The sequence below is a fragment of the Ranitomeya imitator genome, chromosome 10, assembly GCF_032444005.1.
Source record: "Ranitomeya imitator isolate aRanImi1 chromosome 10, aRanImi1.pri, whole genome shotgun sequence".
NCBI classification, from domain to species: Eukaryota; Metazoa; Chordata; class Amphibia; order Anura; family Dendrobatidae; genus Ranitomeya; species Ranitomeya imitator.
In genome coordinates this window covers 37,803,146-37,912,059 of record NC_091291.1, presented here as the reverse complement: position 1 = coordinate 37,912,059, position 108,914 = coordinate 37,803,146, and the positions used below count along the sequence as shown (strand labels likewise).

At 46.9% G+C, this 108,914-nt stretch overlaps 1 protein-coding gene across 1 annotated transcript; it reads left to right on the top strand.

The window, feature by feature from the left end:
* The first annotated feature begins 28,422 nt into the window (after positions 1-28,422).
* Positions 28,423-87,061, top strand: LOC138651979 (dickkopf-related protein 3-like). Its single transcript, XM_069742641.1, has 5 exons — positions 28,423-28,691; positions 47,550-47,642; positions 49,574-49,706; positions 57,658-57,814; positions 86,549-87,061. Exons 1-5 carry the CDS (start codon positions 28,575-28,577, stop codon positions 86,919-86,921), a joined length of 873 nt encoding a protein of 290 aa, XP_069598742.1. The 5' UTR covers positions 28,423-28,574; the 3' UTR covers positions 86,922-87,061.
* Positions 87,062-108,914: the final 21,853 nt, after the last annotated feature.

Below are 108,914 nucleotides of genomic sequence, written 5' to 3'. Positions count from 1 at the left end.
ACCCACGTCGTTGGATGCACATTCAGTTGAAAAATGTATTGTGGTGCAGAAAGTCTGCACCTCAAAAGTTAACATGACCGCTGACTATGGGGGACTTTACAGATCTACACACACAGGGGCACTGTGTCATGAATGGTTTCAGCTTCTGGATGGAAATGTTAAGAAAAAAATAAGTTCCCATCCACGAGCAGAATTGATATATATTGCAAAGTTGGATTTGTCTTCATTTCCATAAAATCCACTTTAACCTTTGTTGTAGTCAAGAAGATTCCGAAGCTTTTTACAATATTAGATATCTCAGTGGAAATGAACATATACAGTATATAGAGATGGCAGCAATGAATGTTTGTGCTGTGTTGGCTATCAGCGCACATTTTTGGGTAGGTTTCCTAAACCTTGTCCTTGTCTAGACTATTGAGTCCAGTTGGTGCGAATCAATCCGTTCCACCACACTATTGGCCCCTTCAGTAATCTGTAGCCGCCAGTCGGGAGCCCTGAGAACAGCTTCGTACCCAATGGCTTCTCTTTGATTATCTGGGGTGGTGCAACGTTATCGTTGCGATGTGACGCACATGGGACATCATTCCACTCTCAGCCATCGGGAAGAGGCGGTGCTCACGGCTCTCGTCCTTCAACCATAGACCACTGTCGTGAATCGATTTGCCCAAACTCTACTAGTAGAGTAGTAAAACCATCTGTGGATGACACTTTTTTGCATATTTAGACAATTTAGTCCATCCATTCATCCATCTTTTTGCACGGTTAACCCAATTTTTTTTGTAGTAAGAGTTTGATTCTTGCTTAGGCATTATGGTTTTAGCGCAATAGTTACGGTAAAGTATTCGGTCCTGCTAATCTTTTAGGTCTGCTTAACCAGGGCCTTGGAGTCGGACACTGACTCTGACTCCACCAAAGTCGGCTCTGACTCCATGACTCCATCTCTACAGCCCTGTGCTTAACAATGTGGGTTTTCATGATCCAGATGTTTTCAGCTAATTCATCAGCTGTACCCCGTTACCCAACTGGTGTACCACATCTAAAATAGTTATGGTAAAGTATTCGGTCCTGCTAATCTTTTAGGTCTGCTTAACCAGGGCTGTGGAGTCGGATACTGACTCTGACTCCACCAACGTCGGCTCTGACTCCATGACTCCGTCTCCGACTCTACAGCCCTGTGCTTAACAATGTGGATTTTCATGATCCAGATGTTTTCAGCTAATTCATCAGCTGTACCCCGTTACCCAACTGGTGTACCACATCTAAAATAGTTACGGTAAAGTATTCGGTCCTGCTAATCTTTTAGGTCTGCTTAACCAGGGCCGTGGAGTCGGACACTGACTCTGACTCCACCAACGTCGGCTCTGACTCCATGACTCCGTCTCCGACTCTACAGCCCTGTGCTTAACAATGTGGGTTTTCATGATCCAGATGTTTTCAGCTAATTCATCAGCTGTACCCCGTTACCCAACTGGTGGATCACATTTTTTTTGGCACATTTGAACACTAACCAACAACATCTTAAAACTTAGTGAAACTTTAGTAGTGAAAAAAAAGGATTTTTGCATTCATCACATATTAGTCAACATTTTGATGAATCCAATGAAAAGAAACAAAAAAAAAACTGACTTACAAAAAAATTTACCAAATGATGACTCGAGGCCTTGGTGTAAATTTGCACCTCCTAATGTTTGGTTTACTTGTTTTGTGCCTAAATTTTGGCACAATTTGTCACGTTTCTTTTTTTTAGCCATGCTCCTTCCAGCTAAGCCGTCGCCAGAACCCATTGTCGAGTGAGCAGCAACGGTGTCTAAACATGGATGCGCCCATTTACACCAAAATTTGTCCCCGTTTCCTCCAAACTAGAATGGACTGAGAATAGTAAAACTGTTCCAGTAGGTGGAAGAGTAAAGGACGACTTTTATTTAATGGGTAAGAGGGCTTAAAGGGAATCTGTCACCAGGTTTTTACTACCTAATCTGAAAGCAGCATAATGTAGGGGCAGAGACCCTGATTCCATTGATGTGTTACTTAATGGGCTTCTTGCTGTAATTTTGATAATGTCCTGCTAATAAAACAGTCATTTTATCACTAGAGAACTAGCAAACCTGCTGCCATATAGTCCTCCATAGTCATGTGCCCTGTATAACCACACCCCCACCACTGATTGGCAGCTTATGCACAGTGTGCACAGAAAGCAGCCAATCAGTGGTGTGGGTGGAGTTATGCACAGCTCAGCATTCTGTGCACTGATAAGTCTGCAGCAGATAACACAGGGATTTTATCAATACTGAAGCAAGCAGACCAGTAAGTGAGACATTGCTGGAATCAGGATCTCAGCCCCTACATCATGTTGTTCTCAGATTATGTAAAAACCTACTGACAGATTCTCTTTAAGCGTATCGTCCCATGCAGATTGTGACGGATTGGGGTGAGATATAGAACATATAAAACTTGATCTTAAACAGACAAAAAATATTGGAAGTTAACTAACTTTTATGTCCAACTGAAACTTCTAGACAAGTGACACCTAATGTCTGAAAATAATATATTTTTTTATCTTTAGACACAGAGCAATAAAAGAGGATTTATGTTACAAGGTTATAAAAAGTGTGACGATAGGAACGACAGCCTGGACGGGTAAACACAATGGTTATGTCATAACCGGCAATAGAGTTTGTTATGGATGACCTTCTCGTTCTGAAATGGCAGGAACTTTACGGAAAGAAGAGTCTGCTGCCAAAACACAACAACAATAACAGATCAATGACACCTAAATGTGGGATTTACACCTCTCCATGAGATAATAGGTTACTACTATATGATAAGGGACATTATAAAACAAATATTCCGATCTAAGTTCTAGGCCAGTGTTCCCCAAGTCCGGTCCTCAAGAGCCACCAACAGGTCATGTTTTCAGGATTTCCTTAGTATTGCACAGGTGATAATTGCATCATCTGCACAGGCATTAATTCCATCACCTGGGCAATACTAAGGAAATCCTGAAAACATGACCTGTTGGTGGCTCTTGAGGACCGGAGTTGGGGAACACTGGTCTAGGGCATAGTTCTAGGAGGATGCATCCAAGCCCTGGTATCTGAGGAGACCTCTCTGTCACATTACACATAATAGATGGGGGGGCCCCTCTTACAACTTTTGCTTTGGGGCCAAGGAACCTTAAGTTGCTCCTCTGACAGGACGTGTGGACGTTACAGGGGCCATAAAGAGAAAGAGGAAGCAGCTCAAGTTTATATACAGTCCTCAACAATGAGATTGTAACGCCAAGAAGGAAAAATTGGAAACAAATTATTGTCGCTGAGGAATGTTCTGTCGCGCTGAATGCAGTTGGGCAAATCATCAAGATCTGCTGCTGGCAGCTCCTGTTGATGTCCCAGATCTCCATGATGGGACACGCTGCAGCCATGGCAGCACATTTAAGTATCACAGGCTGCTCACAGCTGAACAAGTAACAGGCGGCCTGGAGTTGTGGTGTTGAAACATGGCTCCTGGGACACTTTGGATAATTGATAGTACCACTGATTATACGATCAACTCAATGTAACGGCGAGCTGGAATGATGATGGGGGAGGTGGGGGTTGTGACGTCATCCCTTCCAGTCCAAGGAGACTGTCAAGAGTAGGAGTGCTGGAGTGTAGGGCAGATTTAGGGGGCGAGTATGCTTTCTTTTATAAGCATGGCTTTTGAAAACCACTTGGAATTGTCCATTAATATATTAGATTATCTACAGTATGTCTATATAATTGGAGGTTGGTGGTGTGGCTTGAGGTTCATGGGCCCCAATGCAAAAGCTCCCATAGGGCCCCCAATTATTGCAAATCTTCTATAGTATTGGTCTCTTCATATAGACCAAAGGGACTTTTGGGGTCTCTTAGGCTCCGGGGCCTTGGTGTGATTGCAATGGGTTAAGGTCAATAAAGTTTGTGTCCTCATGTCCTACAATGAGTGGGAGCTGAAGCCGTCCTATACATGAGAATAAAGGTGGCCTATTCCCCTAAATTTACAAGGACGGTTTTGTCATCTAATGTGTTTGTTTGTTTTTACCCTGACAGATGATGTCAGAAATCGAAAGAAAGATTGGGCATGCCGAACTACAACATCCAAACCTTTTATCTTCTTGAGAGATCCCAACTCACCACCTGAGGTATTGGACATCGATTTACTACATTCGCACCATTGAAAATATATGCATTTGCTACCTATGCTCTGTGGGCAGGGGAGAACACAGACAGAAGAAGACCCCCTGTGCAAGAGGTGGTACCGGCCCTTACCCCTTTGCGGCTGCTCAGGTTGCACCGCGTGTGGGGGTAACGTGACCTTCCCCAGGTGGGAGCACCTTATTTCTGGATTATAAGAAATCCCATAAGGCAATTCAGTAATTTATGATATAATACTAGACGCCGATACCACGTTCATGTTCATTGAATCCTAGAATGTTAGAGTTGGAAGGGACCTCCTGGGTCATCGTGTCCAACCCCATGCTCAATGCAGGAGTCACTAAACCATCTCAGACAGATATTTGTCCAGCCTCTGTTTGAAGACTTCCATTGAAGGAGAACTCACCACCTCTCGCGGCAGCCTGTTCCACTCATTGATCATCCTCACTGTCAAAAAGTTATTCCTAATATCTAATCTATCTTCTCCCTTTCAGTTTCATTCCATGGCTTCCTGTTTGAAGACTTCCATTGAAGGAGAACTCACCACCTCTCGCGGCAGCTTGTTTCACTCATTGATCACCCTCACGGTCAAAAAGTTATTCCTAATATCTAATCTGTATCTTCTCCCTTTCAGTTTCATTCCATGGCTTCCTGTTGAAGACTTCCATTAAAGGAGAACTCACCACCTCTCGCGGCAGCTTGTTTCACTCATTGATCATCCTCACTGTCAAAAAGTTATTCCTAATATCTAATCTGTATCTTCTCCCTTTCAGTATCATTCCATGGCTTCCTGTTTGAAGACTTCCATTGAAGGAGAACTCACCACCTCTCGCGGAAGCTTGTTTCACTCATTGATCACCCATACTGTCAAAAAGTTATTCCTAATATCTAATCTGTATCTTCTCCCTTTCAGTTTCATTCCATGGCTTCCTATTTGAAGACTTCCATTGAAGGAGAACTCACCACCTCTCGCGGCAGCTTGTTTCACTCATTGATCATCCTCACTGTCAAAAAGTTATTCCTAATATCTAATCTGTATCTTCTCCCTTTCAGTTTCATTCCATGGCTTCCTGTTTGAAGACTTCCATTGAAGGAGAACTCACCACCTCTTGCGGCAGCTTGTTTCACTCATTGATCACCCGTACTGTCAAAAAGTTATTCCTAACATCTAATCTGTATCTTCTCCCTTTCAGTTTCATTCCATGGCTTCCTGTTTGAAGACTTCCATTGAAGGAGAACTCACCACCTCTCGCGGCAGCTTGTTTCACTCATTGATCACCCTCACGGTCAAAAAGTTATTCCTAATATCTAATCTGTATCTTCTCCCTTTCAGGTTCATTCCATGGCTTCCTGTTTGAAGACTTCCATTGAAGGAGAACTCACCACCTCTCGTGGCAGCCTGTTCCACTCATTGATCACCCTCACTGTCAAAAAGTTATTCCTAATATCTAATCTGTATCTTCTCCCTTTCAGTTTCATTCCATGGCTTCCTGTTTGAAGACTTCCATTGAAGGAGAACTCACCATATATCGCGGCAGCTTGTTCCACTAATTGATCACCCTCACGGTCAAAAAGTTATTCCTAATATCTAATCTGTATCTTCTCCCTTTCAGTTTCATTCCATGGCTTCCTGTTTGAAGACTTCCATTGAAGGAGAACTCACCACCTCTTGCGGCAGCTTGTTTCACTCATTGATCACCCGTACTGTCAAAAAGTTATTCCTAACATCTAATCTGTATCTTCTCCCTTTCAGTTTCATTCCATGGCTTCCTGTTTGAAGACTTCCATTGAAGGAGAACTCACCACCTCTCGCGGCAGCTTGTTTCACTCATTGATCACCCTCACGGTCAAAAAGTTATTCCTAATATCTAATCTGTATCTTCTCCCTTTCAGGTTCATTCCATGGCTTCCTGTTTGAAGACTTCCATTGAAGGAGAACTCACCACCTCTCGTGGCAGCCTGTTCCACTCATTGATCACCCTCACTGTCAAAAAGTTATTCCTAATATCTAATCTGTATCTTCTCCCTTTCAGTTTCATTCCATGGCTTCCTGTTTGAAGACTTCCATTGAAGGAGAACTCACCATATATCGCGGCAGCTTGTTCCACTAATTGATCACCCTCACGGTCAAAAAGTTATTCCTAATATCTAATCTGTATCTTCTCCCTTTCAGGTTCATTCCATGGCTTCCTGTATGAAGACTTCCATTGAAGGAGAACTCACCACCTCTTGCGGCAGCCTGTTCCACTCATTGATCGCCCTCACGGTCAAAAACTTTTTTTCTAATATCTAATCTGTATCTTCTCCCTTTCAGTTTCTGTTGCTACATAGCTGACAAAATATTGTCATCCTCCTCCCGATATCCCAAGTCTTAAATTGAAATTGAAGACACTGGGAAAGTTGGGTGACACCTAGCTCTCCCAGTAACAGAGCAAAAAAAAAAAAAAAAACTTTTTTCCATTTTTTTTTTAATATTGATTTTTATAGTTTGGAAACCTTTTACAATGCGGCACCCAATGAATTTATTTTTCTACTAATGATTTTTTTTTTTTTCTAATTTTTAGTTTACGAAGATATGAAATCGGTGTTAATGGATTCAATGACAAACGAATCCTGTAAGCCTGAAACTTTAGTAGAAACCCAGGCATGTGAGCAACCCTAATTGTGATACGTCAGGAGTAGTGATGATACTAAAATGATAATTATATACGTGCCCCCGCCCATAGATGTTATCATCTCGCCTCATGCGGTGACCTTCCCAATCCCTGTAGCTAATGCTAACCGGTGCTTCCGGTCCGACCGGCTCAGCCTGATCCTGGACGTCCTAGACGGGTGTAAATCCACCACGTTGCCCATTTACATGGTTTTACCACCTTTTCCTCCGCTCCTGCTCAGCTTTCCGTAGGCTAATGTGAATATAGCGATTATGTAGATGACCCGAGCGTTCACAATGCAGAATCACACAGGGACACAGCTGGCACCGGCAGCTGGAACAGGCAGATGTGTCGCCCACGCCAACGGTCAGCCAGACATCTGCCCGGCCTGGACCCTCAGCATTGAACTTGAGCCTTTTCTTTTTTTTTTTTTTATGCTGAACTGTATACACATCGCTTTTTTTATTTTAATGGATCCATGTGTCCCCTCTATCAAACTCAGTGAAAGCCTTTTTTTTTACGGATCTATCTGCCTAAAATGAATGAAAAATGCAAGACGTTTATCGGTTTTTCATCCAAGTGGAGCGTCGGAAAAAAAAAAGTTTGTTCCACCACCTTCATTCGTTAAAGACGGATTGAAAACCGTTCTGCTGTAAAAAAAACAGAAATGGATGTGTTAAAGGATTAAAGGGACTCTGGCAACAGGTTTTTGCTATGTAATCTGAGAGCAGCATGATGTAGGGGCAGAGACCCTGATTCCAGTGATGTCTCGCTTACCAGGCTGTGTGGTGTTGTTTTAATAAAAATCAGTGTTTTATCAGCAGGAAATTATCACCTTAGGACTAGGTGTCTCATGCCTCCTAGTCCAACCACTCCCCCCAGCACTGATTGGCAGTTGATCAGCTGCCAATCAGTGATGTGGGCGGCGTTGTATACAGCTCAGCATTCAAGCACTGCTAGATCTACAGTAGAGAAAACTGTGATTATATCAAAATGACAACATGCAGCCCAGTAAGTGACACGTCGCTGGTATCAGGGTCTCTGCCCCTACATTATGTTGCTTTCAGATTATATAGCAAAATCCTTATGACAGATTCACTTTACCGTAGGGTAACATGTATTATCCAAGATCAGGTTTCCCGCATCTGACCGGATTGACACATCCATATTTTGTGGTCCGTACTGGATACTCAGGCCGGCCGCAAGTCTCCTGACCCTATAGCTCAACATCTTCACTTACGCCTATGACACGGACGTGTGAATGTATTTTACAGTGTTTTTTTTCTGCACCAAAAACCAGAGAGGTGATTGCGCACAATACGTGCATTTTTGTCTCACTTCTATGTGTGTTTATACTTATTATTTTTCACCTGTTCATTTTAATGGGTGAAAAGTGCTACAAAAACACTGAAAAAAAGTGATCCAACGCATTTTGGCAAAAATACAGCAGGGCTCAAAATTCACGTGTGCGCATGAGATTTCAGAAATCTCATTGAATATGTTGGTACAGTAAAACTTTGCATATTTTACACACCAAAAATGCAGAAAAAAATGCTGCAAAGACCCCATGCGTGAGCATACCATTAGGCATAAAAATTATTTCTGGAGGGGAAGAATGCAAGGCAACAGTCATATAGCTCTGGGAAATTAAAGCCTCATCAGTTCTATATTATTGAGCCATTTACTATTTATTTCTATCCAATAGAGAACTAATAGTCCCTGTAATGAAAAGCCGCAGTAAGGCTTTCAAGTCTCCATACACATTAGACCAAAGATGGCCGGACCTGTCGATATTGACGGAATTGGCCAACTCTAATGTATTTAGAAGTTTTTGAATTTTTTTATGATGTCAAGGAAGATAAGAATTGAGAGTTCTTCTGCTCCCCACACGCAAAGACTTGGAAAGAGATAGCTGATGGCCAAACGAGCATTTGATCGTCAGTTATCGAATGTGTGTAACCAGCTCTTTGTCACAGTTGCCAACAGTAGTGTCGGCAATTTAGAGGCACTTTAGTCCCTCCCCTGTTCAATCTCAGGACTGCCACAATCCTGTACTAAAACGATCATTGATTAAATCCTGCCCCTTCACTGGAAAAAGTGGAGAGACACCAAGGACAACAGGGTCTTATCTGGTGGAGAAATTGGTTTAGGTGAGATATATAGGAGTTGGTCACCTTTTGGGGATGTTTTAACCCACAATTTAAAAATCAAGGTATGACCGCTGCTTCAGTACCCTCAGGTTGAGAGATTCCGCCATATAGAACAATTGGTAGGAGGATAAGAGCAGAAGTATGCTGTATTCAGGAAATCCAGAGGACAAGATAGAAATTGGACCACATGGTTTATTCTCAACGCGTTTCAAAGTTGGACCAACTTCTTCATCAGGAGAACCACAATATTAAACTGGTAATATTTTGGTTCTCCTGATGAAGAAGTTGATCCAACTTCAAAATGTGTTGAGAATAAACCACGTAATCCAATTCCTATCTTGTCCTATGGATTTCTTGAATACAGCATACTTCTGCTCCTATCCTCCTACCAATTGCTTCTTTGCAACACAGAACACTGCCAAACTGCATTGACATTTTTTGTAAAAATTGAGACAGTCCAGGCAAATTTGAGATTGTTGGTATTTTTTTACATAATTATGTCCTAAAAAAAACCAAAATGTGTGATGTGTTTTGCTTTTTTATCATCCATCTTTAAGGGAAGGAGGCCCAATGCCGATGGAGCAAGCTTAGCCTATTCCTGCCAAGCCAATCAGATGAATTGTCTAAGAGTAACTGGTCTATAAAACACAGACAGAACACGAATGTCATCCCCTAGAATGTAGGGTAGGATATGTTTTATATTTTCTCATTCTATTAGTTCTTTCAAAAAATGAAATATGTGATAGCCCAATACCGTAGATGTCTGATGTCAGAATAAAGCCATCTCAACCATACAGATTATTCTTTATCTATGTCGTATTTCTTTTTAATGGCCTTCGTTTAGATCTCAAGCCAAGGTGACTTGATGGATGAACGATCTGTTGGAAGATTGATCTTGTGCAAGCCTAGATAGGTCTACAAGGATCTTCTCTGCTGTTATCTTGATATAATCAAGCCATCGGGTTGCTGGTCTTCCTCTTTACCTTGTTTCTTCTAGTCTCCCAATCATGATGTCCTTCTCCAGTGATTGCTCTCTTCGTATGATGTGTCCAAAGAAGGCAAGTCATAGCTTGGTGATCCTTGCTTCAGGTGACATGTCTGGCTTGATTTGTTCCAAAATTGTTTTGTTTGTTCTTCTTACCATCCATCATGGTATTGATGACATCCTTCTCCAGCACCACATTTCGAAGATGTCGATTCTTCTTCTATATTGTTTCTTTATCATCCAGGTTTCGCATCCGTATGTTACCAAAGAAAAAACACTGACTATGTAGGAGCCATGTCGTCATCAACAGTGAAATCTTTCTCAATTTGAAGACTTTATCCAGTGACATCCTTGTTGATTTTTCCATAGCTATTCTCCTATTGACTTCCAGTGTCATCACTGCATCTTTTGTGATCATCGATCTGAGTAGATTGAAGTCCTTCACAACTACCAGTTCGTCACCGCCCATCTCAAATGTGTCCTGGTTGTACCTGGAGGTATTTTTGTTGAGTAGCAGTCTCATGTTCAAGCTTTCCATCTTGACTCTCCATAATAAGTCTTTATTTCTTCTTCTTCTTCTTCTTTATTATTTTTATATAGTGCTAACATATTCCGCAGCGTTTTAAAGTTTTGCACATCAACATCACTGTCCCCGATGGGGCTCACAATCTAGTATCCCTATCAGTATGTCTTTGGAATGCGGGAGGAAACCGGAGTGCCCGGAGGAAACCCACGCAAACACGGAGAGAACATACAAACTCTTTGCAGATGTCCTTCACTTCACCTACTCTTGTTGCTATCAATCTTCTAAACCCTTTGTAACTTATGATTGTATTATGAGGTAGTAATCGTTTGTGTAATCAGAGTATCTACTAACTCCCAAACCACCAAACACACAGATCTGGATTGTCTCCTCAACACCTTCTCGGCCAGATACCACCGATACAGCGCTTTATCAGCTCCTTTGCTAATCCAATTTTACACAAAGTGTAAAGGCCCCGTCACACTTAGCGACGCTAAAGCGATCCCGACAACGATACGACCTGTCAGGGATCGTTGCTGCGTCGCTATGTGGTCGCTGGTGAGATGTCAAACAGTGAGATCTTCCCAACGACGCAGCAGCGATGCGGCGACCTGTAGCGACCTGTACAACGATGTCGTTGGTCGTTGTGACCCTGTCACATGGCAGCTATTATGACGATTCAGACCTCGATGAGGGACGTCCTGTGTGACGTTGTAGTCACAGAGGCGTGCATTTGCGTTGCCTTTTCCGCGCCCATTCAGTTCCGATTGGTGGTCACTACTGCGTTCTGATTGGTGGCGGCCTTGCCTTATGAGGCGACACAATAGCCCTTCGGTGGGAACGCATTTGAGACCCCAAACGATACCTACCGTGCACAAAAGGTGTCAGAAGAACCGTTGAAGAATAGATAAATCGAAGAGGAGTCGCAGGCCGGAGAACTCTACAACGATCTGCAAACCACCACGCGGTCAGGAACAAAGGATGGAAGCGCTGCTATGTCGCCTTTTGTTGAAGGCATGACCGTCAATCAGAACGCAGTAGCGACCACCAATCGGAGCGGAGGGGTGCGGAAAAGGCAACGCAAATGCACGCCTATGTGTCGGTGTCTGAGTCGTCAACGAGGTCATTGGTAAGGTGTCAAACACAGCGATGTGTGCTACCCAGCGGGACCTCAACGATCAAAAAAAGGTCCAGGCCATTCCGACACGACCAGCGATCTCACAGCAGGGGCCTGGTCGCTGCTACGTGTCAAACATAGCGAGATTGCTACTGAGGTCGCTGTTGCGTCACAAAACTTGTGACTCAGCAGCGATCTCGCTAGCGACCTCGCTTAGTGTGAAGGTACCTTAACTTTACTTTTAACATTTACAGATCTGCATAAAACAGTGAATACATTAACAAATACTTTGCTTTAGGATTTTTGCTCAATAATCAGAACTCCAGAAATGTTGCCCTGAAATAGACAGCAAATAATCAACAGTCTTCTCCCATGGGATGTGATTTATTTTATTTGCCTACATAGCACCATTAATTCCACAGCACTTTACAGACATTATCATCGCTGTCCCATTGGGGATCACTAGATTCCCTATCAGTATGTCTTTGGAGTGTGGGAGGAAACCGGAGAACCCAGAGGAAACCCACGCAAACACAGGAAGAACATACAAACTCCTTGAAGATGGACTTTCAATGTAGGACCCCAGCGCTGACAGTGATATCCACTGATCTACCATACTACTCATGTGATCTCTCATCTTAAACTGTCCAAACCCATTGCTTAAAAATTATCCAACATGGCCACCATTAAACGTTTTGGTTGAGAATTATTAAATCAGCAATGTCTGCTAAAAAAAAATTGTAAGCTGGTATGCTGGATCTTTTTGACTGGTTATAGTTGACCAAAACTCTAAGGGGCATCTCAAGCGCATTATTTAAGCCCTTCTTACTGGAGCAAACTTGAAGGGCTTTTTCCTCCAATTAATTTATGGCATATTCACTGAATATGTATATGTATATTGGATGCAGATCTGACCAATGGGACCTAAATCTTGAAATTCAGGCCCTGACACCCAACGTTGTCAAGTGAGAGATGTTGGTAAATTCCAAGTAATTGTATTTGACTTCCACCCATATCTCCAATGACAACAACGTGCAATGGTGGCACTATAATAATAATAATAATCTTATTTATATAGCGCCAACATGTTCCGCAGCGCTTTACAAATTATAGAGGGGACTTGTACAGACAATAGACATTACAGCATAACAAAAATCACAGTTCAAAACAGATACCAGGAGGAATGAGGGCCCTGCTCGCAAGCTTACAGACTATGAGGAAAAGGGGAGACACGAGAGGTGGATGGTAACAATTGCTTTCGTTGTTCGGACCGGCTATAGTGTAAGGCTCGGGTGTTCATGTAAAGCTGCATGAACCAGTTACCTGCCTAAGTATGTAACAGTACAGACACAGAGGGCTATTAACTGCATAAAGTGTATGAGAACATGATGCGAGGAACCTGATTAAGGTTTAAGGTTTTTTTTTTTTTGAATAGGCCACACAGGGATCGTTAGGTTAATGCATTGAGGCGGTAGGCCAATCTGAACAAATGCGTTTTTGGGGCGTGCTTAAAACTGTGTAGATTGGGCATTAATCGTATTAACCTAGGTAGTGCATAAGAATCGGCGCAGCACGTGAAAAGTCTTGGAGACGGGAGTGGGAGGTTCTGATTATTGAGGATGCTAACCTGAGGTCATTAGCGGAGCGGAGGGCACGGGTAGGGTGGTAGACTGTGGCCAGAGAGGAGATATAGGGTGGTGCTGAGCCATGGAGTGCTTTGTGGATGAGGGTAGTAGTTTTGTACTGGATTCTGGAGTGGATGGGTAACCAGTGTAATGACTGGCACAAGGTAGAGGCATCGGTGTAACGGTTGGTGAGGAATATGATCCTGGCTGCAGCATTCAGGACAGATTGGAGCGGGGAGAGTTTGGTAAGAGGGAGGCCGATTAGTAGATTGTTACAATAGTCCAGACGAGAATGAATGAGTGAATCAGTCAGAGTTTTTGCAGAGTCGAAAGTAAGAAAAGGGCGAATTCTAGAAATGTTTTTGAGATGCAGATAAGAAGAGCGAGCCAGTGATCGGATGTGGGGGTGAATGAAAGGTCAGAATCAAGTATGTCCCCAAGGCAGCGGACATGTTGCTTTGGAGTAATGGTGGAACCACACACTGAGATGGCAATGTCAGGGAAAGGTAGGTTAGTAGAGGGAGAGAACACGAGGAGTTCAGTTTTTGACAGGTTTAGTTTCAGATAGAGAGGGGACACGATGTTAAGGTACCTTCACACTGAACGATATCGCTAGAGATCCGTGACGTTGCAGCGTCCTGGCTAGCGATATCGTTCAGTTTGACAGGCAGCAGCGATCAGGATCCTGCTGGGAGATCGTTGGTCGCTGCAGAAAGTCCAGCACTTTATTTCGTCGCTGGACTCCGTGCAGACATCGCTGAATCGGCGTGTGTGATTCCGATTCAGCGATGTCTTCACTGGTAACCAGGGTAAACATCGGGTTACTAAGTGCAGGGCCGCGCTTAGTAACCCGATGTTTACCCTGGTTACCAGCGTAAAAGTTAAAAAAAACAAACACTACATACTTACCTTCCGCTGTCTGTCCCCGGCGCTCTGCTTTCCTGCTCTGGCTGTGAGCGCCGGCCAGCCGGAAAGTAGAGCGGTGACGTCTCCGCTCTGCTTTCCGGCCGCTGTGCTCACAGTCAGTGCAGGAAAGCAGAGCGCCGGGGACAGACAGCGGAAGGTAAGTATGTAGTGTTTGTTTTTTTTACTTTTACGATGGTAACCAGGGTAAACATCAGGTTACTAAGCGCGGCCCTGCACTTAGTAACCCGATGTTTACCCTGGTTACCGGCATCGTTGGTCGCTGGAGAGCTGTCTGTGTGACAGCTCTCCAGCGACCAAACAGCGACGCTGCAGCGATCGACATCGTTGTCGGTATCGCTGCAGCGTCGCTTTGTGTGAAGGTACCTTTACAGACAGCGGTAAGACAATCACTGGTGTTTTCTAAAAAGGCAGGTGTGATAACAGGAGAAGAGGTGTATAATTGGGTGTCATCAGCATAAAGATGGTACTGGAAACCAAATCTACTGATTGTTTGTCCAATAGGGGCAGTATACAAAGAAATGAGGAGGAGGGGGCCTAGGACTGATCCTTGAGGAACCCCAACAGTAAGGGGAAGGTGAGAGGAGGAGGAACCAGCAAAACATACAGTGAAGGATCGGTCAGAGAGATAGGAGGAGAACCAGGAGAGAACGGTGTCCTTGAGGCCGATGGAGCGGAGCATAGTGAGGAGGAGCTGATGATCCACAGTGTCGAATGCTGCGGAGAGATCCAGGAAAATTAGCATGGAGTAGTGACCATTAGATTTAGCTGTTAGTAGATCATTAGAGACTACAAGTTAGATGTACTGTAGGTCCAAAATCATATGGATTTGCCATAAATGTTTAGTAATGTGCAAAAGTTTTAGGTGGGTGTGTAGAAAATGCTCCAAAGTAAGCATGTTTTCATAATAGAAGTGTCAATGGTTTATTTTTATCAATTAACAAAGTGCAAAGTGAATGAGTGAAAAGAGAAATCTAATTCAAATCAATCTTTGGTGTGACCTAGATCTAGGAACGTCATGTCAGGTGAAGTGATTAAAAAACCATCATCATGCAATAACAGTCTAAGCACAAAGAACGATCTACTACTGAAAATTAGACATTATAAGTGGGCCAAATTTATTATAGTGGCTTGAGATGGTTGAAAAATATTAGACTAATGACACACCGATACCGACTGATCCGGCAGGTGGTCTAATTTGTATGTTGGCACCTGCCAAATAATGGTATGGGGAATTGTCAATTGGGCATGTCAGATTTTGGATTGAGGATCACATTGCACCTCCACAGGTTAGGCTACTTTCACACTAGCGTCGGAATTCGGCCCGTCGCATTGCGTCGGGCCGAGATTCCGACGCTAGCGTTGTTAGCGCCGCACAACGGGTGCAGCAGATGCATTCTCCGGTGCATCCGCTGCCCCATTGTGAGGTGCGGGGAGGTGGGGGCGGAGTTCTGGCCGCGCATGCGCGGTCGGAAAAAGTGGTCCGTCAGGAGCAAAAAACGTTACATGTAACGTTTTTTGCTCCCGGCGGTCTGCCACAACACGGCGCAACCGTCGCACGACGGTTGCGACGTGTGGCAAAGCGTCGCTAATGTTAATCTATGGGGCAAAAACGCATCCTGCAAACAACTTTGCAGGATGCGTTTTTTGCCATAAACGACGCATTGCGACGTCTGGCAAAAAACGCCAGTGTGAAAGTAGCCTAAGCAGTTCGTTGACGTGTGAGACGGCGGCTTTCTCATAGAAAACACAGGATCACTTGGATAATTGAGAGCTCTTGTTTATGCGAACGTCAGGCGAGATGGCTATCGGTCAAAGAACCGATTAATTGTTCGATTGACAGTCATCTAATTTGCATGGGGGCCTTAATGTCACACCGTCTATTAACTGGCTCATGTAATTTAGTTTAAAAACTTTTATTTTCGTATATACTGATCATAAAAAAGTTAAAGAATAACTAGAAATATATGTTTAGACACTGTCTAAATAATTATGATCAATTGATTGTAACTAGACATTGCAGGTCCAGTGGCCACGGCTGCCAGACAGGACCTGCGCGAAACACGAACGACCGCCTACCTGCTAGAATCCCCAGCACTTCTTCTGATTTGCAGACTTGGCGTAACATCATTGTTGCATATAACCTCGCGACGGACCATCAAATCAAAGACGCACCGGGATTCCAACAGATAGGAGTTGGTTCTCACGGCTCCTGTCCGGTGGCCACGGACAACTGAGGTGGCAGCTGGACCAAAGTCCTGTGAATCGATTTGCTCACTTCTAATAGTAACCTGTTACTCTCCTGTCACACCTTTCAAATTGTATGTCTTCATAGAATTCAAAATCTCCCCCCCAAAAAAATTATTATAAACATATATTTAAAAAATTATATCTTAAAATATTTCATTTTTTCAATTAAAGGCAATAAGTTTTTTCTCTTGTTATTTTCTCCATATTAAAGCTGCCCTCTACTGGTGCAATGTGCTAACTCATTTATCTTCTTAATCCATTTAGTCACCATAAATGTTTTTGCTAAAAAGTTTGTACATTATTGTGCTAAAATCTAAATATTAGATTAGGAGTTAGCATACCGGGTGCCCAAACTATTGTACAGAGAATCTACCTTGTAGGTAAAGAGAAAAGGTCTCTAAACGGTTTACCCCCTTTCACAGAAAATTTCCGCTTAGGGTCAGGGCTGAAAGAACAAACAAAACTGAGCTCTTACTCACTTTCCTGGAATCAAATACTGGGTCTCCACCACCACTCCGGTCTTTTTTGAATTGCCACAGCACTGCAGCCAATCACTGAGTGTAGAAACAAGTTGTTGAGGTCAGTGATTGGCTGCAGTGTTTTTTACTTAAGTCACTGCTGCAGCTGACTAATAAAGACTAAAGTGGCAGTAGTAGGCAGCACTGGTGTCATGGGGCTACCGCGACAGAGAGGTTCCAGAGAACCGCAGCGCTCTGGGCCTCGTTCACACACGATGAACAGAAGCTCTTCTCCTGAATTCTGACCTGGCTGTCTTGTGCCAGCAGGGCAGGAGTTAGCTCTCAGTAACTTCAGTAACAAGGTTTATGTCTCTCAGCTGATTTGGTTTTGGTAATCTCCGCTCCTATATAGACTCAGCTTTGTCTACAACTGTTGTCAGTGATCAGTTCTACTGCCTGGCTTGGAGTGAGAAGGAGCGTGGTATTAGGAGCTTGGAGGTTTATTTACAGAGATTGGTGTCTGCTGTTTTGGTTCCATGTTAAACCTGTTTTCCTTCCTAGTGTTTTCCTTCTCTTCCCTTCTCTGTGTTTCCTCTGTGGTTGTGTGAACATTTGGTGAGTTTGAGACTTTTAATTACCTTGTCTGTATACCCTGTTTAGTTGTCGTATTTATACACTGGAGCAGTCCACCTCCCTTGGAGGGAGAGGGGGCCACTGATAGGGCCTGCACAAGAGACAGGGATATGCTGGCGGCTCAGGCCTCCTAACCTTTATAGGTACCCCTGAGATAAGGGAAAGCCAGGGCCCCAATATAGTGGCAGGGACAGGTGCGGGTCCCAGTACGCCGTCCTGCCCCTTTATCGCCGTTAACAACGTGACAACTGGACCCTGGGAAAGTGAGCAAAAATTAAGTTTGCTTGCTTTGTGACCATGGGTTTGGGCAGAAATAATCTTTGATAAATGGGCAATCCATTTAATACAGTCTTTGATTAAGGTGTGGTGATCTGCCTAAGCTCCAATATCTCTGGCAGCACAATAGGAATGGCTTAGAGTTCGTGGTCTTCACGTATGGGCCAACATGACCTTTTGGGCCACTCAGGGGTCCAGGAGTGACTGCAACCCTGTACTGACTATTGTCACAGTATGGTCTTTGGTGGCTCTATCCAAAACCTATTGTAGGTCTAAACAAGGCTATCCCTTAACACAACATACCCCACCTGGGCAATACTAGTGGAATTACTTAGTAGTGGAATTAATCCATTCACTTGTCTAAAGGTACCTTCACACATAACGATATTGTTAACGATATCGTTGCTTTTTGTGACGTAGCAACGATATCGTTAAGGATATCGTTATGTGTGACAGCGACCAACGATCAGGCCCCTGCTGGGAGATCGTTGGTCGCTGAACAAAGTCCAGAACTTTATTTTGTCGCTGGATCTCCCGTGGACATCGCTGGATCGGCGTGTGTGACACCGATCCAGCGATGTCTTCACTGGTAACCAGGGTAAACATCGGGTAACTAAGCTCAGGGCCGCGCTTAGTAACCCGACGTTTACCCTGGTTACCAGCGTAAAAGTAAAAAAAACCAAACAGTACATACTTACCTACCGCTGTCTGTCCCCGGCGCTGTTCTCTGCACTCCTCCTGTACTGGCTGTGAGCGTCGGTCAGCCGGAAAGCAGAGCGGTGACGTCACCGCTCTGCTTTCCGGCCGCTGTGCTCACAGCCAGTACAGGAGGAGTGCAGAGAACAGCGCCGGGGACAGACGGCTGTAGGTAAGTATGTAGTGTTTGATTTTTTTTACTTTTACGCTGGTAACCATGGTAAACATCGGGTTACTAAGCGCGGCCCTGCGCTTAGTTACCCGATGTTTACCCTGGTTACCAGGGGACTTCGGCATCGTTGGTCGCTGGAGAGCTGTCTGTGTGACAGCTCTCCAGCGACCACACAGCGACGCTGCAGCGATCCGGATCGTTGTCGGTATCGCTGCAGCGTCGCTTAATGTGAAGGGGCCTTATGAGAAAGTTAGCAACTTATCTCTGGGAGAACAATACAATTGGCAGCCCAAAATTGGGAAAAGTAGCTTGAGCCAAGATTTTCACTTTACCTTTGAATGTCTACTTTAACTCCTTGGAGAAGGAGGGCAGCTGCAGACTCTGATTTATGGATCAATTTGTTGATTCCTTTCTTCCTCTGGTGAGTGCATATTCTCTTTCATGGTCTTTACTTAGCCCAGTGCTAGACCATGGGACAATAAGTTCTAAATGCCTATTTACAGAGATGTCAGCCAAGTTGATTCGTAAGCGGCAGGTTACAGCAATATTAAGGAAGGGACTTTTTTTTTAAGTCATGGCTTATATACATTAACAGATCTTTATCTAAATGTATACACTTTAGAAAAAAGTTGACCAAAGCTACAGATTTTGGTGGGATTGGCTGACCATTGAATGTGTATGGAAGCCTCCCTATCCTCGAAATTCAAGAGCTGATCTTTTTGTTCAGAGGGGAGATAAACCGTTATTACTGGAACCCTCATTCCTACACACGGGAAAGGGTGGGTGACATAGCTGCTGACCTGAGCAATCATTCAGCCGACAGCTATTTAATATGAATGAACATCTTTAATTAAGACCTACAAGATGCCCCTGAATGTGATAATAGCTGATTGGTGGAAATGCCAGGTGTTGGACTCAGACCGATCTAATATTGATGAGTTGACCAATCCAGATGATAAAATTATTGGAAATCCCCTTTAACTAGCATTCAGTTAGCAATAATAATAAAAAAAATCTGTTATGTCTAAAAGACGGAACCAGGTTTTTAAATGTCCTACACAACGCTAATCATTAACCATCATCTTCATAGTTACTTCTAAGGACTCTTTTAGAATAGACATGTAGGAGGTCACATTGCTCCTTCTTGCGTTAAATCCCCCATACACATTGGATTAATGTTGGCTGAACCCGCCAATATCGACGGGTTTGGACAATGGTCTACTGTGTATTGGGGCACCGGCCGACTGAGTGGCGTAACGGGCTCTTTTAATATTCTAGATCCTATGAAGACATACAGTATGTGTTCACCCTCTCATGCAACAATGTCCCACTTTCTATAAAAATGTTCCTCATCCTGGGCCCCTTTCCTGTAATAATGTCCTGTATCCTGCCCCCTTCTTTTAATAATGTCCTCCATCCTGGGCCCCTACCATGTATAATGTCCTCCATCCCGGACCGTGTCTTGGTATAATTTTCACAATCCAGTAATAATGTACTCCGTCCTCAGACAAACTCTCTGTGACCATGATCGTTATGCCCCTGGTTGGGGGAGATATTGATTGCTCGTGCCCTATTTCAGACTGAAGAAGACATTGTTCTCCCTGAGATATGCCTCCAACCGACGTGTTCTCAAAAACAACATAGGAGCATTTGGCCAAACGAATTCTCCTGTGTATGGGAGAGTCAACAGATGTCTGTCAACTGAGCAATCGGCCGAAGCATTGTTCGACCTACAGCCATCTAATCTCAATGTCCAGCCGTACGCAAAATTTTCGAGACTCTTTGGGCTTTTGATGAGTAGATTTGTTTGGGCTAGTTAAGACCCAACACAGGTGAAATAGGACATCTTCCCCCAACGCCATACTTTATCAAGAAACCCCCAAGGCACAGCAATTGCACTCTTCAATGATCAATTGTTTTGTTCTTACATGCCTTTGCCCTAAAGGTAGGGTTGGTTCATTTGTCTTCAGCCAGTTTGCCACTTTCTTCCCCTCTCTGAAATTTAGATTGTCTAGGCCTGGCCCCAGGCACCAGTGTAATGTCAGTCACATGCAAAATGTGAGTATTTTTCCAAGTATTATTTTTTTCTGAAGATGAAGGGTGGAAAACAATCTCTCTTTTCTTCTAATTGAAGAAAACAAATTTTTACGTGTTGAAAAATTCTTTTTAGCACAACGTTGGTAATGACCATAAAGTATGATACAGATGTGTTTCTCCAAGCTACTGTAAATGACTGACATTGGAAGTGATTGCAATTACATAGTTGTAAATACGGGGGATGAAAACATTCCAGAATTTATGCAGTCGACTACATAAGCGAACAGTCAGACAATATATTAGAACAGGTCAATGTGTGAAAAATACAATTTAAAAAAAAAAAAAAGAACAGAGGTATTTCCTCACTAAGATTTTTTTATCGATCAAATACATTTTAAGTAAACAAAAACAATATTTCTTCTATAATTATGAATTAATAAAATCCTCACCGCGTGCCTCTTAGAAAATAGGCAAATCTTACCCCAATAAGACTGGCGTACTAAACCACAGTCTTAATGAATTGGGCCCACAGGACCATAACACCTGTGCCTGCTATTAAGGAAACTGAATATTCACTGCTCTCCACTTCCATAGTCACACCCACCTCCCAATGCTGGCTTCAGTGCAGAGAGGTGGGCGGGATTATGGGCGTGGGGAGCAGTGAATATTAATTTTCCTTAATACTGGGCACACATGTTAGCCGCCACCACTGGCTTCCTATAGCAACTGGATGATCAGTGTTAGCCAGAGCCGTCAGCTTCCTGCCTCCCGTGACCCTGCTCCTCCTCCACTGCCGCCGCCCCTTCCTCCCCCACAGCCACAGCTGGACTATCTTTTTGCTGCCAAAGAGGTAGCGCCCTAGGTCTGTACATACCTTGCCTACCACTCATCTTGGCACTGTCTGTAACTGAGCACTTCCGGCAGCCACCGGCACTGAGAACGGTTGATCAGCGAGGGTGCCAATTGTCACACCTCCACTAATCATCATAAAGATAGGTCATCAATTTTAAAGTAGTGGACAACCTCTTGTTTTGCTGCACATTCAACTTTGCTGTGGTCATAAGTCAGCTGACAAGAGTTCAGAAAAAGACAGATAAAAGTTACAAACTCTCCTGTCAGACATCAGAACGAGCACTGTAAAGCTGGTTGTGGTTTGGCTTTTATCCTAAGTCATGTGGCAAGGCTCGTAAAAGGGTCGATATTGACTTTTAGGATTGCTACGTCCACAAGGAAGCACCAGAATTTAGGCCTCTTTCTCTATGAAGAGACAATTTCCATATTTAATTTCCCAGAGGAGCATTACATGGCCTATAAGTCTCCTTAAACAGGCATGTCAGTCTCTATAAGGAGAAATGTTACCCTTTAGACCTCAGATCAAAAATGGATGTCTCTGTGATTTATTTTTGAGTACGCAAATAAAAGTGGGCATATTTTATCCAGGAAAAAAAAGACATCTGAATGAGGCCTAATAGATCAAGGTTCTAAATGGAAGATACCCCTTCGAAATGGTTCAAAGACAAGCCCTAGAATTGAGACTTTAAACAGAATGCATGCCTCACGTTTCTAAACCAATTATCTTTTTTACACTCTCAAACATTTCCATCTCATACATATGAAGGATCAGGAGAGCAAATATCAGCAACGTAATAGAAGAAGTTCTATTTAAATTGTCCTGCAATACAGTCAAGCAGTGCATCTTGAAATTCCTGACCTTCATCAAAGGAAACCTGATGCCATGTATTTCTCTTACCAGTATACCGGGAAATGACAAGGTGAAAAATGTTTGATTTACTGCTTTCTGGAAACATCTTGGGGCTATGACTACCCGGTAGGTGCTAAGAACATTTTATCATCAACTGTTAGGAGATACAACTTGACTCTAAATATTACCATAAATGAGATCCTAAATCTCAAGATTGGGATCAATGCAGTTTATGAAAACAAATCCCTAGGAGGATGGTTGTATTGTAGCCAACACAGATGACCAAAGCAAGGAATTATCACTTTTACGGTGGGTGCTCTTCAAAATCTTCTGGTGGACATATTCATATGACCAGTGCACCTAAACTGCTAGTAGAACTGATGGCATAATATGGTTCCTAAAACAGACCTATTAAAGGCCCCAATGCCGATCCTTTTTGCCAAAAGATATCACTTGGGCTCCTGATGAGAAACTGGCAAAGAAGAAATGCGTTCAACCAACCTGCTAAGTTTTCAGACAACACTTATGGCCAACCGCAAGATCCGACTGGCCCACAAACCAGGAGAGCGCTTAGCAGACCATTAGCAGGTGGCTTTAGAGGCCAATCGGGGTCTGAGTGCTCTATATAACAACTCCAAAAATGTAAGACTGTTTCAGCTATTGGATGCTTCATATTTGCCTTTTTTACACTCGGGTTCTCCTTGACCGTTCATCTTGATTAAAACCTTGATGTCCACTCTGGTTGGACATTAGACTTCCTAACGACTACACAGTCCATTTATTCTGCCTGTCTTGGCTCTGACATTGCTATCCCTGACCATGGAAGTCTGCATTGAGCTGATGGATTGTTATAAGACTGAAACCGCGGCACAGATGGAAAAGTCATGGAATGCTGCAAAGCGCTGACACTACACTAAAGATTTATTTCTGAGCGTTTAGTATGTTCTGGAAGCTATTACAAGAAGATTACACCAGAATTGCACAAGTTGCTTGGCAGTTTGCTCTGCCAGTATCAAGATGCTCTGAAAAACCTATTAGTGTTCAAGGAACAGAAAAAGAAGGGGGCTCCTATGGTTACATAATATCACTGTATATATGTATTTTACCTGGATAAAAGGGTTTTTCCAGTGAAAACAGTTATCACTCATCCAGAGACTAGGTGATAACTTGTTGATCAGTGGGCGTCCGACTGCTGGGACCCACACCGACCGGAAGAACGAGTAACTTTTATCCACGCTAGAGTAAAGCCGCAATGTGCCGTTCCATCCGCTTTTTTTTTTCTGGAAGCCCAATAAAGAATGAATGGCGCGAGGATCGGACATCTACCTTAATTTTGTAAGAGGGATACAAATGCTTTTAGTAGGGATGAAAATTCCCACTCCCAATCTTCAAAATGAAGGGGACAGAGTTCCAGATTTAGCACGTTCCCCTTGTCCTATTTTTCCGTATAGCAGCATCCTGCCTACAAACTGCCGGGGGCCGGCATCAAAGCCCTACTCAACTAAATGTTGCTTACTGTAGCTCTATAGAAGGCTGGCGGGACACCATGCAGATAACAGTGGTGGTCCAAAATATCTCCCAGGGGTTGTCAATTTGTTGCCCTCTTGGAATGGGATTTAGTCCTTCTATTGGCCGGATGTTAAACTGACAGCCGGTTCAGATAACAGGTAAAAGCCTTACTCCTTGCAATTAATTGCACCTGTATCTTTAAAATGCAAGAATAATTGAAGTTTTGAATCACTGGCACTTTTGGGGTCAAGGTGACATGTGGCAGCGTGATGAGGTTACATGATCACACTGCTGATGTCACTCCTAAGCCACAGAGGAGCAGAGGATGACAATAAGGCAAGTTCTCCAATGGAGCAGTCTTTCTGTCATAGAGGCGTATCTGTAGCAGCTACAGTCACCACTCTGTATGTAAGGAGATGGACACACTGCCCACGTTCCCCTTTGAAGACACGTGTATAGGTGTAAATTTACCTTGATATGTAATGTGTATTATGATATGTGTTATTAGTGATGTTGTTATATTTTGACCGACAGTAGGGAGAGTTAGGCTACTTTCACACTGGCGTCGGAATCTCCCCGTTGCAATGTGTCGGGCAGAGATTCCGACGCTAGCGTTTAACGCACTGCACAACGGAGGCAGCGGATGCATTTCTCCGGCGCATCCGCTGCCCCATTGTAAGGTGCGGGGAGGTGGGGGCGGAGTTCCGGCCGCGCATGCGTGGTCGGAAAAAGCGGTCCGTCAGGAGCAAAAAACGTTACATGTAGCGTTTTTTGCTCCCGACGGTCCGCCAAAGCACGACGCATCTGTCGCACGACGGATGCAAAGTGTGGCAATCCGTCCCAAATGCGTCGTCATTACAAGTCTATGGGGAAAAAAACGCATCCTGCAAGCACTTTTGCAGGATGCGTTTTTTCTGCAAAACGACGCATTGTGACGGATTGCAGTTAACGCTAGTGTGAAAGTAGCCTTAGGGTTAATGTTTGGGACTAGCCAGCCCAGAATGGGAGCGCTAGAAGGAAGGGAAATAGACAGTTTCCTGTCAGGAATTTAGATAGGCCTTCTTCTGGCACATGCTGGGCCCTAAGACATGACAAGTCTGCAGGGACGTGGGTGCCCCTGACGTGAGTAGAGACCAAAACTGTAGATAGTGAGATCCAGAATAAAAAATGGAGAAGTGACAGAAGGACATAGTGATGCGTGTGAGACAGGTCCTGGTACAGGACACCTAGCAGAACAGCCCCGAGTTTATAACTCAAAGAGGTAACATTTTAGGACAGGTCAGAGGACGTGAGACGATGCGAGTGCCCCATGTGGTAGTTCCAAGGCATCGGCAAGCTGAGAAGCTAAGTACCGGCCATATTGGCAAAGTAGTTCCCTTAAGATGGAAGAGGACATGGTACCACAGGTTGAGAATAAAGGTACCTTCACACATAACGATTTCATTAACGATATCGTTGCTTTTTGTGACGTAGCAACGATATTGTTAACAAAATCGTTATGCGTGACAGCGAGCAGCGATCAGGCCCCTGCTGGGAGATCGTTGGTCGCTGGGAATGATCAGGACCTTTTTTTGGTCGCTGATCACCCGCTGTCATCGCTGAATCGGCGTGTGTGACGCCGATCCAGCGGTGTGTTCACTGGTAACCAGGGTAAATATCGGGTTACTAAGCGCAGGGCCGCGCTTAGTAACCCGATATTTACCCTGGTTACCATTGTAAAAGTAAAAAAAAAAAAAAAACAGTAGATACTCACATTCTGATGTCTGTCACGTCCACCGGCGTCAGCTTCCCGCACTGACTGTGTCAGCGCCGGCCGTAAAGCAGAGCACAGCGGTGACGTCACCGCTCTGCTTTACGGCGGGCGCTTACACAGTGCAGGGAAGCTGACGCCGGGGGACGTGACAGACATCGGAATGTGACTATGTAGTGTTTTCTTTTTTTTACTTTTACAATGGTAACCAGGGTAAATATCGGGTTACTAAGCGCGGCCCTGCACTTAGTAACCCGATATTTACCCTGGTTACCCGGGGACTTCGGCATCGTTGGTCGCTGGAGAGAGCTGTCTGTGTGACAGCTCCCCAGCGACCACACAACGACTTACCAACGATCACGGCCAGGTCGTATCGCTGGTCGTGATCGTTGGTAAGTCGTTTAGTGTAACGGTACCTTAAGAGTCTTGTTATATGGACTGTAGCAGTGTGCTGGCTGCTGGTGAAGACAGATAAATGTGAGGCAGGAACAAGTAAACTTGAAGAGGTAGAGAGACTGTGCGTGAAGAGGTTTCACATTGTGAAAGAAACGTTTGTGAAGTTATGCCCCCGCTATTTATTCTACATAATTCCCAACAAGTTAATGTTAAGTAAGAGACTGTTTATTTTTGGGTGGTGGTCGTCTCTAAACTTCCGCTCGTGGCCAGCCGAAATCACTGGCATTATGCGGCTTTGCAAGAGCATAGCGCCCCTTTAGATGAAGTCTACACACCCAGCCAGAACATTCATGTAACATGTTGGGGCGTAAGACATGAGTACCTCGCCCACACCTACCATCCCACGCCATGTTACAAGTACAGTGAGTAGCATCTGTAAGCAATCTCTGGCACTTTAATTGACATCTATGCAGAGCAACCTGTCCACCAAAGTGCTAGCGCAAGCTTCCTGCTGACACTCACAGGCAGCCTCTATGACTGAAAGCTAGCGGCTCCCGGTAGGAATAAAGTTAATTTCCTCCCATAACCGTGCTTTCCGTAAGGTGACCGGACAGCATTGACAGCATTGTATTAACCTGCAGATTAACCCAATATCTGCAATTTAATAGCATTTGCTTACTTTTCCCTTAAAGCAGTGTATAGAACTGGGCAACAAACTGAAATTTTGCCTCCTGGGGCAGGAACACCTAGAGTTACCTCTGCCTATATCCCTTTTATTCACAGGATTGGTCCCAGCAGGTGGACAAACAGCAATAATACAGTGATTACATACCCCAGAGTTTTTCCATTACTTCCCAAGGTGAAGTACTGCTGATTAACCCCTTCCCCACATGCGCCGTACATGTACTGCTCTGCACGAGCTGCGTTCTGCAAACAGCAGTACAGGTACGGTGTACTGCTCGCGCGGCGGCGATCGGATGCAAGTGTCAGCTCTGTGTGATAGCTGACACCCCGCAGCAACGCCCACGATCGGTGCTAGCACCGATCGCGGGCATTTAACTCCTCTGATGCTGCTGTCAGTAGTGACAGCGACAGAGGAGCATCACACAGGGAGGGAGCTCCCCCTGTGCTTCCATCAGGACAATGCAATGCAATCGCTGATGGTCTCCACGGAGACACGCGGCCCCAAAATGGCCGTGGGGTCCTTCCGGGTCCTGCAGTGAAGGTGGCTTGTGAGCGCCTGCTGAGAGCATTAGCAGACATGCCTCCTTCCCTGCCTGTCAGATGCTGATGTGATACCCTGCAGTGCATGTTGGGTATCAGCAGGTTCAGGATAAATTGCACCATAAATTATATGGTCCATCTTCTCCTGTTACCCTTGCGAAAGTATGGAAAATTTTTGCGAAAGAAAAGTTAATGTTTATTTTTCCCTTCCACATTCCAAAAATTCCTGTGAAGCACCTGAAGGGTTAATAAACTTCTTGAATGTGGTTTTGCGCACCTAGAGGGGTGGTTTTTATAAACGGTGTCACTTTTGGGCATTTTCTGTCATATAGACCCCTCAAAGTCATTTCAAATCTGAGGTGGTCCCTAAAAAAATGGTTTTGCAAATTTCGATGTAAAAATAAGAAATCGCTGGTCAACTTTTAACCCTTATAACTTCCTAAGGAAAAAAAAATTTTTTTCAAAAACTCTGCTGATATAAAGTAGACATGCAGGAAATGTTATTTGTGAACTATTTTGTGAGATATGACTCTCTGATTTAAGGTCATGAAAGTTCAAAGTTGGAAAATTGCGAAATTTTCAAATATTTTGCCAAATTTCCATTTGTTTCACAAATAAGCGCAAGTCATATCAAAGAAATGTTACCACTATTATGAAGTATGATATGTCACAAGAAAATAATGTCAGAATCACCAGGATCCATTGAAGTGTTCCAGAGTTATAACCTCTTAAAGTGACAGTGGTCAGAATAGTAAAAATTGGTCTGGTTAGGAAGTTTTTGTCCAGCATCAAATACTTCATAAAGTCCACAAAACTGCTTTATCATGTGAACTTTTACCAGATGCAAAATACTGAACACAGAGAACAGAAGAGATTAAAAATAAAGTCACATGTAGCAGATTTTTAAAAGTAAAAAAAATATATATAATTTAGGCTTTGTTACGTTCTCTATTCTAATAAATGCATTTTATACCATTTTTTTTTATTATCCAACAATCCAAAATAGTTATTAATCCAACTGACTCATAATCGTTTCAATTTTATAGGCCAGATTACACTGTGTGTAGGGTGAAATGAATGAGCATGTGCACTGATAACTGATGGCCAGCAGGGGGAGCTCTACCAGAGAAGCAGCTCATTCATGCATCCTCCATTGGAGAGAACTGCTTGCAGAACAGCTGTGCACTAGAAGCACTGACATCCCCCATAGACCGGCTGAGGATTCAGCTGCCAGATTATTGTTCCTATGCGTTTACATTATATTTATACATATATGGCCTATTAAGCATCGTGCTGCATCCCCCACTGCCTGCTGGAGGACATGCCTCTCCTGCTGCCTGCCTTCCTCCTCATCATTCTGAGCACTGCATTTATCGCATCTTCCCCGTCTCCTCTGAACCACAGCCAGTATGATGGGGACAGTAATGCAAAGGAAAAGGTAAGGAGCAGAGGCGTAGCTAGGGTTTTGGTTCAGGGGGGCGAAGCTTCTGAGTGGGCCCCTAACCAGGTAACCCTGATTACAACTCGGAGGCGCCCCCTAATAGTGGAGGAGAACCTCAGCAGATGACCGCGCTGTAACTGAAGATAATCTGTATATAACGACCAACATGGATATTACCGCCATATGGTCAGTGGTAGATACCAGTCCTACAGAGCATATAAGAGATCACAGCACAGTTACAGATAATGATTTACCGCTTATGTTTTCTGATGGAATCATCACTTTTCCCGTCTTTTCCATCTGGTCCAGACCGACATGACAACTTCTTCCAGCTACAACTCGTCTGCAGAGAATACACCAAAGACGCATTTCACTTCTCACATTTCAGCCCCATCACCATCTATTCCCAACCTGCACAAACTCCTCATCCTACTGATACCCCAATACTGAGCCGCTGCTGCCGTATGTGTCCCTATTACTGCCCCTGATACCCCAATACTTAGCCGCTGCTGCCATATGTGTTCCTATTACTGCACCTGATACCCCAATACTGAGCCGCTGCTGCCGTATGTGTCCCTATTACTGCCCCTGATACCCCAATACTGAGCCTCTGCTGCCGTATGTGTCCCTATTACTGCACCTGATACCCCAATACTGAGCCGCTGCTGCCATATGTGTTCCTATTACTGCACCTGATACCCCAATACTGAGCCGCTGCTGCCGTATGTGTCCCTATTACTGCCCCTGATACCCCAATACTGAGCCGCTGCTGCCGTATGTGTCCCTATTACTGCACCTGATACCCCAATACTGAGCCACTGCTGCCGTATGTGTCCCTATTACTGACCCTGATACCCCAATACTGAGCCACTGCTGCCGTGTGTGTCCCTATTACTGCACCTGATACCCCAATATTGAGCCGCTGCTGCCATATGTGTCCTTATTACTGCCCCTGATACCCCAATACTGAGCCGCTGCTGCCATATGTGTCCCTATTACTGCACCTGATACCCCAATACTGAGCCGCTGCTGCCGTATGTGTCCCTATTACTGCACCTGATACCCCAATACTGAGCCACTGCTGCCGTATGTGTCCCTATTACTGCACCTGATACCCCAATACTGAGCCGCTGCTGCCATATGTGTCCTTATTACTGCCCCTGATACCCCAATACTGAGCCGCTGCTGCCATATGTGTCCCTATTACTGCACCTGATACCCCAATACTGAGCCGCTGCTGCCGTATGTGTCCTTATTACTGCACCTGATACCACAATACTGAGCCGCTGCTGCCGTATGTGTCCCTATTACTGCACCTGATACCCCAATACTGAGCCACTGCTGCCGTATGTGTCCATATTACTGCACCTGATACCCCAATACTGAGCCTCTGCTGCCGTATGTGTCCCTATTACTGCACCTGATACCCCAATACTGAGCCACTGCTGCCGTATGTGTCCATATTACTGCACCTGATACCCCAATACTGAGCCGCTGCTGCCGTATGTGTCCCTATTACTGCCCCTGATACCTCAATACTGAGCCTCTGCTGCCGTATGTGTCCCTATTACTGCACCTGATACCCCAATACTGAGCAGCTGCTGCTGTATGTGTCCCTATTACTGCACCTGATACCCCAATACTGAGCCGCTGCTGCCGTATGTGTCCCTATTACTGCCCCTGATACCCCAATACTGAGCAGCTGCTGCTGTATGTGTCCCTATTACTGCACCTGATACCCCAATACTGAGCCTCTGCTGCTGTATGTGTCCCTATTACTGCCCCTGATACCCCAATACTGAGCCTCTACTGCTGTATGTGTCCCTATTACTGCACCTGATACCCCAATACTGAGCCGCTGCTGCCGTATGTGTCCCTATTACTGCCCCTGATACCCCAATACTGAGCCACTGCTGCCGTATGTGTCCCTATTACTGCACCTGATACCCCAATACTGAGCCACTGCTGCCGTATGTGTCCCTATTACTGCACCTGATACCCCAATACTGAGCCACTGCTGCCGTATGTGTCCCTATTACTGCACCTGATACCCCAATACTGAGCCGCTGCTGCCATATGTGTCCCTATTACTGCCCCTGATACCCCAATACTGAGCCGCTGCTGCCATATGTGTCCCTATTACTGCACCTGATACCCCAATACTGAGCCGCTGCTGCCGTATGTGTCCCTATTACTGCACCTGATACCCCAATACTGAGCCGCTGCTGCCGTATGTGTCCCTATTACTGCACCTGATACCCCAATACTGAGCCGCTGCTGCCGTATGTGTCCCTATTACTGCCCCTGATACCCCAATACTGAGCCGCTGCTGCCGTATGTGACCCTATTACTGCCCCTGATACCCAAATACTGAGCCGCTGCTGCCGTATGTGACCCTATTACTGCCCCTGATACCCCAATACTGAGCCGCTGCTGCCGTATGTGTCCCTATTACTGCCCATGATACCCCAATACTGAGCCGCTGCTGCCGTATGTGACCCTATTACTGCCCCTGATACCCAAATACTGAGCCGCTGCTGCCGTATGTGTCCCTATTACTGCCCCTGATACCCCAATACTGAGCCTCTGCTGCCGTATGTGTCCCTATTACTGCCCCTGATACCCCAATACTGAGCCGCTGCTGCCGTATGTGTCCCTATTACTGCACCTGATAACCCAATACTGAGCCGCTGCTGCCGTATGTGTCCCTATTACTGCACCTGATAACCCAATACTGAGCCGCTGCTGCCGTATGTGTCCCAATTACTGCACCTGATAACCCAATACTGAGCCGCTGCTGCCGTATGTGTCCCTATTACTGCACCTGATACCCCAATACTGAGCCGCTGCTGCCGTATGTGTCCCTATTACTGCCCCTGATACCCCAATACTGAGCCGCTGCTGCCGTATGTGTCCCTATTACTGCACCTGATAACCCAATACTGAGCCGCTGCTGCCGTATGTGTCCCTATTACTGCACCTGATACCCCAATACTGAGCCGCTGCTGCCGTATGTGCCCCTATTACTGCACCTGATACCCCAATACTGAGCCGCTGCTGCCGTATGTGTCCCTATTACTGCACCTGATAACCCAATACTGAGCCGCTGCTGCCGTATGTGTCCCTATTACTACACCTGATACCCCAATACTGAGCCGCTGCTGCCGTATGTGTCCCTATTACTGCACCTGATACCCCAATACTGAGCCGCTGCTGCCGTATGTGTCCCTACTACTGCACCTGACACCCCAATACTGAGCCGCTGCTGCTGTATGTGACCCTATTACTGCCCCTGATACCCCAATACTGAGCCGCTGCTGCCGTATGTGTCCCTATTACTGCACCTGATAACCCAATACTGAGCCGCTGCTGCCGTATGTGTCCCTATTACTGCACCTGATAACCCAATACTGAGCCGCTGCTGCCGTATGTGTCCCTATTACTGCCCCTGATACCCCAATACTGAGCCGCTGCTGCCGTATGTGTCCCTATTACTGCCTCTGATACCCCAATACTGAACCGCTGCTGCCATATGTGTCCCTATTACTGCACCTAATACCCCAATACTGAGCTGCTGCTGCCATATGTGTCCATATTACTGCACCTGATAACCCAATACTGAGCCGCTGCTGCTGTATGTGACCCTATTACTGCACCTGATACCCCAATACTGAGCCGCTGCTGCCGTATGTGTCCCTATTACTGCACCTGATACCCCAATACTGAGACGCTGCTGCCATATGTGTCCCTATTACTGCACCTGATAACCCCAATACTGAGCCGCTGCTGCCGTATGTGTCCCTATTACTGCCCCTGATACCCCAATACTGAGCCGCTGCTGCCGTATGTGACCCTATTACTGCCCCTGATACCCCAATACTGAGCCGCTGCTGCTGTATGTGACCCTATTACTGCCCCTGATACCCCAATACTGAGCCGCTGCTGCCGTATGTGTCCCTATTACTGCACCTGATACCCCAATACTGAGCCGCTGCTGCCGTATGTGTCCCTATTACTGCACCTGATAACCCAATACTGAGCCGCTGCTGCCGTATGTGTCCCTATTACTGCACCTGATACCCCAATACTGAGCCGCTGCTGCCGTATGTGTCCCTATTACTGCACCTGATAACCCAATACTGAGCCGCTGCTGCCGTATGTGTCCCTATTACTGCCCCTGATACCCCAATACTGAGCCTCTGCTGCCGTATGTGTCCCTATTACTGCACCTGATACCCCAATACTGAGCCTCTGCTGCTGTATGTGTCCCTATTACTGCCCCTGATACCCCAATACTGAGCCACTGCTGCCGTATGTGTCCCTATTACTGCACCTGATACCCCAATACTGAGCCGCTGCTGCCATATGTGTCCCTATTACTGCCCCTGATACCCCAATACTGAGCCGCTGCTGCCATATGTGTCCCTATTACTGCACCTGATACCCCAATACTGAGCCGCTGCTGCCGTATGTGTCCCTATTACTGCACCTGATACCCCAATACTGAGCCGCTGCTGCCGTATGTGTCCCTATTACTGCACCTGATAACCCAATACTGAGCCGCTGCTGCCGTATGTGTCCCTATTACTGCCCCTGATACCCCAATACTGAGCCGCTGCTGCCGTATGTGACCCTATTACTGCCCCTGATACCCCAATACTGAGCCGCTGCTGCTGTATGTGACCCTATTACTGCCCCTGATACCCCAATACTGAGCCGCTGTTGCCGTATGTGTCCCTATTACTGCACCTGATACCCCAATACTGAGCCGCTGCTGCCGTATGTGTCCCTATTACTGCACCTGATAACCCAATACTGAGCCGCTGCTGCCGTATGTGTCCCTATTACTGCACCTGATAACCCAATACTGAGACGCTGCTGCCGTATGTGTCCCTATTACTGCACCTGATAACCCAATACTGAGCCGCTGCTGCCGTATGTGTCCCTATTACTGCCCCTGATACCCCAATACTGAGCCGCTGCTGCCGTATGTGACCCTATTACTGCCCCTGATACCCCAATACTGAGCCGCTGCTGCTGTATGTGACCCTATTACTGCCCCTGATACCCCAATACTGAGCCGCTGTTGCCGTATGTGTCCCTATTACTCCACCTGATAACCCAATACTGAGCCGCTGCTGCTGTATGTGTCCCTATTACTGCACCTGATAACCCAATACTGAGCCGCTGCTGCCGTATGTGTCCCTATTACTGCACCTGATACCCCAATACTGAGCCGCTGCTGCCGTATGTGTCCCTATTACTGCACCTGATACCACAATACTGAGCCGCTGCTGCTGTATGTGACCCTATTACTGCCCCTGATACCCCAATACTGAGCCGCTGCTGCCGTATGTGTCCCTATTACTGCCCCTGATACCCCAATACTGAGCCGCTGCTGCCATATGTGTCCCTATTACTGCACCTGATACCCCAATACTGAGCCGCTGCTGCCGTATGTGTCCCTATTACTGCACCTGATACCCCAATACTGAGCCGCTGCTGCCGTATGTGACCCTATTACTGCACCTGATACCCCAATACTGAGCCGCTGCTGCCGTATGTGTCCTTATTACTGCCCCTGATACCCCAATACTGAGCCGCTGCTGCCGTATGTGTCCCTATTACTGCCCCTGATACCCCAATACTGAGCCGCTGCTGCTGTATGTGATCCTATTACTGCACCTGATACCCCAATACTGAGCCGCTGCTGCCGTATGTGTCCCTATTACTGCCACTGATACCCCAATACTGAGCCTCTGCTGCCGTATGTGTCCCTATTACTGCACCTGATACCCCAATACTGAGACGCTGCTGCCATATGTGTCCCTATTACTGCACCTGATAACCCAATACTGAGCCGCTGCTGCCGTATGTGTCCTTATTACTGCACCTGATAACCCAATACTGAGCCGCTGCTGCCGTATGTGTCCCTATTACTGCACCTGATACCCCAATACTGAGCCGCTGCTGCTGTATGTGTCCCTATTACTGCCCCTGATACCCCAATACTGAGCCGCTGCTGCCGTATGTGTCCCTATTACTGCCTCTGATACCCCAACACTGAACTGCTGCTCCCGTATGTGTCCCTATTACTGCACCTGATACCCCAACACTGAACTGCTGCTCCCGTATGTGTCCCTATTACTGCACCTGATACCCCAATACTGAGACGCTGCTGCCATATGTATCCCTATTACTGCACCTGATAACCCAATACTGAGCCGCTGCTGCCGTATGTGTCCCTATTACTGCACCTGATACCCCAATACTGAGCCGCTGCTGCCGTATGTGTCCTTATTACTGCACCTGATACCCCAATACTGTGCCTCTGCTGCCGTATGTGTCCCTATTACTGCACCTGATACCCCAATACTGAGCCGCTGCTGCCGTATGTGTCCTTATTACTGCACCTGATACCCCAATACTGAGCCGCTGCTGCCGTATGTGTCCCTATTACTGCACCTGATACCCCAATACTGAGACGCTGCTGCCATATGTGTCCCTATTACTGCATCTGATACCCCAATACTGAGCCTCTGCTGCCGTATGTGTCCCTATTACTGCACCTGATACCCCAATACTGAGCAGCTGCTGCCGTATGTGTCCCTATTACTGCACCTGATACCCCAATACTGAGCCGCTGCTGCCGTATGTGTCCCTATTACTGCCCCTGATACCCCAATACTGAGCCGCTGCTGCTGTATGTGTCCCTATTACTGCACCTGATAACCCAATACTGAGCCGCTGCTGCCGTATGTGTCCCTATTACTGCACCTGATATCCCAATACTGAGCCGCTGCTGCCGTATGTGTCCCTATTATTGCCCCTGATACCCCAATACTGAGCCGCTGCTGCTGTATGTGTCCCTATTACTACACCTGATACCCCAATACTGAGCCTCTGCTGCCGTATGTGTCCCTATTACTGCACCTGATACCCCAATACTGAGCCGCTGCTGCCGTATGTGTCCCTATTACTGCACCTGATACCCCAATACTGAGACGCTGCTGCCATATGTGTCCCTATTACTGCACCTGATAACCCAATACTGAGCCGCTGCTGCCATATGTGTCCGTATTACTGCACCTGATACCCCAATACTGAGCCGCTGCTGCCGTATGTGTCCCTATTACTGCACCTGATACCCCAATACTGAGACGCTGCTGCCATATGTGTCCCTATTACTGCACCTGATAACCCAATACTGAGCCGCTGCTGCCGTATGTGCCCCTATTACTGCACCTGATACCCCAATACTGAGCCGCTGCTGCCGTATGTGTCCCTATTACTGCACCTGATACCCCAATACTGAGCTGCTGCTGCCATATGTGTCCCTATTACTGCACCTGATACCCCAATACTGAGCTGCTGCTGCCATATGTGTCCCTATTACTGCACCTGATACCCCAATACTGAGACGCTGCTGCCATATGTGTCCCTATTACTGCACCTGATACCCCAATACTGAGCTGCTGCTGCCATATGTGTCCCTATTACTGCACCTGATACCCCAATACTGAGACGCTGCTGCCATATGTGTCCCTATTACTGCACCTGATACCCCAATACTGAACCGCTGCTGCCGTATGTGTCCCTATTACTGCACCTGATAACCCAATACTGAGCCGCTGCTGCTGTATGTGTCCCTATTACTGCCCCTGATACCCCAATACTGAGCTGCTGCTGCCATATGTGTCCCTATTACTGCACCTGATACCCCAATACTGAGACGCTGCTGCCATATGTGTCCCTATTACTGCACCTGATACCCCAATACTGAGCTGCTGCTGCCATATGTGTCCCTATTACTGCACCTGATACCCCAATACTGAGACGCTGCTGCCATATGTGTCCCTATTACTGCACCTGATACCCCAATACTGAACCGCTGCTGCCGTATGTGTCCCTATTACTGCACCTGATACCCCAATACTGAGCCGCTGCTGCCGTATGTGTCCCTATTACTGCCCCTGATACCCCAATACTGAGCCGCTGCTGCCGTATGTGTCCCTATTACTGCCCCTGATACCCCAATACTGAGCCACTGCTGCCGTATGTGTCCCTATTACTGCACCTGATAACCCAATACTGACCGCTGCTGCTGTATGTGTCCCTATTACTGCCCCTGATACCCCAATACTGAGCCGCTGCTGCCGTATGTGTCCCTATTACTGCCCCTGATACCCCAATACTGAGCTGCTGCTGCCGTATGTGTCCCTATTACTGCACCTGATACCCCAATACTGAGCCGCTGCTGCTGTATGTGTCCCTATTACTGCACCTGATAACCCAATACTGAGCCGCTGCTGCCGTATGTGTCCCTATTACTGCCCCTGATACCCCAATACTGAGCCGCTGCTGCCGTATGTGTCCCTATTACTGCCCCTGATACCCCAATACTGAGCCGCTGCTGCCGTATGTGTCCCTACTACTGCATCTGATATCCCAATACTGAGCCACTGCTGCCGTATGTGTCCCTATTACTGCACCTGATAACCCAATACTGACCGCTGCTGCCGTATGTGACCCTATTACTGCACCTGATACCCCAATACTGAGCCGCTGCTGCCGTATGTGTCCCTATTACTGCACCTGATAACCCAATACTGACCGCTGCTGCTGTATGTGTCCCTATTACTGCCCCTGATACCCCAATACTGAGCCACTGCTGCCGTATGTGTCCCTATTACTGCCCCTGATACCCCAATACTGAGACGCTGCTGCCATATGTGTCCCTATTACTGCACCTGATAACCCAATACTGAGCCGCTGCTGCCGTATGTGTCCCTATTACTGCACCTGATACCCCAATACTGAGACGCTGCTGCCGTATGTGTCCCTATTACTGCACCTGATAACCCAATACTGAGCCGCTGCTGCCGTATGTGTCCCTATTACTGCCTCTGATACCCCAATACTGAACCGCTGCTGCCGTATGTGACCCTATTACTGCCCCTGATACCCCAATACTGAGCCGCTGCTGCCGTATGTGTCCCTATTACTGCACCTGATACCCCAATACTGAGCCGCTGCTGCCGTATGTGTCCCTATTACTGCACCTGATACCCCAATACTGAGACGCTGCTGCCGTATGTGTCCCTATTACTGCACCTGATAACCCAATACTGAGCCGCTGCTGCCGTATGTGACCCTATTACTGCCCCTGATACCCCAATACTGAGACGCTGCTGCCGTATGTGTCCCTATTACTGCACCTGATAACCCAATACTGAGCCGCTGCTGCCGTATGTGTCCCTATTACTGCCTCTGATACCCCAATACTGAACCGCTGCTGCCGTATGTGTCCCTATTACTGCACCTGATACCCCAATACTGAGCCGCTGCTGCCGTATGTGTCCCTATTACTGCACCTGATAACCCAATACTGACCGCTGCTGCTGTATGTGTCCCTATTACTGCCCCTGATACCCCAATACTGAGCCGCTGCTGCCGTATGTGTCCCTATTACTGCACCTGATACCCCAATACTGAGCCGCTGCTGCTGTATGTGTCCATATTACTGCACCTGATACCCCAATACTGAGCCGCTGCTGCCGTATGTGTCCCTATTACTGCACCTGATAACCCAATACTGACCGCTGCTGCTGTATGTGTCCCTATTACTGCCCCTGATACCCCAATACTGAGCCGCTGCTGCCGTATGTGTCCCTATTACTGCACCTGATACCCCAATACTGAGCCGCTGCTGCCGTATGTGTCCCTATTACTGCACCTGATAACCCAATACTGACCGCTGCTGCTGTATGTGTCCCTATTACTGCCCCTGATACCCCAATACTGAGCCGCTGCTGCCGTATGTGTCCCTATTACTGCCCCTGATACCCCAATACTGAGCCTCTGCTGCCATATGTGTCCTTATTACTGCACCTGATACCCCAATACTGAGCCGCTGCTGCCGTATGTTTCCCTATTACTGCCCCTGATACCCCAATACTGAGCCTCTGCTGCCGTATGTGTCCCTATTACTGCACCTGATATCCCAATACTGAGCCGCTGCTGCCGTATGTGTCCCTATTACTGCACCTTATAACCCAATACTGAGCCGCTGCTGCTGTATGTGTCCCTATTACTGCACCTGATACCCCAATACTGAGCCGCTGCTGCCGTATGTGCCCCTTTTACTGCACCTGATAACCCAATACTGAGCCTCTGCTGCTGTATGTGTCCCTATTACTGCCCCTGATACCCCAATACTGAGCCGCTGCTGACGTATGTGCCCCTATTACTGCACCTGATAACCCAATACTGAGCCGCTGCTGCTGTATGTGTCCCTATTACTGCACCTGATACCCCAATACTGAGCCGCTGCTGCCGTATGTGTCCCTATTACTGCACCTGATAACCCAATACTGAGCCGCTGCTGCTGTATGTGTCCCTATTACTGCACCTGATACCCCAATACTGAGCCGCTGCTGCCGTATGTGCCCCTATTACTGCACCTGATACCCCAATACTGAGCCGCTGCTGCCGTATGTGTCCCTATTACTGCACCTGATACCCCAATACTGAGCCGCTGCTGCCGTATGTGTCCCTATTACTGCACCTGATACCCCAATACTGAGCCGCTGCTGCCGTATGTGTCCCTATTACTGCCCCTGATACCCCAATACTGAGCCGCTGCTGCCATATGTCCCTATTACTGCCCCTGATACCCCAATACTGAGCCGCTGCTGCCGTATGTGTCCCTATTACTGCACCTGATACCCCAATACTGAGCCGCTGCTGCCGTATGTGTCCCTATTACTGCACCTGATACCCCAATACTGAGCCGCTGCTGCTGTATGTGTCCCTATTACTGCACCTGATACCCCAATACTGAGCCTCTGCTGCCATATGCGTCCCTATTACTGCACCTGATACCCCAATACTGAGCCGCTGCTGCCGTATGTGTCCCTATTACTGCACCTGATAACCCAATACTGACCGCTGCTGCTGTATGTGTCCCTATTACTGCCCCTGATACCCCAATACTGAGCCGCTGCTGCCGTATGTGTCCCTATTACTGCACCTGATACCCCAATACTGAGCCGCTGCTGCTGTATGTGTCCATATTACTGCACCTGATACCCCAATACTGAGCCGCTGCTGCCGTATGTGTCCCTATTACTGCACCTGATAACCCAATACTGACCGCTGCTGCTGTATGTGTCCCTATTACTGCCCCTGATACCCCAATACTGAGCCGCTGCTGCCGTATGTGTCCCTATTACTGCCCCTGATACCCCAATACTGAGCCTCTGCTGCCATATGTGTCCTTATTACTGCACCTGATACCCCAATACTGAGCCGCTGCTGCCGTATGTTTCCCTATTACTGCCCCTGATACCCCAATACTGAGCCTCTGCTGCCGTATGTGTCCCTATTACTGCACCTGATATCCCAATACTGAGCCGCTGCTGCCGTATGTGTCCCTATTACTGCACCTTATAACCCAATACTGAGCCGCTGCTGCTGTATGTGTCCCTATTACTGCACCTGATACCCCAATACTGAGCCGCTGCTGCCGTATGTGCCCCTTTTACTGCACCTGATAACCCAATACTGAGCCTCTGCTGCTGTATGTGTCCCTATTACTGCACCTGATACCCCAATACTGAGCCGCTGCTGACGTATGTGCCCCTATTACTGCACCTGATAACCCAATACTGAGCCGCTGCTGCTGTATGTGTCCCTATTACTGCACCTGATACCCCAATACTGAGCCGCTGCTGCCGTATGTGTCCCTATTACTGCACCTGATAACCCAATACTGAGCCGCTGCTGCTGTATGTGTCCCTATTACTGCACCTGATACCCCAATACTGAGCCGCTGCTGCCGTATGTGCCCCTATTACTGCACCTGATACCCCAATACTGAGCCGCTGCTGCCGTATGTGTCCCTATTACTGCACCTGATACCCCAATACTGAGCCGCTGCTGCCGTATGTGTCCCTATTACTGCACCTGATACCCCAATACTGAGCCGCTGCTGCCGTATGTGTCCCTATTACTGCCCCTGATACCCCAATACTGAGCCGCTGCTGCCATATGTCCCTATTACTGCCCCTGATACCCCAATACTGAGCCGCTGCTGCCGTATGTGTCCCTATTACTGCACCTGATACCCCAATACTGAGCCGCTGCTGCCGTATGTGTCCCTATTACTGCACCTGATACCCCAATACTGAGCCTCTGCTGCCATATGCGTCCCTATTACTGCACCTGATACCCCAATACTGAACCACTGCTGCCGTATGTGCAGCGCCCCAGAGATCTGGTCGTTGCAGTATGACGCTCTGCCGCTAAGGGGAGTGATGGTACGTCTGATGGCACCGAAGGAATTCTCCTGACCAGGTATCACCAGAACACATTACACTTCACACTCCGGCCACTAGGGGGAGAAAAAGGCTTTATTTATTGGGCCACTCCTCACACTGGTAAAACTAGGGGCTGGGGAGGAAGTTAGTCAGAAGCTGACTGGGTTGGATTCGGGCAACATCCCGTGGCAGGGGGTGTTGCAGGTAGAAGACACAGGATGGCCCCTGTCAGGCGTGGGAACCTCGCAGGTGCCTAGCGAACAGAGCAGAACGTTACGGAACCGCGCCTGCACACCCCGCGGCGGTATCCTAAGAAAGTGACACGAGGGGAAGGATATTGTGGAACAGTGTAAACGAGATCAAGCACAAAGGAGAACCAGTAGGAGTCGTGCCGTGAGACCGAGGCAACATCCTACTGAGGTGCGTAGCCGGTGGCCGGAACACCGCGGGAGTAACTGACTCCAGGCCTTACTTCGAACTCCGCAGGACAGTTAATTATAGGTTGGCTGTCTACCTTAAATTTCCTATGAAAACATAGGGGGCAACACGTGGAGAGGGGCGTCTCTAGGGTCCCAGAAGAGCTCCGAGCCTTCCCGTCATACGGGTGCGTCCTAGCCATAACATACCTGGGGGACGAGAAACTAGTAACATCTGGAACAAGCGAGAGAGAATTAGAAAGAATGAACGAACGAGAACAGAAGTTGTGAGGACTATTCCAAATGCTCAGCAGGGTAGCACTACAACACACAGGCGCTAGTGGTAGGCACTGATTTCCACCTGCAAAGGGAACTCTGGATGTGCCATCGGACCGGCCGGTCTCAGATAGCCCTGTTAATCGTGCTCTGGATTGAGGATCCTGAAGTCTTCAGTAAAGAGGTAAAGAGACTGCAACCTTGTGTCCTCGTTATTGCCTGCACCTCACACCATCACCATCTACCTTACTGGGAAGCCCTGGGGACACACTTCACCTGTGGGAAGGTATACCATCCAGCTGCCATTCCATTACCCCAGCGGACCCCACAGCAGCGTCGGTCACCCTGACCGAACACCACAGGTGGCGTCACGAACCCCTGACAGACTGCACCACCTTTATTGGATGCCCCTTAGCAGGGTCGCGGACCGGGTCTAGCCACCGTGACAGCCTCAGAACCGAACCAGAGAGGCCTGGTACCGAGAACTCGTGGCCCTGTGTCTGGGGGCGCTCCATATATATGTATATATATATATATGTATATATATATATATATATATATACACACACACACAGTATTATACATAAAATCTACCATCTATGTAGATGTGTCCCTTATCCTTGGCCTCATCCTGGTACATACATTCCCCATCAAGAGCCTCATCCTGATATATATGTCCCTTATCCTGGGCCCTTTCCAAAATTGTGGGTAAACAACTATGTTTCAATCATGTAATGCTCGTTCAAACTCACTCATGTCAAGTAACAGGTGTGGGCAATATGACAATCACACTTGAAAACAGATAAAAAGGGGAGAAATTGACTCAGTCTCTGTGTGTCTGTGTGTGCCACATTAAAGGTACCTTCACACTGACCAACTTCACAACGATATTGCTAGCGATCCGTGACGTTGCAGCGTCATGGATAGCGATATCGTTGTGTTTGACATGCAGCAGCGATCTGGATCCTGCTGTGATATCGTTGGTCGGAGCAGAAAGTCCAGAACTTTATTTCGTTGCTGGATCTCCCCCAGACATCGCTGAATCGGCGTGTGTGACGCCGATTCAGCGATGTCTTCACTGGTAACCAGGGTAAACATCAGGTTACTAAGCGCAGGGCCGTGCTTAGTAACCCGATGTTTACCAGCGTAAACGTAAAAAAAAAAAAAACACTACATACTTACATTCCGGTGTCTGTCGCGTCCCTCGGCATTCTGCTTCCCTGCACTGTCAGCGCCGGTCAGCCGTAAAGCAGATTACAGCGGTGACGTCACCGCTCTGCTTTACGGCCGGCGCTCACACAGTGCAGGAAAGCACAGCGCCGGGGTACAGACACCGGAATGTAAGTATGTAGTGTTTGTTTTTCTTTTACATTAGCACTGGTAACCAGGGTAAACATCGGGTTACTAAGCGCGGCCCTGCGCTGAGTAACCCGATGTTTACCCTGGTTACCAGGGGACTTCGCATAGTTGGTCGCTGGAGAGCTGTCTGTGTGACAGCTCTCCAGCGACCACACAGCGACGCTGCAGCGATCGGCATCGTTGTCTGTGACGGTACCTTTAGCATGGAGAACAGAAAGAGTAGAAGAAAACTGTCTTGAGGACTTGAGAACCAAAATGGCTGAAAAAAAAACAACAATTTCAAGGTTACAAGTCCATCTCCAGAGAAATTGATGCTCCTTTGTCCACAGCGTGCAGCATAATCAAGAACTTTAAAACCCATGGTACTGTAACTCATCTTCCTCGAAGTGAAACTCAGAGAAAAACTGATGAAAGGTTGCGCTCAGGATAGTCTGGAGGGCAGATAAGTAGCCCTAATCAAGTTCCAAAGAAATTCCAGCTGTCCTGTAGGCTCAGGGTGCATCAGTGTCAGCACGAACTATCTGTCGATATTTGAATTAAATTAAACTCTATGGCAGGAGAACCAGGAGGACCCCACTGCTGATACAGACGTAAAAAAGCAAGACTGCAGTTTGCTAAAATGTACGAAAGTCACAATCCTTCTGGGAAAGAGTCTTGTGGACAGATGAGACCAAGATAGGGCTTTTTGGTAAAGCACATCATTCTACTGTTTACTGAAAATGTAATGAAGCCTACAAAAAAAAACGCAGTACCTACAGTCAAATATGATGAAGGTTCAAAGATGTTTTGGGGTTATCTTGCTGCCTTTGGCACTGGATGCCATGACTGTGTACAAGGCATCATGAAATCTGAAGATTACCAAAGGAATGTAGGTCGAAATGTAGTGCCCAGTGTCAGAACCTGGGTTTGCGTTCTAAGTCATGGTTCTTCCAGCAGGACAATGACCCCAAACATACTTCAAGAACCCCCCCCCCCCCCGAAATGGATAGAAGCAAAGTGCTGTAGAGTTCTGAAGCAGCAATGAGTCTGGATCTAAATCCTATTGAACACCTGTAGAGAGATCTTCAAATTGCTGTTGGGGGAAGGCGCCTTCACATATGAGAGACCTGGAGCAGTTTACAAAAGAAGAGTGCTCCAAAACTCCAGCTCAGAGGTGTAAGAAGCTTTTTGGTGGTTATAGGAAGCAACTGATAGTTATTTATTCCAAAGGATGTGCACCTCAAATACAGGTGCATCTCACAAAATTAGAATATCATCAAAAAGTTAATTTATTTCAGTTCTTCAATACAAAAAGTGAAACTCATTATATAGAGTCATTACAGAGTGATCTATTTCACGTGTTTATTTCTGTTAATGTTGATGATTATGGCTTACAGCAAATGAAAACCCAAAAGTCATTTTCTCAGTAAATTAGAATAATTAACAAAAAACACCTGCAAAGGTTTCCTAAGTGTTTTTAAAGGTCCCTTAGTCTGTTTCAGTAGCTCCACAATCATGGAGAAGACTGCTGACTTGACAGATGTCCAGAAGGCAGTCACTGACACACTCCACAAGGAGGGGAAGCCACAAAAGGTCATTGCTAAAGAAGCTGGCTGTTCACAGAATGCTGTGTCCAACATATTAATGGAAAGTTGAGTGGAAGGAAAGTGTGGTAGAAAAAGGTGCACAAGCAACCGGGATAACCGCAGCCTTGAAAGGATTGTAAAGAAAAGGCCATTCAAAAATTTGGAGGAGATTCACAAGGAGTGGACTGCTGCTGGAGTCATTGCTTAAAGAGCCACCACACACAGACGTATCCAGGACATGGGCTACAAGTGCGAAAACTCTCTCAATACCAGTGAGTTGAGTGAGGCTGGACACTTCTAGTCGGAATGTGACTGGAATTATCCAAATCGTATACTTCCGATCACATGACCACTCACTAGAGATTATTGTGAGTGCTGTGAGGGTTCACAAGTCCACGGTCACATGAAATGACCTCAGACTTGAGCCTCGACAGCCCCTTTAATAAATCTTTAAGAACTGTTTGTCATGGGGTTTGGGTCAGGAGACCTCATTGGTTATAAGACTGCCATGGTTTATCTTCTAAAATGCACTATTCCCACTCTATGTAAAACCATATTAACCCTACAGTGCCAGGTGCTTTTTAACATTCATGCATTTTGTATAGACAAAGATTACGGGACCTGTAATTAAAATTCTTACCAAGGAGGTAAAAAAGGGTGAGAATATTATTACAAAGTCTCATTGTCCCTGAGTCATTCATGAGTCAGCGTATCCTCGGAATAGTCGTGTGTTGGGCATACCGTATCATTATGTAAATGAGGAGTCGTCATTTTTTCTATATAACAGTTGTCAGGTGGCAGGAATTATAGTAGTCATGTGACTTCACTATCAGGCTACCAAGAAGAACCGGCGGAGCTTGTTTAACAAGGGCAATGGTGAATCAGAAGGATCCTGTCACCATATGGATCCTCACGTGCATATTTTCATTTACGTATGAAGGGAGATGCAAATAAAAATAAATTCAGAATTTAATTTGTGAAATTATACCTGTGCCTTAAAGGAAAAATCTACAATAGTCAGAGAGGTAGCGAACAGGGTGTCTGCTGCCACCTATTGGACATAGAAATCCTAAAAGTCAATAGTGATCTTGCCATTTGTCTTACCGTTTCATTAATGGACCATTAGACATTCTAAAAGTCAATAGTGACCCTTTGTCTTGGACCATTAGACATTCTAAAAGTCAATAGTGACCCTTTAGGTACCGTTACACTAAACGACTTTACCAACGATCATGACCAGCGATACGACCTGGCCGTGATCGTTGGTAAGTCGTTGTGTGGTCGCTGGGGAGCTGTCACACAGACAGCTCTCTCCAGCGACCAACGATCAGGGGAACAACTTCGGCATCGTTGAAACTGTCTTCAACGATGCCGAAGTCCCCCTGCAGCACCCGGGTAACCAGGGTAAACATCGGGTTACTAAGTGCAGGGCCGCGCTTAGTAACCCGATATTTACCCTGGTTACCATTGTAAAAGTTAAAAAAAAACAGTACATACTCACATTCCGATGTCTGTCATGTCCCCCGCCGTCAGCTTCCCTGCACTGACTGTGTCAGCGCCGGCCGTAAAGCAGAGCACAGCGGTGATGTCACCGCTGTACTCTGCTTTACGGCCGGCGCTGACAGTCAGTGCAGGGAAGCTGACGCCGGGGGACGTGACAGACATCGGAATGTGAGTATGTACTGTTTTTGTTTTTTTTTTACTTTTACAATGATAACCAGGGTAAATATCGGGTTACTAAGCGCAGCCCTGCGCTTAGTAACCCGATATTTACCCTGGTTACCAGTGAACACATCGCTGGATCGGCGTCACACACGCCGATCCAGCGATGACAGTGGGTAATCAGCGACCAAAAAAAGGTCCTGATCATTCCCCAGCGACCAACGATCTCCCAGCAGGGGCCTGATCGTTGGTCCCTTTCACACATAACGAGATCGTTAGCGGGATCGTTGCTACGTCACAAAAAGCGTGACGTTGCAACGATATGGTTAACGAAATCGTTATGTGTGAAGGTACCTTTTGTCTCGGACCATTAGACATTCTAAAAGTCAAAAGTGACCCTTTGTTTGGACCATTAGAAATTCTGAAAGTCAATATTGACCCTTTGTCTTGCCAATTAATTACTGAACCATTAAGATGGAAAAAGTAGAGAAGACTTTTCAGCACTCTCATTTTCATCACAGACAGTGACTGCTATCACAGCATATAACAGAGTCCACCATTGACACTGGGTGAAGTCACAGGTTCACCTCCTCTCTCTCCCTTTACAATGACTTTTGCACACACTCATTAGATGCTTCAATAGAATGGATAGGGTATGAGTCAGTCAGTTGCTGCTAATCTACATGTGACTTCTCTAAAATAACAAGGCGTATTACTGTAATATAAATCAGGTGACATTGTGAAAATGTCAAGTTTTTTTTATTTAGATTGCTATATGAAAAGAAAAAAAATATGAAAAAAATACCAAAAATGATAAAAAAACAACATAAAAATCTGATTTTAACAATTTTTTTATTACATTTTTCCAAAACTTTTGCACAACTTTTTCTAGAGTAATTTCCTACTGATTTCCAAGCTGAGTGTTGATGGCACAGTGGAGCAAAGCATCAGCGGATACACTTAGATGTCGGCATGTGGGACTTTACAGTCATCTCCAGGGACTACAGTATAGTCTCAAACTATATATATATATATATGTTTGAGTGTCTGTGTGTACATAGGTGCCAATTGTTCTAGGAAGCCAAATATTCTCTCCGTCGGCCCATCAAGTTCACTTTTTACAATTTGTTTTTACCATACTTGGCTGCCTAATTTTCCCAGCAGTCCTTCAAATGTATGAATCTCATTAAAGACTTATATTACTCTGTGAAATTGTTCTTTTTTTCTCTCTTTATGTTCCGGTATTACACGCTACAGGGATGCAATGATTCACGGGACTGCCCAGAGAACCAGTTCTGCCATTTTTCACCTTCTAAGTCAACGTGCCAAGACTGCAAAACCAAAGAAATGGTAAGAAACTAATTTTGCTATACTGCCTTAAAATGAACTAGAAACCCGACATTTTATTTTAACTTGGATAAGTTATATTTAGTAATCTATGGGCGCATTCAGACGGACGTATAAATCGGACCAAGATCGGAACAGAGCGCATGGACTGGCCAGCGGCTATTCTGACCCAACTATGATAGCTACATAGAAATACCTGCTGCCAGGCTTAGGTAGGGAGAGCCGCCGGCCAGTGTGAGCAATGGGTTATTTTTATTTATTTACACTATATAGCACCATTAATTCCATGGTGCTGTACATGAGAAAGGGGTTACATACAGGGTTATAGATATCGTTTACAGTAAACACATTTATGATGACAGACTGGTACAGTGGGGAGAGGACTCTGTCCTTGCGGACCTACATTCTACGGGATAATGGGGAAGAGACAGAAGGCCAGGGGTGCTGCAGCTCGGGTGGTGGTGAGGCGGCAGCTCTGGTGGTGGTGAGGCGGCAGCTCTGTTGGTGGTGAGGCGGCAGCTCTGGTGGTGGTGAGGTGGCAGCTCTGGTGGTGGTGAGGCGGCAGCTCTGGTGGTGGTGAGGTGGCAGCTCTGGTGGTGGTGAGGCGGCAGCTCTGGTGGTGGTGAGGCGGCAGCTCTGGTGGTGAGGCGGCAGCTCTGGTGGTGGTGAGGCGGCAGCTCTGGTGGTGGTGAGGCGGCACCTCAGGTGGTGGTGAGGCGGCAGCTCTGGTGGTGGTGAGGCGGCAGCTCTGGTGGTGGTGAGGCGGCAGCTCTGGTGGTGGTGAGGCGGCACCTCAGGTGGTGGTGAGGCGGCAGCTCTGGTGGTGGTGAGGCGGCACCTCAGGTGGTGGTGAGGCGGCAGCTCTGGTGGTGGTGAGGCGGCTGCTCTGGTGGTGGTGAGGCGGCACCTCTGGTGGTGGCGAGGCGGCAGCTCTGGTGGTGGTGAGGCGGCAGCTCTGGTGGTGGTGAGGCGGCAGCTCGGGTGGTGGTGAGGCGGCAGCTCTGTTGGTGGTGAGGCGGCAGCTCTGGTGGTGGTGAGGCGGTAGCTCTAGTGGTGGTGAGGCTGTATCTCGGGTGGTGGTGAGGCTGCAGCTCGGGTGGTGGGAAGGTGGCAGCTCAGGTGGTGGGGAGGCAGCAGAATGGTTATTGCAGGCTGAAGGCTTTCCTGGAGAGATGAGTTCTCAGGTTCTGATCTCGGTCCGATTTAAACTGCCGTCTAAGTGGGCCGTAATAAGGCGAGTGTACATACTGTGGAGATACGTCTCATCAATCTCCTGAGGAAACACACGATTAGGAACTTCGAAATCCCAACATAGCATAATAGAAATACGTCAACAATTTTGCATTTTTCACCCTATCCCAGTTTTTCTCTTAGAAATACTGATGTAAAATACTCACCAAATACTGGCCATGAGCCCCCATTTACCAGACAGAGGCCAAAAATGTGTTCTTTCAGCCTCCGCCTGGCCAATATGGAACTGTGTACTATTTGCTCGCCTTGACGTCCATCTTGAAAATGGCTAGCATTGGGCACATACCTCCTGAACGTATGCCCCCAATAATGGCCACAAAAGTAGTGTGTACCTAGCCTAGGGCTGTGCTTGTGTTATGAAGTTTGAAACGGGTTGGATACAGTCCTAGTAGACCTCAGAGTATTACACATGCTTTTTGAGGGCATCTGTCATTTCCATTTCCTTCACAATTTATTGTAGACCCCCCCTTGTTCATCTTTTTCCTCTCTCCTTTCTTGGAAGACACCATATTCGACGTTAGAGCTGTATCTTGAATTTACCGGTAAATAATAATAATTTGTCAAGATGACATGTCGCCGGTTTTGCTATGTTGGAATGTCACCCCGCCAGTAAATATTCTGCCTCTGAGCATTTCATATAATGTATAAACCATATAATATTGTTCTTTTTATCTCCGTATCAGCCTTGTCAGCAAGAAGAAGAGTGCTGTCATGGGTGGGTCTGTGCCCTGGGCAAATGTACCGAAAGTAGCAGAGCAAGGTGTGATCTGGCAGAAGATCAGTGCGCTCTTGGCTTCTGCTGCTCCACAATGGAGAGTAAGTTAACCCAGTCATATCTGGACTGTAGTAAGTAAGGTGAAGGAAGCCAATAAGGCAAACCCTAATGTTAAAGGGCTTGTCCAGTGAAAACAAGACATCATCTTTCCAAAAAACCTACTGATTAGTGGGGGTCTGACTGCTGGGACCTCCCCCGGTTGGTAGGTTAGAGAACTTTTATCCCCGTTACAAAACGCAGTAGCAGGTTGGACACCTTACTGTTTAGATCGAGCGCAACGCTCCACAGCTCCATAGGGAATGAATGAGGCAGCAGTGAAACGAGTGCACTGCCACTCCGGTCTCTAACAGGGATAAAAAGCTTCCTGTTCGGCCAATCAGTGTGGATCTCAGCGTCCGGCCACCCCCTGAGCAACAAATTATCTCCTATGTCTCGGATAGGTGGCAACGTGTTTTTAACATACAACCACTTTAAATTTGGTTTCCGTAAGCTTGTCAGAAGTGCGAATTCCTTTTTTTTTATCCTTTTCCAGCTTTCCTAAAAATTGTTTTCCCCGAGATGGGGAATATTTTTGCCACAGACCCTATCCCCGTCCCTTGAATATTTTTCTGGACCGCAGGACTTTGCCTAGGTCTTAGTCACGAGTCAGATTTTTTATACAGCCGAGAAAAATCGATTTTTGTGATCAGTAATAAATGGAGTTTCATCAAGGCTTCATTAAAGTGTGGTCCAAGTTTCTTTTTTTTTTCATACGTGGAGAAATGAAAAAAAAAAAAGTTTCTTCATCTTCTCCATTCTGATAGTCCATGAAAAATCGGGCAGCACTCTGATGTCATCCAAGGGCGGTGGTCTGATTTTTTTCAAAGACTCATTGACTTGTATTGCCGATTTTGATCCAACCCTCAGATCAAAATCGGATGTGTCTCTGTGAAATCATGGACATGCAAATGGTCACAGACTGTCACAGGTATGAGCGCTATCGGTGAAAAATACAGATAGCAATCGTGAGAATTGGATAGGTGAATGAGTCCATATAGCAATAAAAATGGATGGACAAACCTTGCTTTTCAGGAGGTTCACCTTAGAGAATTGTCAGCTCTTTAGGGGGTGAGAGGAGTCTGGGAGGATGCCCCTTTTTCTGGAAGCCTGAATAACTTTTTTTTAATATATGGAGCATTATATAGGAATCATTCTGTATAGAACATTATATGGGGCCCATACAGTATGGGGCATTATATGGGATCCATACTGAAAGGAGCTATATATGTAGGGCCCTTTCTGTATGGAGCATTATATGGGGCCCATTCTGTATGGAGCTATATATGTCGCCCATACTATGTGGAGCATTATATGGGGCCCATACTGTATGGAGCAATATATGGGGCTCATTATACTGTATGGAGCAATATATGGGGCTCATTATAATGTATGGAGCAATATATGGGGCTCATTATACTGTATGGAGCAATATATGGGGCTCATTATAATGTATGGAGCAATATATGGGGCTCATTATACTGTATGGAGCAATATATGGGGCTCATTATACTGTATGGAGCAATATATGGAGCTCATCATACTGTATGGAGCAATATATGGGGCTCATTATACTGTATGGAGCAATATATGGAGCTCATTATACTGTATGGAGCAATATATGGAGCTCATTATACTGTATGGAGCAATATATGGAGCTTATTATACTATATGGAGCAATATATGGGGCTCATTATACTGTATGGAGCAATATATGGGGCTCATTATACTGTATGGAGCAATATATGGGGCTCATTATACTGTATGGAGCAATATATGGAGCTCATTATACTGTATGGAGCAATATATGGAGCTCATTATACTATATGAAGCAATATATGAGGCTCATTATACTGTATGGAGCAATATATGGGGCTCATTATACTGTATGGAGCAATATATGGAGCTCAGTATACTGTATGGAGCAATATATGGGGCTCATTATACTGTATGGAGCACTATATATATTATTTCTTTCTTCTTGTTTGCTGCTTCGTTTGCTTCCAACACATCCATTTGCACCTTCTCGTGCACTGCACTTGTTTCCATCTCTGCCTTCTCATGCACAAAGGCAGTTTATATCTTAGTAACCTTGGCTTTTGCACATGCCCTTATAAGCTGCTCAATGAGAGTTGAAGATTTCGAAGAGTGTGGCTTAAATGATCGTTTTGACTGTTTGATGGACCTAGAAATAACAGATGACATCTCTGGAATGTATGCAATTCTGGCTTCTGTATTTGACTTAACATTATGTACTTTGCAGCATCTCTCATAATTAAGCTGTTGGAAATGTCATAGTTCCTCAAGAGAATCATGTGTATTAAGCTTCTGTAGAGTAGTAATGTATTCATTCGCCTTTCTGGTATAAATCTCAGAACTGAGCATAGTTGTCCTAGGGCTCCCTCTAGTGGTACTTCATGAGAAGCTGCCTGAGAGATGAGATGATGTTGATGTGACTCAGCAATTTTTGCCATAAGTCTGATACATTACCAAGAAAGTTCATATTTAACATGTTCAAGGCTTCCTCTGACTTTCTATGTTAGTTTAGTGGCTTGCTTAATCTTCTCACTGGATGGTTGATTAAATGCTAGAGATTCTTCATCGGATTGTGGGTCTTGCAGAGACTATAGTGTTCCCCTCACAGGCAGAATGGATCTGTATTGTGATGTGAGCTGCTGGATTCTAGCAGGGTAATAGCTGGGGGAGGAGGCTGTGCGGCGAGCTTTACACACACTGATAATTCCTATATGCTGCAAGCAGACATTCTGATCCCTGTGCCGTATCTCTATAGTACCTGTAATATGGCTCTATAAATGTGTCGGAGAGAAGTTATTTTTATTGTTCTGACTCCATAACTAGGCTGATTGTGGGGGGCACTTGACAGACTGTTTCTTTGGCTGTCTCTATGTACCGATCATCACAAAGTGATTTCATCAAATAGCTTGAACTCGACTGCAGGAGGCATGTATGAAGATTCGAGCAGAAGGTTTATTTTCCAGATGAATTCTTGAAGCTATGCACAATTATAGTAGGTAAAAAGAACTTATTCTGAACCAGAGAAGCTGATACGTAAGCTTTTTAACATGGCTTACATACAGAATGAGAAAGAAGAAGGGAGGGATTACGGACATCAGCACTACATCAGAGTCGCATGGAGAGAGGGAGGATAAACTTCTAAAAAGGGCAAACCCTATTGCAAAGGCAGCATAACAACAACACAATGATAATACAATACTGTCTGTATGATTCCTGAATGATGAGACATGACAAAGAATGACCCGACAAGGTCAATGTTATAGAAAGAAATGTCAATGGTATAGTTTTATCAATTGAAAAATGTCAAAGTGAATGAACACCATCTAAATCAAATCAATATTTTGTGTAATCATCCTTTGCCTTCAAAACATCATCAACACATCAATTCTTCTAAGTACACTTGTAATCGGCAGGGAGATTGTACCAAACATCTTGGAGAACCAACTACAGATCTTCTGCGGTTCTCGCTTGTAGAAATTCTTGAGTGTCTTCACTTAATCCCAAACAGACTCAATGATGTTGAGATCAGGGCTTTGTGGGGCCATATCTTCACTTCCAATATTTCTGGTTCTTCTTTATGCTGAATATCATTTTTAATTACATTGGCTGTATGTTTGGAATTGTTGATTTTTTTTCAGAATAAATTTGGAGCCGATCAGATGCCGTCCTGACGGTATTACATGATGAGTATCTGCCTGTATTCATCAGTACTAACGACACCAAAAATGGACAACGTTGTGGACCGTAGATGCAGTGGTCAATCAAGGAAACTTGGTGCAGCAGATGAAAGACACATCATTTAATTCTCTTCGAAATCGGAAGATGTCCAGCAGTGCCATCAGCTTAGAATTGACAGCGAAATGGCAGCGACCAGTGGGACCCAACTACACCAATCTATTTTTCAGAGAAGTCTGGACAAAAGTGTTCGCGATTGAAGAATTGTGACCAAAAGCCATGGAAACAAGTGACTCAACTAGGCACGAAATCATAACTGGGTTCCATAAAAATCGACTAACGAGTGAAAATATGAAATATTTTGCTGTAACAGAAGGCAACTGAACAGGTGGAGAGCGATACAATAATGAGGGTCTGCATGAACAGAAAGTAAGGCATGGTAGAGGTGTCTTGTAAGTTAAAGGGAACCTGTCACCCCAAAAATCGCGGGTGAGGTAAGCCCACCGGCATCAGGGGCTTATCTACAGCATTCTGTAATGCTGTAGATAAGCCCCCGATGTTACCTGAAAAAGGAGAAAAAGATGTTAGATTATACTCACCCAGGGGCGGTCCCGCTGCTGGTCAGGTCGGATGGGCGTGTCTGGTCCGCTGCGGCGCCTCCCATCTTCATTACAAGACGTCCTCTTCTGATCTTCAGCCACGGCTCCGGTGCAGGCGTACTTTGCTCTGCCCTCTTGAGGGCAGAGGATAGTACTGCAGTGCGCAGGCGCCGGAAAGGTCAGAGGCCCGGCGCATGCGCACTGCAGTACTTTGTCTGCCCTCAACAGGGCAGAGCAAAGTACACCTGTGCCGGAGCCGTGGCTGAAGATCAGAAGAGGATGTCTTGTAATGAAGATGGGAGGCGCCGCAGCGGACCAGACACGCCCATCCGACCTGACCAGCAGCGGGATCGCCCCTGGGTGAGTATAATATAACCTCTTTTTCTCCTCTTTCAGGTAACATCGGGGGCTTATCTACAGCATTACAGAATACTGTAGATAAGCCCCTGATGCCGGTGGGCTTACCTCACCTGCGAATTTCGGGGTGACAGGTTCCCTTTAAGGGATTCATTTCTGCAAATGGAGTTGGCAATTTGGTCAGGATTAATGGTGTTCTCACGACTGAGAAATACAGACAGATACTTATCTATCATGTAATACCATCAGGGATGCATCTGGCTCCAAATTTACTCTGTGGCAGGACAACGACTGCAGATATACAGCCAATGTCATTAAGACCAACTCTCCAAACCAAGGGTAGCATGAATTCTAGCCTAGCTGTGCAATCACAGCCAAGAATGACTGTGCACATAGAGAGAGACCTGTCAATAAACTGGACGGGTCACATTTCTCCCTATAACCCCGGAAGGCTTTCCAAACTATGTTTTTTTATGAAATGCCATACAGTATTTTTGAGAAAAACTCAATTGCCTTGTTGCAGGTGAGCTCTGATTCATTCTGCCCTTGTTTCAGGCAACATGAATCTAGTTCAAGGTTCACTTTAAGCCCCATTTATATGGATCCATAACTGGCCCACGGACAACTGTCGTCTGTCACAGGGTTACCACGACAGTGTGGAGCTAGAAGACCGCAGCATCTGAGAAGAAGCACTTCTCCTTCATTTTAAATGTGTTTATTTCTTCTAGCAGAACAGGGGTTAATCGACCATGATGGAAATCCCTGTGCTCACAGTTGTGCTCGGTTAGCCACTCCTTTCCCCTTTATAATCTGGGCTCTGATACTAATCCTTGTCAGAGCTAGCATTTGTTGCATGGCTAACGAAGGGAAAGGAGTTCATATGAGAAGAAGAGTTGAAGGAGTTATTAGTGACTGTTGCTTGGTTTGTATGCGTGGTAATTCATTATCCCTCTCTGCTTTTTTTATTCCCTTACCTTCACACCCTGGTGCATTCCTCTGTTATATGTGAGTGAATATTTTGTATGCCTTTAGTTTTCTTGTCTGTGTAGCCTTGTTTGTCGGGTTGGTGTTCTACGGTGCACAGTAGTGCCCCCTCTTCCCTGGGTGGAGGAGGAGAACAGACGGAGGGCTAACTCAGGAGATAAGGCAAAGGTGGTGGCCCCGGCATCTTCACCTTCAGAAGTATCCTGGGGAGTAGGGTGAGCTAGGGTGCCCCCTAGTGTTAGGGACAGGGAAGGAGCCCCTGGTCCCGGGTCACCCAACAGCTGTGTTGTGACACCATCAGTCATCAAAGGCATAAAATTCCCGGACGTTAGCTGCTTGGATTGTTCATAAATGCCGCAAAATCATTGTTGTTGACAGCGCATCATCTTTTGTAATCATGGGATGTGCTGCCAACAACATACGTGCTGTATGGGACCCCATATAGTTTTGTCGGCCCTTGTGAACTGGCCATTAAATGAGCGCTCGTTTATTGGCAGAAATCAGCCGGTGTATAAATGGGCCTTTCCAGTGACATCCTAGTGATTATTTTAGTCCAGCAGGAACATTTATCACCTTAGGACATAATACTCCTCATTGTGTTCTCCTGTTTTGACAGGAAATAAAACCACGTTTGTAAGATGTGAGCTTTGCAAACAGAGAAATCTGATATCTTAACTCGTCGCTCTGTTGTTTCTTTTGCTCTGTTTACAAGTCAAATGTAACGAAACCTGATGTATCACCTGAGATTAGGATCTGTCCATTGTGGGTGCGGAATATCAGGGGTATTTCGTTTCATTGCCTCCATTATTTACTGACACACTTAAAAGATTTGTTTATGAAACATGAGAATCGGATTCTTATAGGAAACTGTCCCTACTCAAACGAGCGACCTAACGAGCTGACAGGTATCTGCCCCACTGCCCCTAATATAAAGCATGTAATATTAGGTCTATGGTGACCACAAGACGAGGCTCCAATGTGACCACTCCTCTGTTTAGATAGAACCTTTTCTCCTGCTCATTCACAGCTTCTTTGTGCGTGGTTAAGATAAATACTACAGAATTTGTAGACCTATGTGCCCATTGATATCAGATGAAACCAGTATTTAATGTTGGTGTCCAGACTATCCATCCCAAACAGTGAAAAAAGGATTGGGCATGTAGGATCCTTTGTTTCCTTTATTCCGATCTCCCTACTGAAAAAGCTGAGGATTCATCTACCTAAAGGGGTTGTCCAGCCACCTTAAAAAATATGGAAATATTACCTATTCCATTATTTTACACTAACAGATTTCCCTCTGGAGCCAACACTTCTTGGATCCCACACTTTTTTTGTTCTCTTTTCCTGCGCTAACATGTTGATGGTTGTAGTCAATCACTTGTTCAAGTGGTGACATGTCGCCCATGCAGCCAGTGATTGGTCACATCAGTTTCGACATCATCGCTGGATCAAGAAGAACAGACCGGCGATAGATCCAGGAAAGAGTGGAATGGGAGCAATCGGTAAAGTGGTTATTACTCCTATTATAGCTGTCACATCTCCACCAGGATCTGCTTCTGCGAGGTCTTCTTCTGCCGCCAGGTTCCACCACATTCATTCTTCTGGTGGTGCTGGTGATAAGCTCTATCTGACCATGTAGATTAGGGTGGCTAGGACCTGAAGTGCCACCCAGTCAGACAGTATGGGTGTGTGCTCTCCAGCTGGAGTTATCAGCTCCCTGCTCCAGCCAATTGGAGAGCACCACACCCTACTTAAGCTTCCAGCTTACTGCTGGAAGCTGCCAAATATAGCCTTGTGCTCCCCTGGTTTAGTCCGGTCTGTTTTGTTCCTTGTTTTGATCTTGACTTGTTTCTGACTAATCTTACGAATTCTGATTTTGTACCTTTGGTGCTTTCTTGGTTCTGTTTCGGGTACCTAACTATTTCTTCCAGCCTGCTCCACCCAAGAGCAGTTTATTCCATGGCCCCATCCCAGGGGCCCCCATTTAAGCCCAGATCCTTGCACAGGGCAACCCATGGGACATAGTCAGCGGAGTAGCTTACATGAAGCCAGTCGATGGTAGCAATTTTAATGCTGCCAGGAGACCACTGACAGAACTCCATTACAATAGCATTCTAAATGTGGTTTGAACATATTTTTTTTAGATGACTGGACAATTTCTTTAAAAATATTCCATACAATTTATCAATGACAGTAGATCAATATTATAATTTTTCATTCCTGCTTATGATTGCATAAGTTACATTTACTTGTAATTATTCTGCTAATCTCTATGCATTAACTCTAGAATTTCTTCTTTTCACAGCGCTTCCATTCCCAACATGTTTACCGCTTCCATCTGAAGGAGACCAGTGTCGTACCCAGACCAGTAGCCTTTTAAAGTTTATAACCTTTGTGGCAGATTATGATTTGGGTTTGCCACGTTGTCCTTGCGCTGAAGGTCTGGTGTGCACAAGAAAAGGGTATGCTTACTAATAAGGCTTCTGTAACACAGACATTTGTGAAAATATACATTAACTTAGCATTATCATTACTAGGTACTAGAGACTTTGGTATTCACATGCAAAATATGTAAATTATCATACTATTGTTTTCATATGTGACAAAGAGGCACTTAGATTCCTCAAACGCCAGAATTGCTTATGTCACGGTAAAGTTTGGCCTAACTGTTACTTCCACTAGGGAGACCTTGTGTGCTTACCATTCATTTACACATTGAACTCTATAATGTGCTCCCTCTAGGGAAACTCTATAATGTGCTCCCTCTAGGGGAACTCTATAATGCGCTTCCTCTAGTGGAACTCTATAATGTGCTCCCTCTAGTGGAACTCTATAATGTGCTCCCTCTAGGGGAACTCTATAATGCGCTTCCTCTAGTGGAACTCTATAATGTGCTCCCTCTAGTGGAACTCAATGCCCTCTCTCTAGGGGAACTCAATAATGTGCTCCCTCTAGGGGAACTCTATAATGTGCTCCCTCTAGTGGAACTCTATAATGTGCTCCCTCTAGTGGAACTCTATAATGCGCTCCCTCTAGTGGAACTCAATAATGTGCTCCCTCTAGGGGAACTCTATAATGCGCTCCCTCTAGTGGAACTCAATAATGTGCTCCCTCTAGGGGAACTCTATAATGCGCTCCCTCTAGGGGAACTCTATAATGTGCTCCCTCTAGGGGAACTCTATAATGTGCTCCCTCTAGGGGAACTCTATAATGCGCTTCCTCTAGTGGAACTCTATAATGTGCTCCCTCTAGTGGAACTCAATGCGCTCTCTCTAGGGGAACTCAATAATGTGCTCCCTCTAGGGGAACTCTATAATGTGCTCCCTCTAGTGGAACTCTATAATGTGCTCCCTCTAGTGGAACTCTATAATGCGCTCCCTCTAGGGGAACTCTATAATGAGCTCCCTCTAGTGGAACTCAATAATGTGCTCCCACTAGGGGAACTCTATAATGCGCTCCCTCTAGAGGAACTCTATAATGCGCTCCCTCTAGTGGAACTCAATAATGCGCTCCCTCTAGGGGAACCCTGTAATGCGCTCCCTCTAGGGGAACTCTATAATGCGCTCCCTCTAGGAGAACTCTATAATGCGCTTCCTCTAGTGGAACTCTATAATGTGCTCCCTCTAGGGGAACTCTATAATGCGCTCCCTCTAGGGGAACTCTATAATGTGCTCCCTCTAGGGGAACTCTATAATGTGCTCCCTCTAGGGGAACTCTATAATGCGCTTCCTCTAGGGGAACTCTATAATGCGCTTCCTCTAGGGGAACTCTATAATGTGCTCCCTCTAGTGTAACTCTATAATGCGCTCCCTCTAGTGGAACTCAATAATGCGCTCCCTCTAGTGGAACTCTATAATGCGCTTCCTCTAGGGGAACTCTATAATGCGCTACCTCTAGTGGAACTCTATAATGTGCTCCCTCTAGTGGAACTCAATGCGCTCTCTCTAGGGGAACTCAATAATGTGCTCCCTCTAGGGGAACTCTATAATGTGCTCCCTCTAGTGGAACTCTATAATGTGCTCCCTCTAGTGGAACTCTATAATGCGCTCCCTCTAGGGGAACTCTATAATGAGCTCCCTCTAGTGGAACTCAATAATGTGCTCCCACTAGGGGAACTCTATAATGCGCTCCCTCTAGAGGAACTCTATAATGCGCTCCCTCTAGTGGAACTCAATAATGCGCTCCCTCTAGGGGAACCCTGTAATGCGCTCCCTCTAGGGGAACTCTATAATGCGCTCCCTCTAGGGGAACTCTATAATGCGCTCCCTCTAGGGGAACTCTATAATGTGCTCCCTCTAGTGGAACTCCATAATGCGCTCCCTCTAGGGGAACTCTATAATGCGCTCCCTCTAAGGGAACTCTATAATGCGTTCCCTCTAGGGGAACTCTATAATGCGCTCCCCCAAGGGGAACTCTATAATGTGCTCCCTCTAGTGCAACTCAATAATGTGCTCCCTCTAGGGGAACTCTATAATGTGCTCCCTCTAGGGGAACTCTATAATGTGCTCCCTCTAGTGGAACTCAATAATGCGCTCCCTCTAGGGGAACTCTATAATGCGCTCCCTCTAGGGGAACTCTATAATGCGCTCCCCCAAGGGGAACTCTATAATGTGCTCCCTCTAGTGGAACTCAATAATGTGCTCCCACTAGGGGAACTCTATAATGCGCTCCCTCTAAGGGAACTCTATAATGCGCTCCCTCTAGTGGAACTCAATAATGCGCTCCCTCTAGGGGAACCCTGTAATGCGGTCCCTCTAGGGGAACTCTATAATGCGCTCCCTCTAGGGGAACTTTATAATGCGCTCCCTCTAGGGGAACTCTATAATGTGCTCCCTCTAGTGGAACTCTATAATGCGCTCCCTCTAGGGGAACTCTATAATGCGCTCCCTCTAAGGGAACTCTATAATGCGCTCCCTCTAGGGGAACTCTATAATGCGCTTCCCCAAGGGGAACTCTATAATGTGCTCCCTCTAGGGGAACTCTATAATGTGCTCCCTCTAGGGGAACTCTATAATGCGCTCCCTCTAGTGGAACTCAATGCGCTCTCTCTAGGGGAACTGTACAATGTGCTCCCTCTAGGGGAACTCTATAATGTGCTCCCTCTAGGGGAACTCTATAATGTGCTCCCTCTATGGGAACTCTATAGTGCGCTCCCTCTAGTAGAACTCAATGCGCTCTCTCTAGGGGAACTCTATAATGTGCTCCCTCTAGGGGAACTCTATAATGCGCTCCCTCTAGGGGAACTCTATAATGCGCTCCCCCAAGGGGAACTCTATAATGTGCTCCCTCTAGTGGAACTCAATAATGTGCTAACACTAGGGGAACTCTATAATGCGCTCCCTCTAAGGGAACTCTATAATGCGCTCCCTCTAGTGGAACTCAATAATGCGCTCCCTCTACGGGAACCCTGTAATGCGGTCCCTCTAGGGGAACTCTATAATGCGCTCCCTCTAGGGGAACTCTATAATGCGCTCCCTCTAGGGGAACTCTATAATGTGCTCCCTCTAGTGGAACTCTATAATGCGCTCCCTCTAGGGGAACTCTATAATGCGCTCCCTCTAAGGGAACTCTATAATGCGCTCCCTCTAGGGGAACTCTATAATGCGCTTCCCCAAGGGGAACTCTATAATGTGCTCCCTCTAGGGGAACTCTATAATGTGCTCCCTCTAGGGGAACTCTATAATGCGCTCCCTCTAGTGGAACTCAATGCGCTCTCTCTAGGGGAACTGTACAATGTGCTCCCTCTAGGGGAACTCTATAATGTGCTCCCTCTAGGGGAACTCTATAATGTGCTCCCTCTATGGGAACTCTATAGTGCGCTCCCTCTAGTAGAACTCAATGCGCTCTCTCTAGGGGAACTCTATAATGTGCTCCCTCTAGTGGAACTCAATGCGCTCTCTCTAGGGGAACTCTATAATAAGCTCCCTATAGTGGAACTCAATAATGCACTCCCACTAGTGGAACTCTATAATGTGCTCCCTCTAGGGGAACTCTATTATGCGCTCCCTCTAGTGGAACTCAATAATGCGCTCCCTCTAGGGGAACTCTATAATGCGCTCCCTCTAGGGGAACTCTATAATGCGCTCCCTCTAGGGGAACTCTATAATGCGCTCCCTTTAGGGGAACTCTATAATGCGCTCCCCCTAGGGGAACTGTATAATGTGCTCCCTCTAGGGGAACTCTATAATGTGCTCCCTCTAGTGGAACTCTATAATGGGCTCCCTCTAGTGGAACTCTATAATGGGCTCCCTCTAGTGGAACTCTATAATGGGCTCTCTCTAGGGGAACTCTATATTGTGCTCCCTCTAGTGGAACTCAATAATGCGCTCCCTCTAGGGGAACTCTATAATGCGCTCCCTCTAGGGGAACTCAATAATGCGCTCCCTCTAGGGGAACTCTATAATGTGCTCCCTCTAGGGGAACTCTATTATGCGCTCCCTCTAGTGGAACACAATAATGCGCTCCGTCTAAGGGAACTCTATAATTTGCTCCCTCTAGGGGAACTCTATAATGAGCTCCCTCTAGTGGAACTCTATAATGCGCTCCCACTAGGAGAACTCTATAATGCGCTCCCTCTAGGGGAACTCTATAATGCGCTCCCTCTAGGGGAACTCTATAATGCGCTCCGTCTAGTGGAACTCAATAATGCACTCCCTCTAGGGGAACTCTGTAATGCGCTCCCTCTAGGGGAACTCTGTAATGTGCTCCCTCTAGGGGAACTCTATAATGCGCTCCCTTTAGGGGAACTCTATAATGCGCTCCCTTTAGGGGAACTCTATAATGCGCTCCCCCTAGGGGAACTCTATAACGTGCTCCCTCTAGGGGAGCTCTATAATGTGCTCCCTCTAGGGGAACTGTATAATGTGCTCCCTCTAGGGGAACTCTATAATGTGCTCCCTCTAGTGGAACTCTATAATGTGCTCCCTCTAGTGGAACTCTATAATGTGCTCCCTCTAGGGCAGGGGTCCCCACATCCAGTCCTCAAGGCCCACCAACAGGTCATGTTTTCAGGATTTCCTTAGTCTTGCCCAGGTAATAATTGCATCACCTGTGCAATGCAAAGGAAATCCTGAAAACATGACCTGTTGGTGGGCCTTGAGGACTGGAGTTGGGGACCCCTGCTCTAGGGGAACTCTATAATGTGCTCCCTCTAGTGGAACTCTATAATGCGCTCGTAACCTTTTTTGCTTCATGGGGCAGAAATGGTGCAGGAAAATCTGCCACATCAAAAACTCATCAAAAGCGCATCGTGAGAACATAATCTTATTCTACAAAAATGCATTGTTATTGCTTTCTATGGGTGCAAGAATTGACATGCCACAGATTTAAAAAAACTGATGTTTTAAAAAATATATCCTGAATTGCTGGTTTTTGTTCATTCTGCCTCCCAAAAATTGGAATAGAAAGTGATAAAAACATTATGTGACCAAAAATGGTACCAATAAAAATGTCAACTAGTCCGACTAAAAAAAAAGCCGTCATATGACTGTCAGCAAAAATTTGGAAAAATTATAGCTCTCAAAATATGGTGATACAAAAACTTTATTTTGCAATAAAAAAAAAATCTTTTTGTGTGTGACAGCTGCCAAACAGAAAATCTGTAATCGCACCGACCCGAAGAATAGTCGCCTAATCACTTATACCCATGAGAAATGGTCTCCCAAAGATTGCAGTAAGGCTAGGCGCACATTTATCCTGCGCTCTGCACTGAGCACTTGCTTTGGTGTTTCCGTGTTAATCTCTGAAATACGTGATTCAGACAGGACCTCTGGTGGAAGATTCCCTATAATGAGGCAGAAGGAGGCAATGTGGATGCTGTCTGGCCGCTTATGATCCAGCGGTTTCTGTCTTTTTAGGCGTGCATAAAAGCAAAGTCCGCCACAGTTTTGTGCACCTCTGAAAAGGACACCACTGACCAGAGGTCAGACGGCGTACAGAGTAGCTCTGCTGCCTCATTATAGTGAATGGATCCCACAGGGGTTTTATCTGAATCACATAATTTGGAGATTTATTTGGAAACCAAGATGTAAGTGCTCAGCGTAGAGCGCAGGATAACTGTGATCCTAAATGTTGTCTAAAATGTTCCCAACAAAAGCTTCAACTCAATCTGCAAAAAATAAGCAAGTCCCCACTCAGGTCTGTCATCTACTAACAGAAATATTGGGGCTTCTATGTTACTGGTTGTACAAAGGCTCTGAAAAAGTTCTAAGGCTCCACTCCCCCCAAAAGAAATGCAGCCCTCCTTCGCTCCGAAGCCTTGTCGTACGATTAAGTAGCACTGTACAGCCATTTATGGAGTATTGCCACATTCAGCAGAAATTGTGTGACAAATTTTGGTGCAATTTTTACCAATTTACCTATAAGTAGTGTTGAGCGATACCTTCCGATATCGGAAAGTATCGGTATCGGTTTGGATCGGCCGATATTCAAAAAATATCGGATATCGCCGATACCGATACCCGATCCCAATGCAAGTCAATGGGACCAAAATATCGGAATTAAAATAAACCCTTTCTTTCCTTGTAGGTTCATTCTACATGAAGGAAAACAACTAAGAATAATGTAGGATGTATGGGGGAGGTGGCGGAGACATTAAAGGCAATGAGGATTAGTCCAATCAAATAGAATAGCATGATTTTTTTTTTTTTTAAAGACGTTCGGATTGAAAAAGATATTGACTATGTAAATTTTTTTTTATTTTGCCAGATATTGATGTTTCACTATTCCACGACCTTCCCCTTCCTTTTTTTCCTTTTCCCACACTTTCATCTTCATCATCATCAGCATCTTTGACATCAACTTCTTCACCTTATTCATCTTCTTCTTCATCTTCTACCTATTTTTTTTTTTTATTACATTCTTCATATTCATTTTCTTCAACTATTATTATTCTTCCTATTCTACATATTCTTTTTATTCCACTGTTATTATTCTTCCTATTCTACTTCTTCATCATATTCTCATTTGTGACAGGCATTCCCGTAGTTGTTATCTATAAAAGTTGGAAGATTACACCTTCCGTTCTGCCAGTCACAAAAGTTACATTTGTCCACGTTCAGTTTGGCCTGCAGCATCAGGCTTTATCCAGGGGCACCACGAGGAGGAACGGACTCACCCCCATACACTGCTTAGTCTTCTTCTGCATATAATTTAGATAATATCTTTTGCTCTGATATTAAGTGTTATGCTTAATGTTCTTATGCTCTTTGTTCTGCAGCCTCTTGTTCTTCTGCTTCTCGGTCTTCCATGTCGTCGTCTCCAGGGTCGTCGTCTTCAGTGTCGTCATCTCCGCCGTCGTCGTCTCCGCCGTCGTCGTCTCCGTCGTCGTCTCCGCCGTCGTCGTCGTCGTCATCGGGGTGGTCTTCCGGGTCGTCGTCGTCGTCATCGGGGTGGTCTTCCAGGTCGTCGACTTTAGGGTCTTAAACTTGGAAATGTAGCAGAAGGTACAAGAAGGCTGAGAAAATGCCAAGAACCAGCTGATGGAACTGGAACTTGGATGGCTACCCGAAGGTTCAAGAGCCTATGGAACTACCGAGGACCAGCTGATGTTAATGGAACCCGGTTACTAAGCAGGAGGTACCCGTGCTAAAAAGCACTACCAAGGACCGCCTGACGTTGGCGGAACTCGGATACCCAGAAGGAGGCACCTAATCCAAAGGCTCTGCCCGGAACCAGCTGACGTTACTGGAACCAGGATGGGGAGCAGAAGGTACAAGAGCAAAAGACACTGCCGAGAACCAGCTGACGGTACTGGAACCCGGATGGGTAGCCGAAGGTCCAAGAGCCAATGGAACTACCGAGGACCAGCTGACGTTACTGGAACCCGGTTACTAAGCAGGAGGTACCCGTGCCTGAAAGCACTACCAAGGACCACCTGACGTTGGTGGAACTTGGATACCCAGAAGGAGGCACCTAAGCCAAAGGCTCTGCCCGGAACCAGCTGACGTTACTGGAACCAGGATGGGGAGCAGAAGGTACAAGAGCAAAAGACACTGCCTAGAACCAGCTGACGGTGCTGGAACCAGGTGGTGGACCCGAAGGCCCACAGGAGAGGAGAGAACAGCTAGGCCGCCAGGCAGCCGCAGTTACCGAACCCCAACAGTCCTACAGGGGGAGCTGGGCCTACTGGCACTACAGAACCAGCCTTGACTACCAGTTCACGCAGCCCACATAGGAAGCTCCTAAACTGGAGGCACCCTGGAGTTGGCTAACTCGACCGCACCACGACGGGGCAAGCATAGGCGTCTCAGTGAAGTTGACACAACCCGGAAACAGCTGACGGTGCTGAAACCAGGCTTGGCACGAGGGAGTACCTGTGACAAGAACACTGCCGAGAACCAGCTGGCGGTGCTGGAACCCGGATGCGTTGCCCCAGTGTGCAAGAGCCAATGGCACGACCGAGGACCAGCTGACGGTGCTGGAACCCGGTTACTAAGCTGTAGGTGCCCGCGCTTAAAAGCACTACCAAGGACCGCCTGGCGTTGGCGGAACTCGGATACCCAGGAGGAGGCACCTAAGCCAAAGGCTCGGCCCGGAACCAGCTGACGGTGCTGGAACCAGGTGGTGGACCCGAAGGTCCACAGGAGAGGGGAGAACAGCTAGGCCGCGAGGCAGCCGCAGTTACCGAACCCCAACAGTCCTACAGGGGGAGCTGGGCCTACTGGCACTACAGAACCAGCCTTGACTACCAGTTCACGCAGCCCACATAGGAAGCTCCTAAACTGGAGGCACCCTGGAGTTGGCTAACTCGACCGCACCACGACGGGGCAAGCATAGGCGTCTCAGTGAAGTTGACACAACCCGGAAACAGCTGACGGTGCTGAAACCAGGCTTGGCACGAGGGAGTACCTGTGACAAGAACACTGCCGAGAACCAGCTGGCGGTGCTGGAACCCGGATGCGTTGCCCCAGTGTGCAAGAGCCAATGGCACGACCGAGGACCAGCTGACGGTGCTGGAACCCGGTTACTAAGCTGTAGGTGCCCGCGCTTAAAAGCACTACCAAGGACCGCCTGGCGTTGGCGGAACTCGGATACCCAGGAGGAGGCACCTAAGCCAAAGGCTCGGCCCGGAACCAGCTGACGGTGCTGGAACCAGGTGGTGGACCCGAAGGTCCACAGGAGAGGAGAGAACAGCTAGGCCGCGAGGCAGCCGCAGTTACCGAACCCCAACAGTCCTACAGGGGGAGCTGGGCCTACTGGCACTACAGAACCAGCCTTGACTACCAGTTCACGCAGCCCACATAGGAAGCTCCTAAACTGGAGGCACCCTGGAGTTGGCTAACTCGACCGCACCACGACGGGGCAAGCATAGGCGTCTCAGTGAAGTTGACACAACCCGGAAACAGCTGACTGTGCTGAAACCAGGCTTGGCACGAGGGAGTACCTGTGACAAGAACACTGCCGAGAACCAGCTGGCGGTGCTGGAACCCAGATGCGTTGCCCCAGTGTGCAAGAGCCAATGGCACGACCGAGGACCAGCTGACGGTGCTGGAACCCGGTTACTAAGCTGTAGGTGCCCGTGCTTAAAAGCACTACCAAGGACCGCCTGGCGTTGGCGGAACTCGGATACCCAGGAGGAGGCACCTAAGCCAAAGGCTCGGCCCGGAACCAGCTGACGGTGCTGGAACCAGGTGGTGGACCCGAAGGCCCACAGGAGAGGAGAGAACAGCTAGGCCGCGAGGCAGCCGCAGTTACCGAACCCCAACAGTCCTACAGGGGGAGCTGGGCCTACTGGCACTACAGAACCAGCCTTGACTACCAGTTCACGCAGCCCACATAGGAAGCTCCTAAACTGGAGGCACCCTGGAGTTGGCTAACTCGACCGCACCACGACGGGGCAAGCATAGGCGTCTCAGTGAAGTTGACACAACCCGGAAACAGCTGACGGTGCTGAAACCAGGCTTGGCACGAGGGAGTACCTGTGACAAGAACACTGCCGAGAACCAGCTGGCGGTGCTGGAACCCGGATGCGTTGCCCCAGTGTGCAAGAGCCAATGGCACGACCGAGGACCAGCTGACGGTGCTGGAACCCGGTTACTAAGCTGTAGGTGCCCGCGCTTAAAAGCACTACCAAGGACCGCCTGGCGTTGGCGGAACTCGGATACCCAGGAGGAGGCACCTAAGCCAAAGGCTCGGCCCGGAACCAGCTGACGGTGCTGGAACCAGGTGGTGGACCCGAAGGTCCACAGGAGAGGAGAGAACAGCTAGGCCGCGAGGCAGCCGCAGTTACCGAACCCCAACAGTCCTACAGGGGGAGCTGGGCCTACTGGCACTACAGAACCAGCCTTGACTACCAGTTCACACAGCCCACATAGGAAGCTCCTAAACTGGAGGCACCCTGGAGTTGGCTAACTCGACCGCACCACGACGGGGCAAGCATAGGCGTCTCAGTGAAGTTGACACAACCCAGAAACAGCTGACGGTGCTGAAACCAGGCTTGGCACGAGGGAGTACCTGTGACAAGAACACTGCCGAGAACCAGCTGGCGGTGCTGGAACCCAGATGCGTTGCCCCAGTGTGCAAGAGCCAATGGCATGACCGAGGACCAGCTGACGGTGCTGGAACCCGGTTACTAAGCTGTAGGTGCCCGCGCTTAAAAGCACTACTAAGGACCGCCTGGCGTTGGCGGAACTCGGATACCCAGGAGGAGGCACCTAAGCCAAAGGCTCGGCCCGGAACCAGCTGACGGTGCTGGAACCAGGTGGTGGACCCGAAGGCCCACAGGAGAGGAGAGAACAGCTAGGCCGCGAGGCAGCCGCAGTTACCGAACCCCAACAGTCCTACAGGGGGAGCTGGGCCTACTGGCACTACAGAACCAGCCTTGACTACCAGTTCACGCAGCCCACATAGGAAGCTCCTAAACTGGAGGCACCCTGGAGTTGGCTAACTCGACCGCACCACGACGGGGCAAGCATAGGCGTCTCAGTGAAGTTGACACAACCCGGAAACAGCTGACGGTGCTGAAACCAGGCTTGGCACGAGGGAGTACCTGTGACAAGAACACTGCCGAGAACCAGCTGGCGGTGCTGGAACCCAGATGCGTTGCCCCAGTGTGCAAGAGCCAATGGCACGACCGAGGACCATCTGACGGTGCTGGAACCCGGTTACTAAGCTGTAGGTGCCCGTGCTTAAAAGCACTACCAAGGACCGCCTGGCGTTGGCGGAACTCGGATACCCAGGAGGAGGCACCTAAGCCAAAGGCTCGGCCCGGAACCAGCTGACGGTGCTGGAACCAGGTGGTGGACCCGAAGGCCCACAGGAGAGGAGAGAACAGCTAGGCCGCGAGGCAGCCGCAGTTACCGAACCCCAACAGTCCTACAGGGGGAGCTGGGCCTACTGGCACTACAGAACCAGCCTTGACTACCAGTTCACGCAGCCCACATAGGAAGCTCCTAAACTGGAGGCACCCTGGAGTTGGCTAACTCGACCGCACCACGACGGGGCAAGCATAGGCGTCTCAGTGAAGTTGACACAACCCGGAAACAGCTGACGGTGCTGAAACCAGGCTTGGCACGAGGGAGTACCTGTGACAAGAACACTGCCGAGAACCAGCTGGCGGTGCTGGAACCCAGATGCGTTGCCCCAGTGTGCAAGAGCCAATGGCACGACCGAGGACCAGCTGACGGTGCTGGAACCCGGTTACTAAGCTGTAGGTGCCCGTGCTTAAAAGCACTACCAAGGACCGCCTGGCGTTGGCGGAACTCGGATACCCAGGAGGAGGCACCTAAGCCAAAGGCTCGGCCCGGAACCAGCTGACGGTGCTGGAACCAGGTGGTGGACCCGAAGGCCCACAGGAGAGGAGAGAACAGCTAGGCCGCGAGGCAGCCGCAGTTACCGAACCCCAACAGTCCTACAGGGGGAGCTGGGCCTACTGGCACTACAGAACCAGCCTTGACTACCAGTTCACGCAGCCCACATAGGAAGCTCCTAAACTGGAGGCACCCTGGAGTTGGCTAACTCGACCGCACCACGACGGGGCAAGCATAGGCGTCTCAGTGAAGTTGACACAACCCGGAAACAGCTGACGGTGCTGAAACCAGGCTTGGCACGAGGGAGTACCTGTGACAAGAACACTGCCGAGAACCAGCTGGCGGTGCTGGAACCCAGATGCGTTGCCTTGCCTATTAAAGATTGTCTTCCTAGAGCCCCAACTAGCGGTGTTGGAGCAAAGGGTAAGCAGGGGGAGATGAGTGTAGGCCGAAGCCTGCACTGGAGGCAGCTTTGTGTCTGCGTTGCGTTTGCAGGACACTTTGCCGGCTACACACTGGGGGAACAGCTGGCGTAGCTGAACCCCACTAACACAATGGCGTGTGTTTTTCTCTGTGCAGCTAGCACTTGCGGGCAAAAACTAGCGATGTTAGAGCCCGTGTTGAAGCAGGAGGAGGAGGAGAGGAGCAGAGTGTAGGCCGAAGCCTAGTTGAACCAATTTCAAAGGAAACCTTTAACCCCCCCCTCAGGTGTTACAAAGTACAAGAGACACACCTTGTGCAGTATTAATGCTGCACAAGTGAAAGGTTGCTCTATTAATTTGTCTACTTGCACACGCTGAATGAAAGACATACACAATTTACCCCATTCTACAGTCAAACTGTAGTGGATGCGTGACTTGGTTTTTTGATGAGACGCAGCACAGGTGTCCAAAATAACGCCTTGGTGCTTGGCGCAGCTTCCTGAGCGTTGTTATTTGCTGTACAGGAGTCTGCGCTCTTGTGTTATCCCTTGGCAATGCCCTGTTAGCGCTGCCCATCTTATGACATCATTTCATGTTGGCCGTTGCGGTTAACGATGGCCATAAATCCCAGACCCACAGTGTCTTTTCATAAAGCCACACTGCGGTGCTGGGATTCGTGGCCTTGAGCTGTAAATATTTTGGCCGCTCACACACGTCCTTACACCTGCTTCAGACTGGGCGGCCTCTGCTGATCCCTTCTCGCATGCCGCGGCCATGAGGCTGCACAGTCTGAAGAAGGCGGAAGGAGATGAGTTAAGACAGGCGAAGATATGCACTGCTCGTGCCCATCAATCACACCCTCGCAGTCAAAATAATTAAGACAACGAGGAGCATTTTATTCAGGCAGGGCGGACGAACAGGCGCAAGTAGCCAACCAATGATGTCAGAAGACGGGAAGCGCTACCAAGGGGGGTGCTGCGTATCATTAGAAAGGAAAGTCACACCTCAGGGACAGTGGAATGGTCTCAAAGAGACACATTTTGTACGTGTTGAGTTCCACGTGGGCAAGGAGAAAACATCAGCCACCTTGTACAAATGCAGCAGTACTGCTGTACAAGGTGGCTGTTATACATAGAAACACCTGGGGGTGGGGGCCAGGCTCCCTTCAATTTCAGTTCATGTGCCTGCGTGGCGTTTGCAGGTCACGTTGCAAGCTACACAGCAGGGGAACAGCTGGCGTTGCTGAACCCCACTAACACATTGGCTGGTGTTTTTCTCTGTGCAGATCGCATGTCCGGGCAAAAACTGGCGGTTTTAGAGCCCAGGGTCAGCAGGAGGAGGAGAGGAGCAAAGTGTAGGCCGAAGCCTGCACTGGTGGCAGCTTTTGGTCGGTTGTGCCAGCGTGGCTTGTGCTGGACACGATGCCGGCTACACAGCGGGGGAACAGCTGGCGGTGCTGAACCCCACTAACACATTGGCTGGTGTTTTTCTCTGTGCAGCTAGCATTTCCGGGCAAAAACTAGCGGTGTTTGAGCCCAGGGTCAGCAGGAGGAGGAGAGGAGCAAAGTGTAGGCCGAAGCCTGCACTGGTGGCAGCTTTTGGTCGGTTGTGCCAGCGTGGCTTTTGCTGGACACGATGCCGGCTACACAGCGGGGGAACAGCTGGCGGTGCTGAACCCCACTAACACATTGGCTGGTGTTTTTCTCTGTGCAGCTAGCATTTCCGGGCAAAAACTAGCGTTGTTAGAGCCCAGGGTCAGCAGGAGGAGGAGAGGAGCAGAGTGTAGGCCGAAGCCTAGTTGAACCAATTTCAAAGGTTACCTTTAACCCCCCCTCAGGTGTTACAAAGTACAAGAGCCACTCCTTCTGCAGCATTAATGCTGCACAAGTAAAAGGTTGCTCTATTAATTTGTCTACTTGCACAAGCTGAATGCAACACGTACACTATTTAGCCCATTATACTGTTAAACAGTAGTGGAGGCGTGACTTGTCTTTTTAAAGAAAAGCAGCACAGGTGTCGAAAACAACACCTTTTTGCATGGGCGCAGCTTCCTGAGCGTTGTTAGTTGCTGTACAGGAGTCTGCGCTCTTGTGATCCTTTGGCCATGCGCTGTGAGCGCTTCCTGTCTTATGACCTCATTTCATGTTGGCCGTTGCGGTTAGCGGTGGACATGAATCCCAGACCCACAGTGTGTTTTCAAAAAATCACACTGCGTGGCTGGGATTCGTGGCCTTGTGCAGTAAATATGTTTGACGCTCACACATGTCCTTACACCTGCTTCAGACTGGGCGGCCTCATCTGATCCCTTATCGCCTGCCGCGGCCATGAGGACACCCAGTCTGAAGAAGGCGGAAGGAGATGAGTGAACACAGGCAAACATATGCACTGCACATGCCCATCAATCACACCCTCGCTGTCCAAAAAAATAAGACACCGAGGGGCGTTGTTTCGAGCAGGGGAGATGCACAGGCGCAGCCAGCTAACCAATGATGTCAAAAGACGGGCAGCGCTAACAAGGGTGGTGCTGCGTGTCATTACAAAGGAAAGTCACACCTCAGGGACATTGTAATGGTCTCTAATGAGACACATTTTGTACGTGTTGAGTTCCACGTGGGCAAGGAGAAAACATCAGCCACCTTGTACAAATGCAGCAGTACTGCTGTACAAGGTGGCTGTTATACATAGAAACACCTGGGGGTGGGGGCCAGGCTCCCTTCAATTTCAGTTCATGTGCCTGCGTGGCGTTTGCAGGTCACGTTGCAAGCTACACAGCAGGGGAACAGCTGGCGTTGCTGAACCCCACTAACACATTGGCTGGTGTTTTTCTCTGTGCAGATCGCATGTCCGGGCAAAAACTGGCGGTGTTAGAGCCCAGGGTCAGCAGGAGAAGGAGAGGAGCAAAGTGTAGGCCGAAGCCTGCACTGGTGGCAGCTTTTGGTCGGTTGTGCCAGCGTGGCTTGTGCTGGACACGATGCCGGCTACACAGCGGGGGAACAGCTGGCGGTGCTGAACCCCACTAACACATTGGCTGGTGTTTTTCTCTGTGCAGCTAGCATTTCCGGGCAAAAACTAGCGGTGTTTGAGCCCAGGGTCAGCAGGAGGAGGAGAGGAGCAAAGTGTAGGCCGAAGCCTGCACTGGTGGCAGCTTTTGGTCGGTTGTGCCAGCGTGGCTTTTGCTGGACACGATGCCGGCTACACAGCGGGGGAACAGCTGGCGGTGCTGAACCCCACTAACACATTGGCTGGTGTTTTTCTCTGTGCAGCTAGCATTTCCGGGCAAAAACTAGCGTTGTTAGAGCCCAGGGTCAGCAGGAGGAGGAGAGGAGCAGAGTGTAGGCCGAAGCCTAGTTGAACCAATTTCAAAGGTTACCTTTAACCCCCCCTCAGGTGTTACAAAGTACAAGAGCCACTCCTTCTGCAGCATTAATGCTGCACAAGTAAAAGGTTGCTCTATTAATTTGTCTACTTGCACAAGCTGAATGCAACATGTACACTATTTAGCCCATTATACTGTTAAACAGTAGTGGAGGCGTGACTTGTCTTTTTAAAGAAAAGCAGCACAGGTGTCGAAAACAACACCTTTTTGCATGGGCGCAGCTTCCTGAGCGTTGTTAGTTGCTGTACAGGAGTCTGCGCTCTTGTGATCCTTTGGCCATGCGCTGTGAGCGCTTCCTGTCTTATGACCTCATTTCATGTTGGCCGTTGCGGTTAGCGGTGGACATGAATCCCAGACCCACAGTGTGTTTTCAAAAAATCACACTGCGTGGCTGGGATTCGTGGCCTTGTGCAGTAAATATGTTTGACGCTCACACATGTCCTTACACCTGCTTCAGACTGGGCGGCCTCATCTGATCCCTTATCGCCTGCCGCGGCCATGAGGACACCCAGTCTGAAGAAGGCGGAAGGAGATGAGTGAACACAGGCAAACATATGCACTGCACATGCCCATCAATCACACCCTCGCTGTCCAAAAAAATAAGACACCGAGGGGCGTTGTTTCGAGCAGGGGAGATGCACAGGCGCAGCCAGCTAACCAATGATATCAAAAGACGGGCAGCGCTAACAAGGGTGGTGCTGCGTGTCATTACAAAGGAAAGTCACACCTCAGGGACATTGTAATGGTCTCTAATGAGACACATTTTGTACGTGTTGAGTTCCACGTGGGCAAGGAGAAAAAGTCAGCCACCTTGTACAAATGCAGCAGTACTGCTGTACAAGGTGGCTGTTATACATAGAAACACCTGGGGGTGGGGGGCAGGCTCCCTTCAATTTCAGTTCATGTGCCTGCGTGGCGTTTGCAGGTCACGTTGCAAGCTACACAGCAGGGGAACAGCTGGCGTTGCTGAACCCCACTGACACATTGACTGGTGTTTTTCTCTGTGCAGATTGCATGTCTGGGCAAAAACTAGCGGTGTTAGAGCCCAGGGTCAGCAGGAGGAGGAGGAGAGGAGCAAAGTGTAGGCCGAAGCCTGCACTGGTGGCAGCTTTTGGTCGGTTGTGCCAGCGTGGCTTGTGCTGGACACGATGCCGGCTACACAGCGGGGGAACAGCTGGCGGTGCTGAACCCCACTAACACATTGGCTGGTGTTTTTCTCTGTGCAGCTAGCATTTCCGGGCAAAAACTAGCGTTGTTAGAGCCCAGGGTCAGCAGGAGGAGGAGAGGAGCAGAGTGTAGGCCGAAGCCTAGTTGAACCAATTTCAAAGGTTACCTTTAACCCCCCCTCAGGTGTTACAAAGTACAAGAGCCACTCCTTCTGCAGCATTAATGCTGCACAAGTAAAAGGTTGCTCTATTAATTTGTCTACTTGCACAAGCTGAATGCAACACGTACACTATTTAGCCCATTATACTGTTAAACAGTAGTGGAGGCGTGACTTGTCTTTTTAAAGAAAAGCAGCACAGGTGTCGAAAACAACACCTTTTTGCATGGGCGCAGCTTCCTGAGCGTTGTTAGTTGCTGTACAGGAGTCTGCGCTCTTGTGATCCTTTGGCCATGCGCTGTGAGCGCTTCCTGTCTTATGACCTCATTTCATGTTGGCCGTTGCGGTTAGCGGTGGACATGAATCCCAGACCCACAGTGTGTTTTCAAAAAATCACACTGCGTGGCTGGGATTCGTGGCCTTGTGCAGTAAATATGTTTGACGCTCACACATGTCCTTACACCTGCTTCAGACTGGGCGGCCTCATCTGATCCCTTATCGCCTGCCGCGGCCATGAGGACACCCAGTCTGAAGAAGGCGGAAGGAGATGAGTGAACACAGGCAAACATATGCACTGCACATGCCCATCAATCACACCCTCGCTGTCCAAAAAAATAAGACACCGAGGGGCGTTGTTTCGAGCAGGGGAGATGCACAGGCGCAGCCAGCTAACCAATGATATCAAAAGACGGGCAGCGCTAACAAGGGTGGTGCTGCGTGTCATTACAAAGGAAAGTCACACCTCAGGGACATTGTAATGGTCTCTAATGAGACACATTTTGTACGTGTTGAGTTCCACGTGGGCAAGGAGAAAAAGTCAGCCACATTGTACAAATGCAGCAGTACTGCTGTACAAGGTGGCTGCTATACATAGAAACACCTGGGGGTGGGGGGCAGGCTCCCTTCAATTTCAGTTCATGTGCCTGCGTGGCGTTTGCAGGTCACGTTGCAAGCTACACAGCAGGGGAACAGCTGGCGTTGCTGAACCCCACTGACACATTGACTGGTGTTTTTCTCTGTGCAGATTGCATGTCCGGGCAAAAACTAGCGGTGTTAGAGCCCAGGGTCAGCAGGAGGAGGAGAGGAGCAAAGTGTAGGCCGAAGCCTGCACTGGTGGCAGCTTTTGGTCGGTTGTGCCAGCGTGGCTTGTGCTGGACACGATGCCGGCTACACAGCGGGGGAACAGCTGGCGGTGCTGAACCCCACTAACACATTGGCTGGTGTTTTTCTCTGTGCAGCTAGCATTTCCGGGCAAAAACTAGCGTTGTTAGAGCCCAGGGTCAGCAGGAGGAGGAGAGGAGCAGAGTGTAGGCCGAAGCCTAGTTGAACCAATTTCAAAGGTTACCTTTAACCCCCCCTCAGGTGTTACAAAGTACAAGAGCCACTCCTTCTGCAGCATTAATGCTGCACAAGTAAAAGGTTGCTCTATTAATTTGTCTACTTGCACAAGCTGAATGCAACACGTACACTATTTAGCCCATTATACTGTTAAACAGTAGTGGAGGCGTGACTTGTCTTTTTAAAGAAAAGCAGCACAGGTGTCGAAAACAACACCTTTTTGCATGGGCGCAGCTTCCTGAGCGTTGTTAGTTGCTGTACAGGAGTCTGCGCTCTTGTGATCCTTTGGCCATGCGCTGTGAGCGCTTCCTGTCTTATGACCTCATTTCATGTTGGCCGTTGCGGTTAGCGGTGGACATGAATCCCAGACCCACAGTGTGTTTTCAAAAAATCACACTGCGTGGCTGGGATTCGTGGCCTTGTGCAGTAAATATGTTTGACGCTCACACATGTCCTTACACCTGCTTCAGACTGGGCGGCCTCATCTGATCCCTTATCGCCTGCCGCGGCCATGAGGACACCCAGTCTGAAGAAGGCGGAAGGAGATGAGTGAACACAGGCAAACATATGCACTGCACATGCCCATCAATCACACCCTCGCTGTCCAAAAAAATAAGACACCGAGGGGCGTTGTTTCGAGCAGGGGAGATGCACAGGCGCAGCCAGCTAACCAATGATGTCAAAAGACGAGCAGCGCTAACAAGGGTGGTGCTGCGTGTCATTACAAAGGAAAGTCACACCTCAGGGACATTGTAATGGTCTCTAATGAGACACATTTTGTACGTGTTGAGTTCCACGTGGGAAAGGAGAAAAAGTCAGCCACCTTGTACAAATGCAGCAGTACTGCTGTACAAGGTGGCTGTTATACATAGAAACACCTGGGGGTGGGGGGCAGGCTCCCTTCAATTTCAGTTCATGTGCCTGCGTGGCGTTTGCAGGTCACATTGCAAGCTACACAGCAGGGGAACAGCTGGCGGTGCTGAACCCCACTAACACATTGGCTGGTGTTTTTCTCTGTGCAGATTGCATGTCCGGGCAAAAACTAGCGGTGTTAGAGCCCAGGGTCAGCAGGAGGAGGAGGAGAGGAGCAAAGTGTAGGCCGAAGCCTGCACTGGTGGCAGCATTTGGTCGGTTGTGCCAGCGTGGCTTGTGCTGGACACGATGCAAGCTACACAGCAGGGAAACAGCTGGCGTTGCTGAACCCCACTAACACATTGGCTGGTGTTTTTCTCTGTGCAGCTAGCATTTCCGGGCAAAAACTAGCGGTGTTAGAGCCCAGGGTCAGCAGGAGGAGGAGGAGAGGAGCAAAGTGTAGGCCGAAGCCTGCACTGGTGGCAGCTTTTGGTCGGTTGTGCCAGCGTGGCTTGTGCTGGACACGATGCAAGCTACACAGCAGGGAAACAGCTGGCGTTGCTGAACCCCACTAACACATTGGCTGGCGTTTTTCTCTGTGCAGCTAGCATTTCCGGGCAAAAACTAGCGTTGTTAGAACCCAGGGTCAGCAGGAGGAGGAGAGGAGCAGAGTGTAGGCCGAAGCCTAGTTGAACCAATTTCAAAGGTTACCTTTAACCCCCCCTCAGGTGTTACAAAGTACAAGAGCCACTCCTTCTGCAGCATTAATGCTGCACAAGTAAAAGGTTGCTCTATTAATTTGTCTACTTGCACACGCTGAATGCAACACGTACACTATTTAGCCCATTATACTGTTAAACAGTAGTGGAGGCGTGACTTGTCTTTTTAAAGAAAAGCAGCACAGGTGTCGAAAACAACACCTTTTTGCATGGGCGCAGCTTCCTGAGCGTTGTTAGTTGCTGTACAGGAGTCTGCGCTCTTGTGATCCTTTGGCCATGCGCTGTGAGCGCTTCCTGTCTTATGACCTCATTTCATGTTGGCCGTTGCGGTTAGCGGTGGACATGAATCCCAGACCCACAGTGTGTTTTTAAAAAATCACACTGCGGTGCTGGGATTCGTGCCCTGGTGCACTAAATATGTTTGCCGCTCACACATGTCCTTACACCTGCTTCAGACTGGGCGGCCTCATCTGATCCCTTATCGCATGCCGCGGCCATGAGGACACCCAGTCTGAAGAAGGCGGAAGGAGGTGACTTAAAACAGGCGAACATATGCACTGCACATGCCCATCAATCACACCCTCGCAGTCAAAATAATTAAGACAACGAGGAGCATTTTATTCAGGCAGGGCGGACGCACAGGCGCAACTAGCCAACCGATGATGTCAGAAGATGGGAAGCGCTACCAAGGGGGGTGCTGCGTATCATTAGAAAGGAAAGTCACACCTCAGGGACAGTGGAATGGTCTCAAAGAGACACATTTTGTACGTGTTGAGTTCCACGTGGGCAAGGATAAAAAGTCAGCCACCTTGTACAAATGCAGCAGTACTACTGTACAAGGTGGATGTTATACATAGAAACACCTGGGGGAGAGGGGGCCAGGCTCCCTTCAATTTCAGTTCATGTGCCTGCGTGGCGTTTGCAGGACACGTTGCCAGCTACACAGCAGGGGAACAGCTGGCGTTGCTGAACCCCACTAACACATTGACTGGTGTTTTTCTCTGTGCAGCTAGCAGTTCCGGGCAAAAACTAGCGGTGTTTGAGCCCAGGGTCAGCAGGAGGAGGAGAGGAGCAAAGTGTAGGCCGAAGCCTGCACTGGTGGAAGCTTTTGGTCGGTTGTGCCAGCGTGGCTTGTGCTGGACACGATGCCGACTACACAGCAGGGGAACAGCTGGCGGTGCTGAACCCCACTGACACATCACCTAGTGTTTTTTCTGTGTAGACAACACTTCCAGGTGTCAACTGACAGTGTTGAAACCCAGGGAATCAAAGAGGAGCAGAGTGTAGGCCGAAGCCTGCAGTGGAGCAAGTTGAAAGGGAACCTTTAACCCCCCCCCCCCCAGGCATTTGTTGCTGAAAGAGCCATCTTGTACAGCAGTAATACTGCACATGGAAAATGGTGGCTCCGAAAATTATGCTCCTTGCAAACGCTGAAGTACACACTCATATAATGTGTCCCCTCACACCGTCAAACCATCCTGGAAGTGGGACTTTCCTTTGTAATGTGACACAGCACAGCCGTCATTCCAACCCCCTTGGTGCCGTGCGCCACCTCCTCAACGTTGTTTGGTTCTGTCACGGAGCCCGCGCTGTAATGTTATCCCTTGGCCTTGCACAGTTAGCGGTGCCCGTCTTCTGACATCATTTAGGTGTCAGGCTGGCAGTGCCTGTGCGTCAAAGCTGCCCGAGATCCAACCTTGCAGTGTCATCAAATGTAATCCCACTGCGGGCCAGGGATCCATGGGCATGCGCAGTGCATATCATCGCCTCTCACTCACCTCCTTCCTGCTTCTTCAGACTGTGCGGCGTCACGGCCGTGGCATGCTATTAGGGATCAGCTGACGCCGCCTAGTCTGAAGAAGCATGAAGAAGGGGAATGAGAGGCTAGTATATGCACTGCGCATGGCCATGGATACCAGGCCCACTGTGGGATCACATTAGACGACACTGCGAGGTGGGATTTCGGGCAGCGTGGACGCACAGGCGCAGCCAGGACGACAACAAATGATGTCAGAGGACGGGCAGCGCAAACTGTGCATGGCCAAGGGATAACATAACAGTGCAGGGTCCATGACGGAATCAAACAACGCTAAGGAGGCAGCGCACGGTGCCAAGGGGGTAGCAATGACGGCTGTGCTGCGTCACATTACAAAGGAAAGTCCCACCTCTGGGACGGTTGGACGGTGTGAGGGGACACATTACATGAGTGTGTAGTTCAGCGTTTCCAAGGAGCATAATTTCAAGAGCGACCTTTCCCTTGTGCAGTATTAGTGCTGCACATGGTGGCTCTTTCAGTAACAAACGCCTAGGGGGGGGGGGGGGACAGGTCCCCTTACATTTTAGTTGTGCCAGCGTGGCGGTCGCATGACACGTTGCCGGATACACAGCTGGGGATCAGCTGACGTTACTGAACCCCAATAACAGAGGAGCGACTGTTGACTGTGCACACAGCACTTCCAGGCACCAACTGGCGGTGTTAGAGCCCAGGGACAGCAGGAGGAGCAGATTGGAGGTATTACCGCACACACAGCTGGGGATCAGCTGACATTACTGAACCCCAATAACAGAGGAGCGACTGTTGACTGTGCACACAGCACTTCCAGGCACCAACTGGCGGTGTTAGAGCCCAGGGACAGCAGGAGGAGCAGATTGGAGGTATTACCGCACACACAGCTGGGGATCAGCTGACGTTACTGAACCCCAATAACAGAGGAGCGACTGTTGACTGTGCACACAGCACTTCCAGGCACCAACTGGCGGTGCTAGAGCCCAGGGACAGCAGGAGGAGCAGATTGGAGGTATTACCGCACACACAGCTGGGGATCAGCTGACGTTACTGAACCCCAATAACAGAGGAGCGACTGTTGACTGTGCACACAGCACTTCCAGGCACCAACTGGCGGTGTTAGAGCCCAGGGACAGCAGGAGGAGCAGAGGAACAGAGTGTAGGCCGAAGCCTGATTGGAGCAAGTTGAAAGGGAACCTTTAACCCCCCCCCCAAGACGTTTGTAGCTGAAAGAGCCATCTTGTGCAGCGCTAAGGATGCAAAAGGAAAAGGTTGCTCTTTTAATTATGCTCCTTGCAAACACAGAAGTAAACACTAAAAATGTGTCCCCTTATACCGTTAAACCGTCACGGAGGTGCGAATTTCCTTCGTAATGGGACACAGCACAGCTGTCATTCCTATCCCCTTGGTGCCATGTGCTGCCTCCTCAGCGTTGTTTTAAACTGTCACGGAGCCTGCGCTGTTCTGTTATCCCTTGGCCATGCCCAATTAGCGCTGCCTGTCTTCTGACATAATTTGGTGTCAGGCTGTCAGTGCCTGTGCGTCCACGCTGCTCCAGATCCCACCTCGCAGTCTCGTCTAACGTAATCCCACTGCGGGCCTTGGATCCATGGGCATGCACAGTGCATATCCTCGACTCTCACTCCCCTCCTTCCCTCTTCTTCAGACTGTGCGTTGTCACGGCCGTGGCATGCTATTAGGGATCAGCTGACGGCGCACAGTCTAAAGAAGGCGGAGGGAAATGAGCGAGAGCCCGAGGGGAAGATATGCACTGCGCATGCCCATGGATCCCAGGCCCGCAGTGTGACTCAATCAGAAGACACTGCGAGGCGGGATCTGTGGCAGCGCGGCCGCACAGGCGCAGCCAGCCTGACACCAAATTATGTCAGAAGACAAGTAGCGCAAATAGGGCATGGCCAAGGGATAACAGAACAGCGCAGGCTCCGTGACAGCTTAAAACAACGCTGAGGAGGCAGCGCATGGCACCAAGGGGGTAGGAATGACGGCTGTGCTGCGTCACATTACGAAGGAAAGTCCCAGCTCTGGGACGGTATAACGGTATCAGTGAACACATTTTATAAGTGTTAAGTTCTGCGTGTGCAAGGAGCCCAAAAAAAATAGCTACCTTTTCCTTGTGCAGCATTACTGCTGCACAAGATGGCTCTTTCAGTAACAAACGACGGGGGGGGGGGGGCAGGTTCCCTTACATTCAGGTTGTTGTGCCAGCGTAGCAGTCGCAGGACACATTGCCGGCTACACAGCTGGGGATCAGCTGACGTTACTGAAACCCAATAACACTGGGTCGTATGTTTTGACTGTGCAGCCTGCACTTCTGAGCCGCAACTGGCGGTGTTGGAGCCCAGGAATAGCATTTCAGGTGGTAGAAAGATGAACACAGCAGAAGACCTGGATGACACCCAATTAATTAATCAGGCAGAGGAGTGGCAAATTCCTGCGAGATCCATGCCTGGTTCATTTTCAGGAAAGTAAACCGGTCAACGTTATCGGAGGATAGTCGCATGCGACGGTCTGTTAGTACACCACCTGCGGCACTAAAGACACGTTCCGATAAGACACTAGCCGCAGGGCAAGCCAGCACCTCCAATGCATACTGACTTAGCTCTGGCCATGTATCCAGCTTAGAGACCCAAAACTTGAACGGGGAAGAGCCGTCGGGGAGTACAGTAAGAGGGCAAGCCATGTAGTCTGTCACCATCTGACGGAACCGTTGCCTCCTGCTGACTGGAGCCGCCGGTGATGGTGTAGACATTTGGGGCGGGCACACAAAAGTGTGCCAGAGTTGTGCCATACTCGGCTTGCCTTGGGCAGAGGCACTGCTTCTGCTCCCTCTTTGGGCAGAGCCTCCCCCACTGCCTCGACGCACTGAGCTGCTTTGTAAAGCACTAGCAGCACTCCTCTCAGTTGGACAGGAGAAGATGATGGAATTCACCAGTGTGTCGTGGTACTCCCGCAATTTACGCTCCCGGGTCAACGCAGGGATGAGGTTTTGGACGTTGTCCCGGTAGCGAGGATCGAGGAGGGTGAACACCCAATAATCAGGCATGTTGAGAATGTGGTCGATGCGGTGGTCATTTCTCAGGCACTGCAGCATAAAATCCACCATGTGCTGCAGAGTGCCAACCGGCCCAGAAACGCTGTCCCCTGCTTGAGACATGATCTCTGCCCGCTCGTCATCACCCCACCCTCGCTGTACACACTGACCACTGGACAATTGTGTCGCTCCCTCCTCTGGACGGAGCTCTTCCTCGTCCATTGACTCCTCCTCATCCTCCTCACAAATTGGCCCCTGCGTACCCCTTTGTGAGGAACCACGTGGCGCTGACTCTCCAGAAGCTGATGGAAAAGGTGACTCCTCATCCTCCACCTCTTCCACCACATCATCCCTTAACCCTTGCAAAGTTTGCTGAAGCAGGCAGATAAGGGGGACAGTCATGCTGACTAGTGCATCATCTGCACTTGCCATCCGCGTGGAATAATCAAAAGGACGCAAAACCTGGCAGACGTCCTTCAGAGTGGCCCACTCTGTGGTTGTGAAGTCTGATCGGCGCTGACTGCGACTTCTTTGCGCCTGATGCAGCTGGTACTCCATAACTGCTTGCTGCTGCTCACACAACCGCTCCAACATATGTAACGTGGAATTCCACCGGGTAGGTAGGTCACATATGATGCGGTGTTCCGGAAGGCGGAATCTGCGCTGCAGAGCAGCAATGCGGGATCTGGCCAAGCTGGAACGCCGCAAGTGAGCACACTCTAGGCGGACCTTGTGCAGCAGGGCATCAAGATCCGGATAGTCCCTCAGAAAACTCTGCACAACCAAATTGAGCACATGTGCCAGACATGGGATGTGAGTGAGGTTGCCAAGGGCCAAAGCTGCCACCAGATTTCGGCCATTGTCACACACTACCATGCCTGGCTGGAGATTCGCTGGCAGTAACCACACATCGCTCTCCTGCTTGATGGCATTCCAGAGCTCCTGCGCTGTGTGGCTTCGATGCCCCAATGAAACTAGTTTCAAGACGGCCTGCTGACGTTTGGCCACGGCTGTGCTCATGTCGGTCATAGGTAAACGTTCACGGGTCCATGTGGGGGTGGACTGTGACGGATCCTGCAGAGAGGAATCAGAGGAACTGGTGTAAGAGGAGGAGTCGATGCGTACAGACTGGATTCCTGCAATCCTTGGAGTGGGCAGGACACGTCCTGCGCCACTCGCACGATCTGTACCTGGCTCAACAACATTAACCCAATGGGCAGTGAGGGAAACATATCGCCCCTGTCCATGCTGACTGGTCCACGCATCGGTGGTGAGGTGGACCTTGCTACTGACGGCGTTCAGTAGCGCATGTTTTATGTTTGCCTCAACATGCCTGTGCAGGGCAGGGACAGCCTGCCTGCTGAAGTAAAAGCGGCTGGGCACCTTGCACTGTGGGACTGCCAATGCCATCAAGTCACGGAAGCTGTCAGTCTCCACCAGCCTGAACGAGAGCATTTCCAGGGACAACAGTTTGGCAATGCCTGCATTCAGAGCCTGTGCTCGGGGGTGGTTGGCCGAGAATGCCCGCCTTTTCTCCCATGCCTGTACTACCGATGGCTGTAGAGTAGACTGGGAGTGTGAGGATGACTGGGAAGGTGGTGCTGTGGGTGGAATTACACAAGGTCTCTGGGAGGAAGCCAAACCAGCTGTGCGTGAGCTGGAGGAAGAGGCAACACGAGCTGAAGAGGTGGTAGCTGCCGCTGTTGGTTGGCCTACATCTTCAGTGTGTTTCTGTAACTCCACCGCGTGCCTGGTCCGCACATGTTTCCACATATTTGTGGTATTGAGGTTGCTGACATTTTTCCCTCTTTTTACTTTATGATGACACAGCTTGCATTTGACAAAACAAATGTCATCTGCAACTGTGTCAAAAAAGGACCAGGCACTGCAAGTCTTGGGAGCGCCCTTTTTGGCTTTGGAAAGAGACAGGCTCCTAACGGGTGCCAAAGTGGAGGCTACAGGCTCCGCAGTCTTCCCCCTCCCTCTCCCTCTTTGGCCCGTAAGAGGAAGCTCTTCCTCTGAGCTGCTCCCACCACCTTCCTGTTCCTCACGCCACGATGGGTCAAGGACCTCATCATCTCCACTACCCTCTGCCACCAACTGCTCCTCCTGGGTAGTCTCAGCAGCACAGTACGCACGAGAAAGCGGCACCTGAGTTTCATCATCAGATGCGTACTGCGCTGTGGTCACCGGAGGCACTGGCCCACCTGCCTCTTCAGAGTCAGAGAGAAAAAGGTGTTGGGCATCACTGCACACTGCCTCTTCTTCCATTTCTCCAATGCTGCTTGGCTGGCCCCCTGTTTCCAAGCCAAGAGATTCAGAGAACAGAAGTAGAGACGGCTCCTGTCCTGGGCTCTCTGACTGCCTGGCCAATTTGGCAGGTGGTGAAGAGACAGATGGCTGCTCTCCAGTGCTCTGTGCCTGAGAGGATGTGGCACTAACTGAAGTCGATGCCGAGGCGTTAGCTGCCATCCACCCGACAACGGCTTCAATTTGGTCTTCACGTAGCAGCGGTGCACGGCGCTCTCCGACAAAGCTGCGCATGAAGGACTGTTCCTGCTGAAACTGAGTGACGACGAGTCACCGGCGCCCGCAGCAGGCACAGAATCACCACGTCCTCTCCCTGCTCCTCTCCCTGTTCCGCGCCCACGCCCACGTGCCTTACTCCCTGCCCTCTTCATCTTGGTTGACAGATAAAGATAAGCAGAAAAGTACTAAGGCCTTAGTGTGCTTATTCCTGTAATGCTCCTCCTAACAGGTGTAAGAAACACTAATGTTGTAAATTGTGGACTAAACTTTATTATTTTTCAAATGTGGCCTACACAAGTGTTAAGTTGTGTTTGGTGAACTTAACTTTTTTTTTGGTGCAGATCGGGCTACAGAGCTAGTTTAAATCACACGGAGACCGTGCAGACAGCCGTAAACGGCGCTGCAAGGCCAAAAAACCCTCCTCTAGGTTATCCTATATAGTGTTTTTCCACTATTTAGCTGGATACAAGTGGAAAAACACTAATAGGAAATTTGAGAAAAAATGTGCAGCAGGCTGCACTAAGAGCAAAAAAGAACAACTGTGTGAGGCAGTGTGAACCCCCCCTGAGCTGAATACAACCGGGTATATGGCTGCACACAGACTACAGAGTGAGCTGCACACACACACACACACACACAGAGACCTTGCAGAACGCTGTTAAAACAGCGCTGCAAGGCAAGAGCAAGGTGAACAGTGAAGAACACACAGCGTTTTGCTAAATTAGCCTTTGGAAAGGAAAATAAAGCAATTAGCAAGCTCAACTGGCCCTCAGTTAGAACACAGCGTCCTGTCCCTAACTGAAATCACAGCAGAGTGAGCGCAAAATGGTGGCAGCGCTTTTTTATAGTGCAGAGTGACATCATTTCAGCAGCCAATCCCAGCCTTGCCAGTACTTACATGCCCACCATGCTAAACAGGATGTGCCCACACTTTCATTCATTCCTCATTGGCTGCTGCGTTCAATTTGAATTCTGGGAACTTCCGATTCCGGTATCCGATACGCGGGAAGTATCGGAATTCGGTATCGGAATTCCGATACCGCAAATATCGGCCGATACCCGATACTTGCGGTATCGGAATGCTCAACACTACCTATAAGACAATGTAAAATCAGGAGCTAAAACAACATTTTTGTGGTAAAAATGTAATTTTTTTTTCACTGAACAAGTGTGTCTATCACACACCTGTGGCGTCAATGTGATCACTGCACCCCTAGATGAATTCATTGAGGTGTAGTTTATGAAATGAGGCGATTTATTTGGGGAAGGGGGGATTCTTCTGTTCTGGCTCTTCAGGAGCTCTGCCAATATAACATGGCACCTGCAAATCATTCCAACAATATGTACACTACAATATGTTGCTCCTTCCCTTCTGAGCTTTGCACTGTGCCTTAAAAGTAGTTTTCAACCACATATGAGGTATTGGCGTACTCAGGAAAAATTGTGTAGCACATGTTGAGGTCCATTTTATCTTATTATCTCTTTTGAAAATTGAAAATGTGGGGCCAAAGTAAAATTTTAGTGGAAAAAATGCAAATTTTCCATGAACTCTTTATACTAACAATTGCTCATTTTGCCCTTCTACCCAAATAATTCTTCTCTTTTCAATTTGGTCTATGACATCACGTGATTAAAAAATGACGAGCTGGATCCTTCTGAGCTATATGTAGAAACAGGAGGTCAATTTTCCCTGTATGAGTCAATGCAAAAGTCAATGGCAGGGAGAGGAAGGAGAAGGTGGGTCAGGAGTTGAAGAGGGGAATGATAAATGCAGGGACAAGAAACTTCCTGTTTCTACATAGAGCAGAGAAAAGAGAAGAATCAACTGGGTAGAAAGGCAAAACAAGCAATTGTAATTATACAATGCTATAGAATATGATGACTGCAATATATTAAGAGGATACAAACGTTGATGGGAAGAGGAGGATGAGGGCTTCTTTAACTGTAATAGTGCTCTTATCATTAACAGAACCATGTTCAGTCTGGCGATTTTTTTTTTTTTTTGCCTTGTACCGTGTCACATCAGTGTTCCTCATGTTTCCATTTCCAGAAACCTAATATCTACTTGCGAGAAGCCAGATGAAGTTATAGACTTCACAAACTACAGAGAAGACTCTTTATTTCAACCGATGGTCCGAAGAGATGAGGAGTTGAACTACTATGACGCAGATCTTGTCCCTTGGCCCTCCCAAGATGACCAGATAGCTTTTGCTGACTTTCCAAAGACAGGTGACGTGAACGAGAGAGACATAAGAAGTGACTTTCAAATATTCAATACTGATTCGGGTGACGATTTAAAGGAAGAAAATCTTAATTTCGATAATCGTGTGGATGAACCAGGTGATCCAAGTGAAGCGGACTTCCAAGAGCTCAAACAACTTGCTAGTGAAATGGGACAATATTTCGGTCCTGGTTTCTATTAGTTGTTTTTTTTTTATTTTAGTTTATGGTGTTATTATGCTGCTATTTTGTCACAATTTTGTTTTAATTTTATAAAAATTGATACATTTGCAATAATTTGTATGTCATGTGGGCTGAATAAAATGTTTCCATCACATGGAAAGATATGAGTAATGTAATTTTTTTTTCAATGAGAATGTTACTGGAGAGCATTATGTTTCTACAGGCTCATTGGGTGGAAAAAATGCATTTTGATATACAGGGCCGAACTGGCCATCTGGCATTTCTGGCAAATGCCAGAAGGGCCTGTCTGGTCGTGGGCTGCCTTGTCTGCTATGTTGTTAACAGAATCGGTGTTCTCAAGATACCCATACTGTTAACAGTTGTGATGGAGCACAAAGTCACCGCCGTCACTTTTCCCAGCAGGCCACCGGTACCATTAGAAATATTGGTCTTGTAGTAACTCTTGCTTTCCTCGATCCATGATAATATTAGCGATACAGTGCCTACAGTAGTATTCAACCCCCTGCAGATTTAGCAGGTTTAATAAGATGCAAATAAGTTAGAGCCTTCAAACTTCAAACAAGAGCAGGATTTATTAACAGATGCATAAATCTTACAAACCAAAAAGTTTTGTTGCTCAGTTAAATTTTTATAAATTTTAAACATAAAAGTGTGGGTCAATTATTATTCAACCCCTAGGTTTAATATTTTGTGGAATAACCTTTGTTTGCAATTACAGCTAATAATCGTCTTTTATAAGACCTGATCAGGCCGGCACAGGTCTCTGGAGTTATCTTGGCCCACTCCTCCATGCAGATCTTCTCCAACTTATCTAGGTTCTTTGGGTGTCTCATGTGGACTTTAATCTTGAGCTCCTTCCATAAGTTTTCAATTGGGTTAAGGTCAGGAGACTGACTAGGCCACTGCAACACCTTGATTTTTTGCCTCTTGAACCAGGCCTTGGTTTTCTTAGCTGTGTCCTTTGGGTCATTGTCTTGTTGGAAGATGAAATGACGACCCATCTTAAGATCCTTGATGGAGGAGCGGAGGTTCTTGGCCAAAATCTCCAGGTAGGCCGTGCTATCCATCTTCCCATGGATGCGGACCAGATGGCCAGGCCCCTTGGCTGAGAAACAGCCCCACAGCATGATGCTGCCACCACCATGCTTGACTGTAGGGATGGTATTCTTGGGGTCGTATGCAGTGCCATCCAGTCTCCAAACGTCACGTGTGTGGTTGGCACCAAAGATCTCGATCTTGGTCTCATCAGACCAGAGAACCTTGAACCAGTCAGTCTCAGAGTCCTCCAAGTGATCATGAGCAAACTGTAGACGAGCCTTGACATGACGCTTTGAAAGTAAAGGTACCTTACGGGCTCGTCTGGAACGGAGAACATTGCGGTGCAGTACGTTACTTATGGTATTGACTGAAACCAATGTCCCCACTGCAATGAGATCTTCCCGGAGCTCCTTCCTTGTTGTCCTTGGGTTAGCCTTGACTCTTCAGACAAGCCTGGCCTCGGCACGGGAGGAAACTTTCAAAGGCTGTCCAGGCCGTGGAAGGCTAACAGTACTTCCATAAGCCTTCCACTTCCGGATGATGCTCCCAACAGTGGAGACAGGTAGGCCCAACTCCTTGGAAAGGGTTTTGTACCCCTTGCCAGCCTTGTGACCCTCCATGATCTTGTCTCTGATGGCCTTGGAATGCTCCTTTGTCTTTCCCATGTTGACCATGTATGAGTGCTGTTCACAAGTTTGGGGAGGGTCTTAAATAGTCAGAAAAGGCTGGAAAAAGAGATAATTAATCCAAACATGTGAAGCTCATTGTTCTTTGTGCCTGAACTACTTCTTAATACTTTAGGGGAACCAAACAGAATTCTGGTGGGTTGAGGCGTTGAATAATAAATGACCCTCTGAAAAGACTTTTCACAATTTTTTAAAAAAATAAACAAAGAAATAACATTCTTTTTTGCTGCAGTGCATTTCACACTTCCAGGCTGATCTACAGTCCAAATGTCACAATGCCAAGTTAATTCCAAATGTGTAAACCTGCTAAATCTGCAGGGGGTTGAATACTACTTGTAGGCACTGTATATGCCATCTGGTGCTTAGAAACGGGAACAACATGGGCCTGTGTGATTGCAAATGCCAGGGCTGAATTTCAGTCCCAGTCTGTACCTGTTGACTTACCTCCTGGCACACCCACAGATCAACAGCTAGCTAGTCCCCACTGGCTCCGGACGCGGTGTCTGCTCCATTTGGAAGGCCCAGCACCACTACTGCCTTTTATTGGCCGCAAAGGTCAAGTGACTATAAAAGTTCGTCACCAGAGAGACAACTGATTCTGTCCTCACTTGACTGCTATTATAGGCCACAGTGCTGCTTTGACAATGCTTCCGGCTCGAATACCTCGAAAGCAGTTTGCACTTGATTCAACGGGCAACCAGAAAATGGCCATGTATCTGTTCGCGATATTCAATGAAACCATTGATACAATTTTTTCTGTTGGATAAACCTTTCAATTCAATTGATGGAGCTGTATGAGGATCTTCTGCTTACTACTACTTGCAGACCACCCAAAATCAATAAACATTTGGCCGGTCCACGTTTTACTCTGCGGTGACATTCTAAAATGTCACTGCACAGTAAAGCTTCTGCACACAATTGTGTAGCTGCAGGAGCTGACTGTCATAGCTGAGCTCCCCATAGAGAAGGCAGGGATGGTTTGTTACCATCTCTCCCTTCCCTATTGCTGTATACAAAGCGCTAAACAAGCATTGTATACACAGCATACAGGAAGCACTGACAGTGCTTCCTCTTCAGGACCCAGTGGTCATGTAATTACTGGGTTTGGGGTGGAAGCCGGAGCTGCTGAATCCTAAGAGACTCAGTCACCTCTGTTATGCAGCCAGGAGGCTGCATTTCCACTAGAGGAAAAGGTTGCTATATTATGTGATCGCTGCTGTGAAGGAGGAGGAGAGGCTGGTTCCAAGTACAAAATGAGTTATTGAACTACAGTGGGGCAAAAAAGTATTTAGTCAGTCAGCAATAGTGCAAGTTCCACCACTTAAAAAGATGAGAGGTGTCTGTAATTTACATCATAGGTAGACCTCAACTATGGGAGACAAACTGAGAAAAAAAAATCCAGAAAATCACATTGTCTGTTTTTTTTAACATTTTATTTGCATATTATGGTGGAAAATAAGTATTTGGTCAGAAACAAAATTTCATCTCAATACTTTGTAATATATCCTTTGTTGGCAATGACAGAGGTCAAACGTTTTCTGTAAGTCTTCACAAGGTTGCCACACACTGTTGTTGGTACAGTGGGGCAAAAAAGTATTTAGTCAGTCAGCAATAGTGCAAGTTCCACCACTTAAAAAGATGAGAGGCGTCTGTAATTTACATCATAGGTAGACCTCAACTATGGGAGACAAACTGAGAAAAAAAAATCCAGAAAATCACATTGTCTGTTTTTTATCATTTTATTTGCATATTATGGTGGAAAATAAGTATTTGGTCAGAAACAAACAATCAAGATTTCTGGCTCTCACAGACCTGTAACTTCTTCTTTAAGAGTCTCCTCTTTCCTCCACTCATTACCTGTAGTAATGGCACCTGTTTAAACTTGTTATCAGTATAAAAAGACACCTGGGCACACCCTCAAACAGTCTGACTCCAAACTCCACTATGGTGAAGACCAAAGAGCTGTCAAAGGACACCAGAAACAAAATTGTAGCCCTGCACCAGGCTGGGAAGACTGAATCTGCAATAGCCAACCAGCTTGGAGTGAAGAAATCAACAGTGGGAGCATTAATTAGAAAATGGAAGACATACAAGACCACTGATAATCTCCCTCGATCTGGGGCTCCACGCAAAATCCCACCCCGTGGGGTCAGAATGATCACAAGAACGGTGAACAAAAATCCCAGAACCACGCGGGGGTACCTAGTGAATGAACTGCAGAGAGCTGGGACCAATGTAACAAGGCCTACCATAAGTAACACACTACGCCACCATGGACTCAGATCCTGCAGTGCCAGACGTGTCCCACTGATTAAGCCAGTACATGTCCGGGCCCGTCTGAAGTTTGCTAGAGAGCATTTGGATGATCCAGAGGAGTTTTGGGAGAATGTCCTATGGTCTGATGAAACCAAACTGGAACTGTTTGGTAGAAACACAACTTGTCGTGTTTGGAGGAAAAAGAATACTGAGTTGCATCCATCAAACACCATACCTACTGGAAAGCATGGTGGTGGAAACATCATGCTTTGGGGCTGTTTCTCTGCAAACGGGCCAGGACGACTGATCCAGGTACATGAAAGAATGAATGGGGCCATGTATCGTGAGATTTTGAGTGCAAACCTCCTTCCATCAGCAAGGGCATTGAAGATGAAACGTGGCTGGGTCTTTCAACATGACAATGATCCAAAGCACACCGCCAGGGCAACGAAGGAGTGGCTTTGTAAGAAGCATTTCAAGGTCCTGGAGTGGCCTAGCCAGTCTCCAGATCTCAACCCTATAGAAAACCTTTGGAGGGAGTTTAAAGTCAGTGTTGCCAAGCGAAAAGCCAAAAACATCACTGCTCTAGAGATCTGCATGGAGGAATGGGCCAACATACCAACAACAGTGTGTGGCAACCTTGTGAAGACTTACAGAAAACCTTTGACCTCTGTCATTGCCAACAAAGGATATATTACAAAGTATTGAGATGAAATTTTGTTTCTGACCAAATACTTATTTTCCACCATAATATGCAAATAAAATGTTAAAAAAAAACAGACAATGTGATTTTCAGGATTTTTTTTTCTCAGTTTGTCTCCCATAGTTGAGGTCTACCTATGATGTAAATTACAGACGCCTCCCATCTTTTTAAGTGGTGGAACTTGCACTATTGCTGACTGACTAAATACTTTTTTGCCTCACTGTATGTTGGCCCATTCCTCTCCAGATCTCCTCTAGAACAGTGATGTTTTTGGCTTTTCGCTTGGCAACACGGACTTTCAACTCCCTCCAAAGGTTTTCTATAGGGTTGAGATCTGGAGACTGGCTAGGCCACTCCAGGACCTTGAAATGCTTCTTACGAAGCCACTTCTTCGTTGCCCTGGCGGTGTGCTTTGGATCATTGTCATGTTGAAAGACCCAGCCACATTTCATCTTCAATGCCCTTGCTGATGGAAGGAGGTTTGCACTCAAAATCTCACGATGCATGGCCCCATTCATTCTTTCATGTACCCGGATCAGTCGTCTTGGCCCCTTTGCAGAGAAACAGCCCCAAAGCATGATGTTTCCACCACCATGCTTTACAGTAGGTATGGTGTTTGATGGATGCAACTCAGTATTCTTTTTCCTCCAAACACGACAAGTTGTGTTTCTACCAAACTGTTCCAGTTTGGTTTCATCAGACCATAGGACATTCTCCCAAAACTCCTCTGGATCATCCAAATGCTCTCTAGCAAACTTCAGACGGGCCTGGACATGTACTGGCTTAAGCAGTGGGACACGTCTGGCACTGCAGGATCTGAGTCCATGGTGGCGTAGTGTGTTACTTATGGTAGGCCTTGTTACATTGGTCCCAGCTCTATGCAGTTCATTCACTAGGTCCCCCCGCGTGGTTCTGGGATTTTTGCTCACCGTTCTTGTGATCATTCTGACCCCACGGGGTGGGATTTTGCGTGGAGTCCCAGATCGAGGGAGATTATCAGTGGTCTTCTATGTCTTCCATTTTCTAATTATTGCTCCCACTGTTGATTTCTTCACTCCAAGCTGGTTGGCTATTGCAGATTCAGTCTTCCCAGCCTGGAGCAGGGCTACAATTTTGTTTCTGGTGTCCTTTGACAGCTCTTTGGTCTTCACCATAGTGGAGTTTGGAGTCAGACTGTTTGAGGGTGTGCACAGGTGTCTTTTTATACTGATAACAAGTTTAAACAGGTGCCATTACTACAGGTAATGAGTGGAGGAAAGAGGAGACTCTTAAAGAAGAAGTTACAGGTCTGTGAGAGCCAGAAATCTTGATTGTTTGTTTCTGACCAAATACTTATTTTCCACCATAATATGCAAATAAAATGTTAAAAAAACAGACAATGTGATTTTCTGGATTTTTTTTTCTCAGTTTGTCTCCCATAGTTGAGGTCTACCTATGATGTAAATTATAGACGCCTCTCATCTTTTCAAGTGGTGGAACTTGCACTATTGCTGACTGACTAAATACTTTTTTGCCCCACTGTATGTATTTCACAGACTGTCCATCTCCTTCATTTGGGTATGGTCAAACAGGAAGTCATTCCTGACCCCAGTAAAAGGGCGAAGATGATGTGCCATTTACATCTAGGCCACTACTCCAAACTTCTAATATGTTATATTAAAAAAAAGTGAAAAATAAAGTAAATGTCTATTTTTCCATAAAACATCTGATACTGACAAAAAAGAGGGTATGAAAATAACAAAATTTGTGCTCCACATATCATGGAAAAATTATTTGAACATCTGAATGAGAAAAAATGTTTTAGCTTTTTAAACTGCATGAATGAAAAAAAAAACAACTGAAAATGTGTCTGGCCAGGAACGGGGGTAGATGACCCAGTCCAGAACTGTTTAAACCTATTATTTAAGAATTTTTGTTGATTTAATTACATTTTCCTTGTTATTTTTTTTTTTAAATTTTTTTCTTGAAATCTTGCAGTTTTCATGCTGGCGACTGATCCTAACTTTAGGCTGACATTTCCTGTTTTGTAGACATCATTTCTCATAAATAATCTTAATGTACTCACAAGCAGGATTATAGATTAGAAATAAGCAAAAAGGATTGCATTGCCCTGGTCCTACATCCCGTCCATTCCTCCGTGGCAGCCTGAAAAGGGCAGTTTTCAGTTCTGTGGCTCGCATCATGAGTCGGGGATCCTGGGTTCCTCTTTCATTCACCAGACCTCATGAGCCATCATGATGTGCGTCATACAGTAAGTGCCAGTGGCGCCCAGGATGCCGGGTCAGATGTGCGTCATACAGTAAGTGCCAGTGGCGCCCAGGATGCCGGGTCAGATGTGCGTCATACAGTAAGTGCCAGTGGCGCCCAGGATGCCGGGTCAGATGTGCGTCATACAGTAAGGGCCAGTGGCTCCCAGGATGCCGGGTCAGATGTGCGTCATACAGTAAGTGCCAGTGGCGCCCAGGATGCCGGGTCAGATGTGCGTCATACAGTAAGTGCCAGTGGCGCCCAGGATGCCGGGTCAGATGTGCGTCATACAGTAAGTGCCAGTGGCTCCCAGGATGCCGGGTCAGATGTGCGTCATACAGTAAGTGCCAGTGGCACCCAGGATGCCGGGTCAGATGTGCGTCATACAGTAAGTGCCAGTGGTGCTTAGGATGCCGGGTCAGATGTGCGTCATACAGTAAGTGCCAGTGGCGCCCAGGATGCCGGGTCAGATGTGCGTCATACAGTAAGTGCCAGTGGTGCTCAGGATGCCGGGTCAGATGTGCGTCATACAGTAAGTGCCAGTGGCGCCCAGGATGCCGGGTCAGATGTGCGTCATACAGTAAGTGCCAGTGGCGCCCAGGATGCCGGGTCAGATGTGCGTCATACAGTAAGTGCCAGTGGCGCCCAGGATGCCGGGTCAGATGTGCGTCATATAGTAAGTGCCAGTGGCGCCCAGGATGCCGGGTCAGAGAAGCTGGCCACAGAAATTAACATTGCCCTCAACCTGCTACCACTTAGGACTGGACCACAGGCCAGGCCAGCACAAGTGTTTTGCTGAACTCTAAAATATATACTAGCTGAAGAGCCCGGCGAAGCCCGGACATAGTAACCAATTGTGGGTAGTTATAACAAATTACAATGATTATCCTCCATCCCATAGTCCAGTGCCAATATACCCATCCTCCCTCCCATAGTCCGGTGCCCATATACCCACCATACACGTCCTCCATCCCATAGTCCTGTGCCCATATACCCATTCTGACATCACCATCACCATGGCAACCTGTTATGCCATCACCGTCACCATGGCATCAAACTACAAGTTCCTTATGGCCCATGTGGCTCCTGTGTAGCATATTTCTGAAAGGTGATAATTGAAGCTCAAGCATGATGTCTGCACCCATAATCATTAACGTTATCATTATGGGGTGACACATCTCGTGTCGTGTCAGGCCAGGAGAGCTGGAGATGATGGTAGATAACTGGAGATTTTGCCAGCTCCCGTGCAGCGGTCACAGACCTCTGTCATGGCTGATGGGATGGAACGTGTGAGTCAGGTCGCATCAACTTTAGTTGCAATGGCTACCAGGGGCCCTGTCAGCATTATCTTTGTATTTCTATGAAGCCCAAACTATGGAGATTACAATATAATACAGTATAGTAATACAGTATAACAAAAGCAATCAATTATAGATTCACGTTCCCTAGCGGGAACTAAACAAATGTGATAAAAATTCTTAAAACAAAATATGAAAATTTTGTGGTTTGTTCCTGACATGCGCAATTGACTTCACAGGACGCTGGTAGCAGCGTTATTAGAAATGGGGCGAGCCGGGTGGCATTATAATCCTTCACAGCTGTTCCGATTACAATCAATTGACTCATTTATTAATTTTTATATCATTGCACTATAGGCACGCTTGTATTTCACCTCATATTGTATTGTTACAGACAAAACCTAGCTCAAATATATATATATATATATATATATATATATATATATATATAGGATTTTAGTTACGTCACTGCAGGACAATAAATGCCATAGCAATAGAAGCGAGAAATACATTATATGATAAAAATAAATGGTGTGAAAACTTAAACTGGTCCTGGAATAAAGCAACAACTCCCGCTATGTCAACTGAGCTTAATAAAAAAAGATTGTATGTGTAGAAGGGGAGGAAAAAAACGAAAATCGTCCGTGTCATGAATGGGTTACGTGACACAGATTGTTCTGGGTAGAAATTAATAAAGTTTTTACAAAAAAAAAAAAAAAAAAGATCCTTATGTACTGTGTGCAGTGCTGTGAGCTTGTCATTGTGCTGTGTCTCCTGAGGTAATTCTCGCCCTTTTTGTATGTCTGGTAATATCTGTCCCTGTGGAGACTTATTTCCTCTCAGCCCCAGAACGTACACAAATCTACACTCTAATGGCCGCTTTACAGACAAGGGCCGGCGGCCATCTTCCTCAGTGAAATATGAGGCCCATTATCACCGGTTACCGCACAGCCTGTTGCTAGGCAACTAGCCAGTATTACACGGATGCGGCCTACAGACATGTCGAAAAATCCACATTGGTGGCAGAATTTGTGACATTAAATGTGGTAAAGTTAACGGTGAAAATCCGCGACAGAAATCGATTATGAAATTATTCGATTTCCGCGTAGAAAGACTTGGATGAGATTTGTTCAGGCCTCGCCTGCTTTGGTAATTGGCAGCAGATTCTTAAAAAATCTGAAAATCTGCAGCATTTCCAAATCGTTAGGATATCCATTTTCCGGGTTGAAAAAGGGTTATTTTTTTTCCCTAAATTCTAGCATTTAAGGCTAAAAAATGTTTGCTAGCTTTTTATTAAAAGTTTAGCACCTTTTTCCATCTATAGTCCTGTCCAATACAGGCTGCAGAATGAGCTAACAGAGAATCAGTCAGTGAGTTTATTATATATAGGGTGTCCGGTACGAAACCCCAAACTTTACGGGTTCGGGTTCGCTCATCTCTAGTCATAAGCTTTCACTCAACGGTTTCTTTAACATCATGTGAATGGAAAACAAATTGTTTTATGATCTTTGAAAATAGAATTTAATGGTGGACTTCATGAATGGGTATTGTCGGACAGTGCTTGAGCACTTATGCGATTTGTCGCTTGTTAAAATGTTTTTTGAGATATTAACACTTTTTCTTTTGCTTACAGGTAGTTGCCTAGGAGACCGACCACTGCTGCTTTCTGGCACTGCGATGAAGCTTGCCGGCATTAGGAGGGAACAGCGAGCTCCAGCGAACCTGGACAACTTTGAAACTGTGCTGATAGGCTCAATAGAAAAGAGTGTGCAAGCACTCCGCATTTTCTGCTGTCTAGCAGCGGTGGTCGGTCTCCAAGGCAACAAGATGGGAACAAAAGAAAAGTGTTAGTAGCTCAGGAATGGTTGATGATTTTAATAAGCAGTAAATTGCAAAATTGCTTGCATTTACAAGAACTATCCAACAATATTCTTTTATGGAGATGAAAATTACCCTTAAAGGCTTAATCTAGTGATAACAAGAAAGTCGTTTAGTGTAAAGGCTTAACCGACAATGTACTGTAGACAGCTGTACGTCTTACTGGTCCGAGATGCAACTGAACTTATTATATGTAATAGGTTTTGCTTTTCAGGATTATACCATTATAAGGAACAATGACTGAGGAAATTATTGACAGCGAGACCACCATGAACATAGCGGCATCATCTAGAAATCATAGTGAGCAGACTATACTGGAGTCTGAATGCTGGGGTACAGACGAGTCCTCAAAGCTCGGTATGAAGCCCATCAGTGAAGATGGAATATATTACATATATTTATAATCATCATTAACAGGACATAGTTTATGAAGAATAAAAGTTGGCAAATCAAACTTGTTTTTATGCATAAAGCACTAAATGATTTAAAGGATAATTCACATCTTGTACATTTATGCATACCTCCCAACCATCCTGAATCCAGCGGGACAGTCCTGAATTTGGGAAGCTGTTTCGCTGTCCTATGGGGTCAGGGGTATGTGCAGTCTTCAACTGCATCATAATATGGCTATGGGGACATCATACTGGGTGGGAGATCTGGGGTCATCATATTGTGTGGAAGGGACAGTGGGAACATACAGTAAGACTGTGTAGGGAGGAACTGTGGGGGCATCCTTCTATGTGGGAGACGTGTGAGACAGTATGGAGACATTATACTATTAGTGGATGTGGTGGCATCATACTGTGTGGGAGTTGTGGGGTCATCATATTGTGTGGACGGGACTGTGGGAACATACAGTAAGACTGTGTGGGAGGAACTATGGGGAAATCATACTGTGTGGGGAGGAACTGTGGGGGCATCCTTCTATGTGGGAGACAGTATGGGGACATTGTACTATTAGTGGATGTGGGGGCATCATACTGTGTGGAAGTGCTGTCAGTGACATGCTTTGGGGGCATCATGCTATGATTGATTGACTTTGGGGACATCATACTGTTTTGTAAGACTATGGGGACATAATGAGTGCGGTGGACTGTGGGGACATCATATTCTGTGGGGGGAGATTTGGGGACATAATACCGTTTGGAGGGTAGATGTGGGGTAAAATACTTTTTGTGGGGACTTCATATTGGGTGGGTGGGACTGTGGAGACCATATTCTATGGAGGGGAGATATGGGGACATACCGTGTAGAGGGAAAATGTGGAGACATCATATTTTGCTTTTGAGTGTGAGGGAGCATCATACAGTGAGTGGGGGAGGCTTGGGGTGCATCATACTGTGTGAAGGGGCTGTAGGGACATCATATTGTGGGGGCAGCATACTATGTGTGGGGGAGTGTGCAGTATGTGTCCCTCCTTCATGTCTTTTAATGTTGGATGGTATGCTTTTATGGTCTATCCAGCAGAGCAGTGGTCAGAGACAACCATTTGACATTGCATTTTGGCATTGAGGCTATGCTGTTCACGTTCAGTCAGATAGTTCCCCACTAGGGATTTTCAATTTTAATCTCAACGCTTCTTTTGGTGCATGCAAAATATTCTCTCTCTTCCTTTGGTCCCTGGCTGGATCTTCAAACTAACAGTCTTGCATCCAGTCTCTGATTCTTGCTGCCACTGGTTTAGGCAGTATGGATCTACTGACAGGTTCCCTTTAAACAGAGGAACAGTTCCACTGTATCTTCAGATCATATAGATGTGCTCCTCCTACGCAGTGGTTGAGTCTCTCCCCATTCATTACAAATATGACTCTATAACATAATCTGCACCCATGTGACATGTGTATAATCTAAGGCCCTTTCGTAAGGAAATTGCTCCTGTTATCTTGTTGTAGAGGTCCAGTAATGAGAGATCTTCTTCAATTCTCCTTATAGATGCTTCCCAGAAATACCTTGGGCAAACAAGCAATTTCAATTTATCCTTTATTTATGAAGAGGAGATACTTGACAGCGTTTTTCAAGAGTGTGATGTAGAGGAAAGAGGTAAGAGAATCTGATGTGATTCATATCCAGGCCAGAGATGTTTCCACGACCTTCATATCATGAATAATCTACACTATATGTAGGAAAGGTAAACTGGGATGACACAATATATGTTCTGCTATTTGGTACTGTTAAAGTTCTATATAATCTTGTAAAAGTAATAAAACTTTTTTAAATCTACAATTCATTACAATTTCTGCCTTTGCAGGTGATTTTCTGAGTTTTATGCCTAGAATGAAGGCCATCTTACCTGCGTAAATGCAAGGAGTGTAGCAATATCCGACAACACAACACCAGTCATGTGAACCTCCATTACAGTAATAAGCAACCTCAATGCACTTACCACACGTGATGACAACATACACATCTAGGCCACGTTCATACTATCAGTATTTTACATCACTATCTGTAAGGCTTCTTTCACACTTCCGTTTTTACAATCTGCACAGGATCCGTCAAAATGTTGAAATGACGGATCCTGTGCAGATTGTAAAAAATGGGTGCACTGGGCCCGTTTTTATGACCGACCCATCGAGGCTATGTGCACCTGTTGTGTATGTGTCTTCGCAGCAGTTTTCCGACGCGAAAACGCATACACAACACAACCCAGGTAAAAAAAAATAAATAAAAATGCAGTATTCTTACCTTCCGGCGCCCCGCGCAGCGATACCGATGCTCTCGATGCTCCCGGCAGCTGGCGTTCCCAGTAATGCCTTGCGTTACAATGACTTCTGATGACGTTGCGGTCTTGCCAGCTGTGGGAACACCAGCTGCCGCGAGCATCGGTAACGCTGCGAGGGAAGCCTGAAGGTAAGAATATTGCGATTTTTTTAGGAGAGGGAGAGAGAGGGAGAGGGAGAATGAATTTCCCTGATTGGAAATTCTTCCACGCATGTTCAGTTTCAAAAGACGGAACCCGTCGATGGATTCCTGCTTTTGACAGTCAGCGACGGATCCTGTGTCCATAGGTTTCCATTATAGCCAACCGACATCCAGTGCATGACTGATGAAACGGATGGCCATCTGTTACAATCCGTCGCTAAGGCCTCTTTCACATTTCCATCAGTACGGGGCCGTCGCAAACCGTCGGCCCGACATGCCAACGGACGTTGTGCAAATAGTGCACAACGTGGGCAGCGGATGCAGTTTTCAGATGCATCTGCTACCCATTATGAGTTCCGGGGACGATGGAGCGGAGTTCCGGCCGAAAAAATGTTACATTGAACGTTTTTTCGTCACCACGGGCCGCAAAATCACGACGCATCCGTTGCACGACAGATGCGACATGTGGCCATACATTGCAATGCGTTGCTAATGCAAGTCTATGGAGAAAAAACGCATCCTGCGGGCAACTTTGCAGGTTGCGTTTTTTTCTCCAAAACGACGCATTGCGACTTTGGCCAAATGACGGAAGTGTGAAAGAGCCCTAATACAAGTCTATGGATAAAAACAGGATCCAGCAGAAAAATTTGCTGGATCCGGTGTTTTGAAAAATCAACGGATTTCGACGGGAGCTCAAAGACAGCTCAAAGCAGTTTCTGTTTGGTGGTTGTCTTCCAGGGACAACTCTGAGTTTATTATTATTATTATTATTATACATTTTTATAGCGCCATTTATTCCATGGCGCTTTACATGTGAATACGGGTCAAATATAGACAAATACATTAAACATGAGCAGATAACAAGGCACACGAGTACATAAGGAGGGAGGACCCTGCCCGCGAGGGCTCACAGTCTGCAGGGGGTGGGTGAGGATACACTAGGAGAGGGAAGAGCTGGCTGAGTTTACTGATCAAGAACATCTTTGTTGGTGATCCTAGCTGTCCATGGGATTCATAGAAGTCTTTTACAGCTCCACAACTCAAAGGCATCAATTACCATATTTTTTGGAATATAAGACGTACCTTACCATAAGACGCATTTCAGGTTTAGACATCAGAAAATAATAAAAACATTCTTTAGCAGATCGGAGGGCACGGGTACGGTGGTAAACAGAGATTAGAGAGTAGATGTAGGGTGGTGCTGAACCTTGGAGCACTTTGTGGGTGAGAGTAATTAGTTTGCATCGTATTCTCTAGTGGATGGGCAACCAGTGCAATGACTGGCACAGGGTAGAGGCATCGGTGTAGTGGTTGGAGAAGAATATCATCCTGGCTGTTACATTCAGGATGGATTGGAGAAGAGAGTTTAGTAAGAGGGAGACCGATTAGTAGAGAGTTTCAGTAGTCCAGACGAGAATGAAAAAGAGGGACAGTAAGAGCTTTTGTAGAGCCAAAGGTAGCATGTTTCTAGGGAGTAATGGTAGAACCACACATGTAAATGGCAATAGTAGGTATAGGTAGGTTAGTAGAGGGAGGAAACACAGGGGATTCTGCTTTTCTGCTTTTCTGCTTTTGACATGATATGATAAATATGTTTATGATATACACATCTTTTAAGATATTTATTTTTTACTTAAATATATGCATTTTTGCTTGAAAAGTATTTTTGTAGTAGGCTTTAATAATTAAAAATTCATATGGCTTTTACAGCCATTATATATACTGAATTGCAGAATAAGTTAAAGCTTTATTCCAAAAAGGAAAGTCCCCCAGGGATCTTGAGATTTGTGCTCTGGAAACCCAATAACAGATGCTCAACCTCCAATCCATTCATTGTCTAAGAGACTGCTGGTAATACCTAAGTGCTTAAATCAGCAGTCCCATAGATAATGAATGGCTTGGAAGGCTCCATTCAGGACAGGACTCCAGAGCCTTGATCTTGGAATCACTGGGGTCTAAGAGATCAGATCTCCAGTGATCAGCAAGTCACTTATTCTCTTATCCCATGAATAGAAGTTAAAGGGTTGTTCCTAAAAATGCAAGTTCCTAAAAAGGCAAATCTGATAAACTTTGGTGTGGTCATAAATCAGCTGAGGAAATGTTCAGAACAAAAATAAGGGTTACAGACCTGTCTGCATGCGAGTTTACTCATGGATTTAACAAATAATTCATTCTACATTCTGCTTTGCACTGTGATATATAGAGCTTGAGGAAGTCATATGGTCCCAAATATTTAATCAATTGCATTTAAAGTGGTTGTCTGGGAATAGAAAAAAAAACAAAGGAAAAGTTATTATTAATAGAGTCCTAAATCATTTTAAATAGTAAATAAATAATAATAATAATAATAATTTTTTATTTATATAGCGCCAACATATTCCGCAGCGCTTTACAAATTATAGAGGGGACTTGTACAGACAATAGACATTACAGCATAACAGAAATACAGTTCAAAACAGATACCAGGAGGAATGAGGTCCCTGCTCGCAAGCTTACAAACTATGAGGAAAAGGGGAGACACGAGAGGTGGATGGTAACAATTGCTTTAGTTATTCAGACCAGCCATAGCGTAAGGATCGGGTGTTCATGTAAAGCTGCATGAACCAGTTAACTGCCTAAGTATGTAGCAGTACAGACACAGAGGGCTATTAACTGCATAAAGTGAATTAGAACATGATGCGAGGAACCTGTTTTTTTTTGTTTTTGTTTTTTTTTTAATATAAATAGGCCACACAGGGATCGTTAGGTTAATGCATTGAGGCGGTAGGCCAGTCTGAACAAGTGAGTTTTTAGGGTACGCTTAAAACTGTGGGGATTGGGGATTAATCGTATTAACCTAGGTAGTGCATTCCAAAGAATCGGCGCAGCACGTGTAAAGTCTTGGAGACGGGATTGGGAGGTTCTGATTATTGAGGATGCTAACCTGAGGTCATTAGCGGAGCGGAGGGCACGGGAAGGGTGGTAGACTGAGACCAGAGAGGAGATGTAGGGTGGTGCTGAGCCATGGAGTGCTTTGTGGATGAGGGTAGTAGTTTTGTACTGGATTCTGGAGTGGATGGGTAGCCAGTGTAATGACTGGCACAAGGTAGAGGCATCGGTGTAACGGTTGGTGAGGAATATAATCCTATGATTAATAACAATTAAAATGTCTGCAGTTATGTTACAATGACAGAAATCTATCCTAGAATGTTACGAGTCCGACAAGTGCTATTGAGCATGTGCAGTAGGAAGCTCCCCTTCCTTTATGTGAGGGAAGATGTGCTCTCAGTGAATATTCTGATCTAATACTGGAGATGTCAGGGGCTCGGGTAAGAAGGGGCTGCTCACACTGCCATACACCCTGTTTTTCTGACCTAATGGTTGAGATACCAGGAGTGCTGAGGTACGAAGAGGCTGATCACAGCACTGTCCACCATGTCCATTTGATCCAATGCCGGAGATACCAGGGTGGCTGAGGTAAGAAGAGTCTGCTCACATTGCTGTCCACCCTGTCTATGTGAACTAATACCAAATATATCAGGGGTGCTAGGGTAAGAAGAGTCTGCTCACACTACTGTACTCCATATCTATCTGATCTAAAAATGGATATACAAGGGGGGGAGGCTGAGGTAACATGAGGCTGCTCACACTGCTATCCACCCTGTCTATCTGATCTAATAGTGAAGATATCAGGGTTGCTGAGGCAAGAAGAGACAGATCACACTGCTGTCCACCCTGTTTTTGTAATCTAATACCAGAGATACCAGGAGTGCTTAAGTAAGAATAGACTGCTCACACTGCTGTCCCCCTGTGTACCTGATCTAATACTGGAGATACAGGGGGTGCTGAGGTAAGCAAGGATGCTCACACTGCTGTTCATCCTGTCTGATTTAATACTGGAGGTACAAAGGGTGCTGAGGTAAGACTAGGCTGCTCACACTGCTGTCCACCCGGTCTATCTGATCTAATACTGGAGATATAAGGGATGATGAGATAAGATGAGGCTGCTCACACTGCTGTCCACCCTGTCTTTGTGATCTAATACTGGAGATACCGAGAGTGCTTAGGTAAGATGAGGCTGCTCACACTGCTGTCCTCCCTGTCTATCTGATCTAATACTAGAAATACTGGGATCGCTTAGGTAAGATGAGGCTGCTCACACTGCTGTCCACCCTGTCTTTGTGATCTAATACCAGAGATAGTGCTGACAACACACAGATCTACATCTCTGGACCAGATATCACCTCCCTACTAACCAGAATCCCTCAATGTCTGTCTGCTATTTCATCCTTCTTCTCCACTAGATTTCTAAAACTTAACATGGACAAAACAGAATTCATCATCTTTCCCCCATCTCACACGACCTCCCCAACGAACCTATCCATTACAGTAAACGGCTGCCCAGTCTCCCCAGTCCCACAAGCCCGCTGTCTTGGGGAAATCCTTGACACTGATCTCTCCTTTAAACCACATATCCAAACCCTTTCCACTTCCTGCCGCCTCCAACTCAAAAATATTTCACGGATCCGCACATTCCTAAGCCAAGAATCTGCAAAGACCCTAGTCCATGCCCTCATCATCTCCCGCCTTGACTACTGTAACCTCCTGCTCTGTGGCCTCCCCTCTAACACTCTTGCACCCCTCCACTCTATTCTAAACTCTGCTGCCCGACTAATCCACCTGTCCCCCCGCTATTCCCTGGCCTCTCCCCTCTGTCAATCCCTGCACTGGCTCCCCATCACCCAGAGACTCCAGTACAAAAGCCTAACCATGACATACAAAGCCATCCACAACCTGTCTCCTCCATACATCTGTGACCTCGTCTCCCAGTACTTTCCTGCACGCAACCTCCGATCCTCACAAGATCTCCTTCTCTACTCCCCTATTATCTCCTCTTCCCACAATCGCATACAAGATTTCTCTCGTGCATCCCCCTTACTCTGGAATTCTCTACCACAACACATCAGACTCTCGCCTACCATCGAAACCTTCAAAAAGAACCTGAAGACCCACCTCTTCCGACAAGCCTACAACCTGCAGTAACCACCGATTGACCAAACCGCTGCACGGCCAGCTCTACCCTCACCTACTGTATCCTCACCCATCCCTTGTAGATTGTGAGCCCTCGCGGGCAGGGTCCTCTCTCCTCCTGTACCAGTTGTGACTTGTATTGTTCAAGATTATTGTACTGTTTTATTATGTATACCCCTCATCACATGTAAAGCGCCATGGAATAAATGGCGCTATAATAATAAAAAATAATAATAATACCGGGAGTGCTTAGGTAAGATGAGGCTCCTCACACTGCTGTCCTCCCTGTCTATCTGATCTAGTACTAGAGATACTGACAGTGCTTAAGTAAGATGAGGCTGCTCACACTGCTGTCCTCCCTGTCTATCTGATCTAATATTAGAGATACTAACAGTGCTTAGGTAAGATGAGGCTGCTCACACAGCTGTCCTCCCTACCTATCTGATCTAATACTAGAGATACTGACAGTGCTTACATAAGATGAGGCTGCTCACACTGCTGTCCTCCCTGTCTATCTGATCTAATATTAGAGATACTGACAGTGCTTAGGTAAGATGAGGCTGCTCACACAGCTGTCCTCCCTGCCTATCTGATCTAATACTAGAGATACTGACAGTGCTTACATAAGATGAGGCTGCTCACACTGCTGTCCTCCCTGTCTATCTGATCTAATATTAGAGATACTGACAGTGCTTACATAAGATGAGGCTGCTCACACAGCTGTCCTCCTTGCCTATCTGATCCAATACTAGAGATACTGGGAGTGGTTAGGTAAGAAGAGGCTGTTCACACTGTTGTCCACCCTGTCTATCTGATCTAATACTGGAGATACTAGGGGTGCTGAGGTAAGATGAGGCTGCTTACACTGCTGTCCACCCTGTCTATCTGATCTAATACTGGAGATACTGAGGGTGTTGAGGTAAGAAGAGGCTGCTCACACTGCTGTCCACCCTGTCTTTCTGATCTAATACTGGAGATACCAGGGGTGCTGAGGTAGGAAGAGGCTGCTCACACTGCTGTCCACCCTGTCTATCTGATCTAATACTGGAGATACTAGGGGTGCTGAGGTAAGAAGAGGCTGCTCACACTGCTGTCCACTCTGTCTATCTGATCTAATACTGGAGATACTAGGGGTGCTGAGGTAAGAAGAGGCTGCTCACACTGCTGTCCACCTTGTCTATCTGATCTAATACTGGAGATACTAGGGGTGCTGAGGTAAGAAGAGGCTGCTCACACTGCTGTCCACCTTGTCTATCTGATCTAATTCTGGAGATACTAGGGGTGCTGAGGTAAGAAGAGGCTGCTCACACTGCTGTCCACCCTGTCTATCTGATCTAATACTGGAGATACTAGGGGTGCTGAGGTAAGTCTAGGCTGCTCACACTGCTGTCCACCCTATCTGATCTAATACTGGAGATACTAGGGATGCTGAGGTAAGAAGAGGCTGCTCACACTGCCGTCCATCCTGTCTATCTGATCTAATACTGGAGATACTAGGGGTGCTGAGGTAAGAAGAGGCTGCTCACACTGCTGTCCATCCTGTCTATCTGATCTAATACTGGAGATACCACAGTAAAAGAGGCAGATCACAATATTGTTCACCATATCACACTGAACGATAATCTGTTGTATATGTATCTCCATGTCACAGTAGTGGACTTGTAAATACATATACCCCTGCTAGCAGGCTCCTGTCCACTTATTCGCCTAGGGATGGTTTCTGTCAGTGTAACAAGACAGTATTCATTTTAATCTTACAGTGATTATCTCCCTGAACAAAATGATTGTGATTTACTATATAAAAGTATTTAGAAATGTAATTATAATGACATTTCCTTTAGCTGTTTATTTTTTTTTCTATCCCTGAAGAAAATTACTATGTATCAGAATAACCCAACAAGTATGGTGGCATCCTGACTGTCCCTTCTTCATGAAAAGACCCTTCTACTAAGGAATAAACCAATGTCAGATAGTTGTGGCAGTCATTCTGTTTGTATGGCCAACTCCAGAGTGTGGAAATTTCCTGCACAGAACCAACGAGTCCAAAGTTAAATCTTTAGTTTGGATTGTAAATTCCAGCAGTGAGACCCTGCAGAACCTCAATTAAGTTATTTTTGTAGTGGTTTACACAGATAACTCATGTATTCTTTCTCTGGATGGAAAGTACATATAACTTTCTATGATGTTTTATAAACTTTGGTAAATGTTGCTCATCTGGAAATGATCAACCTGATTGTGCTTGATATGCAGCCGACATGGTTAGCCGCGGGCACAATCCTGTATTGGAGGCACAAGAAAGACATTAGAACATGTATAGCTTATATTCTAAATGCTTGAGGCACATAGATATAATAAATGTTAATGTAATAGATTGGAAAAAAAACACCTGTTACTATATTGATATGTTCAGATTAGAGTTTAGTGAATACATTTTCAAGACCTTTATCCATCGGCAAGGCTTCCGAACTGCCTCCTACCAGCCAGTATCCCCGGCTTCTCTTTTTAAGGGAACCTGTCAAGTCAGATAACACTATTAACCTACAGATATAGGGTTAATCTGCAGGTTTAAAGTGGTAGATAGGTGCCCGGCCACTGTACTGAACGCTCAGCTCCTGGGAGGAAATGAACATTGCTCCTCCCAGGAGCCGACGACTTAAAGTCAGAGGTGAGTCGGGAGGCGCGGCGGTAAGCACAACCTGGCACTTTGACTGACAGCTCGTTCTGCAGTGTATCAGTGCAGAGTTGGCAGTCATTCTGAATGTCGAGGTGTGCTTGCAGCTGCCGCACTCAATGCTGTGAGCGGATTGGTGACAGTAGCCAAATCGGCATGACTGTATGACTGAAAGCCGCCTGCTCTTGAGACCAATAAACTTTATTTTCTCCCGGCGGCCATGCTTTCAGTTGGGCAGCTGTGCACCTTTCTACTGCTATTAATAATTAATAGTCTCATCCGATGTGACAGGTTTAATTTGCCATCCCGGTGCAACATTGTGTGTGCATCACACTTCAACTATGATGATTTGCTCATCTCTACCATCTTAGATAATTACCGCAGATTTTGTTGCGTAAAGATCTGCAACTCTCCAATTCATGTGACACAACCCCTTTCAGAATCTGCAGCATGGGATTCAACCCTAGGCTTCTTTCAATTAGTTTTTCTTTTGCAACCTTTTTATTTTTATACTGTTAAAAATGCCTAACTTATACTTTTAAAAAATGGCAAAACCTTTGTTCGAGCGCTTTTCCATGATGTGTTCTTTTTTTTAATGCTTTTTTTACAGAGAAGCTGGTAGGAAAATGCTTGAACTATCGACCTGATAGACTTTTTTTGAACAACTACCACATCTATGCCTGCTCATTGCAGGTGAATAAGTCATTATTTATCTTTAGTGACTCCATGATTCTCCTCAATGGCGTGTGCGTGTGGGTTGGGTCCCTATGGGCTATCCTAACTATAGGCCATCAATTTTTGGATCCATGCTTTATTTTAGAATTTGCACCTCTTGCTTACAGCTGTAAATATAAATTTGAGAGGGTCATGTACTCAAGATGAAAATCGACTCCTGACTATGGTGCTGGGTTTTGACACCCTGAATAAAGAGCTCTTCTGTTTATTTCCTATTATCTTTCCTATCCAATATCAGATCCCTTGTTTGCAAACCTGTACATGATTGGCATTATTTAAGTTGGTAAGGGGGGTGAGTATTGACTTGCACCTACACAAGGGTAGACAGTGGTCGTAGGGTATCATAGGAACCTAGCAGTAGTGTACCCTCAGCCTCAAACACAGATACGGTGACTCTGAATGATAGGTTTCCTTTACTGTCCCGTAGGTAGGAGTACAGAATTGATGATTAAATGGAAGACTATGACATGTACTTATGCAATGAGTCTCTTTATTTGAAGGTATAGTGCCAGCTTTCCACATCATTGATTACTTGAAGAGTGTGACAGACCCCAGCCGTGATGAAAATCGCCTTCAATCCCTGAGTAACCTGTTGGACCCAGAAGGTC

What these genes read in the sequence shown, in the direction of transcription:
- LOC138651979 (XM_069742641.1), top strand. Translation starts at nt 28,575, where the DNA reads ATGCCTCTCCTGCTGCCTGCCTTCCTCCTCATCATTCTGAGCACTGCA. An exon ending in CTGCTGCTCCACAATGGAGA is followed by an intron (nt 49,707 to 57,657) that starts GTAAGTTAACCC and finishes TTCTTTTCACAG; the next exon opens with CGCTTCCATTCCCAACATGT. An exon ending in CTGGTGTGCACAAGAAAAGG is followed by an intron (nt 57,815 to 86,548) that starts GTATGCTTACTA and finishes TTCCATTTCCAG; the next exon opens with AAACCTAATATCTACTTGCG.